Source organism: Microcebus murinus, chromosome X, assembly GCF_040939455.1.
Source record: "Microcebus murinus isolate Inina chromosome X, M.murinus_Inina_mat1.0, whole genome shotgun sequence".
In the NCBI taxonomy this organism is placed as follows: domain Eukaryota; kingdom Metazoa; phylum Chordata; class Mammalia; order Primates; family Cheirogaleidae; genus Microcebus; species Microcebus murinus.
This window is the reverse complement of record NC_134136.1, coordinates 63,364,629-63,498,944: the sequence shown is the minus strand read 5'-3', so window position 1 is coordinate 63,498,944 and position 134,316 is coordinate 63,364,629. Positions and strand designations below refer to the sequence as shown.

Below are 134,316 nucleotides of genomic sequence, written 5' to 3'. Positions count from 1 at the left end.
CCACATGCTGCCTGTATTTGCTTATTTGTGGACATCTTATCTCCCCTCTTCCTCCCACACCCTGGCTGGACTGAGGGCTTTAGAGGCTCCAAATGCCAAAAAGATTATGTAGGGTGTCTTCTCATACATAATCCCCACTCAGATTTTATTTTTCAAAGTGGTAGTGTTTACAAATAAGCCGAGACAAACTTCCTAGACTGAAAAAAATTCTCCAATTTCTTATTTTGAAAAACTTCAAACTTACAGCAGAGTTGAAAGAACAGCAAAATGAACATCCATGTGACCATCTAGATTTTTAACATTTTGTGATATTTTCTCTTATCTGTTTTTTTCCCCTTGTTAGAAGTCAGACATTGCAAATTGTCTCAGCAAGGCAAAATCTTTACTTCTGATCAGAAGGACCTGTAGCGGCAGCAAAAGCAGCCAGCCAGCCAGTAGAGCATGCTACAGGGAAGTTCTTCATCTTTTTATCCCTAACACAGACCTAGGGCCCTGTCTCATCCCATTGGTAGGGACTTTGACAGCACAGTTTTGCCCTTACCCAATTGGCTAAGGCGTGTTGCCAGGGTAAAAAGGAGAACAAGGAAGGTAAAGTTAGTAAATGTGGATTTTTGGTATTGCAATAAAGGAGATTAAACAAAAGTTATCGTTATTGTAGAGTTTGTGCTATGTGCTAATAATTATGTAAAGCTGGATATCAGACAGAATATTCCTTTTTCAGAAAAGCTTAGGCCAAGGTCATCTCCTCCTACAATTTCCCCCTCTTATATTAGATTTTTTCACTCTTTTCTTCAAATTCAGTGAGGAGGAGCTGACTTTGGTGTTCTTGGTCTTCTAATAGTAACAACTTGTTTTCATACGGAGGTGGAAGAGGTTTTTTTAGTTAAGGCTATTTCTATCAATCTCTGGATTATTCCCCTAACACAAGGCATAATGCAACATCCCACTAATATTATGACACCAAATACAGTAATTAAGGAAGTTAGTACTGATGTCATCAACCCTTTCCATTTTTATTTTTTTTTTGAGACAGAGTCTCCCTTTGTTGCTCAGGCTAGAGTGAGTGCCCTGGCTTCAGCCTAGCTCACAGCAACCTCAAACTCCTGGGCTCAAATGATCCTACTGCCTCAGCCTCCCGAGTAGCTGGGACTACAGCATGCGCCACCATGCCCGGCTAATTTTTTCTATATATATTAGTTGCCCAATTAATTTCTTTCTATTTATAGTAGAGATGGGGTGTTGCTCTTGCTCAGGCTGGTTTCAAACTCCTGACCTGGAGCAATCCTTCCACCTCAGCCTCCCAGAGTGCTAGGATTACAGGTGTGAGCCACCCCACCCAGCCAACAACTGTTTCCTTTATTTTTTTATTTTTATTTTTTTTGAGACAGAGTCTCACTTTATTGCCCAGGCTAGAGTGAGTGCCATGGCATCAGCCTAGCTCACAGCAACCTCAAACTCCTGGGCTCAAGCAATCCTCCTGCCTCAGCCTCCCAAGTCCCAGCTAATTTTTTTTCTAGATGTTAGTTAACCAATTAATTTCTTTCTATTTATAGTAGAGACGGGGTCTCGCTCTTGCTCAGGCTGGTTTCAAACTCCTGACCTAGAGCAATCCGCCCATCTCAGCCTCCCAGAGAGCTAGGATTACAGGCGTGAGCCACCGTGCCCGGCCAACAACTGTTTCCTTTAAATCCTTAACTTCTACAATGGTTACCTTAGATGGGTTATGGGGAAAGATATAGGTACAGTGTTTTTGTTGGGTCTTATAGAAGGAGTGGGGGATGTGATAGTTGAGGCAGGAGGCATTATTTTTAAAGAGAACTGTCCAATTGGGTCCGTACCTGTTATATCTGCTCCCATCCCAAAAGTTCTATTTAAAGTTGTGTGTGCAGAAGTGGGGACATTTATGGAAATAGTGACAGGGTTACACTAATGTAATTTGCAATTTGATGGGGGAATCCCTTTCAAAAAGTGGATTTTAGGTTTTAATATGCTCCCCAGATAGCTTCCTGACGATGTCCGACCTTGATACTGGGTTGTCCACTAGACATCAATCCACCTATAACAGGGACCTCCCCTGAAATGTGGGGGGCAAAAAGTGTCAATTGGATTGACAAGGGTTTTTGAAATGGGGAGAATAGGGGCTGAGATATTTATAAGCCGTGGAAAGCTGCCTTTGGTTCTCCAGGCTTCCCCATAATATAACCTGACAAGCATCAAAAGTAATGGTTTGGGCCCGGCGCGGTGGCTCACCCCTGTAATCCTAGCACTCTGGGAGGCCAAGGCAGGTGGATTGCTCAAGGTCAGGAGTTTGAAACCAGCATGAGCGAGACCCTGTCTGTACTAAAAATAGAAAGAAACTAATTGACCAACTAAAAATATATACAAAAAATTAACCGGGCATGGTGGCGCATGCCTGTAGTCCCAGCTATTCGGGAGGCTGAGGCAGCAGGATAGATTGAGCCCAGGAGTTTGAGGTTGCTGTGAGCTAGGCTGATGCCAGGGCACTCACTCTAGTCTGAGCAACAAAGTGAGACTCTGTTTCAAAAAAAAAAAAAAAAAGTAATGGTTTGCAGTGCCATGGAACTAGGAACATTGATTGTAAAAAGACTTGTTGATGATTGGAAAAGGGAAATAAAGGCAATACTAATTAAACCTTTTGGAAGCAGGCCGGGCGTGGTGGCTCCCGCCTGTAATCCTAGCACTCTGGGAGGCCGAGGCGGGTGGATTGTTCGAGATCAGGAGTTCGAAACCAGCCTGAGCAAGAGCAAGACCCCGTCTCTACTATAAATAGAAAGAAATTAATTGGCCGGCTAATATATATAGAAAAAATTAGCCGGGCATGGTGGCGCATGCCTGTAGTCCCAGCTACTCGGGAGGCTGAGGCAGTAGGATTGCTTGAGCCCAGGAGATTGAGGCTGCTGTAAGCTAGGCTGATGCCATGGCACTCACTCTAGCTTGGGCAACAAAGTGAGACTCTGTCTCAAAAAAAAAAAAATAAATAAAAATAAAAAAAATAAGGCCGGGCGCTGTGGCTCACGCCTGTAATCCTAGCTCTTGGGAGGCCGAGGCGGGTGGATTGCTCAAGGTCAGGAGTTCAAAACCAGCCTGAGCAAGAGCGAGACCCTGTCTCTACTATAAATAGAAAGAAATTAATTGGCCAACTGATATATACATAAAAAAAAAAATTAGCCGGGCATGGTGGCACATGCCTGTAGTCCCAGCTACTCGGGAGGCTGAGGCAGAAGGATCACTCAAGCCCAGGAGTTTGAGGTTGCTGTGAGCCAGGCTGACGCCACGGCACTCACTCTAGCCTGGGCAACAAAGTGAGACTCTGTCTCAAAAAAGAAAAAAAAAAATAAATAAAAAAAAATAAAAATAAAAATAAAAATAAAAAAATAAACCTTTCGGAAGGTTACTTTGGTGGGAGTGGATCCTGGTATGGCTGCCCATCTTCCCTCTGTGGGAAAGTTGCCTTTTTCACCTGTGTATGGTGTGTGCAACCCCTTTTTGGCCATGCGGATTGCTGTCTCTGTAGTTAGAAGCACTAGGAAGGGTCCCTCCCAGGCTGGTTTGAGTTTTTCTTCCCTCCAGTCTTCAACCAGTACTTAGTCTCCAGGACAAATTCGATGTACCAGAAACGCAAGAGGTGGCGTTTGTGCCAGAAGTCCCCTTGTCCTGAGAGAAAGCAAAGTGGAAGCAAACCAGGTGTATAGTTCTTAAGAAATTGGTCTTTAGTTTCGAAGGTGGGAATGTCAGTGGTTGAATTTAGATAGGGTGACCTGTAGAGCATTTCATAGGGGATAGGCCTATGTCTTTTTGAGGGGCCGTCCGGGTCCTTATAAGGGCTATAGGCAAACATTTAGTCCAAGGTAATCTGGTTTCCAGGATCAGTTTGATAAGGTGACTTTTCAGAGGCTGGCTCATTCTTTCTACTCTTCCTGAGGAAGGAGAGTGCCAGAGGGTATGATATGCCCATTTAATTCTCAAAACCTGCATGAGTACTTTTATGGTATTACCAGTAAAGTAACTCCCATTATCTGAATCAATATTTTCAATCAGACCAAATCGGGGCACAATATGTTCGATCAAGACTTTGACTGCATTATTAGCGGTTGCTCCAGGTAGAGGAATAACTTCTACCCAATGAGTGAGATGGTCTACAATTATAAGAAGGTATTTGAGACAGCCTATTTTTGGCATTTCTTTGTAGTCAATTTGAATGCTTTGGAATGGCCGTAACCCAGGATTCCTTCCCCCAGAGGGCACCTGTTGTAGAGCTTGCTTAGTTTCCCCCCCTTCAAAGGTTTGTTTGGCTAACGAGTAGATTATCTATGCAACTATAAATGCTGAGGATCCCATAACACATTGCTTGGGGACCCCAGTGGCTACTCTGGTGGAATTGCGTTAAAATTTCTCTCATTGCCTATAATTCTAGCACTCTGGGAGGCCAAGGCGGGGCGAATCGCTCAAGGTCAGGAGTTGGAAACCAGCCTGAGCAGGAGTGAGACCCGTCTCTACTAAAAATAGAAAGAAATTAATTGGCCAACTAAAAATATATAGAAAAAAATTAGCCGGGCATGGTGGTGCATGCCTGTAGTCTCAGCTACTTGGGAGGCTGAGGCAGGAGGATTGCTTGAGCCCAGGAGTTTGAGATTGCTGTGAGCTAGGCTGATGCCATGGCACTCTAGCCCAGGCAACAGAGCCAGACTCTGTCTCAATAAAATAAAATAAAATAAAATAAAATAAAATAAAATAAAATAAAATAAAATAATTTTCTCTCATTATTTGTTTGGATAGCATTTCCCTTCCATCGGGCAATAGCCATCTGCCCTCTGAATTTTCTTCTGCCCCTATTTTCCTTAATTGTTCTTTTTCTTCTGGGATGAAAATGGGGATTGCAACGGGCAGGGAGATGTGGTGTTAAGTGGAATATTGGCGTTTCTTTGGAGAGGGCAGCCTGTTTAGCTACTTCATCTTGTCAACGAGGGAAAAAAAAGGTCAAACTCTATTAAAACAATTTTAAAGAGATTTACTCTGAGCTAAATTTGAGGACCATGACCCAGAGCCATGTCCAAGAAGCCTTGAGCAAGTGCATTCTCTCTATGGTTGGGTTATAGTTCGGTTTTATACCTTTCAGGGAGACAGGGGTTACAAGTAAAATCATAAGTCAATACTTGGGATGCATAAATTGGTTTGGCCAGAAAAGGTTGGCCATCTCAACGCGGGGGCTTACAGGTTACAGGGGGGTTTGAAGATTCTTTGGCTTGCAATTGGTTAAAGACATGAAGCTTTGTCTAAAGGCTTGGAATGTTTCAACCTAAGGAGCTGTTTATCAGTGATAAGCCACCGGACATACATTTGTTGTGTAAATTGAGGAGCTGCAGGTTTGTCTTGCATACCTATAGACCTATTAATGGATTACAAAGGATGCCTCCAAGAAGGGAGGGGGGTCATGTTGAGGCATGTCTGACCTCCCACCTCCTGGCAGACAATTAAGTTTTAGGATATTCCTTTGGCCATGAGGGGGTCCATTCAGTCAGCCGGTGGGGGGGGGGGAGGGGGCGGTGAGCCTTAAATTTTTTTTTTTTTTTTTTTTGAGACAGAGTCTGGCTCTGTTGCCTGGGTTAGAGTGCCCTCACGTCAGCCTAGCTCACAGCAACCTCAAACTCCTGGGCTCAAGCAATCCTTCTGCCTCAGCCTCCCAGAGTGCTAGGACTACAGGCGTGAGCCACCATGCCCAGCCCTAAAATTTTATTTTAGTTCACAATCTGCTAAGTTATTTTCCCAGTGTTCGAAGGAGGATCCTTTTTGATGCCCTGGAATATGAACTACAGCTATTTCTTCTGGTAACGTTAGACTTTCTAAAATTTGGATTATTAACTCTTTATGTATTAAATTTTTTCCTCTACTATTAATTAGTCCCTTTTCTGTCCAGATTTTTCCAAAAGTATGAACTACTCCAGGAGCATATTTAGAGTTGGTGTAGATGGTCCTTTCTTTCTCTTTGTTAAGAATTTTAGGGCTTGGTTAAGAGCATACAGTTCACAGTTCTGGTCTGACCACCTATTTGTGAGTCTTCCTGACTCTGTTATGGTTAATAGAACTCTGTCTACCACAGAATATCCGTTATGCCTTTCTCCCTTTATTACTCGAGAAAACCCACCCAGAAATAATTTAAGACCTCTCTGGAAGGGGGTTTCTCCAAGGTCTGGCCGGACTTTTGTTTAATATTCTATTAAGTCTATACAACAGTACTCAGTTGGAACATTTCCTTCCCCTCCAAGTAGGAACTCAGTGGGATTTAAGCAATCATCTGTGATGAGTGTTAAATCATCTCTTTCCAAGAAGATGGCTTTGTACTTAAGATCCTAGCGTTGGCCATTTCCCCACCTTTTGGTGGAGAATAGTTCTGACCTGGGTTGGGGAGTGCTGATGATTAGACTTCCCCGGAAGGTAAGCTTTTTGCTTTCTTCCATTAAGAGGGTGGTGGCTGCTAATGATGCATTCCAACCACCCTAGAGAAACAGGGTCCAACAGGGTCGAAAAGTTTAGACAAAAATGCCACAGGCTGTTTATATTCTCCATGTTCTTGGGCTAAAACTCCTAAGGCACTTACTTTGTCAACGTTTAACAAACAAATGGAAGGGTTTTTCAAGGGAGGGCAATACTAGCACTGGGGCTGTGATGGGGCCTTGCTTGAGGGTATTTATCAGCTGGGTTTCTTCAGGCCTCCAAAGGAGGGGGTCAGGTCCCTCATCTAAAAGTTTAAGATATAATCCTTGGGTTTTGAGAGCATTGGAGTCTATCCAAAGCATGCAGTACCTTATTAATCACCCTAATTTCTTGAGTTCTCTCTTTTTTATTTCAGCATATTATGTGGGTACAAATGTTAAGGTTACTTATATTGCCCTTGCCTTCCCTCTTCCCTCAAGTCAGAGCTTTAAGTGTGACCATCCCCCAGCGGGTGCACATCTCACTCATTATGTATGTATATACTCATCCCCTCCTCTCCCCTCCCACCTGCCCAACACCCGATAAATGATAAATGTTATTCTTATATGTGCACTTAGGTGCTGATCAGTTAATACCAATTTGCTGGTGAGTACATGTGGTGCTGAGTTCTCTCTTTGTAGCTGGTAAAGGCATATTGATTATTCCTGAGATTCGCTTGGGGCTTAATCTTTGCTTTCCTTCACTGATAAACATCCTTGATACTTCACCTCCTTTTCTACAAATTGTAATTTATTTTTTGAGACCCCTAAGCCCTGTTGGCCCAAGAAATTGAGTAAGTTTACAGTGGTTTCTGCCACCTCCTCCATTCCATCTTCTGAGACCAGTAAATCATCTACATACTGGAGGAGCTTGAGTGGACGGGGAATTACAAGTTCTTTCAGTACTTGTTCAAGAATTTGCCCAAACAAGTTGGGTGATTCAGCAAAACCTTGGGGAAAGACAGTCCACTGGTATTGCTGTTTTCACCCAGTGTGTGGATCTTCCCATTCAAAAGAGAACAAGTCTCTGCTATTCTCAGCCAGAGGGCAGGCCCTGAAGGCATCTTTTAGATCCATTACGCTAAACCATTTATGGCTATAAGAGATCTTGCTGAGAAGGGTATATGGATTGGGGACCACAGGGTGCCAACACCAAACAATTTGATTGACTTCCCTTAAATCCTGAACTAATCTATATGATCCATCCAGTTTCTTTACGGGTAATATGGGGGTGTTCAAGGGAGACATACAGGATTCGAGGAGACCATCCTTCAGTAAACTTTCTATAATAGGTTGTGGTCCTAGCCTTCCTTCTATAGGAATTGGGTATTGTCTTATTCTGACAGTCTCCCCTGGAGTCTTAAGATTAACTTGTACTGGGGAAACATCTAGCCCTTCTCAATTCTCTTCCTTTGTTCAAACTTTGGGGAGAATTCGGACAGAGGTTTAAAGAAACTTGGATTGCTCTTTGGTTAATAGGTAATCCTATCCCTAATCTTGACATCAAGTCTCGGCCCAGGAGATTTTTTCCTGCTTTGGGCACAAAAAGAAATTTTACTTGTGCTTTCCGGCCTTTGTATATGACCTGAATCTCCTAGAAAATTATGGTGTTAAAACTTTCCCCTTTCACCCCTGATACAAGCAGACATTCATTGGACACTTGCATAGTGATGGGATGGTACATTAGAGAGGAGCAGGCAGCTCCTGAGTCAACAAGGAAGGTGATTTCCTCTCCTTGTGGTTCCACCTCCAAATTTATCTAGGGTTCTTGGTAGGACCTTTCAATATAAGAGTCCCTGACCCCCCCTCCCCTCAATTCTTAATCAAAAGTCATGAAGGGTATTCTCTTTTCCTCTTTCTTGCAGTCTAGACACTCCCTTTTAAAGTGTCTTTCCTTTCCACACTTCTTTTTTTCTTTCTTCTTTTATTCTTTCTCCATGTTCCCCCATTCACAATACAGACCAGGCACAGGGCCTAGGCTGGGGTGTACATGGGGTAGCTTTACTCTGCCTCCTTTTTCTACCTTTCCACACTTCTAACATTTATCCTCTCCCCTTTCCCTGGGTTGCCCTTTTCCTTGTCTTCCCTGGAAACGCTCTCCATGGGGTGCTTTGGGTCTTTTGATTTCTAAGGGTCTTATTGCCTCAGGTTGCTTCTTCTAGAGCAGAGAGCATAATCTTTGCCTTCTGTTTCTGCTTCTCCTCTTGTCTCACATACACTTTTTGTGCCTCTTTGAGTAGGTCCTCTAACTTCCTATCCTGCCAACCCTCTATTTTTTGCAGCTTCTTAGCTTGTCAGGTGTTGGCCACAAAATGTACCTTTAACATCCCTTGGCCTAAGGGGTCATCAATATTCAATCCTCTGAGTATTTTCTCACCTGTTTCTTTAACCTTGTTAAAAACTCCACTGGGCCGGCGGGGTGGCTCATGCCTTGGGAGGCCACGGAGGGCAGATTGCTCGAGGTCAGGAGTTCGAAACCAGCCTGAGCAAGAGCAAGACCCCGTCTCTACTATAAATAGAAAGAAAATTAATTGGCCAACTAATATATATGGTAAAAATTAGCCAGGCATGGTGGCGCATGCCTGTAGTCCCAGCTACTCGGGAGGCTGAGGCAGGATGATTGCTTGAGCCCAGGAGATTGAGGTTGCTGTGAGCTAGGCTGATGCCATGGCACTCACTCTAGCCTGGGCAACAAAGTGAGACTCTGTCTCAAAGAAAAAAAAGCAAAAAACCTCCAGGGGTCCTTCCTCCTGCCCTTGTTGAATATTAAACACCCTTCCTATGTTTTGAGAATGGGGAACTCTTAACATTGGCATGTCGGTATAAACCCCTGACTAGGATCTAGTTCAAGACTAGATACCGCCTTCAGTCATTTGAGGCAGCCACAGAACCGTGGATCAGGACTCAGGACTTCACAATAGCTTAGTGCCCAAGAAATGTCTCAGTCACACACAATGCACCCTTTGGAATGTCCTGACCACCAAGGAAATACTTTGTCACCCCCCCCCACCCCCCACGACTTTTCTTACCTTGGTCTTTGAATGGATTTACCTAGTCTCAGCAGTTCCTGCTCAGGCCTTTTCCCCTGCGTTGCTGAGAGCCAGTGTTCATTCACTGCTTAGGAGAGTCTCAATCACCTGGATCCCAAGGGCTGCCACAATGAGGTAGCAGGATACCCTAGGAGCAGGGATCCAGTTCTCCTTCCAAAGGCAATGGGCCATCCCAGATGAGCCCCCAGATTGTTACAAGTAACCACGGTGCAATTAAGAAAATAGACATTGCAAATTGTCTCAGCAAGGCAAAATCTTTACTTCTGATTAGAAGGGCCCATAGCAGCAGCAAAAGCAGCCAGCCAGCCAGCATATGCTACAGGTGAATCACATGCTTCACTTTTTTATCCCTAATGCAGATCTAGGGCCCTGTCTCATCCCATTAGTAAGGACTTTGACTGCACAGTCTTGCCCTTACCCAATTAGCTAAGGCGTGTTGTCAGGGTAAAAGGGAGAACAAGGAAGGTAAAGTTAGTAAATGGGGATTTTTTGGTATTGCAATAAAGGAGATTAAACAAAGGTTATAATTATTGTACAATTTGTGCTATGTGCTAATAATTCCATAAAGCTGGATATCAGACAGAATATTCCTTTGGCAGAAAAGCTTAGGCCAAGGTCATCTCCTCCTACACCCTGATCTGTTTGCCAATATGTTCAGAAATTATGATGTTTCACCCCTAAATTCTTAGCATTTATTTCTTAAGAAAAAGGACATTTTCCTATGTGACCACAGTAGGTCACATAGAAAATCCTCACACCCAAGAAATTTGACCTTGATACAATATTTCTACAGTTCATATTCAAAATTTTGCCCTTTAAAGCTTTTTTCTTTTTTAAAATCCAGGTTCAGGCCAGGCACGGTAGCTCATGCCTGTAATCCTAGCACTCTGGGAGGCCTAAGGCCAGAGGATTGCTCGGTCCGGAGTTCAAGACCAGCCTGAGCAAGAGCAAGACCCCGAATCTACTATAAATAGAAAGACATTAATTGGCCAACTAATATATATAGAAAAAATTAGCCAGGCATGGTGGCACATGCCTGTAGTCCCAGCTACTTGGGAGGCTGAGGCAGAAGGATTGCTTGAGCCCAGGAGTTTGAGGTTGCTGTGAGGTAGGCTGAAGCCAGGGCACTCACTCTAGGCTGGGCAACAAAGGGAGACTCTGTCTCAAAAAAAAAAAAATCCAGGTTCAAAGCAAGAATCGTGCATTACATTTGGTCTCTTTAGCCTTCTCTGATCTGGAACACTTTCCTGACTTTTGTTGCTAGTCTTTCATGACACTAACATTTTGAAGCATCCAGGCCAGTTGTTTTGTAGAATATACCTACCAGTCTAGCTTTGTCTGAATGTTTCTTCATTATTAGATTTGGGCTTGACATTTTTGCAAGAAACTACAATGGTGATGTCGCATCTTGCTAGATTTTCTCTTTGTGAAATTCCAAATAAATTCATCAAGGCTGAATGTGCGTTTGTGTATGTGTGTGTACTTTGCTGGTGCCTTAATCACGTGTGTGTCATATTAATAATCATTGCTACCATCCTGGATATCATACAAAGCATTCATCTCTGTATTGACTTAGAAGCAGGGCTTTGCGTGCTATAATGCCAAACTTTCCCCCACTACTGTTAATCCATCAATACATCCTCACCAACACTTACTGTCCATTCTTTAATTTTTGCCAAACCTGTAGGTGTAACATGATAACTTGTGTTTTTTGTTTGTATTGACTACTAAAGAGTTCAAGCATTTTTCTTTATGTTTATTGGCCATTTATGTTTTCTCTTCTCTGAGAGTAGTTTATGCCTTTTGTTCACTTTTTGGAGGTTGTCTTTTTCTTATGTTTTTTTTTTTTTTGAGACAGAGTCTCACTTTGTTGCCCAGGCTAGAGTGAGTGCCATGGCATCAGCCTAGCTCACAGCAATCTCAAACTCCTGGGCTCAGGCAATCCTGCTGCCTCAGCCTCCCGAGTAGCTGGGACTACAGGTATGCACCACCACGCCCGGCTAATTTTTTCTATATATATTAGTTGGCCAATTAATTTTCTTTCTATTTATAGTAGAGACGGGGTCTTGCTCTTGCTCAGGCTGGTTTCGAACTCCTGACCTCGAGCAATCCGCCCGCCTCGGCCTCCCAGAGTGCTAGGATTACAGGTGTGAGCCACTGTGCCCAGCCTTTCTTATGTATTTTTAAAGCTTTGTGCATTCTGGATAACTAATCATTTATAAGTTATCTATGCCTCAACTCTCATGAAATAGTATCACATAAGTCTAAGCATTTGGATACCGTAGCTAGAGGTTCTGCGTTCAAATTTCAGTTCTGTTACTTCCTGTGTGACTCTGAACAAATGATTTAACCTCTCTGCTTTTGTTTCCTCATCTGTAAAATGAGAGTGATAATGGTACTTATCTCATAGGGCAGTAAGGGGACTAAAGGGAACATGTAATGTGTCAGAACAGTTCCTAGCGTGTAGTAAAGAGTAAAATAAGTGTTTGGTGTTATTTGCTTCTTCCATTTTGTAGTGCCCATGTTATTTTGAGATTCAGTGGACTCATGAAAGTGCTCATCTTACACGTGGTCGCCTGCCCCATTTTGGGGTCTCCAACCATAAACTGTTTCCCTACAGCCATGTGTCACAACACACATACTCCTAACTGAGGTGGCTCCACCTTATATAGGCAAGTGTGTACAAAGTGCTGTCCACTCCTGGAAGTTACTTTAGGCCAATTAAGTTTTTCATCGTGAATGGGAACAACATTCTGCAACCCTGAAGGGCCGCCCCCTAAATCGAGAGAGATTAATGCCAATACGTCTTCTGCCCCACTTTATTTTTATTTATTTATTTATTTATTTTGAGACAAAGTCTCGCTTTGTTGCCCAGGCTAGAGTGAGTGCCATGGCGTCAGCCTAGCTCACAGCAACCTCAAACTCCTGGCTCAAGCAATCCTTCTGCCTCAGCCTCCCAAGGAGCTGGGACTACAGGGATGCGCCACCATGCCTGGCTAATTTTTTCTATATATATTAGTTGGCCAATTAATTTCTTTCTATTTATAGTAGAGACGGGGCCTCGCTCTTGCTCAGGCTGGTTTCGAACTCCTGACCTCAAGCAATCCGCCCGCCTAGGCCTCCCAGAGTGCTAGGATTACAGGCGTGAGCCACCTCGCCGGGCCTTGTGCCCCACTTTAAAGACCCACAAACACCCTAAAGATATTTCACCCAACATTTTTTTTTTTTTAAATTTTAAAGAGATTTATTCTGAGCCAAATTTGAGGACCATGACCCGGAGCCACTGCCAAGAGGCCTTGGGCAAGTGGACTCCTTCACCCAACTTTTGAGACCTAACAGTATCATGATTTATTCTACAATGATTTAAGAAAGTCTCTATTTATGATGGGGGCCTCTATTACCTCACAGCAACCTACCCTCCTCCCCACCTCTCTCCCTGGGCCCTCTTCCCTTAACTTGGGCCTTTCTTTGTGTAGTGCTTCTAGTAAACTACAAGGGCACCCAGAGGCATGGAGCAAATGCCCCTTAACTGAACGAATGAATGGGGAAGGAAGGAATGTTCTGTGTTGCTAGGCAGAGGTGAAGAAAGGAGGAAAGGAATGTTGGATGGGCAGCAGGGCGCTGATTGGCTGGTCTGCAGAATGCGGCAGGGCTACAGTAAGCAACGTAGCGGAGCCTTTCTTTAGACCAGGTAGTGGCTGCCCAGCGGGGCCGGACGTAGTACGTTAACAGCAGCCCTGCCTACTGTGCGGGTCCGAGGCGGGCGTGGCAGCCCTTCGGGCTCCGCCCCGCCCCGGCCCCCAGTGCCTGAGCCACGCCCCAAGCGGAGGCCACGCAGGCGCCTGCGCACGACGGGCCGAGTGCCACCAGCAGCTCGAAGCTCGGCTCCGAAGATGGCGGACCGCGGTGTTGGCGCTGGCGGCAGTACATCCCTGAGGGGACTACGGGAACGGATGGGTGAGCGGGCCAGCGGCTTGCGGTGGCGGGGCTGGGGTCTGCGTGGGAGGAGGGGCTAGCCCGGCCCCGGGGGCCGTTGGAGCAGTGGGGTCTGAGCCAGAAAACTTTTCTCCAGAGTCGCCTCGCGCCGCGCAATCCTTCCCTCACCTCTGAAGGAGCCCCCTGGGATGGGACAGGGAGTCGTCTTGGGCCGAGGGCGGGAAGGGAAACGACCTACCAACGCCGCCAACGACCCAACTGTGGCCACCAACTCCAGACCCCCGTGGGCGAGGCGCGAGGGAACTAATGCGCGCTGCTGGGGCGGGCGGGGTGGGGGTGGCTGGAACCCCGGAGCCCGCGGATGGCCCGGAGCCCCGCCTGCCATTGGGGGGCGATGGACGCCAGGGAGACCGCGCGGAACTGACGCGCCGCCGTCCGGTCGCCCGCCTGGACCCCCGCGCCCAGCGCCGCCGCCTCGGCCAGGGCAGTCCTTCCAGGCTCGGAAAGTTTGAGTTTTCTCCTAGCCCCGGGCGTTCGCGGGTTGAGGTTCTCTTACTGTCGCAGTCCTTCCCGCTCCCAAAGGCTTGCCTCCCGCACGCTCCAGGGCAAGGTCCAGCGGGGGGGGGGGGGCTTTAAAAGTTGGGATGAAACTTGACTGTCTGCATCTCCTAATGTGCTTGCTGTAGCGCCTGACTTCGACAAGATGTCACCTTCCTTGGGACAACTTGAAGTCCCTAGGCTGAACTGAGCTAGAATCAGCACTTCTGAGTGCTTTCTCTTCAATGGGTCCCATCACCAAAAAATCCTCCCCCCACACCTTAAAGCCATTAACCTTACAGAATTTGGCAGCTCGTTGCTTGGTCCAGGAAACTGCTCCACTACCTGAGCCAGATAGTATTTCTTGCTTGTGGGAGGTTGCTTGTAGCCTGCCTTCAGGCTAGTTTTCTCTGCTATGAGCATGAATAAAACGATTTTATTGAAATCTTTAGGGATGTTTTTCACTTGCAATTAAAAATTTTATTTTGGCTGCAATTGGGAGGCCATACGTTATTTAAGAACACTTTGAATCAGCTCTCCAAAGAGTGTGTCATAAGCAAATACTAATTTTCTTCATTCCATTAGAGAAGACTTTCTGTCTAGCTTATGGTTCACGTAGACATAGTCTCCAATAAACTATTGTATTCCTTATGATACTGAGGGCTCTCTGACACTGCTTTACTTCAGTGATTTAAATTAACCAGCATTTATTCTAATATATCGGATAATCCCCTAAAAGCATGTGTATATTGGATGTTGAAAAGTATTTTAGAATTGTGTAGGGGACAGTTGCTTGAATTCATAGCATTTCAAGCCAAAAACTTAAAAGCCATGCAAAAAAGGCTTAACCCAGGACCCTACTTTACATCCTTGCTGCCCATTTCACTTAGGAATGGGAAACACCACATGTTAGACTTTCACAGAGCACTAGCTTGACTAGAACTGCCCTCCTGGTCTCAGCATTTTCCTGAAGGGTCAGTAAGGCAATGAAATGTTTTTGCTAAAAGGTCAATTTTATCTCCTGCTGGAAGCCTGGCTGCAAGATTTAAAACAGTGTCCTGGACAAATAACTTATTTAGGTGCACAGCACAGTCTGCATACATTTATTTTCTGTATTCATATATGTGTGTTAATGTATGCCTATATAAAATTACATTTATTGAATTTTCTGTGGATAGCACTGTGCTAAGGTTGTCCAATACCAAAGAAATATTTTAACAAAGCATCTGTTTCATATTTTTATGTAGAATTTTTTTTTGTTTTTGAGACAGAGTCTCACTCTGTTGCTCCAGCTAGAGTGCCATGGCATCAGCCTAGCTAACAGCAACCTCAAACCCCTGGGCCCAAGCGATCCTACTGTCTCAGCCTCCGGAGTAGCTGGGACTACAGACATGTGCCACCATGCCTGGCTAATTTTTTCTTTTCTTTTTCTTTTTTCTTTTTTGAGACAGAATCTCACTTTGTTGCACAGGCTAGAGTGAGTACCATGGCATCAGCCTAACTCACAGCAACCTCAAACTCATGGGCTCAAGCGATCCTCCTGCCTCAGTCTCCTGAGTAGCTGGGACTACAGGCATGCACCACCATGCCCGGCTAATTTTTTCTATATGTTTTTAGTTGGCCAATTAATTTCTTTCTATTTTTAGTAGAGAATCGGTCTCCATCTTGCTCAGGCTGGTTTCGAACTCCTGACCTCCAGCTGTCCGCCTGCCTCGGCCTCCCAGAGTGCTAGGATTACAGGAGTGAGCTACTGCCCGGCCTAGAGCTGTAGAAATCTTAGAAGTTATCCAGTCCAACATACAGAGTGCCAGCTATAAGATCCTAGGCAGCTTCTACAACTTGAATGTTTGCTCTAATGAGAAGCTTAATATTTTTCCAGGTAGCTATTTCATTGTAGACAGCTCTAAATGATAGAAAATTGTTTCTAAGACATCAAGACAAGCTGTCTTTGGTTGAACTTGGGATCTTCTGAAAGTCTCTCACCCCTCTGACTTTGGCTATTGTTGTGTGAGGCAAAATTCCATGGATCTGCCTTATTTTTGTGGTTCCCTGATCACAGATTTCTTTGTTTTCCTATTATTTTTTCTTAATACTTTTATATTTCAAAATAAAGTTGCTTTTTAATGTACAATTAAATGCTAGGTTCACCACTCACTACCTGTGTGAGTGGGGAAGTTATGTTTAGCTTTAGTTTTCTCATCTTTAAAAAAAAATTTTGGGGGAAAATAATGTGTACTTTATAAGATTGTTGTAAGAATTAAATGAGGTAATACAAATCAATTTTGTAAGTGGTGAAGTGATATAGAATATTTGTTATGGCAATTTTTAGAAAAGCACTATAAATACAGGCTAAGATTCATAATTCAGTTTTAGTAATAAAGTACACAATTTCTTATTTAATCTCCAGACAGAAGGTAACTTTTACTTTAATTTGGGGTTTAGAATTAGTGTAAGAACTACAGAAATACTGTATTATGCTTACTATACTTTGCTGTTACTTTAATTGAATATTAAGTAAATTCCTTCATTTAAATGCATGTTAAGTAAATTCTCTCATTCAGTGAAGTTGAATAAAATGTTGACTCTGTTAAGGCCAGACATAGATACTTTCTCCCATTGCCTGGACATTTTAAGTAATTTTTAGAGCCATGTCTGTGAATGTACTTCTTGCTAGTAGAAATTTGGATATAAAGATGTAAAAATCAGAGTTGATATTATTACCACATTAACATTTGTATGATTTGGTTCATTATTCCCACCATAGTTACTTAAAGTTATTTCTGTTTAATAAAATCTTGAAATAGTCTGGTAAAAATGTGCATTTTGAGAGAAATTGTCAGCTAAATTGTGTCAAGTACACACTATCCTTAGGACTTCTAAGCAGGAGAACTGAATGTGCAAAAACAATACAATGTACTTTATTGTTTTCTTGGTGCTCACATAAAAATGTTGCAAGTGGGGGTTATGTGGGAGGGTTTAATTTATAGACTGTATTTAAGAATTTTTGTTAATACACTGGTGCCCACATTCAGAAGATAATTGTGATCCACAGACCAGTAGTTAAATATTAAGCTGAGAAGGGTCTAATCTTCAAATTTAGCTAGGTCACAGATTATCTGAGCTATTAGGTCTCTGCAGTTTAAAAATATCCTTTTTTTCTTCTTTGAAATGATGATCCCTATGGCAGCAATTGTGATGTCACTTTCAAGGTTAGTGTATAAAATAATTCTCAGATATCTTTCCTCAGTGGCAACTAACATTTCAGAATCCATTCATTCTATAAGTGCCAGGAAAGCCCCTCTATTCTCTTGGTTATGTTAACTGCCCATCTTCAACTGTGCTATTTTCTGGATATATAGAAACCAGACTTGTATGCAGTATTTTAGGGGCTTACTTCCTGTGCTTTTTATACAAGGGTAGAACACAGTTAGTTTTCAGTATTGTCCATGCCCTTCCTGGAGATACACAGTACTGTGGGGCATTTTTAGATAGAGCTATACAATTAAAAGGTTCAGGGATTCCCCTGTAATAACTTTTGTGTATCCTGGAATTTTAGTTTTTCTTTTCCTCAAATTGTGCTACCCTAATCTTACACTTCATCCTTATTGAAGTCTATTTATCATTCTTCTACCTGTTTACAGGATACATGTGTTAGCACCTTATATAATTTATATTTGTTTGCTTGATATTTTTCTATGTAGAATGATATCTCATTGGAGATTTCCTTCTCCTAGATTACTGGTTCGCCCTCTGCCTTCATTGTGCATCACAATAGAGCTTTTAGCTGTAGGTACCTGGGCCCCACACAGAGACTGGGGGGGGGGTGGGAGAGAGGGGCAGGCATTGCTAATTTCTTTATTCTGAATACACCTTCAGGCCTGAGGAGGTGGCTGATGCCAGTAATCCTAGCCTAGCACTCTGGGAGGCTGAGACGGGTGGATCACTCAAGGTCAGGAGTTTGAAACCAGCCTGAGCAAGAGCAAGACCCCGTCTCTACTAAAAATAGAAAGAAATTAATTGGCCAACTAAAAATATATATAGAAAAAAAAAATTAGCCAGGCATGGTGGCGCCTGCCTGTAGTCCCAGCTACTCTGGAGGCTGAGGCAGGAGGATCGCTTGAGTCCAGGAGTTTGAGGTTGCTGTGAGCCAGGCTGACGCCACAGCACTCTAGTCCAGGGAACATGAGTGAGACTCTGACTCAAAAAAAGAAAAGAAAAGAAAAAATGAATACACGTTCATATACTTTATTTACTTTTGAGGCAGAGTCTCACTCTGTTCCCTGGACTAGAGTGCCGTGGCGTCAGCCTGGCTCACAGCAGCCTAAAACTCCTGATCTCAAGTGATCCTCCTGCCTCAGCCTCCCGAGCAGCTGGGACTACAGGCAGGCGCCACCATGCCGGTCCTGTATTGTTGAACATTGTAAGTACTCAGTATATCTTTTTTTGACCCAGATTAATCAGTCATGATTTTACCTTATAGAAGTGGTTCTATCCTTTACCATCAAAGATACAATTCGCCGTGGTTTGCTGACCCCTGTGTTAACTGTTTGTATTCTTAATATCTAATCCCTTTCCTTTATCTCCTTGTATTTTAGTTGCTGCGGCTCATGCAGTTGCTGAAGAAAGAAGGAATCAAAGTGGAGTTAGCCCAATTGCGTCCCAGTCTTCAAATCTGAGATCAGCATGTAAACCAGGTATCATTTCTGTAATGCTTTGATAGATGTTTAATGTCATATCTTTAAAATTTGATATCCTATTAATGTCTAACTATATCTTTTTTAGTAATAGATGGATCTGTGCTTAAAAATGATGAAAAACAAAGATTAGCGAAGGAGCGCAGGGAAGAGAAGAGGAGACAGCAAGATGGTATATTTTAGACTTTTAAAAAATCAAAATGAATGAATTTTATATATATATTTGAAAATATTTTTCTTGCTTTTCCTAATTTTTTTCTATAATAGATTATAATTTGTATGGTGTTGGGTTAAATCTTTTTACTAAATCAGGTAAAGAAGGCCCATAAAACATCTTTGACTAAGTAATTTTTGAGGGAGTAGTTTCTGTTAGCTTTGATTTTCTGAAAACTAAGGTATGAAAATTTTTTCAACATTTGTAAAAACAAGCAGAGTGGGGATTTTAGTAAAAGTGATTCTAAAAATGAAAATATAAGTTGCTAATAATCCTAGCATAGATAAGATGAAAAGATGCTCTTAAGTTATAGAAAGCTTATTCTTTTAGATCCTAATTTATACAAAGTCACACTTTAGAAGCATTTAGTGAGGGAAAATTTGAATATAGGAAAACATTATAGTATTCCATAATGTGATATATGGCTAAGTCCATTAATGTAAAACCAGCATGCTGGATAGATGAGGACTTTGAAAGAAGTTTCCTAGTAGAAAGAAACAAAACATGTATTCTGGCCTTGTGGGTTTTTGGGTTTTTTTTGAGACAGAGTCTCACTTTTGTTGCCCGGGCTAGAGTGCCGTGGCATCAGCTTAGCTCACAGCAACCTCAAACTCCTGGGATCAAGGGATCCTCCTGCCTCAGCCTCCCAAGTAACTGGGACTACAGGCATATGCACCACCATGCCCGGCTAATTTTATATGTGTGTGTGTGTGTTTAGTTGGCCAATTAATTTCTTTGTATTTATAGTAGAGACGGGGTCTGGCTCTTGCTCAGGCTGGTTTTGAACTCCTGACCTTGAGCAATCTACCAGCCTTGGCCTCCCAGAGTGCTAGGATTACAGGTGTGAGCCACCGTGCCCAGCCCTGGCCTTGTGGTTTTTTAATGTATATTTTAATAAACAGCATATTAAACTGGTGAGGTTTGACTTTTGCTCAAATCAGAAATATAACATGAAAGAAAAGATTTCTTCTTAATTTGAAATTATAGTTTGGAGAGGGTGAGAGTCATCTGGTGTGGACAGTCTAGTTCTCCAGAGTCAAATGAATACCCAGTGAAAGTGGTTCTTTAGTGGCCACCTCTGTTCATTTATTTAGTCTTTAATTACCAGCACAGTTTGTATTATTTTAAGAAAGAGAATGAGATATGCTAAATTTTTCCTTCTATGTGTGTAATGTGGAAAACTTAAATATTTTCTTGGCTCTTACACCTTGAAAATGTATTTGGAATATTTCAGCCAATAAAGAAATGCAACTACTTGAAAAAGCAAGAAAGGCCAAGATCCAATATGAAAAACAGATGGAAGAAAAACAGCGAAAGCTGAGAGAGCAAAAAGAAAAAGATGAGCAGCGGAGAATATCCGCAGAAGAAAAAAGAAAACAGAAGTTAGAGGAAGAAAGGGTACATAATTTTATAGCCCCTTCATCAGATGATACGCTGTGTTGCCTGGGTCTGAAATATATATATATTTTTTTTCTTAGCCCTTCTCTGCCTTTACTGGCCCTATAGAAAGGGAACCAATCCTAGCTCTTTCTTTCTTCTTCCCTCCTTCTTCCCCTCAGCATTAGCAGCTCTTGGGTCCTCATAAGATCCCAGGAGCTGAGACCCACTAGCCATAGGGAGGAGAAACCTCATAGATCCAAGAACAGAACCCTGTCCACCTTCAGGATGTAGCATATAGGGTTTCCTCTGAGCTGCTCTACTACCAGAAAGCATTTACTGTTGTCCCATTGCCTAGAGAATAAAAGGGCAGACTCCACTGTCTGACCCTCCCTCACATGCCCACATCTGACTGATTTCTTACAACTCCTCTAATGGCGTGACTCCCCAGCCAAGTCAGAGTGTTTGCTCTCCCTTACAGGTTCCCTGGCTCCCTCCTGTGTGTACCACACTGTCTCCTTCCTTATCCCCCTGTCCCTTATGTTCCTCACATTCTCTTTCCTGATGGGGGAACCCTCTGGACCTGTCATTGATAGGCAGTGTATCTCTTGTTTTGTGGCACTGCTACTCTCTCTTCCTTTCTAGACTCTTTTCTTGGTGTTTTTAGTATTCTGTTGGTATGAGTCAATGGCTTTGTTATGCCCTCTCTTTTACCCTTCTGTCCCTCTTCAGTCAGTTTGCCTTTTTTTTTTTTTTGAGACAGAGTCTCGCTTTGTTGCCCAGGCTAGAGTGAGTGCCGTGGCGTCAGCCTAGCTCACAGCAACCTCAAACTCCTGGCTCAAGCAATCCTCCTGCCTCAGCCTCCCAAGTAGCTGGGACTACAGGCATTCGCCACCATGCCCGGCTAATTTTTTGTGTATATATATATTAGTTGGCCAATTAATTTCTTTCTATTTATAGTAGAGACGGGGTCTCGCTCTTGCTCAGGCTGGTTTCGAACTCCTGACCTCGAGCAATCGCCCGCCTCGGCCTCCCAGAGAGCTAGGATTACAGGTGTGAGCCACCGGGCCCAGCCAGTTTGCCTTTTTTTTTTCTGAGACAGAGTCTCACTCTGTTCCCTGGGCTAGAGTGCCGTGGTGTCAGCCTAGCTCACAGCAACCTCAAACTCCTGGGCTTAAGGGATCCTCCTGCCTCAGCTTCCCAAGTAACTGGGACTATAGGCATGCACCACCATGCCCGGCTAATTTTTTTTCCTATAGATATTTTTAGTTGGCCAATTAATTTCTTTCTATTTTTAGTAGAGAAGAGACAGGGTCTTGCTCTTGCTCAGGCTGGTTTGGAACTCCTGACCTTGAGCAATCCTCCCGCCTCGGCCTCCCAGAGCGCTGGGATTACAGGGGTGAGCCACCACGCCTGGCCCACTTTACCTTTTGTTGTTTATCCTAGGCATTTGGCTACCTGTCTCATTCTGTATGATTCGCTCTCTTTGACACCAAATTTTTCTCTCGTAGGCCATTACGCTACTTTACTGTGAGTATGCTTGACTCCTTCTGAAACCCGCATGATGTCTGTGACACCATTCTCTTTCTTGCTGGTATTCTCTGTGTCTTTTTATTCCAGGGACTCTCAAATGTTCCTAAGTAAGTCTTAGCTTAATCTGTCTCTGAGTCCCTGTCTGACTCTGGCCTTTTTCTGCCTGAGGCGGCTCACTTTTCTTTCTACTATCTTTGTTTTAGCTTCTCTGTTTTTCCCCATTTTTGAACACTTTGGACTCTCTGCCTATTGTTCTCTTAGTATATGTATATTTCTTATCTCCCTCTCATATTTTGTGTTATTCTAATTTTTGTATTTCTTTTTCTCTCCCTTTCTCTTTAGTTCCATTTCTGCCCATAAAGCTGCTTCTCTTAGGCTTTCCCTGTGAGGCTCACTTTCCCTCCTTCCTCGCACACACAGTTGCTCTTGCACTTGCTTTACCTCCAGCCCTATGTTCCATCTGGACATCTTCCTGATTCTAGGTCTCTTCTTGTGCCATTTCTTCCCCATCCATGGACCACTGCCTCTTTCTTTCTCTGTCTTTCTGACCCTTTTCCTGTGATTGTTTATGCTCAGTGTGTTTCATGTTCCAGGATTTGGTAGACTCTCATTCAGAATTTCTGTCATTCTCCATTGTCCTGTGTGAATCATCTCCTTATTTTACTTAATGTGTGGCGAAGAGATGAAGGCCAGAGAGAGAATATGAACTAAGCAAAGACAATTTGAGAACCAAAGAAAGTAAAATAGAAAACTGTGTGCAGAGTGAGGGAGCATCCCTGGAGGGGAGAGAGTCCCAGGGACTGAGAAAAAAAAAGACCATCTTAAAGAAAAAGCTGAGAGAGGGAGGACACATAGGAGAGATGAGAATGCAACAAAATGACACTACAGACAGAAAGGGAGCCAGAGACAACAGGAAGGGGGACAAAAGAGAAACAACCCCAGAGAGCTAGATAGTGTAGGAGAGTCCCAATCAGAGCATGGGGCATCATGAGACATTGTAAGTAGCAAAAGTGAGAGAGGAATTCTGTAGAGCAGAGAAAAAACCCAGTCTCTGTAGAGCTTAAGGAGTAGTGTGCATGGACAGAAGATACATATGAGACAGGATGAGAACTTCCATTATGAGCTCTGAGTGACCACAGATGCAAGAAGGAATCTGAAAGCACAGAGGGGCGATGCATTCAGAAACAGTGGGATTCTTATGAGTCAGAAATGTTTTAATAATGCAAGATTAATCTCTGTTTTCAGTTTATCATAGTTTCAGGGATTCTAAGTAATTTAGAACAACTTCCTTTTAAAAGATATGATTTTCAAATATTGCCATTAGGTAAATTTTATTTTAAAGAATTGAAATTGCTTTTTTCTTTAGGATACGGGCTGCTCTTCATTTTTGTAGTATGTTTTTCTTTGTCCTCAGAAAACTGGTAGGGACATTTTAAGGATGATGTTGCTATGAAACAGTTGTTAGGGAAGAATGGAAAACCTCTGGCCTTGAAATTGATTTGCTTAACTGAGCAAATATATGGTAGGTTACAGTACAGGGATGAGAAATACCTGAGAAAAGAACTCATTTCTGGAAGTGGAGTTGTCTTGCCACACTGTGACATTTAATTGACATATAGCTGTTGCCCTGACCAGTTTAAATTGAAGTTGAGGTTAAGACAAAGATCCTGTTAATTTTTTTTGAAACTTTATTTTTATTAGTACCAGAATTTAAGCTGTTACAAATGCGGGTATAGTAAGTGACTCTGGCAGAGATTTCACTTTTATGCATGTTGATTTTTTTTCCTGCCTCATTTCACAAAGAATTTAAGTGACTTTTAAAAATCCATACCATACCAGATGATAAAATAAATGGTTGAGGAAATCCAGCAGAGGGGAAATTAAGGTAGGCAAATAATAAAGCATAAGATGTGATTAGTGTACAAGAAAGTATACAACTCAGTTTCTGTACGATCACTAGAGATACCTACAAATTTGGCTCTAAATTTCCTAATGATAAAAGCAAGGAGGAAAGCACGATTGCTTCCTCAATGCAATATACCTTGTTATTTAAGAGAAGCACTGTTACCTACCGGTTGATCCCTGTGACATGTCTCCAGTTACTTTAATTTTTTTTTTTTGAGACAGAGTCTCACTCAGTTGCCCAGGCTAGAGTGAGTGCCGTGGCATCAGCCTAGCTCACAGCAACCTCAAACTCCTGGGCTCAAGCAATCCTTCTGCCTCAGCCTCCCAAGTAGCTGGGACTATAGGCATGCGCCACTATGTCCGGCTGATTTTTTCTATATATATTAGTTGGCCAATTAATCTCTTTCTATTTATGGTAGAGACCGGGTCTTGCTCTTGCTCAGGCTGGTTTTTTTAACTCCTGACCTCGAGCAATCTGCCAGCCTTGGCCTCCCAGAGTGCTAGGATTAAAGGCGTGACCCACCACGCCCGGCCAGTTACTTTAAATTTTTACCTGATACGGAAATTTGGTGATGGAGTTGCTTTTTTTTTTTTTTTTTTTTGAGACAGAGTCTCGCTTTGTTGCCCAGGCTAGAGTGAGTGCCGTGGCGTCAGCCTAGCTCACAGCAACCTCAAACTCCTGGGCTCAGGCAATCCTCCTGCCTCAGCCTCCCAAGTAGCTGGGACTACAGGCATTCGCCACCATGCCCGGCTAATTTTTTTGTATATATTAGTTGGCCAATTAATTTCTTTCTATTTATAGTAGAGACGGGGTCTCGCTCTTGCTCAGGCTGGTTTCGAACTCCTGACCTTGAGCAATCCGCCCGCCTCGGCCTCCCAGAGAGCTAGGATTACAGGCGTGAGCCACCGCGCCCGGCCTGGAGTTGCTTTTTAAACAATAGATCAAAATTATACTAACCAATGTAATGAATATGTAAAAATGTGTTGGCATTTATCTTAAATAGGAAAGATATAAAGCTGTTCTTTATCGTACTTTGGAACGGAGCAGCCGTGCTGAACTTCGGCAAAAACGATGGTCATGGGAAGGCTCTATACTGGCGAATTCTGAGAGCAGATCTGGTAATTAATACATCTGTTAAATTTTAAGTTCATTAGTGTTCATGCTTAAATATTGTCTATTATAAGATTGCATTTACAGCAAGGTTTTTTTTTTTTTTTTTTTTTTTTTTGAGACAGAGTCTCACTTTGTTGCCCAGGCTAGAGTGAGTGCCGTGGTGTCAGCCTAGCTCACAGCAACCTCAATCTCCTGGGCTCGAGTGATCCTTCTGCCTCAGCCTCCCGGGTAGCTGGGACTACAGGCATGCGCCACCATGCCCGGCTAATTTTTTTATATATATATCAGTTGGCCAATTAATTTCTTTCTATTTATAGTAGAGACGGGGTCTCGCTCTTGCTCAGGCTGGTTTCGAACTCCTGACCTTGAGCAATCCGCCCGCCTCGGCCTCCCAAGAGCTAGGATTACAGGCGTGAGCCACAGCGCCCGGCCTTACAGCAAGGTTTTAATCTTTGTATCATAAATGAAAATGCTGTACATAGTAAATTTATATTTAAATTTGTGTCATATCCATTACAAAAAAACAGGTAAGATTATATAATAGATTTTATTTAACTCAGTATGCTCAAAATCTTATTTAAACTTAGAATCAGCAAAAAATGATGAATAATTACTAAGTTTTACACAGCTTATCTAATGCATATTTTAAAAAATAAACTAATTCTGCCTTGTTTACTGTAGATGCACTATAAATTTTACTATATGTGGACATAATTCTACATAATCTCAGAAAACAAATTTATATTGTTTAGAAGGAACAGTGAACATGGTGTACCTGATGAATGCATGTCAATGTTTTTTATAACTACATCGTGAAATGTCATTTTGTTTCAGCTAATGATGCTTTCTTCTTGAAATATGATTAAATATTACATCTTTTCTCAGCCAATAAGAGATCTCCATCTACTGAAAAACTCGAACAGGGAACTTCTGCTTTCAATAAACAAACGTCTGTGTCACCTGCAGGTCTTCAAAATTCTGTTGCCAAAAGTAAGTAGTTATTTCCTGTATTCTACTGAATTTCATTTAATGAAATCAGTTCTTTATGTATATTTTTATAGTACTGCTTTATGTATATTATGTAACATTTAGGTTTATTTGAGAAGAGTACCACTTTATTTTACAAGAGAGAAATATTTTGTATTTTCATTAATATAAATCCTTGTTTTGTGATTTTTGTATTAAGCACATATCAGATGGGATTGTTGGGCTCAAATAGCTCAAACTGAAACATATTTTTGGCCAAAAGACATTACCATTATGTGGCATAATTATTTATTTTAAAATTAATTCATATTCTAGCTAACCTGTAAATGGAATTGTGTTTTCCAAGCACTAGCTAGACTGATCATTCATTTTTCCATTAAGTATCATGACTATTACCTCATTTAAGAAAAAAATAAGCTGGGTTCGGTGGCTCACGCCTGTAATCCTAGCACTCTGGGAGGCCGAGGCAGGCGGATAGCTCGAGGTCAGGAGTTGGAATCCAACCTGAGCAAGAGTGAGACCCCATCTCTACTATAAAATAGAAAGAAATTAATTGGCCAGCTAATATATATAGAAAAAATTAACCGGGCATGGTGGCACATGCCTATAGTCCCAGATACTAGGGTGGCTGAGGCAGCAGGATCGCTTGAGCCCAGGAGTTTGAGGTTGCTGTGAGCTAGGCTGACGCCATGGCACTCTAGCCTGGGCAACAAAGCGAGACTCTGTCTCAAAAAAAAAAAAAAAAGAAAAATAGTAGCATTATATATATATGGAGAGAGAGAGCGCACAAGCAGTGGACAGGTTGATCTGCCTTACATATATCATATTTGTTATTCACAATTATCTTGTAAAATTGACAGGCAAGTATAAATGCCTTCCTTGTTTTATAGTTCAGACTCCAAGAAACTCAATGATTTCTACTTTATCATCCTTTCTTATGGTTTATATTTTGGTATTTGATAGATTGTAATATTTATATTGTACCTCACTTATAAGTCCATGTTTTCCCCTAAAGCAAGCAAATAAAGTGACAACATTTAATGATAGATGTATTGCTAAGCTCCACTTTACAACTTTTCATCCTGTCCTGGCAACACAGTGTTTTTTTTTTTTTTTTTTTTTTTTTTGAGACAGTGTCTCACTTTGTTGCCCAAGCTAGAGTGAGTGCCTTGGCGTCAGCCTAGCTCACAGCAACCTCAAACTCCTGGGCTCAAGTGATCCTGCTGCCTCAGCCTCCCAAGTAGCTGGAACTACAGGCATGCGCCACCATGCCTGGCTAAGTTTTTCTATATATATTAGTTGGCCAATTAATTTCTTTCTATTTATAGTAGAGACAGGGTTTCGCTCTTGCTCAGGTTGGTTTCGAACTCCTGAACTCGAACGATCCGCCCGCCTCGGCCTCCCAGGGAGCTAAGATTACAGGTGTGAGCCACTGCGCCGGCCCACAGTGTTGTTTTAAATAAAATGAAGTTATCTACTATGGAGACTTCAAATACCTTTTTGTTCCTGGTATTTGCTTTTTAATTAATATTCCTTATTAAAAAGTAAATCTATATCTGAGTGTGTATTGGTGACCATTTCTGACTTGTAGTGCATGTTGCTTCTCAGTAATAATTGAAATGGATTAGACAACCATACCCATCAATCAAAAACAAACAAAAAAAAAAAACAAAAAAACCCTTTTTCTTTCCAGAGGAAAAAACAGCAGTGATCTCAGCAGGAAAAAGGGCAAATTTCATATCATTGCCTCAAATTTAGCCATTAAAAAACATGAAGAAATATACTGCTTTTGTGCCTTGTGAATTGAAAAAGGCATAATCATAGTTTGAATTAAAATTTTTTTTGCATTATTTAGGTGCCTTGACATTTTTTTGAGCAATGCTGATTGCTGTATTGCTATAAAATTCCAGTACAGCAAAAGACTTTGGATACCATTTAAAGTATAATTGATTATAACAATGCTTAACCTCATGAAGAAGATTTTGATTTTTGTCTAAAACAGTATTATAGTTTTAATATATTGAAAAGGATTTCTGGGGGAAAATGAGTTTTATTCAAACTTACATTATGTTATTTATACTTTTAGGGCTCTTATAATTTCTTTTTATTTATTTTATATATTTTTTTGTTTTAAGTAAAAAAAATTTTTTTCGTTGTTTTTTTTACTTCATCCTACATGAACTTTGACTATGGGCTCTTACAATTTCAACGATGAGCTTGAAAGGTCTTAACTTTGTTGTCAGTTTTGAGTGTATCACATTTTCTCTTGTAATGATCTAAGAAAAGTTGATCCACTTACGACCCCCACCCTCAATATGTTTTCCCATAGCACTTTTATGTATACCCCAGGTTCATTCATAGATTAATGTGGGAAGATATTCTCTAGCACCTTGCTTGTCATATGGTAAAAGTAATTTATTATGCACTAACTAAACCCTTTAGAAAAATTAGATAACATTAATTGCATTGCCATGTTTATGTACTTTCATTTTATATATCTTGATTGATCCACAATAATTGACTGTTTTACTATCTGATTGCCCTCAGGAATTTAGCAAGGGTTTATTCCACAGGTATTTATTACACATTTAATGAAATGAGCAAACACTCATATGCTTTCATTAATATGTCTATTTGCCATATCAATGAGACATGTAAAGAGAAAGGTCAGGTGATGACTTTCAAGGTAATAATTAGTTAAGTTGTGCTGTGAAGGAGCAATTCCAAATAACTTTTTAAATGATTTCTTTACTAGTTTTTAATACAAGAAGGTATGTGTGGACGATACTTTGTGAAATAACTTACTTCAAGGTACAGTATGTTGCATACTCTGAAATGATCAATTCTGTAGTTAATGATTTCAGGGAAAATAAAATCCATATTGGCATGTCTTACCTTTGTAAACTCCCTTTAAATCAAAATGAAACCTGCTCAATCCAGAGAGATCAACATTTCAAATTCAAATGAAGTTCATAATCTAATCTGCAATATTTTAAATCTTGGTTGATTCAAGTAGTCTATTTTTCTTCTACTCATTGCTGACTCAATTGTTGACACCATTTTGTCATTTCTTATAGAATGCTAATGAAGGATACTGCCTTAATCACATGATTGAATTGATTACAGCTCTGTGGTTCATGCTGCTCAATCATATTACCAATTTGAGAAATTAATTTTTAAATGGACTTTCCTCAGTAGTCTGAGCTAGAGTATTTCAAGTGATATGGAAAAGTTTCTATAAAAAGCAGAGTTTTCCTTATGCATAGTTGAATTGCATAAATTGTGACAATCTATACCAAATGTTAATACTTTTGTTTCAATAAATACTAGTTATAACTGAAGTATAAATTACTTTTAGTATTAGACATTGTCTCTAAAATTAAAGGTATCTTCCTAATCTGGGAACTTTGATATTGTCAAATAATAGCAGACATGTTTCCTCTTAATTTTAACCATTTTCTAAATAGTTTAATCTCATTTCAGATAACTTACAGAAGAAACTACAAAAAAAAATTGTCTCTCAGTGTGCCTCCCCCCCAAAAAAAAGGAAACTAGTTTTACGTTTGGGGATGTAGAGATTCTGTATAATATTTGAAATTAAATAAATTCTTACAAGCAAAGGTAGAGAGAAGATGAAAAATATTTGAAAAAGGAGTGGCTCACTCCTGAAATAGTATACTTAAGTAGTTTGTGAAAAATAATACTTTTTTGCATTTGATCTCTAGGAAAAATGGAAAAGAAGAGAAGTTCATCTTTAAATAGAAGAGATAGCAAACTACATTCATCTACTGAAACAGAACCAGGAGAAGAAAAGCCAGGTAGTTAATTACTTTTAAGTACAAATCTTAAATAGGGGTTTAAAAGAGGCATATTACATTGAGTTATTTGAAAAGTTTTTCTTAAAATTAGAAAGCAAAATATCTCTTCTTGAATGAAAAAATGTGCTTTGGTGCCATGTTTATTTGGCTGAAGCCAGAAAAGTCTGTCTTTAAATGAAGTTTAAAGACATCATCTGACAAGGTGTCAATAATGAAGCTGACAAAATAAATCACAGAATGTTGTTATAGATATGTTTGTATTGGAATACTTGATTCACTCCCAACATTTCATCATTTTGCATTTAGAATTTATAAATTACTGGCCACATTTTGAACCTCAAAGCTTTGCTCTCTTGGTCCATAGCATTAACCACCTATATAGTTTGTGCATGTTTTCACTGCTGATTATCGCACTCAAAATTTCATAATTATTATTAAAGTACTTTTTTTTTTTTTTTTTTGAGACAGAGTCTCGCTTTGTTGCCCAGGCTAGAGTGAGTGCCGTGGCGTCAGCCTAGCTCACAGCAACCTCAAACTCCTGGGCTCGAGTGATCCTTCTGCCTCAGCCTCCCGGGTAGCTGGGACTACAGGCATGCGCCACCATGCCCGGCTCATTTTTTATATATATATCAGTTGGCCAATTAATTTCTTTCTATTTATAGTAGAGACGGGGTCTCGCTCTTGCTCAGGCTGGTTTTGAACTCCTGACCTTGAGCAATCCGCCCGCCTCGGCCTCCCAAGAGCTAGGATTACAGGCGTGAGCCACAGCGCCCGGCCTTTTTTTTTTTTTTTTTTTTTTTTTTTTTTTTTTTTTGAGACAGAGTCTCACTTTGTTGCCCAGGCTAGAACGAGTACCCTGGCGTCAGCCTAGCTCATAGTAACCTCAATCTCCTGGGCTCAAGCGATCCTGCTGCCTCAGCCTCCGGAGTCGCTGGGACTACAGGCATGCGCCACCATGCCGGGCTAATTTTTTCTATATATTAGTTGGCCAATTAATTTCTTTCTATTTATAGTAGAGACAGGGTCTCGCTCTTGCTCAGGTTGGTTTCGAACTCCTGAACTCAAACAATCCACCCACCTCGGCCTCCCAGAGAGCTAGGATTATAGGCGTGAGCCATCGCGCCAGGCCAGTACTTCTTTATTTAAAGTAGTTTTTTTTTGTTTTTTTTTTTTTTAGACAGAGTCTCACTCTGTTTCCTGGGCTAGAGTGCTGTGGCGTCAGCCTAGCTCACAGCAACCTCAAACTCCTAGGCTCAAGCAATCCTACTGCCTTAGCCTCCCAAGTAGCTGGGACTACAGGCATGTGCCACCATGCCCGGCTAATTTTTTCTATATATTTTTAGCTGGCCAAGTAATTTCTTTCTACTTTTAGTAGAGATGCAGTCTCCCTCTTGTTCAGGCTGGTCTTGAACTCCTGAGCTCAAATGATCCTCCCGCCTCAGCCTCCCAGAGTGCTAGGATTATAGGTGTGAGTCACCAAGGCAGCCTTAAAGTAATTTCCTTTTTAACACCTTTCCCTAGTATTTTCCTTTCCTGTGTGTTTGTTGCTTTTTGTTTCATACTGAACCATTTGCTTACAGAAGATTCTCCACGTAATTGATTTAGGTCAGATCCTATTAGAAGAAACGCCATTGACACAGGGATCTTTATGAATATAAAGATTTAATGGAACAAGATATTTACAGCAAAATTGACTTTTATGGTTTTTTTTTTTTTAGTCAGAGTCTCACTCTGTTGCCTGGGCTAGAGTGCTGTGGCATCAACCTAGCTCACAGCAACCTCAAACTTCTGGGCTCAAGGGATCCTACTTAACTCAGCCTCCCGAGTAGCTGGGACTAAAGGCATGCACCGCCATGCCTGGCTAATTTTTTTCTATATATTTTTAGTTGACCAATTAATATCTTTCTATTTTTAATAGAGACAGGGTCTGGCTCTTGCTCAGGCTGGTCTGGAACTTCTGAGCTCAAGCAATCCTCCCGCCTTGGCCTCCCAGAGTGCTAGGATTACAGGCGTGAGCCACCATACCTGGCCGCAAAATTCACTTTTAGCAAAAGATTTTAGTCTCTTGGAGCTTTTGGTGATGGCCCCTACTCTTATGATTGTCAGTGGCATATATCTATAGGAATTCCTGTAAAAGTTGTTTTTTTATGTGTAACTTTTTTTTCCACTTGTGATTTCTTCCATAGAGATTCCATATGGTGGGCAATGATTCTATTAAATATGTTAACTAGATTCCTTCCTTAGAGTTACTGTGGGTAAGATGTGATCTTTTCCCCTTTGTTCAGGTAATCTCTTTCCTGACAGGGCAGTTTGATCACATGACAGTGTTCAATCCTATTATGTGTTTCCGGGAAAGTTATTGTTTATCGCAGTTCACATTGTTCTTTCTTGCTTTGCATTTGTTTGTGAGATCCCAAATTGAATCCTTTTTGATTTGTTCTCATCATTTAGCTCATCGCTCGTATATTGGTTCTCAAGAGAATAATTTAATCAGTCGCCTGCTCATCCCAACAAAAGCATCATTAGCCAGAAGCAAAAGTGCTGCTTCATTATCCATCCCTGGAAAAAATATTCCAGGTAACAGGCATATGGTGGAAAGCCTGAAGGTGGTGTTAGTGTGTTTGTACTTAAAAATTGGCTCTATTACTTAATTTGTTGCATTGAGGCATAAAATAAATTTGAATCAAGTTACCAAATTAGTGATTTTAACAAACATTTGATGTTGCATATTTATCTTATGACTTCTAGCATGAGTAGTTATCTGGGTAATAGGTTATTTTTGAGACACCTAACTTTGGTGGTGGTTATTACATTTGAAAGCTCTATAGATTCTTAAAGTGTAGAAAAACTTTACTAATATTAAGGAAGAAAGTTTCCTATTCCACCCTCCTTTTTTCCTAAAATACTGAGCAATAACATTGAGCTACCCTTCAGCTTCTGATTAGGGACATAAAGGTTGTTAGTAAAATAACACAAATCTTCAGGGTTATGTGGATATTCTCATTTATAGTTTACATGTAGTGTCAGACAGGCCTATGCATAGCAAAACCCCCACCCATGATGGAAAGCTAGCATGTATTGTTCCCATCATTTTTTTCTCTTTTTTTCCCTTCCACTTTTTCCTTCCTAGAATATATCCCACCCCCTTTGCTGTTTTTTTCTGTCAGTATTCATCACAGATTTTCTTGTTTTATAAATTTTTTTGGGGGGGGACAGAGTCTCGCTGTGTTGCCTAGCCTAGAGTGAGTGCCATGATGTCAGCCTAGCTCACAGCAACCTCAAACTCCTGGGCTCAAGCAATCCTCCTGCCTCAGCCTCCCAAGTAGCCGGGACTACAGGCGGAAGCCATCACGCCCTGCTAATTTTTTGTTTCATTTTTAGTTGACAGGCTAATTTGTTTTATTTTTACTAGAGACAGGGTCTCACTCTTGCTCAGGCTGGTCTCGAACTCCTGAACTCAAGCAACCCTCCCACCTTGGCCTCCCAGAGTGCTAGGATTATAGGTGTGAGCCATGGCGGCTTGCCCCCAGAGTTTCTTGTAATGCAACCTTTTCTTGGTTCTAATTCCTGACTTTTTTAATGCCCAGTTATATGTATGTCAGGTTATTTTCTGCCAGTCTCCCTCCCCCTAACCTATGGTAAGATATTTCTATTACCATCATCCAAAAAACTCAATATTTTGTCTTAAATTTCTATAGCTAATACAAATCTACTTATCATATGTCCTGTATTTTCTATAGCACAAACTGTTGGTCTTAAATAATGTGACTAGGTACATGCAGATATATAGGTAAAATGCTTTCTCCACCAAAAATGAGGGACTAAAAGATAACATTTAATTTAGTCAAAACTTTTATTAATATTTAACCAATCTTTGGTAAATTGTCTATTATTTGATGAAATCATGTGAAAATTTGCCATCCATACTTAAAGATGAGGTGGCAGATAAATTTACCAATTGTTAAGAAACCCACTACCAGATACCTTTTTAAAAATCTTTACCTTATTATATAAACAATAAATAGTGTAGAACAATTTTTTAAATGTAATCCCATATTATCCTAATACTTACTGGTAGCTTACTATTTTTGTTAGCCATTTATATATTTTTTCACAAAATGAGATAACCTGCTTTTATTTTTTTTTTTTTTTTTTTTTTTTTTTTTTTTTGAGACAGAGTCTCACTTTGTTGCCCAGGCTAGAGTGAGTGCCGTGGCGGTCAGCCTGGCTCACAGCAACCTCAATCTCCGGGGCTCAGCGATCCTCCTGCCTCAGCCTCCCGAGTAGCTGGGACTACAGGCATGCGCCACCATGCCCGGCTAATTTTTTGTATATATATTTTTAGTTGGTCAATTAATTTATTTCTATTTTTGGTAGAGACAGGGTCTCGCTCAGGCTGGTTTCGAACTCCTGACCTTGAGCAATCCGCCCGCCTCGGCCTCCCAAAGTGCTAAGATTACAGGCGTGAGCCACCACGCCCGGCCAACCTGCTTTTATTTAAATTCAATAAAAACAACTTTCTATGTCCAAAAACTGCATATTACTACTCTTTTTTTTTTGAGACAGGGTCTCGCTTTGTTGCTTAGCCTAGAGTGAATACCGTGGCAGCAGCCTAGTTCACAGCAACCTCAAACTACTGGGCTCAAGCAATCCTACTGCCTCAGCCTCCCGAGTAGCTGGGACTACAGGCTTGCGCCACCATGCCCAGCTAATTTTTTCTAATATATTAGTTGGCCAATTAATTTCTTTCTATTTATAGTAGAGACAGGGTCTCTCTCTTGCTCAGGCTGGTTTCGAACTCCTGACCTCGAGCATTCCACCCACCTCAGCCTCCCAGAGTGCTAGGATTACAGGTGTGAGCCACCGCACCCAGCCCATATTACCACTCTTAATGACTGCCTTCATATAGTCCAAATTTCCTATGGAAATTTCAGATTATATTTTCAATTGTTTCAATATTATAAATAATACAATAATTAGCAACTTTGTACTACATTTTAATGTATTTATCTGATTTTTTCCTAAGGATAAACCTAGAAATGGAATTGCTAGAACAAAGTGTATGTACTTTTAATGCTTCCCAGGGAATATATACAAATACACTCCTACTAGCAGTGTATAAGGTTGCCTGGTTCCAAACATTGATGTTACCATTTTTCTTCATCTTAGCTGACACCAAGTATTATCATTTTTGTCCATTTCCTGGGTAAACTATATTTAGATTGGTAAAGCTGGAAAGGGACCTTGGAGAGCTAATCTACTTTGGTTATTGTCTTCTTATAGTTTTTAATATGGGTGAGAAAATACTCTTTATAACAATCAAGTATAGAGTATCTTACACAGTCGCCTGTAAGGGTAAGATCTTTAGCCCCGGTGAAGATGTTTAGATTGCTTTTAAAAAGAGTTGAAGATCTTATAATTTTCTGTGAAAATCATTCTGAAATATAGTATGGTTAAAATAGAAATTGCAAACATCAACCTTGGAGAAGCATCTTATTTTTATGTGTAATAGACAATTGCTTTCACAGCAACTCTTGTTGGTGTTGCTTCTGAAGTACTAACTCTGATGGTTCTGTCTGTGTCTGTGATCCATTTCGCTAAACATTTCCTGTGTTGTGTATAATCCCTGTGCTTTCCTAATAAATCTGTTTTCTCTGTTCCTGTTGTTATACTGTGTATGTGGTGTCTCTTTGTCTTATCAAATTTCTAACTTAACGGCATTTCACTCTGTCCTCATTTACTTACAGCCATTAACAATCACATGCTCCAGCATATAAATGTGCCCTCTCGTAGCTATAGCAGTGATCAATTGAAGACTACTGTCACGTTTCCCAAGTCAACAGTGAAAATGCCTCAAACAAAATTTGCAATGGCTCCTCAGGAAAAAGTAGAGACACCCCTCAAGGCAAGTGTGGAAGTACCCCTAAAGGTGAATGTGGAAGCATCCCCTGAGGCAAGTGTGGAAGCGCTCCCTGAGGTGGGCAGGGAAGCATCCCCTGAGGTGAATGTGGAAGCGCCCCCTGAAGCAAGTGTGGAAGTGTACCATGAGACAATAGTAGAAGTGACTCCCAAGGCAAGCATGCACTCCTCCCCTGAGACGAGTGAGGACTCATCCCCCTTGGTGAGTGTCAATGTGTCCCCAGTGGTAAGTACAGATGACTCCCTGGAGGCAAGCATGGACACATCTCCTGAGGCGAGTGTGGACACATCCCCTGAAGCAAGCCTGGAAGTGCCACCAGAGGAGAGCGCTGAAGCATCCCCTGAGATGATGATAGAAGTGAACCCCAAGGTGATGGTAGAATTAAACCCTGACGTGATGGTGGAAGCACCTCCTGAGGCAAGCGTGGAAGTGCCCCCCAAGGCATTCCCTGAGTTTAGCATGGAAGCATCTCCGAAGGCGAAGGTGAGAGACACTCTGCAGGTTTGTCAAATACCTTTTATTGATATATTTTCTAATATAAGATATTAAAATATGCATATTGTATAGATCATGATAGGTCAGATTCACAACATAACCAATTTCTTATTTATAATATTCTGCAATAAAATTCATGGGATAAGTCATTTGAACTAAGAATTTAAGATTCTCTGATGTTCATTGTACCACTTTCCCCTCAAAGCTAGAATATTAGTTTTAGTAGAGGGAGAAAATAGAAGTGTATGTGGAAATATGTTTCTAAACTCTGAAGAAAAATTTTTTTGAAAATTGTACTAAACCCTTAATTAGGATTTAGAAATGGAGTCAGGTTTTCAAGTAAAAGATTCTTTTTTTTTTTGTTGAGACAGGGTCTTACTCTGTTGCCCAGGCTAGAGTGCCGTGGCGTCAGCCTAACACTGACCTCAAACTCCTGGGCTCAACAGGAACAGAGAAAACATATTTATTAGGAAAGCACAGGGATTATACACAACACAGGAAATGTTTAGTGAAATGGATCACAGACACAGACAGAACCATCAGAGTTAGTACTTCAGAAGCAACACCACCAAGAGTTGCTGTGAAACCAATTGTCTATTACACATAAAAATAAGATGCTTCTCCAAGGTTGATGTTTGCAATTTCTATTTTAACCATACTATATTTCAGAATGATTTTCACAGAAAATTATAAGCTCTTCAACTCTTTTTAAAAGCAATCTAAACATCTTCACCGGGGCTAAAGATCTTACCCTTACAGGCGATTGTGTAAGATACTCCTGGGCTACCTCAAACTCCTGGGCTCAAGCAATCCTTCTGCCTCAGCCTCCTGAGTTGCTGGGACTGCAGGCATGCACCACCGGCTAATTAGCCGGCTAATTTTTCCTATTTTTTATAGAGACGGGGTCTCACTCTTTCTCAGGCTGGTCTCGAATGCCTGGGCTCAAACGATCTGCCCACCTCAGCCTCTCAAGAGTACTAGGATTATGGGAGTGAACCACCAGGCTAAGCCTAATAGATTCTTTTAAATTAGTTGTTTCTGTGATCTACTTGAATTGTTAGTCTGGAAGAGAATACCTCTATACCAAATTCTCATGCACTAAAAGAAAATTGAGTTTTAAGGAACTATAATTGTATTATATTCAGTTTTTCTCTTTAAAGGCCAGCCACCATAAAAGAATTGTTAGTAATTTCTTATCTTATTGCATTAATCTGTTCAGAATTCAGAAATGGACAAACAGACCTCAAATTCCATTACCAAGAAGTGCCCATCATCGTACATACCATGTTATAAATGGTCATCATCTCCTGCAAGTGGGTGTCATCCACCTTCTCCTGTTAGCACTAAGTAAGTAGCTTATTTGCACTGTTCCTGATGGGTTTACACAGGACCAATTCCATGTCAGTGTTTCATGAGTGAAACAATACGAAAAAAAAAAAAAAACTTTAAAAATGGATTTACTTTTTTTTTTTTTGAGACAGAGTCTCACTTGGTTGCCCAGGCTAGAGTGAGTGCCATGGTGTCAGCCTCGCTCACAGCAACCTCAATCTCCTGGGCTCAAGCAATCCTCCTGCCTCTGCCTCCCAAGTAGCTGGGACTACAGGCATGTGCCACCATGCCCGGCTAATTTTTTGTATATATATTTTTAGTTGGTCAATTAATTTCTTTCTTTTTTCTTTTTTTTTTTTTAATTTTTTTTTTTTTTTTTTTTGAGACAGTCTCACTTTGTTGCCCAGGCTAGAGTGAGTGCCGTGGCGTCAGCCTGGCTCACAGCAACCTCAATCTCTGGGGCTCAGCAATCCTCCTGCCTCAGCCTCCCGAGTAGCTGGGACTACAGGCATGCGCCACCATGCCCGGCTAATTTTTTGTATATATATTTTTAGTTGGTCAATTAATTTATTTCTATTTTTGGTAGAGACGGGGTGTTGCTCAGGCTGGTTTCTAACTCCTGACCTTGAGCAATCCGCCCGCCTCGGCCTCCCAAAGTGCTAGGATTACAGGCGTGAGCCACCTCGCCCGGCCAAAAAAAAAATGGATTTACTTTTTAAAATTAATTATTTAATTAATTAATTTATGATGGAGTCTCACTCTGTTGCCTGGGCTGGAGTGCCATGACATCAGCCTAGCTCACAGCAACCTCAAACTCCTGGGTTCAAGCTATCCTTCTGCCTCAGCCTCCCGAGTAGCTGGGACTACAGGCATGTGCCACCATGCCCGGCTAATTTTTTCTATGTATTTTTAGTTGGCCAATTAATTTCTATTTTTAGTAGAGACAGGGTCTCACTCTTGTTCAGTCTGGTTTTGAACTCCTAACCTTGAGCAGTCTGCCTGCCTTGGCCTCCCAGAGTGCTAGGATTACAGGAGTGAGCCACCGTGCCCAGTTGGATCTAGTTTTTAGAAGAAAATCCCAGATTATAGTATCATCTTCTCATAATGTCAATACATTATTATTTCATGAAATTGCACACTAAAAATTAATTAACATACGTGTATTACTTTCTCAACAGGCAAATCCAAAAGAACCGACCCCCGTCACCTTCATCAGTTGTTTCAAAACCATCATCACAGGCTTCTCTTTCCAGTAAAATAATACCTGTTCAGCGTACCCCAGTTGTTCAAAATACATTGGGTACTGTCAAAAAAAAGAGGGAAGCAGTTTCTAAAACTACTAACAAATGTGAACCTTTGAGCCAAAGACATATAATCTATGAAGGTAAGTTTTTTTTTTTTTTTTAATATATAATCTTCTACTTTTTTTTTATATTAATTTTTTTTTTACCTTCTTAGAATCCTTGTAGTTTCATATGAAGGTATGTTTTTGCACTAAGAAGTTTATTTTAGCAATACAGAAAATCTTAAGGTAGTTTGGGAATGGTCAGTTTCATTTTCTTCCCCAATTGAGAGAACTTTAGGGAGTGATTTTTCTTTTAGATAGAAAATTTAACCAGTAATTGGTATATTCAACTGTATGTCCTCTGTTTATCTTTGCCAGACCTTCTTTCCTATCCCTTTGTTTTGGAAAATCCATTTTTTCTTTTGAAACTTTCTAAGCTTCAGTTTCCTCCTCTGTGAAATGGGGATAATAGAGTCCACTCCAAGGCTTGTTCTGAGGATTTTTTTTTTTTTGAGACAGAGTCTCACTTTGTTGCCCAGGCTAGAGTGAGTGCCGTGGCGTCAGCCTAGCTCACAGGAACCTCAAACTCCTGGGCTCAAGCAATCCTCCTGCCTCAGCCTCCCAAGTAGCTGGGACTATAGGCATGCGCCACCATGCCTGGCTAAGTTTTTCTATATATATTAGTTGGCCAATTAATTTCTTTCTATTTATAGTAGAGACAGGGTCTCACTCTTGCTCAGGTTGGTTTCAAACTCCTGACCTCGAATGATCCGCCCACCTTGGCCTCCCAGAGTGCTAGGATTACAGGAGTGAGCTACTGGGCCCAGCCTAGAAAATCCAATTTTGAAACCACTGTTAAAAGTACAGGTTGTGGCCAGGCGTGCACTCTGAGAGTCCAAGGCGGGAGGATCGCTCGAGGTCAGGAGTTGGAGACCAGCCTGAGCAAGAGTTAGACCCTGTCTCTACTAAAAAAGTAGAAAGAAATTATCTGGACAACTAAAAATATATAGAAAAAATTAGCCAGGCATGGTGGCGCATGCCTATAGCCGCAGCTGCTCGGGAGGCTGAGGCAGAAGGATGAGCCCAGTAGTTTGAGGTTGCTGTTGTTAGGTAGGCTGATGCCACGACACTGCAACCCAGGCAATAGAGTGAGACTCTGTCTCTAAAACAAAAGAAGTACAGGTTGGATGAGAGGGTTACTCTAGGTCTTTCCTGCAGTCCCTTACAGCTCTGATAGTAAGTAGTTCTTGGTGAGAGCACATCTAACCATTCGTGGATGAGCAGATTTTTCTCAGGAGGTTTAGGTCCATTTCCATGCCATAAAGTGGTATGCCTTGGTTTGCGTAATATTTCTGAAAGTGCCATGTTGTTATTTTGCCTGCCACATGCATTCTTTTTTATTATGTGTCACATTCTTAGTACCCATGGACGTTACTTTTTTAAGGAATTCCAATGTGAATTCTTTGTTACAGTAACCACCTGTTTGTTATTAATTATTCATTCCTGATATGTCTTAAAATTCTCATTTTCATATATGATTTATTTAAAATAAAGAAATAGTTTAAATTTATTTAAAATAAAGAAATTAGTACATAGACTAAAATATTGTAACATGAATCTATAGTCATCTTATTTCACTCATAGTCTTGGTTTTTTTGTTATCTATTTAACCACCTTATGTTCAAGCAAATTTATATACTATTATCAAAGTTTAGCTAAGCAGAAATTATATAGTAAAAATGATGCACACATCTCAAAATATATGCCAGATGTTTTTTTATTTAGTTGAGTATCTAAGATACTTGTACCCTTCATTCGTACCAAGTGTAATCTTGTCTTCCCCTATATTTAGTATCTTTCTCTCTTCCCATGGGGTCAATTGATGCAGTTATCTCAAAACAGCTAAAAACAAAAGGAAAGTACATTGTTTCATTTTGGAACAAGTAGTTGTGAAAAAGAAACAAAATACTACTTCTATTGTTGGGGGACAATTAGAACAAAGTCTGTTACATAATCACCTATAGTTTGCTTGTGAATTTACAAGTTTTTTGGCCTACGGTACACACATATTGTTTGCTTTTTTAATGTTTTGGATTGTGTTACACTTCTTTGTTGGACTGAGAGACAATAAGTTCCCTAAACTAATTGTTATACACATTTATTTAAACTAGAGTCTGGTAATAAAAGCACACCAGGGACTATGAATGCTGAGGAGGCAACAAAAATTTTGGCAGAAAGACGCCGCCTTGTTCGGGAACAAAGAGAAAAAGAGGAAGAAGAAAGGCTCCGGCAAGAAATGGAGCCAAGGTCAGTACAAAGTCATCCTTCCTGTACCATAAATCTTGGCTGGGGCCCAAATTTTGAAAGTCAAAATTTTACCCTCAAGTTATAAATACTCAAAGAGCAACTGACTTTTTCTTCAGTGAGGATCAGAAATTCCTCAGTGCCATCTAAACAAGTAAAGAAAGTGTAGGAAGCATTTGAAGCCCTTATAAATGTCTGAGCAAAGAGGACCCTGGTATGTGGTTGAGTAGTACAGTCCTTTTTAGACTCAATACATATTGTACCATTAAGTTTTATTAGGAGAATGCATAAAAATTATGTCCAGGGTCCAATCTCTTAGCTGCAGCACCAGAGTGATCACATAAGAGCATTTGTTTGTGTTCACTGGTGTCAATCCCATTGTTTATAAAAAACTTATAACTTGAGGATTTGTAAAACTGGAAATTATACTTATTCATGTTTTACTTTGGATGCTTTCCAATGATCTTTGTGACACCTGAATCTCATCATGCCAGTGAGTCTTTGCCGGAAGGACTTCCTGTGGAGGGAGCAAATCTCATGTACAGTTGTGTGCATTCGAACTCAAGCGAAAGGTTTCTTCCTCCTCCATCTTGTAGCCCATTTTATGTTGGGCCCTATAATGTAAACCTCCGTCCACTGGCTGCAAGGTATAGCAACAGTATTGACTTTGCTTTTAAGTATTAAGTGTTCTTTGAAATACAATCACATACTTTCCATATACTTTATATGGGTTTGGGAGAAAGGAGAAGAGGATATTGTGAATAGTAAAAAACCTATAACTTAATATTCTTCATTGCTTCATGTAAACAGAACTGATTAAGCATTTTTTTTTTTTTTTTTTGAGACAGAGTCTCGCTTTGTCGTCCAGGCTAGAGTGAGTGCCGTGGCATCAGCCTAGCTCACAGCAACCTCAAACTCCTGGGCTCGAGCGATCCTTCTGCCTCAGCCTCCCGAGTAGCTGGGACTACAGGCATGCGCCACCATGCCCGGCTAATTTTTTTTTTTCTATATATATCAGTTGGCCAATTAATTTCTTTCTATTTATAGTAGAGACGGGGTCTTGCTCTTGCTCAGGCTGGTTTTGAACTCCTGACCTTGAACAATCCGCCTGCCTTGGCCTCCCAAGAGCTAGGATTACAGGCGTGAGCCACCGCGCCCGGCCTGATTAAGCATTTGAAAGCACTAAATACTGGGGAACCACCAGACCCTCATTTAAATTACTCTGTCACCCCCACATGAGATTGAGTGTGAGCACATGTAAGCATGGCCTAAAACAGTTAAGGGATGATTATCTCATAGATGTGCATGTGTATGTTTTTTAAATGCAAACTAGTCCACTACCTGGTAGAAATCTTTTTCTACTCTTAAGGGCTAGTTTCCTCGGCTAGGCGCAGTGGCTCACACCTGTAATCTTAGCTCTCTGGGAGGTCGAGGCGGGCGGATTACTAAAGGTCAGTTCGAAACTACCCTGAGCAAGAGTGAGACCCGGTCTCTACTATAAATAGAAAGAAATTAATTGGCCAACTAATATATATAGAAAAAATTAGCTGGGCATAGTGGTGCATGCCTGTAGTCCCAGCTACTAGGGAGGCTGAGGCAGCAAGATTGCCTGAGCCCAGGAGTTTGAGGTTGCTATGAGCTAGGCTGATGCCATGGCACTCACTCTAGCCTGGGCAACAAAGCGAGACTCTTGTCTCAAAAAATAAAAGGGCTAGTTTCCTCAATTTAAAAAGGGTGGAATTGTGTAAATCCTGTGTAGTAACAACACAAAGTGTAGTGAATCTGGTATAAATATAAATTGTATTACTGTACATAAGGAATTTCACTATGAAAATTCAGTATTGCTAGCTGAATGTGGTAGCAAGCAAGATAAGTACTAAGAGTTATTTAAATACTCTCAGTGTCATTAGGGAAATCAAAGATGTGGCTGAGAAAGCAGTTGAAGGCCAAGCTGAAGAGTTCTCGAAACTTGAAGATGAGCAAACACAAAAGGATACTAAAAAGAAGAAAGGATGTCAGGATCAAGAAGACCAAGAAGTACTGCTGCAGGTTTGCTGACATGACAGTTTATCAGGGGATGAGAACCAGATCATAAAGTTCAGTTGGAACCCAAAGCAAAAATTTGTGTCTCTGAGAAAGGAGATGGGCATTTTCTGACTCTCTGGCTGTATTTTTATATTATAGTCTCCCTATTCCCCAATACCACTACAGGCCATTCTCAGCCACCCTCAGAAAATCCCAGAATGTTTTCCAATGGAAGAAGCAGAAAGCAGCAAATTATAGATTAACAGTTGTTTAGTCTGAAGTCTAAATTGCTTGCACAAATTAAACATCTGAGGTCAGTTTTCCTCATCTTGCATTCCGTGCTACCATAATAGCGCTCATAGGCCGGGCGCTGTGGCTCACGCCTGTAATCCTAGCTCTTGGGAGGCCGAGGCGGGCGGATTGCTCAAGGTCAGGAGTTCAAAACCAGCCTGAGCAAGAGTGAGACCCCGTCTCTACCATAAATAGAAAGAAATTAATTGGCCAACTGATATATATATAAAAAATTAGCCGGGCATGGTGGCACATGCCTGTAGTCCCAGCTACTCGGGAGGCTGAGGCAGGAGGATCGCTTGAGCCCAGGAGTTTGAGGTTGCTGTGAGCTAGGCTGACGCCACGGCACTCACTCTAGCCTGGACAACAAAGCGAAACTCTGTCTCAAAAAAAAAAAAAAAAAAAAAAATAGCGCTCATAACTAACTGCACCCCCCACACACAGCCCAACAGATGAGAAAATAAAACATGAATACCTATGAAAGTTTAAAATCATTAAATTAACAAAGAAGAATGTCTCACCTATCTCAATTCAAAATCACCAGGTAAATTCCCAAACTGAGCTCAGACTATACTCATTTGAATTATTACCATAGCCCAATTTATATTATATTATTTTATTATATTTTATTCCCAGTTTTAGTGTATCATTCATCAGAATTGGTTACATGGCCATAAATGATTGTATTCGCTTGTATTCCTCAGGAAGGTACCTTTAAGAATCCTCCCCCAGGCCGGGCGCTGTGGCTCACGCCTGTAATCCTAGCTCTTGGGAGGCCGAGGCGGGCGGATTGCTCAAGGTCAGGAGTTCAAAACCAGCCTGAGCAAGAGCGAGACCCCGTCTCTACTATAAATAGAAAGAAATTAATTGGCCAACTGATATATATATATAAAAAAAATTAGCTGGGCATGGTGGCGCATGCCTGTAGTCCCAGCTACCCGGGAGGCTGAGGCAGAAGGATCACTCGAGCCCAGGAGTTTGAGGTTGCTGTGAGCTAGGCTGACGCCACGGCACTCACTCTAGCCTGGGCAACAAAGCGAGACTCTGTCTCAAAAAAAAAAAAAAAAAAAAAAAAAAGAATCCTCCCCCAGTACTTGTGAGAAATATAAGACTTTTGGCTCCTGTTGCAATGTTAATGGATAGATGCAATGTTAACGGAACTCCAATCATTTATATACTTTAAAGTAAGGTGATCTGATGTTCGTAATGATACATGGTCCTGAATCCTCAAGATAACATTTAGTCTAGTTTTGTGCGTTCTAACTAGTGCTTCGAAAACTGATAATCCATGAATGTCATATATATATAGGAACCTTCAATCAAAAAGTTACCTTTTGTTATGCTAGATAAAATTTTACTGTTTAATTTTTTAAATAGTGTTGTATGATGTTACTCAGATATATTGAGATTTAATGATACTTTTATACAAATTTCCTAGAAAAGGGACACCAAAATAAAGGCTCAAGAGGAAGCCAACAAACGCAAGAAGGAACATGAGAGAATTATGTTACAAAATTTACAAGAAAGATTAGAAAGAAAAAAGGTACTTGCTCTCTTTTTGGGGGGATTTGATTCTTTTTATAAAACAATGTTGGGTATATGATATCAGCACACATTTTTGGAAATCACAAATCAGGTACATGCTAGCCCCTGCTTGTTTTCCCACAGTAGGTACTTCTTCCTTATCTAAGGATCTGACCTCTGCTATATAGAAGGCTTTCCTCTTAGTGACCATACATACCTCTCCCTCATGGATCCTTGGTGGTCATTACAGTAATGCCACAGTATATCAAACCTCCGAAACAAAGCTTATTTGAACAGAATCACTCCTATCATGGTGGGGTTTGGTGGAAGTTAGAGTTTCTTCAAAGCTGGGATTGAAATTGCCACAACTGCATGGGAAGGAGCAGAGTGCAGGCCTCTCCGAGAGGCCAGGGCACAGGCTGTTTGTAAGGTGGGGATACACTGGCTCATCTGGGAGCCTTAAGGCCTCTGTTAGTAGATTGGACACCCCGAGGCAGCCAGGGAGCTGCAGCTCTCCTCACCTCCAGGGAAAGAAATATACACAGAAGAGGTCATTCTTATCCCTCCCTAAAACACATTCCTCCTCTACTGTCTGTCTTCTCTCTTTAGTAAAAAATCTCTAACAGTGTGGCATCTTTGAGGTATAGTATTTTCGTTAACATAGGCTTCATGAATGGTCTATTAAGACTAAAATCATATTATAAATGCTAATTGGTTTGCAGTATTATGTGCTTAGTGTAAGTAATGAATTTTCATGTATGCAAAATTAGTGAGATGTTATCATTTGGATGTTTGTGTTATGATAACAAGTACAACTGTCACCATTCAAGGCATTTTATAGCTGAAACCAGGTTCAGAAGAGGGAACCCATCTGTCACCCCAGGCCTTTTGTTGGTTAAGGCTATGGTTTTGGAGTAGTCCTGCCATTGTCCACCTCTGTGACTTGGAGATAATCAACTCCTTCAGGACCACTGTTTGGTTTTTAATCTGTTTTCATGTTTGAATTTTTATTTTCCTTTAAATAGAGAATTGAGGAAATTATGAAGCGGACGAGAAAGACAGATGTGAATGCCTCAAAGGTAGTCTCCGTACTCCTACAAGCAGTGTATAAGAATTCCTGCTGCTTCACATTCTTGCCAACTTTTTCATTTTTGCCGCTCTGATAGTAATGAGATAAAGTATCACATTTGTATTTTCCTAATTATTAAAAAAGTTGAGCATGTTTTTTTATCTTTACTTAGCATTCATGTTTTCTCTTTGTGAAGTGCTTCTTTAGGTCTTTTGCTAATCACAGAACTTTGGGTTGATTTGTCTTTTTCTTACTTATTTGTAATTCTTTAAATGTTCTAGACACTTCTGCTTTTTTGATTATGTGTTGCAGATTCCTTCTCCCAGTTTATGGCTTGTCTTTTCTTAATGTTGTCTTCTGCTGGATAGAAGCTCCTTGTTTCAATGTTGAATTTATCAGTATTTTCTGATGACTAATGAAGTCGGGCACCTTTTCCTGTGCTTACTGGCCTTTTGGAGATTCACTTTGATGAAGTACCTTTTCAAGTCGTTTGCCCATTTTCCTATTTTGTCTCCTGTCTTTTACTGATTTGTAGTTGTTACCTACTGTGGTTAGGAGTCCTTCCATATATGTATTGCAGGTTTCTCCTGGCATGCTGTAGTTTGCCTCACACTCTCTTAATGTCTTTTGATGAACTAGAAGTTTATTTTAATGAGCTCAAATTTAATCATGTTTTTTCCTTTATGGTGAGTGCTTTTGGGTTCTGTGTCATAATTATGTGTGTACCCCCTAGACTCACGTGCTTTGTACATTCTATGCTATAAGACTTTTTGTCTTTTTATAATTGCCCAGTCATAGTCACTCATATCATGAAGTAGCATGAGAATTTAGAAATGTCATTTCTAACAAGTGCTGGGAGTCACCATCTCAAAGTTCATTCAGCTCATGGACCTGGGAAGTTTTACCTCAAGCAGCAGCTGAAAACTTTTTAGGTATTCACTGATCAGCCCCGCCCTGCCTTAGTGAGGATTCCCAGCAGGCAGAAAATAAATGCCAACCCAATGTTCTAGTCCCTTGGCTCCTGCTCAGGGAAATCTTTCATTCTTGAGGGTCTTTCCTCAGCTGAAAGATGCAACTAAGGCCACCTGCCCCTATCCCCTGTTGATTCTTGGAGCCAGTTAAAGAGGTTAGATTTTTCACCTTTTAATTGAAATGATGAAAGTTAGTCATCAATCTAGCATTGAAATATGACTTCTTTGAAATTTTAAGCCAGGGTGGTTGAATATTAGATATAATCATATTTTCTTTTTAAATCATAGGCTGCACAAACATTTGGCAATGACACATACGAGGAGGATGAAGCTGACGATGAGGATGAGTCTGAAAGTGATGAGGACTCTCTTGATGAAATGTTTCCATCAGGTTTGCTTGCTCCTAATGTTTTTGTTAGTCAGCCTTTAGGAGCTTAACTCCCTAGGTTCATATACAGGAGCTTTTCTAGTTCTGAGCTATGTGGCTTTGGGCAGGTCACTTAACTTCTCTGTGCTCAGTTTTCCCATCTAAAAAAGGGGAAGCTAACGTCATTCTGGGGTGGACATGAGATTTCAATGAGATAAATCTGGGTAATGCTAAGCATGGTGCCTAACATGTGGTAAACACACAATAAATACCAACTGTTGCTGCTACTATTTTAAAGGCCATGCTAATAGACTATAGGTGGCAGCTCTTTCTCAGTTGAATGTGAAGATTGCTGGCATCTCATAGTTCATGAACTCAGAAGACATCTGTGATTGATGACAGGTGGAATTCAACTTTCTACCTTAGTAAGAAAAATTAAAATTGTGTCATTGACTCCCTTATGAGTAGGAACCACTTTATAGTAGCAGTAATTGGCATTGCAGAAAACACTATCTTTCCATATTTATCGTGCAACCAGACGTTCAACAGGTAAGTCAGGTCCTCTACTAGGTGCTGGGGATGCAGCCAAGGAGCCATAGCCATAGCCAGTGAGAAGACAGACATGAGCAAATGATGATATTGACATAAGATAATTGGATTCTTTTAACTCAATTTGATCAAAATACAACAAGAACATAGCAAAATAGAAGCCCCTTGGTCTGCCTGTGGGCACTGAGGAAAGCTGAAGATAGGGGGTAGCATTGGAGGTGAGACCAATTCAGAGGTGGAATTGGCTAAGTGGGTGATGGGGGGTGCATGAGAAGATGTGGCAGCCCTGCTTCTGGCGTATCATTCCTTCCTAGCAAGGGAAAGAGGACAAGTTCCTTCAGGGTAGCGGCTTGGTGCTTTAAGGGCAGGATGAGTGAGTGTGTTGGGCAGTGGCCTGGGCCCTGACTCAGGAAGGTGAAGCAGCTCGGGAGCTGATGGGTCTGCCTCCCTAGAGTACTGCTGCCTGACTCTTCCTTTTGGCGGGTATCACCACCCTCCCGGCCCCTGCCATCTTGTCAGGATCACAGCCTCCACTATTTCTTGACTTTGTCATTAAAACTCCAGTTTTAATTTAGTTCTTTCTTTTTTTCCTAGCCATGCAAAATGGCAGAGATTCACCTACCAAACTCAAAGCCAAGAAAATGTCACACAAACTGGTGTTTCTAGAAGCCAATACTGGCCAGGTTCGTAAAGAGCCAAAAATGTTTTTTAATGGCGATTTGAAAACCTTCAAACAAAAAAGCACGAAAGACCCTTTGACACAGATAAAAGCTTCAAGGTGAGTCACTCGGTGAAATTATCTAAATAAACATGGTGGAATTATGATTAGTATTCTTAGAATGATAAATGATATTATTGATTAAGCTCTTAATTTGTACCAAACACTATGTCAAACACTTAACAGAAACAAACTCAACCCCACGACAGCTTTGCTAGGGAAGGATCATCATCCCCATTTTGCAGACAAGGAAACTGAGGTGCAAAGAGGCTTCGGGGCACTGTATTTGCCCATCATCACACTACTAAAGGGCAGAACCCCAATTCAAACCCAGACACATCTGACTCCAAACTACTTTTGTTCACACTAGTTAATGTTGTGTCATAAAATCAGGGAAGGGAACGTTTATTAGATGGCTGCTGTATAGCAGGCATTTTATACTGCCTATTTTAATTCTCATTGCAACTCTGAGTTTGCTAGTAATATCCTCACTTTACATATGGGGAAACGGGTTCAGAAGTTAGGTCAGGAGAGCAGAAAGAGATTCTTGGGAAAGAACACTATTTGGGCAACTGCCTGAAAAGACATTAACCTGGAAACAGGAGTCTGGAAACAAGGTCCATGGAATTAGTAGTCTGCTGAGAGGCACAGTGATAGTGTGGAAAGAGCACTGGCCGTAGAAAGCCTGCACCAGTTCTCTAACTACAGCTTACTGGCTGTGTCCTTGACCAACTTGAGGGAGGGACAGAGTTCTTGGAGCCCTGTGTACTTAGCTACCCCTAGCCCCTGGTGCTTCAGTGGTACTCTAGGCCTTTCTAGAATATAATTTGAAAACCAGTGTGTTCTATGATCTCTTGGGTTTCTTTCAGCCTACCTGTTCTGTGATTCTGAAAGTGTATTTACTTCCAAAGCATTTCTTAGAAGCGAATTAAGGGATATACCTTCGTTAGCGAGGTTTGGTGGCACACATATGTAGTCCCAGTTACTCAAGAGGCTGAGGTAGGAGGATCACTTGAGCCCAGGAGTTTGAGGTTCCAGTGAGTTATGACAACACCACTGCACTCTAGCCCAGCCAATAGGGAGAGACGCTGTCTCAAAAAAAAAAGAAAATGACAGGGCTTCCTTCAACACTGAGCCTTGGTTTAAGGAATAATCAGGATTCTAACCAAAATATTTCTTTCCAGACCATCTACCAAAAGAACCAGACGCACAGCAAAAACTGGAAAAGTAAATGGATCCAACACCACCACCAGATCTTCCCTGAGTTTGAATTCAAAGCAGGAGTGGATCTGTGACAAGATGATGGACATCAGAAGTCACCCAGAAACATCTGTATCACATATCCCTCCTGACAGCCAGAAACACAATCTGAAGGATTCCATGACATTTTGCCGAAGTTCCCAGACACCTTTAGGTGACAAGAGAAGAAGCAAACCTGTTTCTCCCGATTCGGGTAAGGCCTCATCTCATCTCCTCTTTGCTTGAAAGGCAGTTGGCCTTGAACTTTCCCCTGCTTATGGTGGTCCCAAGGCAGTCTTTGCACTGTGTGTCTTTGTAAGAGAAGAAGACAGTCGTGGGTCTACAGCAGGCCTCCACAAACTATGGCCCGAGGGCCACATGCAGCCTGCCGAGGACATTTATCCGGCCTGCCGGGTGTTTTTGCTGCCGCTGCCTGTCCTGCTTAGCAGCCGACTCATCCCGGGCCCACAGTGCGCATGTGTGGAATGTGTGCCACGCTCTCCAATGGTCTGAGGGACAGTGAACTGGCCCCCTGTTTAAAAAGTTTGAGGACCCCCAGTCTGCAGGAATCATGTGGAAGAGTCTTCCATTAAGTTAGTTTTGAGAGAGTAGATGATTCTAAGTTTTATCTCCTGCATTTCCTGCCACCTGTAAAAAAAATATATTTTTTAAAACTCAGATTTCTCTGAGCTGTCGATCCACTAGCTGCTTGACAAACATGCAGATGGTCTTTTAGGGCAGAGGGTTAGGGAGGCCTTTGGAATTAGTCTCAGTGTTTGCGAAACCAAAAGGCCTTTGTTTTTCTTTCCTTGAGAAGCTCTTTTTGAAATTAAGAGAGCTTGGGCCCATTTGGGAGTTGGGGAAGTGGGGGACATTTATAAGAACACCGGTGTATCAACTCCAGGGGAACACCCAGGGTCCTGGGTCCTGGGTCCTGGGTCACATTGCCATGAGACCAGCATCTTGTTTACTACTCTTTCTTTTCTTTTTCCTTTTGTTCAGATGAGTAACCTTTCTGCAGCCTGGGAGATTAATACACCTTCCGCTAAGGATAGCTCAACCCCCAGGTCTATCCTCCAAAATTTTCCTGCTTCCAACTTTAACCTGGCAGAGGAAATGACCATCAAACAAAAAAAAAAAAGGAAAACATCAAAAGGTCACCTTGACATATATCTCAGAAGATGTTCATATATCTTATTCTCTTATGTCCACACAAGAGTTCTGAGTAAACATTCATTTTTGTTTTCCTTAAAAAATCACCATTGTCTCACGGTCTTGTGTTTTCCTACCGACGTGTGTGCTGGAGTGAGGGATGCTTTCCTAAAATGATAACTGTCAAGTTTCTTAAAGAATCTTACTGAAGGACTAATTCTTTTTCAGTATATATTTGAAATCTTAAAATAATGTTTTTTTCTGTTTACCAATGACAGTTTGAATGACTAAAATTTCACATTTGATCTCGTAGAGAACATAAGGGACTCAAGATTGCCCACAAGAGTTTTGTCAGATTTTCTTCTAATATACAATAATGAAGGTTGTACAATATAGTAAATTGTATTTTACCATTACATATGTATATTTTTAACTCTGCCGTCATCTGTGCCAGCAAGTGCAAAGGCACCGATACCCTCAAATGCTGGGAATCTTAGAGCAGTCAGCATCTTTTACGCTTTTTTCAGTATTTCTTTTGGGGGGTTATCTACAAAAATGTGTTATTTTTATTGTGTTCATAAAACAGTGATTATATTGTCTCTTGGAATATGTTTAATTCCTCTAAATGTTTAAAGTCTTTCTGCTGGTGCTCTCCAGTCCTGTTCTTCAGAGTGTTGGGCTTGAGACATGTAACCAAAATTCACTTGCCTTTCTCTAGCCACTGGCAGCCAGTGAGTACAGGAGCAGTGTTATTCTTCAGTCCCTGTGATGGGCACACAGTTGTGCACATGGATACACACACACGCACGTGTGCACACAGGATACATGATTCCATAAAACTCAAATCCAGATTAATTGTCTGAATGCTAATGAGTTTTCAGTGTTACATTGCAAATAGTTTGAAATAGGCCAGTGTTCCTTTTGGCCACTAGTCTTGGATTAGTAAAAGGAGATGGTAATTCTTTCTGATTTCCTAGTTCTTTGCTACTCCAAGTTCTGTACCTTTGTTACAGATTAGATAGAACAGGCTGCCTTAGGTTTAAAAACTATTTTTATACACTAGCTCTTTTATATAGAGGGTGGAGACAATCATCTAACAAATGAGTTTCTGATGTTTTTCTGCACAAATGCCACATGTTGAAACACTGTGTTACAGCTCCACATAAATGTGTGTTATATCAAATAAACTTTGAAGATGAAACAAGGTTTTTTTTTTATTATAATATTAAAAAAATGCACTGGTGCTTGTATAAAGGTGACACCAATTGTTAGCCAAGCTGTGAACACAGGCACCCAGCAAGTTCAAGAAATAGTAATTAAATCCTCTGATTTTCCTTTTCATCTAGTTGGTGATTTGGCAGAGATCCACCTCTTAAGACAGAAGGATGTGAGTTTTTGATCTTTGGTCTCCTTCCTGCAAATATTTCAATGCTTGTCACTCTTCCCTCTGGTGGCTCTGACCTGTAGTCAAGGCTGTATCTTTCTTTTTATTGTGGTAAAATTCACATGACCTCAAAGCCACCATTTTGACTATTTTAAAGTGTACATTCACAAGGTTGTGCAACTATTCCCACTGGCTAGTTCCAGAACATCTTCCTCACCCTGGAAAGAAACCCTGCACCATTCAAGGCAGTCACTCTCCTTCCCCCTCCCCCAGACCTTTTAAACCCCACATTTGGTGCTTGCCTTGAATGAGGAAAATCAACTTGCCTTTTAAAATTGGGATGTGCATGGTTGGGCAGTTATTGGACTCTTTTTTTTTTTTTTTTTTTTTTTGAGACAGAGTCTCACTCTGTTGCCCTGGCTAGAGTGCCGTGTCATCAGCCTAGCTCACAGCAACCTCCAACTCCTGGGCTCAAGCAATCCTCCTGTCTCAGCTGGGACTACAGGCATGTGCCACCGTGCCCAGCTAATTTTCTCTATATATTGTTAGTTGGCCAATTAATTTCTTTCTATTTTTAGCAGAGATGGGGTCTCCCTCTTGCTCAGGCTGGTCTTGAACTCCTGAGCTCAAGTGATCCTCCTGCCTCGGCCTCCCAGAGTGCTAGGATTATAGGCGTGAGCCACCGCGCCCGGCCTGGACTCTTATTCTCATCTCCTAATGACATCACTGTTACTGTGAGTGGCAAAACAAATGTTCTCACTTGCCCATGAGTGTTTAGTTTTCAATCCTAAAATGTGATTTACTCCACTAGGTTTGTATTTTTGTAAGGCCAAGCCCTTATTTATCCTCAGTCTTTAGGGTCAGGTGTTTATGCGAATGGTAGCAGCCATTCCCCACAGAGCATTCTATATACATTTGAATCAGCACAAACTAGACACATCCCATCCCTATCAAAGGTACTATGTCCGTCCGTGTACCTTATCCAAGCTAGGAACTCTTCATTACCAAGTCTGGCGCAAGAGCCTGTTGATTCATCCGTTGGAACTGTGTGGGACCAGGGTGTTGCGGTTTACCAACTCCTGGGTGGTAGACACTGACCTAGCCTTCCCCTCCTGCATTGCTCCCCTCACATTTCCCTTCCCTGGTTAGCCTTTTGTGTCCTCTGCACTGGGGGAAAGATCTGCTGGCCTCTACCAGCAGAGTCTGCAGATCAGCACATTTTTTATGCCTGTGTCATCAGGGACACTGGAAAGAAGCTTTTAGCAGCTCCAATCCCTAAAAAAACACAGGCAGTATGGAATACCGTAAAGAATGCTCGACAGGACCCTGAAGACCTGAATCCCAGCAGAGAGGGCTACTAGCTCAACGTGTGACTTTGTGCACGTTGTTTCCCCTCCCCCAGCCCTGTTCCTTGTATGTCAAATGAGGGCGCCTGTGTTAATCTCTGTGGCCCTTTCCATTCCGAGATTCCACCATTCTTGAGTGCCACTAACTCACTGTAGCCAGAGCCAGAGGATCCGGAGGCATAAACAGCAGCTAGGGCTGAGGAACCAGAACTTGGAGGTGACTGACTGCCTGTGATATTTTATCTTATCGGGGGTCAATTCCCTGTGTCACTTTCAGTGCCCCTCACCTCTCTGGTGCCTTGCCAACCTGGTTGGTTGAAACATGCCCCAGAAGGGCCTCCTTGCCTTTGGTCTCCCATCCCACCAATCCAGTTACAGTGTTTGCAGATGGGTCCTAGCCACCTGTTTCATTTCCCCAGCTGTGTTGTAATAACTATGGTTATGTTTACATGTGAGATATGAAGGGTACTTTATAGTCATCATTTAAAATGTTTACAACAACCTTACGAGGTATGGGTATTCACTTATATCTATGAGGACACTGAGATTTGTGGAGATTGGCATTTGTTCCAGGTCATACAACCAGAATGAGGCAGACCTGATTCTCAAACCCAAGTCTGTCTAACCTTGAAGCCAACATCTCACACTGCTTTGGGAGTGCACCTAGTGTCTTGTGGCTTGCAGGATTGGTCACAGACACCAGAGCACTGTCTTTGGTACTGAGGATAACATGTTTGCTAACATTTATTGAGTGCGTTTACTGGGTGCCAGGCACTCCACTAAGCACTTGTATTCACATGGGATTCTGCAAGGTAGGAATTTTAAGTCTCATTTTATAGGTGAAGAAATAAGCTCAGAGTGGTTAACTGGCCCAAGGCCTCGTGACTAGAAAGCAGCGGAACAGCCAGGATTTGAACCCTGGCAGCCTGGCTCTAAGAACCCACCCTGTGAACCACAAGTAGATACGTTCTTGATATCCGGATCCACTTCATTATGAGGGAGAAAATGTTTCTCTGCTGACAACTTGGCAAGTATAGAAATTTACCTTCATTGCTCCTGAGCCTAAGGTTGTCACTCTTAAAATTGTGTATTGAACAAACACAAGTGCCTTCTAAGTACTGAGCACTGCATGAGTTTCCTTACTGTGATTCATCTGTTTCTGTAACAATGCACTGTCACAAGTGATATGCTGGAGGTGTGCCCAGAGTGTGGCTTGGCACTAATTAGCTGTGTGACCTTAGGCAAGCTCCTTAACCTCTCTGAACTTCTGTTTTCTTTTCTTTTTTTTTTTTTGAGACAAAGTCTCACTTTGTTGCCCAGGCTAGAGTGAGTGCCGTGGCATCAACCTAGCTCACAGCAACCTCAAACTCCTGGGCTCAAGCAATCCTCCTGCCTCAGCCTCCCTAGTAGCTGGGACTACAGGCATGCGCCACCATGCCCGGCTAATTTTTTTCTATATATTTATTAGTTGGCCTATTAATTTCTTTCTATTTATAGTAGAGACGGGGTCTTGCTCAGGCTGGTTTTGAACTCCTGACCTTGCTCAGGCTGATTTCGAACTCCTGACCTATAGCAATCTACCCACTTCGGCCTCCCAGAGTGCTAGGATTACAGGCGTGAGCCGCGCCTGGCCAACTTCTGTTTTCTTATCTGAAAAATGAGAACGGTAGTGCTGGTGCTGGCAGTGAGGATAGGCTATAGCGTGTGTAGGCCTGTAGAGGCTTGCTCCGTTAAGGGCAGGCATCGCGTGGCAAGCAACAGCTATGGGAGTGGGTAGACTCCCACAGGCCTCAGTGTCCTGGGGCAGCAGGTGGTGGAGGCCATCTGTTGGGAATATGGACCAAGTGGTAGAATAGTGGTACCAGGAACTTCAGGCAGTGTGGCTTTTCCCCAGCAGAGCTCAGGCCATCAGCTCAGGTTTTGCAGGCCAAGAGGGTAGAAGGGCTGAGTGAGGAGGGGAAAGAGCAGTTGAAGTGCTAGAGGCTAGACCCTAGGGCTGATAGGGAGGGAAGTCAGGGTAGGAAGGGACTGAGAGAAGCAGTTAAAGCAGTCTGTGGACTGGAGGGCAAGGAACTGTCTTAGTGAGAGTGATAGTTCCAGAAAGGGAAGGAGAGTTGGGTAGAGGAGGGTGAGTCTGGCTGCTGAGAAGGGCCAGGGCTTGGCTGAAATGGGGCAAACAGAGGTGGGGGCATTGGCCAAAGTCCTCAGTGAAGGGGTGGGGGAGCCTTTCCAACCCAGGCCCATCCCTCGGGGCTTCTTTTCTTGCTGCAGCCTCAGGAACTCAGCCTGCTCCGGGAGCCCAGGCGCACAGGGGCCGATGCTCTCAAATTCCCTAACCGCCCCAGGGCCCCAAATGACTAGACACCTGGTAGGTTTAAAGGTTTTAACAGCTAATATCTCTAGGGAGACACAAACAAGAGGGTGTTCCATTTTCTTAAAAATGCTCATGATTTTGGCCGCACGTGGTGGCTCGTGCCTGTAATCCTAGCACTCTGGGAGGCCAAGGTGGGAGGATCACTTGAGGTCAGGAGTTCCAGACCAGCCTGAGCAAGAGCGAGACCCCGTCTCTACTAAAAGTAGACGAAAAAATAGCCAGGCGTGGTGGTGCGAGCCTGTAGTTCCAGCTACTCGAGAGGCTGAGGCAGAAGGATGAGCCCAGGAGTATGGGGTTGCTGTGAGCTAGGCTGATGCCACGGCACTCTAGCTGGGGCAACAGAGTGAGACTGGCTCAAAAAAAAAAAAAATGTTCATGGTTTCTTGCTGACAGGTTTCGAGTCCCTTCTCAGAAGGCAAATATTAGCACCAAAAGGTTTTACCCTTTGCTCCTTGTGCCCCTCCCCACTGTGCCTGTAGCTGACATGAGGTGCCCTTTGATGAGGTGCCCTTAGGGCTTGTGGACCCTCCCACCGGGAGGAGAGTGTAGCACACACCCGCTGCATTGGCCTTCTGTGTTGTCTTGAAAGGACCACATGGGCATGAGCACGTTAGATGATCTGAGAACATGAGCAACCCAGGTGAACCAAATGCCCCAGTGTGTTGTGCTGATCTAGACGTGCCAGACCAACTTCCACCTCTGCCCACACCGTCCCCACCCCTCACCGCTAACTGAATTGAAGTACAGGGGCCCCAAAAAGCAGCATCCCCAATAAGCCACATCCTCTAGGAGGGCGAGGGTCTCACTGAGGCCAGAGGATGGAGGCAGCTGCAGGTGAGGAGATGGAGTTTTCACCTGGACCCTGGGCTCCAGAGGGCACCAGGGAAGGGGGCAATGAGGAGGCACCCAACCAGACGGGCCAAGATGGCTTCTCAGTGACACGCTTTATCTGAGATTCTCTCCCTAATCCCCACCATCCTGGCCAAAGAAAATCAATTCATCCCTTTCCAGCAATGTAAAAACCTAGGAAATGCTATTTCGGGCCAGAGTAGTTTCTGTTTTGTTTTGTTTTTCTTTTCTTTAACTGGACCAAAAAGTGTTATAGGTTTGGTTTGTTTGTAATTCCTATGCTCCATGCAATTGCACTAGACTGAGTATATTCTTTTATTATTATTTTATGTTTAATTTAAAATATTTTCATTTCTCTTTTTTTTTCTTCATTTTTTGCTTCAAATCTGGATGTTGCAGATTCTTAAAGGAAAAAAGTCACTCAGTTTTCTGGGTTGGTACTATTACCTTATAGTGATTCCACCAGGCAGAATTAACAGACAGGAGGCGAATTATTTATTTGCTGCTTTATTTCTGTAAGGATACACGGAAACGTTAGATAATAGCTAATGACAAAATGTAGAAATGAGGCATCAGCTTCTATAACCACACCTACAAGAATGTTAATATGTACTGTCATTACATGTTTACTTTTGATATTGTCTCATTATACTATGTAATATAATAATGTAGAATACAGTAAGTAGGTGATCCTGCATTTCAGGTAAGCAGTAGGTGGAATCCAGTTCTGCCTGTGAGGACGGTGGCCTCCCCACTCCCCCAGAGATCCAGCTAAGCTCTTGAGGAAAGTCCTAGGAATCACAAGAAAAGGGACTTACAGTCCTCATTAACACGTGAACAAAGAGCAGGCAACTACTATGTTACAAGGGACTCAACTAGTCACTGTTTTGAAATGTCAGATCCATGCTGATGACAGCCCTGGCGCCTGCTCAGCTACACCTCTAGAGTTTTATGGTTACTTCTATAGGATGAATTTCAACACTGCAGGAACATCTGAGGGGGGCTAGAAGATTTTCATGCAAGTTTCCGAACCCATAAAATATTTTGCTATTAATGAAAACAAAAAATATTAATTAAAAACAATAAAAAGGACAGCAGGATTAGTTTTGTTAAGCTTCCGAAAGTATCCGCTGTGACGATGTTCCTCTGAAACAGGCTCGTTTTCTCAGACCTGCCTACACTTTCCACATCACCTGCATGTTCCATGCTTTAAAGTTGGAACGCTCAGAAAACATGCCACACATGGAAATCAAAAGTTAGTACATAGGAAAGGTCAGTTTAGAATGACAGCTAAGTTCAAATGTTAATTTTCTGGAAATTCCTGTTAGTCATTTGAAAGCACAAAAGAACAGAAGGAAGGTAAGAGTTTTGATGTTAAAGAGTTAAAGAGTTAAACCATGCATGTCTGTAAGTTCTTTTCTGCTCACAGAAGAGGGTGAACAGTGAGTTGGAGCAGCCGCTGCAACTCTTGCGTGTCGTGTGACTACACAGTGGGTCCCAGCTGAGCCATGAAAGGCATCTCAGTGGGGGCTTTATCTCTTATGCTTCTTGGTTACATCACTAAGTGGCTAAATGGTTAGCACTTTTCTGCTCTATAAGAAACATGCAGAAGAGTCAATCTATCTAAGTTTTCGTTTTTTAACTGCAGCTGGAGAGAAATTAACTTTGCTGCAGGGTTGCTTTTTGCTAAATCCTAGTATGATCAACTGTGTGCCCTTATTTAAGTAATACTGTAAAATGGGAGAAAAGACAGAAGGAGCAACTTTAAAGAGGTAAAAGACCACTTTTCCCCTATAGATGGTATAGGGCAGAGAATAAGGACACAGAGAACAAGACTGAAATGCCATTTTACAGGACAGGAGCCCCTGTCAGTTTACAGCTTTTTGGCACAGTCAGGGCAATACACTTGCTCCTCATGGAAAACAAATCGCTTGTTGGCTAGATTCACGGAGCATTTTTTGCAGTGGAAGCAGTAGTCGTGCCAGGATTGTCCTTCATAGGCCACCACACTGGAGCCTTTACCAAACCCTGGGAAAAAACAAAAGAAAACAAGAGAGACAGCTGAATGAATACAGGTGAGGAAATCGTGATTCAGAGAGATAAAATGACGACTTGCCCTGTTTACAGATCTCCCCGTTCACAGATCGACAAGCACACAGAGCCAGTGTCTGCCTGGCTCCCAGCCCCCGCCTCTGCTCCATCGTGCACGGTCCCCCACGCTGCCACTGTCCCCCACGCCGCCGCGACCCTGCTACAGTTCTCCAGAACCTGAGAAGATGCCGGAGCTCAGCCAAGGGCTTCCCTGATTTAAAGACCCCACATTCCCATGCCACCGCGCTACTGCCCTGTGACGCGCACCGACCTCCCAGCATAACCAGTTTCTTTGATTTAGGTCAGGACCATGGCATCAAAGTGGCCACCAGGAGGCAAACTTGGGCTGTTCGTGGGGTGTGCACTTACCGGGCCTCGAGGAGCTGCTAAGCTTCGATTTTTTCTATAAAGAACCACCACCCACGAGGGACAAGTCCTCTCTCCACCCGGATGCCTGCCCCGGAGGTTGGCGCTGGGAAACAGGGTGAGAGGCAAGCGTTTCCCGTGGCACACTGGGGGCTTCCTAGCTTTAGAGACTGGGTGGCTCACTCTTGACACAGTCCTTTTCCCTGAGGATGGCAAAAGTCTTCTCAAATGTACATTTCAAGGCTCCCCGGGGAGATGGGAAAATTGGAGGCAGGGGAAAGGGCCCAGGGCACGTGGACCGCGGCCGCGAGATGAGGAATGACGTGATTAGCTTTGTTGATCGCAAAAAAAAAAAAAGGAAAAAAAAAACCTGCCAAAAGGCACCTCTGAACTAACTTTTAGCTATGGGGTGTTATGATCCCAGGTTATCGCTCTCCAGCCCCCCTCCCCCCCCACCCCTTTTTCCACCCTCCTTCCACCCCCTCCCCCGCAGAATCCCTTGCGAAGTGACAGTGTGGCTGTGGGTCTCAGGCTTGTGAACTCGGCACTGTTAAGTTAGTCAGCAGTAGTCAGGAAGTGTTCTGTATTGCAAAGGCTAGCCTGGCCTGGGGGACAAATCCAAGCACTTGGGGGGGCCTTTGGGACCACAACGGCAGGGAGAGAAGGGCGTTCTTTGGGAGCCTTTGTGGATGAAACCGACGACATAGGAAAATGAGAGATGGTTACCATGCGTAAAACCTAGCCTGGCAGACTTAGCAAGGACTCTTTAGCCTACCAGTGATGGGGTTCTTGCATCCAGCACACTTCTTGGCCACAAAGTTCTTGTAGCAATCCACGCAGTAATACTGGTCCTCCACAGCGGTGAAACGCTGCCCAGCCAGCTTCTTAGAGCAGGTAACACACACAAAGCAATCGGCATGCCAGGGCTGATCCTGGTAAGTGATTCCTCCAGATGTGATGGCCTAGACCAGGGAGTGTAGCACCGGATTCAGATTCAACAACCATTTTGTTGAATGCCTACTACGTGCCAGGCACCGTGCTGGGCGCTTTGGTATACAATATCTCATTTAATCTCCACAACAGCCATGGGAGGCAGGGGCTATTATTATCCCCACTTTACAGATGAAGACACCAAGGCTCAGAGAAGGCGAGCCCTTCTGCGAGGTTACACAGGAACTAAGTGGCAGAGCAGGCCTCTAGAGCCTGGCTGCCCGGCTCACAGTGCGAGCCACCCGCGCCACCGGAGCAAGCGGGCACACCAACAGCCTGACTCGGCTGCGGCACTGCTTTGTAATCCCAGTTTCCTCATCTGTAAAACGAGAGTAATAATTCCTACGTCACAGGGCTGTCGTGAGGATGGAATGGGATAGTGTGTGTGCAAGTGCTCTGCAAACTGTCAAACACTTCTAGAAACAATGGTCAACACAGAACTCCCTGGAAAACGTACCTTGTTGCACTTCACACAATGCTTGGCAAACTTGGTCTCATGGCAAGTCACGCAGTAGAAGTTCTCCCCTTTCGGGAAGAAGCTTCCAGTTCCAATGACTTGCTTGCAGTTGCTGCAGGTGAAGCAGTCTTTGTGCCAGACGGACCCCTTGTACTCCACATTTTGATCTCCTGCAGGGAAAGCAATCGGATAGCCCCACTGACAGGCTCTGCAGGGGGCTGCATCCACTGGGCTCCCCTCCCAGGCCCTCTGGAGGTGAAGGGATGCAGGCCCTGCAGTTACTGGCCTCATGCCTCCAACTAACCTACCCACGTCCTCCTTGAAGTTGTGCCAACCCGGGATTCCTTCAGGGGCGGGGACCCCAGCATTACTATTTGGGGCTTCAATGCCTGATTCCCCACTCCCCCACCTCTACACCCTACATGCACTCAGAGATTAACTTGGGGACTGCCTGGCCCAGAGGAAGAATCCCACCCTGAGGAAGAAGCATGCTTCGATCACTTACTACGCCCAAATGAGAAAGCGCTACATACTGTTCACTTCATTCTCTTGCCACAGGCTGTTGTCGCCAGTGTTCTTTTGTCTCCGAGTGTGTGCGTGTGTGCGAGCATATATGTGTACGCATATATCCGTGTATGTATATGTGTACATATATATGCTAAAATCTCAAAGCAGCTCACAGCAACGTTAGCCCCACCGTGACAAGCAAGCCCGCGTCTCCCTCAGGGCCTCCTCCCTGGCAGCCCGGGGTAGGGGGAGGCAGTACCTGCCACAATGGCCTTGAAGCACCCCTTGCACTTGGGGGAATCCTCCCGAGTGGTGCAGTTGTTGCACAGGATCTTGCTGTCCTTGGCCACAAAAGTCTCATTGGCCAAGGGGTGAAGGCACTTGGAGCAGCGGAAGCAGGTGTCGTGCCAGAAGCGGTTCTTATAGTGCACTTCCTGGAAACCAAACAAGGGGGTAGGCGGTTGTGAGGGGCACCGGGGGACAGTGGCAGTAGTCCGCCCATCAGGCTGACTCTCTGGGGCTGACTAGTGAAACGACACAGTCATCCCTTACACCTGGGGGTGCCCAAGGTGACTGTTCTTATGAGTAACAAGAGGGATACCGAGGAGAAGATAAAAATCCTCACAATTCCCGAAATATTTAGAGCACAACCAAAAGAGCTGGCAAGGCCTCAGCACCCATCTAGTCCAGGCCCACATTAAACTGCTAGGGACACTATTGGCCTGGGGGCTGCAGGAGGCTTCTTCAAGGTGGCTGTGGGGATGGGGCAAATCACAAAGGCAGGCTGTTGCTGTAATGGTTGTGGGCAAAACTACACTCCGAAGCCCAGCCTGCCCATGGGCACGTGGAGACGCTGTTACCTTGGCGTCCGCACCGATGGGCTTGCGGCATTCCACGCAGGTGTTGGCGCAGAACTTGTCAAAGCACTTCAGGCAGCAGTGGTGGCCATCCTTCTCCACGTACTTCTTCCCTTGCAAGGCTTCCCGGCAATAGTGGCAATTGAACTTCTCAGCCATAGTGCCCACCTTGTAGCTGGTGGGACCTGTGGGGGCAAGTAGGCAGAACAAATGAGCCCTGGAAATGCCCGAGTGCCCTGCCGTGGTGGCTCCCAGAGGCACCTGTGCAATGCTGCATGTGGCCCAGAAAATCCTCAGACGTCTGGGGACCAGGACCCAGCTTCCCCTTCAGCCCAGCTGGCTACCAGGCACCAAGACAACAGACACTTGGCTATGAAGAAAGTGCCCCGTGGGGCCAGAAGGCCAATGACCAGTGACTCCCTGCAGAGATGGCAGAAAGCCCTGCTCAGACATACCACCTTGCTGATTTGCAAAGGACAGTGAGGGGGACAACTGGATCCAGGTTTGTGTTGGCTGGAGTTGCCAGATAGGGATTCCAGGAAGTACGGTGTGATGGAACAGGCAGGAAAGAAGAATTTTACACAAAGGAAGAGCGAGGGGCAGAGGCTCAAAGGGGTGGTGGGAAGGTAGGCGCCTATCTGCAGCAGCAGCTCCTCAGGGGAAGGACCTCTGGCAGCACTGGCAGCCTAGAGAAGGGGGCGGGCGCCCACCTCCTTGCAAGGCAGACGCCTTCCTGTCAGCTTTTGGCTCTTCCTCCATCACTTTTTAGAGGGGACAGTGTTCTCTGGAGGCTCCACATTCCTCCTATCTATAAAATTCTATTCATCTGAACAAAAACAGCCCACTCTACACCACACTAGGCACAAAAGCAAGCCTCATTCCTTTGTTTAAAATGTTTACATTTACTTAAAATCTGGCAGAAAAGTTTTTAATCCCTGAATAGACCCTAAAGAGTTTTGTCCAAGATAGTTCACCGACTTTTGAGGCCTGAGCAATATAGCAACAAAAGATTTCTAAAAATGGTATTCTCTGTTGGTACAGGCAAGTTTCACAACTGTGAATTATTTGTCACAAGGATGTGTGGTTTTGTGACCAAAATAAAATCCCTCTTGGGTCAAGCAAGTGAGGATCAATGTATTCACAGAAGAGTTACCATTTGGGACATTTGCTGTTTTAAAATGGCAATTTTCAAGTATAATCTGTAAAAAAAAATGACCTTTAAAAAGTGCTAAGCTGATTATTCCAAGAATCCATTCCATTCCCTTCTTAGGAACGATCCTATTCCCTCCCCAAATCCCTCCCGGGTTGTGCCCTAGACAACACGCCTGCAATCCAAGCATTGCTAAGGCACTCTGCAGCCCCCTCTGCCAAGTCATTTCCTACGGAATCCTGCCACCAAAAAGTGAGGTTCTATTAGCTCTCAACTTCTTTAAACATATGCTAATTTGTTCCTCTCCCCTTGAAAAAGAAATTTACACGGGTAAATAAACAGCAATTATTTCATCTGTGCAGGAAACACAAGAACTGAGGCTAGTTTTTCAAACTATCCACAAACATGGTTCTTGTGCTAGCAAACATCCAGGGTGTAATTTAGAGAGAAAGAATAAGGGAAAAGAAAGGAGCAGTTGCCCGGTACTCACCGCTGCTCTTCCACTCACTGAACAGCCCCAAACTCCCACTTTGGGTTCCATTCCCAGTTTTTTTTTTATATATACAAACACATGTACAAGTTGTTTGGATCCTGTTGCCATGGGCAACCAAACAGCAGAGAGTGAGCTAAGGAAACCACACCCTGCGTCTCAGCACCCGCCTGGGCAAAGGCTGTTGAACTCTCACTCAGAACCCCTATTAATGCCTGAAGCCAGCCTCCAAACAAGGGACATGAGGCCACTGAACAGGCCACAGCGCCTTCTGCCTCCTCATGACACACACACAGAGCCCCCTCATCTCCAGACAGTTGGCAAGACAGTTGCTTGGGACAGTTATGTCACAGTTAAGAGACCTACCAAGACCAGGGAATGGCTCTTAACTTGCGCTTTTCCCTAAAAAGCAAGCTGGGATGTTCTCTTATGTAACTGGGTTACAAACAATGAACTCAAGACCTACCTCCTTGAACTATTCACTATTTATGTAAAGCAGCTTTTAAACTGCCTTTAGCCTCCCTGTCTACAGACCAAAGTACTGTCCCAGTGACATGTGGAAAATCACTCTCCTTAATCCATTCTTGCTGGTCTTTCCTGTGTCACATAAAATCCCTATCTTAGCTTTGCTATATTGAGATTGCTACCCTCAACAAACATTTGCTTTCTTGTGAAGAGCTGAGTTAAAAATCCAAATAAATCTCCAGGAACAGTAAATGCCAGGAAAGTAAGTTATCGGTGGATCCTAAATGCCATTTGGTAGGAAAAGAGAATTTGTAAGATTAGACAGCATTGGCTTACTTCGTGCCTAGTAACCATGGCTGGTTTAGTCCTTCAGAGACTACCTTCTTGACCATATTTGAAATCCCTCTATTTAGTATAAAACTTTGAACCTATTTATTTCAGTGTCACTCACTTTTAATATCTTTCAAAGCAGAAATGGATACCAAATATTTCTATATTAAAGTACTATACAGAGTCCCACCTAAGAGGAGTCCCACCTCTTGATATTTGAGTACCAGCTTTATGGTAAAAATAATAGGTATTAGTGTCACACAAAAGAAACAACACTAGAAAACACAACAAATTGCAGTCAGAGGTATTTAGAGGTTTTAAAGAGAAGGAAAACTGCATTACAGTTCACAGTACCTGAGAGATCTTACGTGCCAAGCCTTTCCCACTTTAAAGCCACATACTTTCTGAACTCTTAGGTTACCAATGCCAAGTTGCTCATTGGTTACTTTCATAGTTCTAGAACACAACTCACTCAGAGTTTCTAGGCATCCAGATGATAAAATAATCCATGGCTCACCAATGAACATGGAAGTACCAAAGTGTGTTGAAAATGTCATTCAGTGAAGCTGCTCACTACTGCATCATTCCTACAGTACAGGGTCTTAAACCAAGCAAAAAGAAAATTAAATGAATCAACCCCAAGTACCAATGAAAAGAGTCATCTCTGGGTATTTTTGAGCCCCAGTTTTAGGCGATATTATTTTTCCATCCTGTAGTATGAAAAATCCAGGGTCACCTTATATTCCCTACAACTATATACTTAAACCCAGAGTCTGAATGCAGTGGAGAAATAGATTTCAAAGGGCATATTCTTTTAGAATTGATTTCGACAATTGACCCTTTTTATGTGTGTGGAAACACTTATTAGTCAAGATAAAATAGGCACTTCTAGGAATGTTGGCTTTATTGCCTAAGTAAACGGGCTAGAAATAAAGTATGTTAACAATGTCTGTGTCACATTCATGAACTTTAATACTTTTTTTGAATACAACTAATTAAGTGGAACTTTGGGCAACCTGAATTAGCTCACTTCATGTTTTTCTAACTGTATGATTATTTGGTATAAAACTCTTTCAAACCCTCACACAGCGTGCTTAGGATGAAGCTGGAGTAACACATTCTTACTGGCAAGATACCAACCATACCCTAACTTTGCATGACAAAACATTTTGCTATCACTGATCTTCAAAGAGGTTAACAATTCTAAGAAACCAGCTTATATACATGACAATGCTGAGACGGATATGCAAAAATACTATTGAGTTGCAGTCCACATGCATTTGATCTACAGTTAAACTTTGCCTTCATATGAGGAAATGAAGGAAAGAAGTCTTTCCTTTCTTTTCCTTAGTTAGAAATGATAAGAGAGTAAGAAAAAAATGCATTTCACCTCTTCCTTTGGGCTCTCTTTTAGGGAATAGTTTTTTGTGTTTTTTTTTAATCCCCCTTAGCTATTTCTAAGTACATGAAATGTGAAGTCTTTTAACCTTCCCAAACTTCCAGATATGTTTGCCCTAACCTACTGCTGTTATCTGGGAAATGGCATGTCATCCATCATCAAATGAAACGCTTGCTACATATAATTACAACGCTTCTTCCCTCACCACATGTCTTTGTTGAGGACATGTTTGCCCTAGAATAGCCCTTTGACTAATTTTAACATCTCATCTTAGTGTAGTTCTCACTTGTACATAGTAGTAAGATTTCTCTATCATAGAAAAGTCTGCTAAATACACTAGGCGCTCTGGGTACCTAATCCAGGGCTTCTACAGAGTCGTCACTCAGTATATATCTGTTGGGTGACAGACACCATTAAGCTTCTAAAATTTTACTATGTGGATGGTCACTAAAAATGGATTTGGATTCAATGATCTGAGCCTCTATTTTGGCCATACGAAGCCCATTTCAGGGCAATACTGATTTCCTTTCTGTAAGGACTTCTCCCTTGTTCATGGAACTATTCTCCTCTGCTTTCTTGGACCTATGCACCTTAATGCAATACAAAATGCTGTTTCCTGATTTTAAAAACCATCTCACAAGACCCTAAGATGCCAAAGTCTAACCTACACCTTAGGGTCATATGAGCTGTCCCCTGATCTTCTAAGACAGAAACCGTTATTATAAAATATATTTAATAAAAGAAATTTTAGAAACTTACTTAGAATGCAGTTAGAAATGTGGCTGGGTGAACAGATTTTAAATATTTATTAAACTGGTAACCTGACTTTCTTTCTATGCCTGCTTCAAAAGATGTATCATTCCTTAATTAATAAACAAGCTTCTTTCAGAAAATTCCTGAACTACATCCAACATGCTAAGAGGGGCCTAAATAAACCTGAGTATCTCAATAAAAAGTTTTGGCTTTTAAATTTGTAAATAATTCTACCATCTTGCAATAAAGTGACAATTGAAACAAACAAACAAAAGTTTTGGCTTTCATTTAAATCATGTACACATACAAGTAATATACATTGCAATATTTGTTTTTTTTTTTACTATAAACCTCTCATTAGAGAAGATTTAGTTTGTATTTAGTAAGTCTTGCTTATGTTTTTATATGTATTTTTTTTCACATATTTCTTGGTAGTGGTTCATTGTTTTCTTCATACTCAAGTGCTCAAAATAAGAATATTTAAGGAGAAAGTTTAGGGACCTTACAGCAGCAGAGCTAAGCCTAAATAAAAAAAAAAAAAAAAAAAAAAAGAAAGTGAATATTATGACTAGGCAGCATTTTTCTAACTATGTGCTTTCCCTGTGTGGTATAATATACAGTGTAAACAATGAACAGCAACCCAAATGGAAAAAATTTCAGGTTATTTCTGATCTGTTAATTGCTAAGTCTAATATACCAGTACATTAGTGACTCCACGGATAAATGTTGGCTTCTAAAGAAAGGGTATATTGCTTTCCTCAGAACATTCAACAAATGGAACGAAGCCTTAGCCGATGAATAGGACACTTGTGTAGCAAACATATTAACGCACCTGGAGGTGTTGTCAGACATTTGGGAATAAATACCTAAGTAGCTGCAATGAGATGGAGTTCATGAGTCATGGCTGAAAAGTAGTCTCTCATAGAATTTCTCAGAAAAATCAGAAAGTGTTTTTTCCCCCTTAAAAACAGAACATGTACAGAAGAATTCAACTTTATTAGCAACTTCACTGGTATGCTGCATTTAGGAAAAAAACATAAATCCTTTTCGGGTCACTAATGTACAAGTAACACCACATTTTACATTATGTCTATTATCAGGAAGGTTGGAGATAGATGATGAAACCAGAAATTACATGCTCCTGAACTTCCACTGGGCCAGATTCTATTCTTGTACCGTTCCATCCATGTACGAAGTTTTTCTTAATGTTGCACATGTTACATGCGGCACATTCTGTCTTTCACATGGGAAAAAAGCACTTCTGCCCCAGTAGCAAGAGAACATGTGTTTTCAGTTTCTCGAGTTGTGGCAAGTAGTAGGCAGTCATTTGGTGGTCATTAAAAGTACAAAACGTTCAGCTTCATCCTAAACCAAATCGTCTGACTACCATGTTTCAGTTATTTTAAGAAGCCAATCCAGTTTGATTACTCCCCTCACACCCTCCCCTCTCACTTTCCTTGTGAAGCCCCCTGGGCAGCAGCTGGTCAATGGAATTAATGACTGCATAATATGGCAAAGTACCTTCATTCCTTCTGCATCCCCATTCTGCTCCCCAACTTGAAAGGCCAAAGGGTAAAAAAATTCAACCTACATAATTTTGCAGACTGAAGGTTTTCAATGTCAAAAAGTAGACATTTTGGGCTGGGCACGGTGGCTCACGCCTGTAATCCTAGCACTGTGGGAGGCCGAAGTAGGCAGATTGCTCGAGGTCAGGAGTTCGAAACCAGCCTGAACAAAAGCGAGACCCCGTCTCTACTAAAAATAGAAAGAAATTAATTGGCCAGCTAAAAATATATAGAAAAATTTACCCGGGCATGGTGGTGCATGCCTGTAGTACCAGCTGCTCAGGAGGCTGAGGCATAAGGATCGCCTGAGCCCAGGAGTTTGAGGTGCCGTGAGCTAGGCTGATGCCACAACACTCTAGCCTGGGCAACAGAATGAGACTCTGTCTCAAAAAAAAAAAAAAAAAAATATATATATATATATATATATACATTTTGTTCATGAATTGTGCTCTCAGTATATGGATGGTTACTAAAAATGGATTCTTATCCAATTATCAGAGCCTTTGTTTTGGCCATAAATTTCAGGGTAACACTGATTTTCTCTCTGTGAGGACTTCTCTCTCTTTCATGGACCTATTCTCTGCTTTTGTGGGTTCATAGATCTATGAACCTAATGCAATACAAAATGCTATTTCCTGATTTAAAAAGTCACCTAAAAGGTGTCAATAATTGGTCTAATTTAACCACAGTTACAGCCTCCAGATTTATATATGCAATAATGATGTAAGCATTTGGTGCAATTTAAAACCAAAGTTGGGTATGCTGTAATATGTCACCTTTAAACTTATTTTCCTATCCTATCACTTAATTAGTAAATATAATGGTGAGTTACTCTACCAGATATCATACATTCAAGGTCCATTAGGACAACTAGTACAGCTGACTAGTTTGCTTACACCCAGAGAATGTGTACGTTGGCTGATAACCACAATCTCAGGCATGTGGAACCATGTTTGTAAAACGGCTCCTGGGGGTAGGGGAAAATAAAACCCCAACCAGACAGCTTTTGAATGCTTTGGAACAAGGAAGGCATTACATATTAATTCATTAAAGTAGGGAATTCTATTGCAGCATATTTGCTTTAAAATACCAAAAGGAGAAATTTCTAAAAGTATCTGCATTGCTTATAAATATCAACAGGCAACTACAAGTTTTCAAAAATAATTTTTCCAAAAACTGCCTCCGATAATTACTCTGTCCCTTAATCTGAAAGCTGGGAGACAGGACGAAATGCCTGGTTCCTACCCAACTGTCTGACCTCACTAGCTCCAAGAGAGGGAACTGTTACTTAGGCAGAGGGCAGCAGGACCACAGCCACCCTCCTGGCTTCAGAGAACTGGGCAGTTGTCTATCAGCCCCTATTCCCTGGGTGTCTTGTCTATGGCCAAAGGGCTTCCTTAATGTCAGGTTACAAAACAAGAGGAAGATTCTTATGGTCTTAGGGAGTCCAAAGCTCGCCTCCTTTTCTGCTATGAACAATTAATAACATACTTGTCAAATCCAAAGGACCATAGCTATTCCTTTCCTTTAATCAGGAAGATTAAAAATGTTCAGAAAAAGGAAGATGTATGTATTAAGTCATTATGGATTTTCTTAGTTAAAAACGTTCCTCATTCCAGCTCTATATTCCATTTAGCTTTTTTCCAATACCTTACAGTCAAAGCACCATTAAGATGAAGAATTATAAAAAACCAAAACTTCCAACCAAGAAAACCTTCTTTCCTCATACAATCACTTATAGTTTCATAAGATGTCCTGAAAAATGTAAAATATAGTATTGTATTCATGTTTCTTTTAAAAATAAGTCACTCAAACTGCCAATTTTACTTAAGAATAATATTTTGTCTTTGAAATACCAAGAGAAGGCAAGCGCAAAACAGAGACAAGATATAATTTATTTACTATTTAGAGAAGACTAAAATCATTTAATCAAAAATCATCTTTTAGTCAAACGACGGATTCACTGCTCTAAGAAAATTGTGCTCAATATAAGATAAAAGAGCATGAAGTCTTTACCTGAGTGCCGGGAAGCCATGGCTCAGAGACCAAGTTCAGAAGCAGCACCTAAGACCAGTCTTCCCTAAAACCCAGCTGATAAGGCTGCGGCTCATTTGTGAACATACATTTAAGGGGAAGCGCTAACACAAAAATAACCGGGAGCAGATGTCCCACCCCTCCCCAGAGATCACAACCTTAATCCCACTAGAAAATTCTTAACCATTTTAGGTGATCCAAGGGAGAAGAATAGGACCCAGTAAAAATACCAAACGCTACATATAAATACCTGCAGGGCTACTCAGCATCCAAATTAGCTCCAGAGCCAGAGAGGCCACATAGAAAGTCATCCCCGTACCGGAATAAAATTTGGACTCAGCTTTGGCATAGCTTAACGCTGAGCCAACCTTATTAATCTACTTTATATGCCTCAAGAGCTTGCAGTTGGCCGTATAAATAATTCACTTTTGTGCTGTTAATGATAAAAGTAACTCTAAGAGACAGACTTATGTTACCAGCGTAATTAAGCAGGATTAGACCCTATGAATATGGAGATTAGGGGCATTACAGATGCTTAGCTCTCCGTCCTCCTTGGTGTGTAACAGCCATCAGTGCACCACCGACAAGGGGAGCGGCTCCAGCCGTTCCATCTCCTCTGCAGCAGGTACAGCAGAACGAGAAGGGGAGACGTGCATGTCCCCACAACATACACAATGGGGATACTTTGTTCCACAAATGAAATCTCTCTTCACCATCAGGGACAATAAAAATAAAACTAAAAATGAAAATGAAGACATCCACCTAACATGTTGCAAAAGCTCCAAGGGCCATCAGATGGCTGAGGCTGGTAATCAGGAGGGAAAAGCCTCTATGTCCCTGTAGGGTCCTCTCCCTCTGCTCCTTCCCTGGCCTCATCCCTGGCACCCGCCGCCACCACCACTCTGGCCTCTCTGGCCTCCTCGATGTCTCCTGTACCTTCTTGGCCCAGACACCCTCAAAGTCACTCCTCTACCCTCTTCTTTTTGCTCTAAGCCCCTTTTTTCCAGTGAAATCTTTGACCATCCTCTTTCAAACTGTAATCATGCCCCCCCATACACACCCTCCCTATCCCCTTCCCCAATTTGCTGTTTCCCACACTCCTTAGGACATTCTAACACAGTAGGTATTGCCCTGATTTCTTTCGCTTATCGTCTGATTTCCCCCTCTGCTCTACAAAGGCAAGAATTGGGTAGTGGTGTTCACTGTTGTGGCCCCAGCACCCAGAACAATGTCCAGCTCCCAGGCGGCCCTTGATAGCTGCAGTGCACACTGCCTAGGATGGGCACGCTTGTAGCTCTGACTTAGGTGGTGCAAAGGCAATATATGTAACCTTAAACATTTGTACCCCTGTAAAATTTTGAAATCAGTGAATGAAGTGAAAAATGTCAATCAAGCCTCCAAAACATAGCCCCACCTGGAATCCTAAAAGTGGTTTTGGCCATTTAACTTCAAGGAAAGCAGCAGACCTTCATTGTGGGGCAGTCCTTCAAGGCCCTGGGACCAGTAACTTTATAGCCACTGTCTTGTTTAATAGTGCATGTTACTGGTTTTGGCCCTATTCATGCATCTCCCCTATTAGGCTGAGGGCCAGAGCAGTGTTTTGCTTGTCTTTATGTCCCTACAGCATATGATAGGTAAGCAGTAAAAGCTCCATGGCTAAATGAATGGATGAGTTTCACGAGTCTTATGCTCTTCAAACATTTACAGAAAAGTTATACTAAAAGGTAGCTGAAATTGTTGGTAACTCCCAGTTAGCTGGAAAATGACATAACAATAAAAGCCAGGATGTTATCAGGCAAATTTATTACATTTTAGAGTCCAAAAATAAGCCTGAGAAAAGACGGGAAGTAACACTGTGCCCTCCCTTATCCCTTCCTAGTCTCTTTCTTATCCAGCCTGATTAAATTACAGCGGGAGACTGGCCAGTTATAACAATGCTACATCCCTAAAAGAAACTTAAACTTTTCACCTAGAGGAAGTGCTCTTATTTTTATTACATGATTAACCTTCATGAACCCAAAATTTCAATTTTGGTAAGGTATATTTTTAGGAAGAGCCCATAGATTTTTTTAATGCCCCTCTTGTACTGCTGTGAACAATAACCTTAGCGTGCAAAAAGTTTTCCTTTAGAAAATAAATTCTAGTTCCCAGCTATGCATCAGGTGTATTCTTTTAGCAAGTACAAGGTAGTTCCTTTAGGTGTCTGATCATTTTGAGAAGCAACAACAGGGCATGGACAGACTTGTGGCTTTACAAAGTTAACAAATAAGCATAAATCTACTTTGCCTGAAAGACAGGAGAAAATATAGAGACAAGAGAATTACCTTCTAACCACAATGAATTAGTCAACTGTGATGAGCCAGGGTGAGCTGGGAGCTTGGCCCTACAACAACAGCATTTATTCCAGCTGCAATTTACATCAACCAGGTAACTGTACCTTCCTAAAAACTTCAAGAGGCATGACGACTGCCTGCTCTGACATGTGTCCCCATTGCAGATGTCCTCAAGTCACGAAACTAGACTTCTGACAAAACCAAAAAAGAAAAAGCCCTTTGCAATGTGAAGAAAAATTTCTCAGAATAGTTGGTAACTTTGTCCTGTTCTGGATTGGTGGTTCAGAGACCTGGCTAGTTATTTAGCAGGTACCTGAGCAGTCACTGGTTTCACTGGCATCTTAGCCAATCTTGTTACACATGAACAGTGTGATGTTTAATAATAATAATCACTGTACTGTTTACAAAGTGCCTTTATATACTGTTAGTGGTATTTAGTGAGCAACTCCTTTTGGTGTCTGAAGGCCACGTTTCAGATCCTCTAGTCTCACACTCTATCAAAATCAGGACAATTTTTCAGTGAGTGCTAGGCATCGAAACCCCTAAGCTCTTTCCCTTTTGCAAGGAATCCTCTAGAAAATGTTTCCTTCAAAGTTTATCTACAACTCTCTACAGATGCATTATAACCCGTCACTGGGTTCCTGTGTATATAATCCCACTCCATCCATTCGTTTATTTTATATGACAAATACTTAGTGAATAGATATCTCACTATGTGGTACAAGATATTTTGCTGGTCACAAAGAATAAAACAGAGCCCTTGGCCGGGCACGGTGGCTCATGCCTGTAATCCTAGCACTCTGGGAGGCCGAGGCAGGCGGATTGCTCGAGGTCAGGAGTTCGAAACCAGCCTGAGCAAGAGCAAGACCCTGCCTGTCTCTACTATAAATAGAAAGAAATTAACTGGCCAACTAATATATATAGAAAAAATTAGCCGGGCATGGTGGTGCATGCCTGTAGTCCCAGCTACTCGGGAGGCTGAGGCAGGAGGATTGCTTGAGCCCAGGAATTTGAGGTTGCTATGAGCTAGGCTGACGCCATGGCACTCACTCTAACCTGGACAACAAAGCAAGACTCTGTCTCAAAAACAAAAAAACAGAGCCCTTACTTTCAAGTATACCAAAGAAATATACAAATAACTACCATGCATGGCCAGGCACAGTGGCTCATGCCTGTGATCCTGGTACTTTGGGAGGCTGAGGTGGGAGGACTGCTTGAGCTCAGGAGTTTGAGACCAGCCTGAGCAAGAACGAGACCCCATCTCTACTAAAAATAGAAATTAGCCAGGCGTCATGGCACATGTCTGTAGTCCCAGCTACTTGGGAGGCTGAGGCAGGAGGATCGCTTGAGCCCAGGAGTCCGAGGTTACAGTGAACTACAATGACACCACTGCACTCTAGACAGGGTGACAGAGTGAGAGTCTGTCACAAACAAACAAACAGACTACCATGCAAGGCAGAGTGTGGTGAGTATTACAAGAGAGATGTAAAGTGTTGTGAGATTTATCACAGGGAGAGATCACATCAGGTTTGGGGATCAGGAAAGACCTGATGGATGTCATGGCATCTGACCTGGTCCCTGAAGAATGGTTAGAGAAGGGAAGGCAGAGAAGGAGAGGAAAGCACCCCAAGAAAAAGGTGCAGTGTGAGCAAAGGTATAATAAGAACACAGGGCCTGCTCAAGAAGCAGGATGCAGCCGAAAAGGAGGTGGGTTTCAGGGGGAGCGACAGAACCATATAAGGAAGTGGTGGGACCCAAAGCTAGAGAGGCAGGGAAATGCACAGCACGGAGGACCTTTTCACAATTGGTGCAAAGAAAGAGTGAGATCAGAGCAATGTAAGCAGTGACAAGAAAGGTGGATCTCAGAGGAAGAGTTTGGAGGCAGGGAGATATCCCAAAAGGGTACCACATTTGTCCAGATGATATATGAGGAAAGACTGAATGAATGAAAGGCAGTGGCAATGGGCATGGAAAGGAAAGACCAGATGTAAGGGACAAGGGACACTGTGGAACAGGGCTGAAAGGACTGATTAGATGAAAAGGAGAGGAAGAAGCCAATGATCTCTCTGGCGTGAGTCTGGGTGATGGAGAATGATGGAGAATCTGGGAGGTAGAGCTAGCGTGGGGAAGAGTGACACTTTATTTTAGACTATACAATGAGGTTCTTCTGAGATGTCAATGGTGAATGCCCTTTAATGGGATCCAAGTATTGAGAGAGAATGAGAAGACTACGGTGGAATCCCATTTGTGGGTATTCTCGCCCTGCAACCTAACCCTAGCCTCCCTATCTCAGACACACCACTGGGAAGATCAAACTTCCAAAGTTCAAAACGGTACAACTGAAAAGCCAAACATGGTAAATTCAGTGGCCCACTTGGCCCACATCTCATGAGTTCCTGGTTCACAGCTTGACTTGTGGTCACCATTCTCCCTTTGTTGTATTTTCCTTTTACGGAACAAACTTCTAAATGATTGAAAACTTATTCAGACAATTATTGGCCATTAGTCATGGCCAGAGGCAAGGGGCTAATAACAACTTGGAATGGAGTCTTTGTGGATTTATCAGCGGTTTTGTCTTAAATTTTTACATTTTTCCTTATGCCTACTACTAATAAATTAATACACTGCCAGTTTTTCTCTCAATATAATTTTGTCAGGCCACCAGTCCCTCTGCCAACAATTTCTCCTGAGTAAGTCCAACTGCAAGATTAAGGCATCTATTCATGCACTGTGATATGATGTGATTCAATGTTGAGCTCTCTGGAGTATTTCTTGTCCTATGTACTCTTGCCAGAAAAAAGCCAGTACAGCTTCAGCCATCTCATGTTCCTGTCAATCTTTAAGGTGGGAAGAGTTACTTTTTCCTACTGACAAGTCCAATTTTGCAAAGTCACTGCTTAAATGTCACAATTCATGGCATACATATCAAAGAGTAAAACCAGGGAGCACCCCGAGAACCCCATGAAGGGTGACTTGGTCATGCAAAGTCCAAATGAAAACAGACCTGAAATTCTGCCTCTTCAAAGGGCCTCTGAATCTCAGAGCAAATGAAAGGGTGGCTATGAAAAGAGGAAAACCTGTTACAGATGAGATAAGATACATGAAATAAAAACCCTATAAACAGCAAAGCACCCTGAAATGGTAATTAACTCTACTGAAGATCTGTTCATTTCACAGTTGACCAGGGCTTAGAAGGTTTCCTTATAACATTCACACAGAGATTAAGAATTTAAGCATGTGCCATGGCCCCTGTCATTTGATTTTGATAATGTTGTTGGATGATTAATAACAGTTTTAAATGCCTCCTGTCCCCAAGGTCTGCCCCTTCCTGTGTTGCTACACTCTTACCAAGACATAAGAACTATCCCAACCACATCCTACAGACACTTTTATGGGCCCCTAACCAGAAATCACTAACACAATAACACTGAACAAATGTGTATCAGAGCAAGCCACTGGGATGATCTCAGATTAAAAAAGAGAGAAAAAAAAAACAGAAGTAGTGCTTAAAATAGAAAATAAATACAAAATTAAAAGAAGAAAAGAAATAGAAACCAGAAAGAATTTTAGAAGAAATATATAATACAAACACAGACTCTCAGATCAAGTGAAAATGACTGTTTCATGAAATCGAGAAGCTAGTAGGGATAAATCTTTGTTATATTTTAGATGTTAAAATTCTCTTCCAGTCTATTTCTACCACTCACTTGTGATATGTTTTATTTCCATGTTGCCATGTGCCATGACTCAAAACACCCTTTCAATAATGCTAAGTACTGGCATTCACCAAGCCCACCTGTTATGAACATTTCAAGCCACTGATAGATGCTTGAGGGCTAAACATTTCATGACCCTATTTTACCATTTTTTTTTTTTTGAGACAGAGTCTCACTTTGTTGCCCAGGCTAGAGTGAGTGCCCTGGCGTCAGCCTGGCTCACAGCAACCTCAATCTCCGGGGCTCAGCGATCCTACTGCCTCAGCCTCCCGAGAAGCTGGGACTACAGGCATGCGCCACCATGCCCGGCTAATTTTTTGTATATATATTTTTAGTTGGTCAATTAATTTATTTCTATTTTTGGTAGAGATGGGGTCTCGCTCAGGCTGGTTTCGAACTCCTGACCTTGAGGAATCCGCCCGCCTCGGCCTCCCAAAGTGCTAGGATTCCTGGCGTGAGCCACCACGCCCGGCCTCTATTTTACCATTTACCCAGCTGATTAATATCGAGAACAGGAAAGAAGAACAAATCAAATAAGCTTCCATTCATATCTTTATTCTTTTTTTTTTTTTTTTTTTGAGACAGAGTCTCACTTTGGCTTGAGTGAGTGCTGTGGCATCAGACTAGCTCACAGCAACCTCAAACTCCTGGGCTCAAGTGATCCTACTGCCTCAGCCTCCCAAGTAGCTGGGGCTACAGGCATGCACAACCATGCCCAGCTAATTTTTTCTATATATATTAGTTGGCCAATTAATTTCTTTCTATTTATAGTAGAGACGGGGTCTCGCTCTTGCTCAGGCTGGTTTCAAACTCCTGACCTCAAGCAATCTGCCCGCCTCGGCCTCCCAGAGTGCTAGGATTACAGGTGTGACCCACCGCACCCGGCCCATATCTTTATTCTTAATACTGATAAGTAAGAGTGACTGCCTTGATCAGAGGTGTTATCGTAATACTTCATAAGCCCTGTTTTCTGGTGTGAACCATCAAGACTAGTAGTATATAATTTGTCTTCATTTACCAAAGCACAATAATCAATACATTACTTTATTATGCATTGGTATATTCAAACCCCATACAGGGGATAGCCCTAGAATTCAAGGTCAAAGTTGCAAAGACTCATGAGTGGTTCTTTGGGTTCTGCACTCAACATGGTGCACAGCAACATGGTGCACAGCACTGGGAGTGTGAGCATGATACGAGGAAAGAGACCAAGCAGTGACCTGGATGTCTCTCAGGAAGTCCATATTTTGTTAGGCAACAGAGTTGACTATTTTGATAGCAGAGGCAATCCAGGTTTCCAGAGGACTGAAAGTACATAAAGTGAAACCTCTCTTGGCCTCCATCTGCCAAGTTTCCTTGAGGGCCATTATTTGTCAGTCCGAGCAGCACCTCAGTTCAGATCCCACAAAGGAGTACTTACAAGCAGACCGAGGAGAGTGGGGGCCACAGTGATTCATGTCTGAGAGAGTAAACATGAATAACTTTCTGTGGAAAGAGTGCTTCTGCTGTGCCAGGAGAGGCACTATTTTTTTGAAAAGTCAGTGGCAGGACCAAAGCAATCTTGTTGGTGTGTGGTCTGCCATTAGATTACTGCCATGAATGGTAGTGTGGCTTCCTTGTTTGTCAATCTGTGCATGGTGAGGATAGAGCATAGGCTCCTCCAAAAGTTGGAGAGGCTTGGAGGACCTGAAGATAAAGTGGGTCGGATCTATACATGTTCCCACCTTCATAAAGACTGCATAATGATAGAGCTGGACATGGTCTTAGATACCAACTAACCCAAATCACCTCATTTTACAGATGGGAAAGGCCCAAAGATGGAGAGATGACTTGCTTCCCCCCGAGTTAACAGCAGCTCCAGGTCTAGAACCTGGGTATCTGGACTCCCAAGGCACTATTCCTTGTACCACATCAATCTGCTTCCAGCAAGGGACCTTTACTCATGACAATGTAAAACTTGGGAATGTGGTGTATGGTTCATGGTCCCTCAATTTTGATAGTCATCAATGGAGGCTAATCTGGGTCATAGCCTCTGAGACCAAGGGACAGCTGTGTGACTTATAGATGATACACTTTGTAGATTCTTTTGTGCTATGACAAAAGTCTAGTCAAAGAAACCATAAACTGCAGCTAAGGTAACTTGGAAGTAGTCCATACAGAGCTGAGAGAGATAAGGACTAGGTTGCATGGGGAAGCAGAGAGTCCACCTAAAACAGCTCACACTTAGGGAACAACAGTGAGTGATTTCAAAGCTCTTAAAGTCAAGCAATATGTTCACCATATCAGGCAGCGAGTACATGAAATAGAATGACAGGAACACAAAGTCCAGTGAGTAGAATGTGAAGAAAATCTGCAGCTACAGTACCAGAAGCCACCAAAGCACACACACGTAGAAAGATCACATCACACTCACCTCAAAGCCCAGCCCTTGCTGCTCATTTTCAAGAAGTGTGATAATCAAAGAGAACAAATAGATTAAGTATCTACCTAGTATAAATAAGACAAGATTGCCTAAGATATAAAAAACAATTCAATTAAATCCAGATAAAATGGTGCAGACTGGGCCATGACTATTTTTGAAGGCTTCCATGAAAAAAATTCAAGGCTTAATTGTATATAAGATTGGTTGTCCAATTAACATTGTTAATTCTAAGACAAATAATATGAAATTTGTCCTGAGCTTAATATGGGCATATTTATTTTATAAAGTTTCAAGACAATATAGTGTAGTGGTTAAGAGCACGGACTCTGGAGCCAGAATGTCTGGATTGGAATACTGCCTCTACCACTTACTGGTTATATGACACTGGCAAGTTTCACCTAATTTCTCTGTGACTCAATTTGCTCATCTGTAAAATGGGGATAAGAGCACCTATGCAATAGAGTCACTGTGACAAAGTAGTTAATATTTGTAACATTTAGAACAGTGGCTGGCACACAGTAAGCACTATGTTTTATTTATTCAACTACACTCTAAAAATGTGGCTGTCCCAAGGAGCAGATTCCTGTAAGTAGAATTTATCTTCAAGCTTACCAATTTACAGTGGATATGTGGAAAAGAGATAAGAGATCAGGATCTTGGCCAAGAGCCCAGCTGCAAGGAACTTGGGCCTGAGAATGATTGCAGCAGCTAAGCAAATCTCAGAAGCCTAGGAGCTCAGAGGAATTGGCCTCTGGCAGCAGGACAGCCCAGTGCACATAGCTATATATTCAACACGGGTAAGGAGGGTTTGTGAACAGATGCTAGAAACCTAGGGAGAACACAGCTCAGCTTTTTTTTTTTTTTTTTGAGACAGAGTCTCGCTTTTGTTGCCCAGGCTAGAGTGAGTGCCGTGGCGTCAGCCTAGCTCACAGCAACCTCAAACTCCTGGGCTTGAGCGATCCTTCTGCCTCAGCCTCCCTGGTAGCTGGGACTACAGGCATGTGCCACCATGCCCGGCTAATTTTTTATATATATATCAGTTGGCCAATTGATTTCTTTCTATTTATAGTAGAGACGAGGTCTCGCTCTTGCTCAGGCTGGTTTTGAACTCCTGACCTTGAGCAATCCGCCCGCCTCGGCCTCCCAAGAGCTAGGATTACAGGCGTGAGCCACAGCGCCCGGCCTAGCTCAGCTTTTTTGATCCTCTAGTAAAAGACTCAATAGGTCTAGGTCACCTGCCCAGTCTTAGGGTGGAGAAAAGTCTTCCCCTACGTTCTTCCTACCACTGGCCCAATTAGCTCAGTGGATGATTAGACCTTTTCTGGCTAGAGTTAATAGATTTTCCAATAGAATCTAAGGTTTGCATATGAGCATTAAGTAATAAGGTAGGCCACTATCAATTCAAATCTCTGAGCTTAAGTTGGCCTCTAAAAGCCAACAATGAAAAGAGGCTACCTATATCCATCACACAGCTCCACTCAGAATGCAGATTAGTTTTGTATTATGTGAGTTAATTCTGAATAAATGCCAAGGACATCAAGGAATCTGAAAGACCCTATCTTGTCAGGCGACTTATAGGAAGGACTCAGCAGCTCAGGTGAGATAAGGTTGTTTGTGCTGACACGGCTTGGGTGTGTACCAGGGGTGGCACCAAAACATACACCATCTACCCTATTGTTTTTTTTTTTTAATGCCTTCACCCAAGGAAATAATTCTTTTTCTTTTTTTTGAGACCGAGTCTCACTCTATTGCCTGGGCTAGAGTGCCATGGCATCAGCCTAGCTCACAGCAACCTCAAACTCCTGGGCTCAAGCAATCCTTCTGCCTCAGCCTCCTGAGTAGCTGGGACTACAGGCATGCACCACCATGCCCAGTTCATTTTTTCTCTATATATTTTTAGTTGCCAAATTAGTTTCTTTCTATTTTTAGTAGAGACGGGGTCTTGCTCTTGTTCAGGCTGGTTTCAAACTCCTGACCTTGAGCAATCCTCCCGCCTCAGCCTCCCAGAGTGCTGGGATTACAGGTGTGAGCCACCGCGCCCGGCCCCATCTACCCTATTCTTGACCAAAGATGCCATTGTGGTCAATCCCCCATACCCATCCCAAGATGAATTCAGGTTAAAGCTCCTGGAGTTGGGGAGAATGTCAGAAGACTATTATCTAACCAACCTGTGGACAGATGCTATGATGGCAATTGTCCTGCTGGACAACCCATAATGACCCAGAGCACGTATGAACAGTTAGTGACTAGGGGAGGAGAAGCTATATTGTCAGGTCCACAGATCTCACTTCAGAGCCGCAAAGCTAATCCCCTCCTACCAGGAAGGGCTTCTTAAACCCTGTGACTAAGTTCACTCCAGGAGAACACAAGGAAGGGAACAGGGGCCACTTGTTGGCTAGGGAGGCAGTATAGCGGAAGGGACAGCTCTGAGGTCAGCTGTGAGAAGAGAAATGACACACTGGTCCAAAAGATTCTCTGAGGCTCTGCAGCTTCCTCTTCTAGTGGCAGGGCCTGGGCAAGGCCTGTTGCCACAATCCCTCAATCCTGTATCATTGAAAATTATTTAGTTATTTTACTTAAAAAACTATCAATCAGGGCTTCATTTGGGTTAACAACATTCCCTAATAAAATGAAAAGATCAGAGTGATCTTTTCATTTTATAAGGGGAAGACATAAAGTCCTCTGACATTATCAGTGACAATATATAAAATATTTTAGAATAGAAATATTTCTTAGGTGGGAACTTTAAGTAAGTTGTTTATTGTTTTTTATGTTCACAGTTGTGCTTAAAGTTTCCATGTTCATGACTTCACCAAGTTGTTTCTTATTTTATTTATTGAGATAAAACTTACATACCACAAAATTCTCCATTTTAAAGTGTACAATTCAGTGGTTTTTAGTATATTCATAAGATTGTACAACTATCACCACTATCTAATTCCAGAACATTTTCATCATGCCAAAAGAAAGCTTTTAGATACTCCCCATCCCCTACAAACCACTAATCTATGTTCTGTCTCTTCTGGCAATGGAATCATACAATATGTGGCCTTTTGTGGCTGGTTTCTTTCACATGCCACATCATAGCACCAGTACTTCATTCCCCTTTATGGATGAATAATACTCCATTGCATAGACAGATACATCACATAGTGTTTATCTATCCATCGGTTGATGGGCATTTGGGTTATTTCTACTTTTTAACTCTTATAAATAATGCTGCTGTGAACATTCCTTTTTGTGTGGGTTTTATTTTTAAATATGTAGTTTTGGTTTGTTTTTTGGATAAGTTTTTTTTTTTCTTCCATTTTTTTTTGTTATTTCAGCATATTATGGGGGTACAAATGTTAAGGTTACGTATATTGCCCATGCCCCCCCCTCTTAAATATGTAGTTTTGAAGAGGTACAAAAGAATATACAGAGAAAAGTCTTCCTGTCCTGCCCATTCCCAGACATCCATTTCCCCCTCTCCACTGATAACCAATAATACCAGAGTCCTCTTTATGCTTTCAGAGATACTGGGCATATAAAAAATTGGTAGCTATATATATTTTTTCTTTTTCCTTTTTTTAAAAAAAAAATAAATGGTGGGATACTATACATAGCCTTCTGCACCTTGCTTTTTCTATTTATTCTATTGCTATTTCCATTTACTTATATTTAGAGAATTTTCCATGTCAGTACATAAAGAGCTTCCACTTTTTAAACATGTATATAGTATCCAACTATGTAGATATACCACAATTTACTTAATCAGTGCCTTACTGACAAATATTTAAGTTGTTTCTAGTCTTTTTTTTTTTTTTTGAGACCAAGTCTCACTTTTTGCCTGGGGTAGAGTGCGGTGGTATCAGCCTAGCTCACAGCAACCTCAAACTCCTGGGCTCAAGCAATCCTTATGCCTCAGCCTCCCAAGTAACTGGGACTACAGGCATGCACCACCATGCTCGGTTCATTTTTTCTATATATTTTTAGTTGGCCAATTAATTTCTTTCTATTTATAGTAGAGACGGGCTCTCGCTCTTGCTCAGGCTGGTTCAAACTCCTGACCTTGAGCAATCCTCCCGCCTCGGCCTGTTTCTAATCTTTTGTTGTTACAAACAATGCAGTAAAGAGATATATACATTTTTAAAAGACAGAATGAACTAACTAAAAAAACTAGCAAGTTTTTTTAATCAGATTGCCTTCCTCTCACACACAAAAGAGGTCAGCTGCACTAAAGGAATGGGAGTTTTGATTTAGAAGGAAAGGGGGAAAGAAAAAGTTAAAAGATGAAAAGACCTCAAGTAGACCAGACAGCACCCACCAAAGCTTCCTGAAATGGCAGATTCTTTTTGTTCATGCAGAGAAGATGCCATCTGGAAATCCCATGCCAACTATGTGCTAAGGTCACCAGAGAGAAAGTGACTTTTGATTCCAAGTCCAGTGCTCTTTGCACTGAAAACTGTAACGAATTAAAAAATAAACTTAGCAAAATGCTTATACTGACAATGTATACAATGTATGCTCATGTAGAGCCACCCCACAATAGGTTAGTGGCAATTGAGGATCTACTTCTAAAAATTGAGGAGGCACTTTAGTGTTCAAGTATCTAGGCTGAAAAGCTATAAAGTACATATGGCATTTGACTTTCAAATGTTCATGTTGCCTTCTCTATCTATTTTAAAAAATGAAAGGTGGCTTCTCAGCTGGGGATTATAATGAAGCAACCTGAGCTGAGCACAAACTCTTCTGGACGATTAGACTGGCAACATGTCATTGATGCATACCACCAGGGAAGTGCGCAGCTCTGAGTCACAGACCTGACCTTAAAACTGCATGCTGGGAAAACAAAACACCATCATCGTTCATTACATAAATCTGTCAGGGATTTTTCAACTATATCTGTATCCGAGTTTTAAATTAACCCTGTAATTATTTCTTCTTTAAAGCAGAAGAGTAGCTTGACATCTGTAGCCTCAAAGGTCAGCCTTTTCTGAAATGGGCACTTGTTTTCTTAAAGGTTACATAACTAACTGAAGCCAGGTGACCCATGTTCTATGGCTATTTGTCACTGATTTCCCAACCCAGAGTACACCTCCCTGTTTCTATAGATAAACAAGGAAAATAAATGTCACAGCACCTTCACATCAATGTCACAGTGAACAGTTAAAAAAATTAACTCTGGATCTCAGGAAAAAAGGTTGATGTTTATATATTTATTTACTACATGTAAACCATTTTAAAAGTAAATATACTAGCTATTAATATTTTTGTTAGATGTTAAAACAAGGATGCCCAGTTGTGGTGTTGGGGCAATTCGGTATGACAAACCAAAAAGAATTGCAAAACCTAATTAATTTTAAGTCTCTTCTTACTGTCTATTCATTTGATGTCACAAATGAATGCTAAGCCTATATATTAATATAAATTATCATATTGGGCTAGGAAATGTACAGAGGAGATTAATTTAGGAGTTGTGAAACGGTATATTTAAGTTTCAAACACTTTTAGGAAGTTGAAAATCGATTAAAAGTTAACTTCAGGCCGGGCGCGGTGGCTCACGCCTGTAATCCTAGCACTCTGGGAGGCTGAGGCAGGCGGATCACTCAAGGTCAGGAGTTGGAAACCAGCCTAAGCAAGAGTGAGACCCCGTCTCTACTAAAAATAGAAAGAAATTAATTGGCCAACTAAAAATATATAGAAAAAATGAGCCGGGCATGGTGGTGCATGCCTGTAGTCCCAGCTACTTGGGAGGCTGAGGCAATAGGACTGCTCGAGCCCAGGAGTTTGAGGTTGCTGTGAGCTAGACTGACGCCACAGCACTCTAGCCTGGGCAATAGAGTAAGACTCTGTCTCGAAAGAAAAAAAAAGTTAACTTCATAAAATTAAATTGAGATAACAGTATAAAAGTTAACTTTTCATTTTAAGCTTTCATTTAATGAAAACAGCAGGGAATGTTTTGACAACTTCATTGTGTTGTAATAGAAGGAAAGAGCACCAGACTCAGAATCAAACACCCCAGATGTAATATCTGACTCTGCTGAGCTGCTTACTAGCCAAGTTAATTTTTCTTCCTTATCTACAAAATGGGGATATTAATAACTGTCTTGCTTTCCTATAGAATTGTGTTAGGAACAAAATTAAAGTGTCCAAGTACCATGTAAAGTGAAAAATAATATAAAAGATTTGTAAAAGAAAATAATATGTGTGTATGTGTGTGTGTATATATATATATATATATATATATATATATATATATCAGGTTTTGTACCTAAGTAGGTAGTGTATTCTGGTTTTTCAAGTGGACTTAATTTTTCACATGGCTCACACAATTTTTGTAACCAACACACACATACACTTCTCATACAACATAAAATCTAGTGGCAGATTATTGTAAAAAGACCAGCAATCTCCATTATAGGGATGACTCTCTTTCATGTCAGCCCAAACTTTTAAGGAATCAGCATTTGGAAAATAGTAATATGGTTATTTTAGTTTTACTTAGAGTCTAGCTATTTAATCCTCTTGTATTTTGTTAATATTTACTTCTTTGCAAAGGCACAAGTAGCTGGGAACAAATGTATAATAAGCAAGCTCCATATAATCTTGGTTCTTTGCTTTGATCTAAAAATCAAAAGCATACTCCTCTACATATCTGTACAGAGTATTTTTATTTGCTCTAAGTAACTGACATGGTTTATTCTACATTCTTTACAAAGAAAATAACTTGGAAAGCTCTCAACAAAAGAAAAACTAAGCCAAGGTTAATTATAAGACTTTTATTTGGGAAAAATTAAATAAAATAAGAAACACTTTTTATTTCTGTTGTTTAAAGGGCTGGAAATTTAGTAAGGACTTAAGAAGTGAGTTAATCCCTTTGTAACACAGCCAAGACAAGGGTTTATTTTCCTACTGTTATGATGGTAACTTAGAACACATGGGACAACAATATCAAATATCAATTCCCTCCAGAGTTGTAACTTTCTAAATGTAGTAATTACTAATTTGTCAAGATTATCATTCAGCATACAAATACTCCCTACATAATAATTTGAACTTCCGTGCCACCTTTTATATCAAGTCTTCAAATGCTATCAAATATAAAGCAGGGACTGGTTCCATGAAATAAGACTACAGGTGTTATAGATGGATAAACTGAGACATTAAAAAGATTAAGTGTCTTGCCTTAAGGGGGGGGTGAGGTCAAACTAAGAATAGAAGCTCAAGTAGTGTCACCTGTCTTAAGCATAAATCTAGGAAACTTTCCACCTTCCTAGCAGCCATAAGTACAAAGTCTAACCAATGTTTATGTATTTTAAACATACATTTTGTAGTAAGAAAATTAATCTTAATTAAGGGTGGTACCATACATATGAACTACAGAAGATTAAGTATTTATATGTAAAATAACTTTTTAAAAATAAAATTAAATCTGATTAGAAAGCCTAATGTTAATATGTAAATATTAATAAAATATTCATAAACTTGAGCTATAACTAGATATACTTTAAAACTCAACTATTACACTATATATAGTAAATCAGTTTTATTATTGGTGATTATGAAATAATCACAGGACAAGTAAGTCACATTCCAAGATCAAAGAGCAAGTTAGTGGTAGAGGAATCAAAACCTTTGCAACCTAATAGTCACTTCCAAGACCAAAGGGCATGTTATTCCATCATACCAAGAACATTTTATGGATTTTAAAGGGTCATATGTCTGTCTAAAGGGGCTGGAAAATTTCTTACAACTCCCTGTATGTAATTGTTTAAAATTTAATGTTCTACGGACACGTTTTAAATATATCTAATCACCAAGCTTTTCACCTACATCCCCCAACTAATCCCTGACCTAAAGTTTTCCTGTCCTAATATTTTGTTCTTATACATTAAATTTTCTTGGACCATCCAGAGATTGGGAACATAGAGACTGGGAACATAGCAGAAATCTTTTCCTACCCAAGCAAAAGCAGCTGGAACTGAAGTGGAAAGTGCAGGATTAGCCCCTATAGGGAGTGGGGAAAACTGCTTGGAAATGCTTTTAAGGGATCTCCTGCCAGCTAACTCAAGAGTGATAGTGAAGACTTCCAGAAGGAAATACACCCAGCCAAGCCCCTGGGCCAAGGGAGAGTGTTTGGACACAATTCTGGGGATTGAGAATAAAATGGAACAACAACACAGCTTTACCAGAACATAGGGAGTGCTTTCCACATAAACAAGGGCAAAAGCCATACACTGGAACCTTCATCTCCATCCTGTTGTCTCTATTCAAATTGTAAAAAGAGTGTTTTTTTTTTTTTTTTTTTTTAATAATTTGCACTTACCATCTTGACACCGGGGTTGGGAATCAGATCCAGTATAGATCAATTTACTCCTCAAGTAACTGCTCCTATACCTTCCAAATGCAATCAATTTTGTGGAAGAGAACAACACTCTATAACACTTTTAAAGATGATCCTGCCTCTCTATAAGAACTGGAGGTTACTTGGCTCCTGCCTCTGATGAAAATAAAACGTATAAGTGTCACCCCCCCTTTATTAGTGGTCAGCAATGACTAAGTCACAAAAAAGTTCCAATTTAAAAATAAGCCAGTATTTTTTTCCAACTCCATGCCAGAATTCCAGAATACCTGTTACTTTTAAAATAAGGCTCCTAAATTTTTTTCCCAGTAAAACTGGGGCATTTATTTTACATCTTCTTTCACAACATTCTATGGCAAGTTAGGCACATTTATGTAATGTTCAAGAAGCTAGACTCCAATTATATAAAATACATGACATTAAGTAGTGAAATCTACTACATTCACTTTGAAATGCATCCAAAAATGAGATGTATTGATGAATGGATACAGAGAGGGACAGATATGTGACAAAACAAGTAAAATGTTGTTAATGGTAGACTCTAGATTATGGGTATACTGGTGGTCACTGCAAAATCATGTCAACTTTGAGAATCTTCTCTTTTTTTTTGAGACAGAGTCTCACTCTGTTGCCCAGGCTAGAGTGCCATGGCGTCAGCCTACCTCACAGCAACCTCAAACCCCTGGGCTCAAGCAATCCTTCTGCCTCAGCCTCCCAAGTAGCTGGTACTACAGGCATGCGCCACCATGCCCGGCTAACTTTTTTTCTATATATTTTTAGTTGGCCAATTAATTTCTTTCTATTTTTAGTAGAGATGGGGTCTCGCTCTTGCTTAGGCTGGTTTCAAACTCCTGACCTTGAGTGATCCTCCCGCTTCGGCCTCCTATAGTGCTAGGATTACAGGTGTGAGCCACTGCCCCCAGCTGAGAATCTTCTTAATAAAATGATAGGAGGAAAAAAAATACGGATAAGCAAAACCTTAAAAATTGACTGTGACTACACACAAGCAGGTATTGGCTTCAGTATTTCAGACTATGGGCACAGAATCTGGCATAATCTGGAATAAAGGAACAAAAGTAAGTACCACAGACTCCAAATGAAAGAAATATGCCAAGCCCATTTTAGCAAGCTTTTCAGGCATAATCAAAGAAACCCTGAAAATCTCATAATGAGATGCAAGTATCGCACACATACATTTTCAGACTTGTGCTGAGCAGTTTGGGTGATGGGCCAAGACAGACGTTTTTTGAAGGTTCCCTAATCCATTCACACAGCCCCATCGGAAGGACAACACTGTAGCCACCTCCAGCCTGCTAACCATCTCTCCCCTTTTATGGTCATCTCAAGTTTAAAGCATATACTCATCTGTTTCCAGATTCCTAAAGGTATCAGAAAAAAAATCTAAATATAACAGATGGATAAGTGCTCATGGTAACTAGAAACCAAAATGTAACTTCAGCTTTCACAGGCTAATGTCTTAACACCCCTGGCTTTAGTGTAATGGCCCTGCTGTAGATCTTTTGTCTTTATTCCCACACAGAAATATTACCCTGACTTTGATGGATGACAGATAGGTGTTACTCAAAATTTTATTTTAGGTTGACATGAATAACCTTTACTTATTTTAAAGTCAATCATTAAGTGTTATTCAGGATGTTAAAATTTACTCTAAAACATAGTTAAGTGTGTCTGTTTATTAGATTTTTTTAATAGTTCAATATACTTTTGAAAATCTAATTCAAATGTTCGTGAAGCATATGAAACTTTTCTATGAATTCTAGGGTTCCACGGAATATAATATGAAAATCGCTAGGCTAGAAGGACTCAATTTGTACTCTTAGTGTTTATTAAACCCATGACCTTGAAGTAATATAAACAGCCACTAAATCCTCTCTAGACTTCATGTATGAAAGTGGTATCACATCGTTAATTTCCTGGTCCTGAATCTCTTTCTCCCCTATAAGGCAAAACTCTAACCCTTTGCCTTACTATCCTCACCTCCCAATTCTCTAGTTTCATTCATATAAACAAGATCCTCAATTGTATTTCTTGGCTGGCTTTCCAAGTTTCAACAGTATAAATAATGCAACCATGTAATGGGAGGAGGCAACGACATGGATGTGTTTGTATACTTGTTGCTAGTTACAAACGGAAACCCCTGCCCGGGAGTCTGAAAACTGAACACATTTCACATTCAAGTTACTACCTCTCCTTAGCCACCAGCAAAATAGATGTCAGGATCTCAACAAATCTGATAGCAGCTCTAAGAATGTCGAAATTGAAACCACATAATGATACGCAATCTAAAGTGTTTAGGGGTAAAGTGTACAGATACCTGCAGCTTACTCTGAAATGCATCCAAAAAATTAAGATGGACCAATGACTGGATGGATATGTGATAAAGCAAATATAGTAAAATGTTTAATTATAGGATCTAGATGGTAGGAATATGAGTGGTCACTGTAATTTCAACTTTTCTGATTGAAAAAATTCTTTACAAATGTTGGGGGAAAATGATGCCATACTATAAATGAGATAGGAGAGACTATTCCATTCAAGGATATCCTGCAACAATGTCAGGAATACAAATATTAGAGGAACAGGGAGTCAAAGATCCTGAGACTGTCCTGTACAATACCATGATAATGCTATGGTTTGTAATTTATGCAATACCTCTCATTTAATCAATTTTATCTCTAGTAAATGCCTACTAAATCTCTCGCATTAAATGATATGAAGGACATAAGAGGAAACATCAGGATTCTTGCTCCCCAGAACCTTCATTTCTTGGGGAAAGCAGAGTACCATTTAGGACAGTAACCCCAACCAAACCCTTTACTCCTTAGTGCCTTAGTAAGAAAAATGGAAAACGTCCATGAGAAGATCAAGAGTCAGGTCAAGATCCTGTGTAAAGTCTATGAGGACTGACAGTTCAGAGGGCAAAGCTAGGAACATAAGGGATGGGCTAAAAATAGTGGAGCACGTGGTACTGTTTTCCCAGTTCAAACCTGTCACCTGAGCCCAATACAAAGGGTGGAACTCATCCTCTCCAATTAGTCAGCATTTGAACTACTTTAGGTAGCTAAAGACACCATGGATTATGAATCCCCTAGCCTGCATACACTGACAACTACATACATGAACCCTCACCATTATCCACAGCAAAAGCTTTACTGGTTCTTAGAAAGAACCATGTAGAATAACTTAAGTAAATTATGAATTCATAGCCTTATACAATGTGTAGTAAATGGCCATACTGCATACACTTATTGCATGATTTAAGAGATGTCTGCAGACTCACAAAGACCACAAATTCTTTTTTTTTTTTTTTTTTTGAGACAGAGTCTCACTCTGTAGCCTGAGGTAGAGTGCCGTGGCGTCAGCCTAGCTCACAGCAACCTCAAACTCCTGGGCTCAAGCAATCCTCCTGCCTCAGCCTCCCAAGTAGCTGGGACTACAGGCCTGCATCACCATGCCCGGCTAATTTTTTCTTTCTCTATATATATTAGTTGGCCAATTAATTTCTTACTATTTATAGTAGAGACGAGGTCTTGCTCTTGCTCAGGCTGGTGTCCTGAGCTCAAATGATCCACTCGCCTCGGCCTCCCAGAGTGCTAGGATTATAGGCGTGAGCCACTGCGCCGGGCAAAGACCACAAATTCTTACCCAAGTACCTATGGACCATTGCTTTTCTCTTAGGGTGAAGAACTGTTAAAGAAAATGTTTATGCAGGAATTCGATATCCTTCAGCAAGAGAGGCTCTGCAAAGTGTGAAGTTTATCTGGCTGATAGGACAAGGAGGCTACTATTCTAAATATATTTTTATATATTTCATCCATTTTTATTTTAAATTGATTTGATCCCTAGAGCTATTTAATTGAAACAAAATACTGACAATGAAAGAAATAATGAAATATATAAATTATAACTATTATTAGCACTGTTCACCACACTGGGCTTTCAATATATACAGTTGAAAGGATAATGATGATGATGATGATAAAAGTGCTGTTTCTTCTCGAGCATTATTAAGGGCTTCAGGCCTTAACATTGTGTTTTCTGTAAAAGCTCTGACCTCAGCTATGCTGATCGATCATACTGACCATAATAAAATTTATATGATTTAGCTATGATCTTAATCTAATAAATTTTCTAAGTTCATGGTTATAAGATGTGTGAGCCAAGGTTTCAAATCCAGAGATTAAGGAACATCCAACATTCATCTCACAAGCATGGATCTCTTTTGCAAGTGAGCATCTGTTGTTGGCTTCTCAAGTCTTCATCCTATTAATAGAAGAGTTGATGATGGACAAAATCTTAAAACAACTTCCACATCCACTGAGCTTTTACAATGTTCAAAAATCTTAGTAAAAGCATTAAGTTTTCACAAGTTCCTGTTGGACTTGAACTGAACTTGATGATAGATCTGAACTCTAATATTTTATACTTGAGAATTAAGGATGGAAGGGCACTTATTTTGATTCCCTTGTCTCAGCCTCTGTGCAATCCTTATTAATCATTTACTGTCTCCTTTGTTTTAGTTTTAAAGAAAATTCATACATGATGAAGAAGATGAAAGGACTTGTAAACAGATAAATTATCCATGAGTAAAATAACACAGTATACAATAGCCTTAAAGAAAGTAAAGCACTCTAAATCAATTTTGAATTATTAAATTTCATAAAACTAGAATATTTTTATAATTCTCAAAATTGGGAGAGGATATTTATCCTCTCATATGGGAGAGGATAAAAAGTTCTAAGGGGTCATTTGAATCAACTGAAGTCCAAGATGGTTTGACTCTAGATACCTTAGAGATCTTCACTTCACATCAATTGGGTATAGATGAAACACTAGATTTGAATTTCAATGTCCAAACCTGACTTCTTCCATGTGGAATCCTGGTCACATTCAACCTTTATTGTGGACTTCCATGGCACAGTTCAATACACTTCAACTAAGAAATATGGTTTGAACATGTATATGCACACAAATTTATAATCCTATAATGAGTATAGGAGAGATACTTTCTAAAAATAAAAAAGTAATGTCCAATCAATGCTCCCATTGACTTAATATTCTTACATAAGGTTCTCTTATAAAAAGTTCTTACAAAGACTTCATTCACATTAACTAAACAATATTTTATTTCATGGAAAGGAAAATTATCTCCTTGGGACATTAGTAATATTTTGTGCGTATGTGTGTGTTTTTCTACACAACATCTTAGCTTTCTTTACAAGTGCAATATGTACTCCGACTAAAGATTGCATAAGAATCAAAGACTCTAGAGATTCCACTTTTGAAGAGTCTAGTTAGGATCCCTTTTGTAAGTCAAGTAGTTTCTCTCCTCAAGTGACAATGAATTCCTTCTAAATCAGAGGCTGGGAAAAGTTAGGAGACGTTACAAGAGGTCAAAATGAAGTCTATTAAATCCCAGACTCAGATTTAGTCACCATAGAGACAGGGGAGATAAATAAACCAGTAACCTTAACAAATGTGCTGCACCTTTGCCAGACATATCTCTGACTTACCATTATTTTTACTTAAGTATCCAAACATAACTGACTCTGAAGACTACAAAACCAAACAGAACTAGGCCCAAAAGAAATACGAACACTCATTGAAGCAAAGGGCAGGCAAAAGCTCTCCATCCCCCTTGAAGAATTGCAACATGAAGCTCCAGAGGCAATGACATATGGGGAAAATATGTGGTGCCAAAGCCAGAGGAAACCATGTCAAAAAAGAAAAACAGACATGAAGTAACTGACCTAATTAGAAAAGTATACTTATAGCAGAAAAACAAGTATATCTGCAACAGAGAATACAGCTGAAGGGGAGGGACCACTGTAAGGAAGCCAACCACCTTGAAGTAAATTTTTGTTGCTTATCTAAATGAAATCAGAAAATGTAATGAGCAACACTCTTAAATTAAAGTCCATATACTGGACCTTTAAACATGAAGATGCATTCCCTGCCTGGCACTGCTACATATTAATTAAAAGCTCTGAAAGAAATATTTATCCTTGGCGTCATGTGGGATATGAAGATGCCTCTACCAACTACTAAAAACAAAACAAAAACAACAACAATAACAACAACAAAAAACAGAAGAAAGAGAAATGGTGGCTGAGGATGATGGAACAAAACAAGCAAGAAGGAACTATAGCATCAGAACACCAATGTTTAGGCTGTAGGCAGAGTCCTCATCATGTTTCGTAGTTACTTACTAAGCACCTACTGTGTGACAGACATGAACATCCTACTTGTGATATGGTACCCTTTAAATTTAATAACTGAGGTGGTAAAAGTGGAAGGCTCGCAACCTCTAAGCGAGTATGTACATATGGTAAAATGTACAAATAACATGAATAAAGCCTCAAATAAAGTGATACTTACATTTGTCCACGTACCTTCTAGTTCTTGTCCATATGTACATATCACTTTGTATGGTTACAATCACAGCATATATACAATTTTGTATCCTGCATTTTTAGTAAAACTATATTATATAAATTCTTTCATATTGTTTATGCAAGCATGAAAATTATAATTTTTAACAGATTCATGAAATTCCACTATATGCATGTATCATAATCTTAACTGAAATTAACCAAAAATATTTGTTGAATAAATGAACCATTTCTCTATTGTTAGACATTTAAATTCTAATTTTTTGTCCTTATAAATAACACTGCGATGAATATCTATAGCCATAAAGCTTTTTTCTTCTTTTCTTACAACAATTTGTTTCTTAGAACATATTTCCCAAAATAGGATTGCTGAAGTAAATGTTACCAATCTTTGTGACTTTTGCCATATATTGCCAAATAACATTCCCAAAGGCTTTGTACCAACTTACAATGCTACCAGCAATGACTTAAGTGTATATCCGTTTCAAGGAAAGCATATTAACATCAGGTTTTCTTTTTGTAGTTTTGTTGATTTAACAGGTGAAAAGTGTACCTTGTTGATGTTTGAATATGCTTGTCTTTGCTTACCAGGGAGGCTAAACATTTTCCATGCATTTTAAGCATTTACCATATGCCAGGCCTGTGTATGCCTTTCTTAAAACCTGTATGACCTCTGAGCATAATATAGAAATTAATTATCTTGTCATATGTGCCACAAATATTTCCTGGTGTGCTTTCCTTTTCATTTTAATTATATTCTTTTGCTGTAGGATTGTATATATTTCAATCTGTTGACCTCTTCCTTTCTGACTTTTTCTTTCACTTTATAGCTTACAAAGTTATCATATATCCAGGGATTTCATAATTATCCTATTTCCTATGGTCTGATTTATAAGTTCTCTAAGAGCCCTATAAATATATTCTCCTATAATTGTAAAATTAAAAGCTATAATCCCTACTTCATGATTCTTGAGCTTTTTTTTTTTTTTTTGAGAGAGAGAGAGTCTCGCTTTGTTGCCCAGGCTAGAGTGAGTGCCATGGTGTCAGCCTAGCTCACAGCAACTTCAAACTCCTGTGCTCAAGCAATCCTGCTGCCTCAGCCTTCCAAGCAGCTGGGACTACAGGCATGTGCCACCATGCCCAGCTAATTTTTTTTCTATATATTAGTTGGCCAATCAATTTCTTTCTATTTATAGTAGAGACGGGGTCTCACTCTTGCTCAGGCTGGTTTCGAACTCCTGACCTCGAGTGATCCGCCTGCCTCGGCCTCCCAGGATTCTTGAGCTTTAACATATATAGCTTTTTACTAGAACCACTTAATTTAAAACAAAGTTTTAAATAAAAAGTTAGATTTATCTTTTATATGTGCTATGTTGTATGAGAAATGATTGATTTGTCACCTACCTTGCTGCAACTTGAAGTGAACCCAAAACAGCCCGACTAAGGTCTCTTTATCTTTCTCAGGCAAAAGAAAATGTGAATGTTCTAAATATTAGAACCATCACTGCCTGACTGCTTTTTCTTAGGACTCCTTTAGGGTAAAGTCTCCTTGCTACTCAAAGAGAGGCAGGCTCTGAGATTAGCAGCAGTATAATCTGGTGCTTGCTGGAAATGCACTCAGGCCCTACTCTAGAATCTGCACATTAAAGTGTGAGAAGCACCAAAGTGGACCACAGGAAGCCTCCAGAATAAGATAAAACATCCATACTTGTTGATACTCTTTCTCTTAATTAGGTACCATCATCAGAAGGTACCCCTTCCCTGAAATGTTTACCCTCAACCCAAGCTGGTATTTGAGAGAAAGGATCATCTTAAGTTTGCAACCTCAATATTATCTAGACCTGGGGTTGAAAACTCACTTATCTATAAAACCGAAACATTTAGATAATGGCAACTGACCCTTGTCCCTAGTGTCGAGGGGACTACAGAGACTGCTAGAGGGACTGAGGCAAAGTTCTTGCTTCATCTAAGGAAACAGCAGTTATTTGGCTCTGGCCTAATGTAGCCAAACAGGAATGTAGACTCAATACTGCCAGATCTTCTGATATTTCAAGAGAAGCTGAAAAATCTGGATTTTTAAAAATGTGAAATCTCTCAATTTTTAAATGCTGGCAATTAAAATTTTAAAAGAATACCTCTGTGTGCCAGATCCAGCCCACCAATTTGAGACCTTGGCTCTAAACTGATGATTTCCAAACTGTGTAAGCCTGTGTAATCCATCTGTGCTGATTTTCATGCTTAATACCAGGGCACCAAGAAGAGAGGTTACATCAATATAAAATGGCACAAATCAAATCACTATGACTACTGTATTTTAAAATTTTGTGTTTTGTGAGTATTAAAAAACTGCCAAATCAATGATGAAAATGACCATATGTCAGTCATACAAATATTGCCTAGATGTAAGACACATGTTTGATTAATTAGCAATATTGTCACTACTACAGTACAAATACAGAGTACTCAGACTTAGCCAAGTTCATATATGCATTAAGAATTATGTTGTATTCAAGTTTGTGTTCCAAATAATTCCATTAACTAAAAGGCAGCCAAATGGAATAATTTTAAGTTTTTAAATAATGAAGTCTATCTATGATAAATGCTTTCTTATGCTTAAAATGGGACACACTATGATTTAAAAAAAAAAACAAAAAGGCTCATGTAGAAACTGCAAAGTCTATTTTCCTATACTGTTCAATCATTCCAAATAAACTTTTGAAAAATAGAGTGTGAAATGCACAGATTACATTTGTTTTCATTTTGGGGCTTCTGGGTCCCAGGCACAGCTGCATCCGCAGCAATTATCGAAACTTTATTATTTGCACATGCTTATATGAAGGTGGCATAAATCACAAGCTCAAAAAGCAGAGCGGAGAATTGTGCCCCTGATTCCTTACCAGTCTACTTAATATTGGGCAGTGTAATAAAAAAAAAGAAAAGAAATTTTCAGTTTCTTTATCTGCAAAAGGAAAAATAATCTAGGGATGACCTACACTTGAAGAATATCAGACCCAAAATGTATTATTCTTTTTGTTTTGCTCAACACTACATTCCTGGCCTGGTACATAATAGGACTGAATGAATGAAGAAAAGGAGGGAAGAAAGAGCACAATTTGCAACTGCATAATCCTACATATTTCTGTCATGGAGAAAAAGAATTTAACAGATTCTATTTAATTAATTCACCTGAGAAATTCACTGGTCTAAAGGAAAACCCAGACACCAAGTTCTGGTCAATGTAAAAATGTCCTTGGGGTATGCCTGATATCATAAAACCACTTCAAATACGTGTTTGAAAAACTTCAATTAAAATGTTCCATTTTAAGAATACAGCCTTATACTTAGTTTCTGTTGAAGTTTTCTACTGACGAAGCTTGTCAAAGTTGCAGATTACTGTGTAATTACTAAGGGCAGACAATGCATGTGTGCCAGATTTCACCCAGCCAGCATTTCCAAGTTGATGGGAAGATGTCTTACCCTTCTTTACATCTCCTTAAACAATCTAGTATCTGTTTTCGTGGGAAAATAAAAATAAGGGAACAGAGCTAAAATCTCTGCTTTTTTTCAGAGAACACTGTGCTTTCAAACTGCCCGAGGGTTCCTCAGAGGAGCAGGACAGAGTCACAGCCTCCTACTTGAGCTAAAGCAGTTCTGCTTTGGTTTTCTCTACTGGGGTGAGATCTAAGATTTTTTTAAAAGATATGTTTCTATCTTTTTCTTTAAGTTTGACAACAATCCCATTAGATAAAGGCTATGAATGAGAGCTATGGCAGGGTTGAGACCAGAAGATGAAGACTGCCTCTCTGGCAGCAAAGGGAAGCTGCTGAAGCTTTTATCATCAGGCCAGTTTTCAAGCCCTAGGCACTTGGAAGAACTTCCAACTACCACCACATCATAATTGATGAAATTGACAAAATTCAGATTAAACATTTCTCAAACTTTGTCCTATGTTTTTTACTCTTTAAGGTTTAATATATTTAGGCATTTGAATAGATATACATTAAAGTCCAGGAAGAATTCTACAGCAAGTAGATGTAACAACGGCTACTCTTGCCACCTAGTGAATATGTACCCTTAACTGAAACCTAAGTACCTACGCTGACAGTGTGACTGCATGGAGGAGAAGGCAGGAGGGAGGTGAAGGCAAAAATGCTGCGACCTTTTGACAGATGACACTGGAATCCTGATTGGTACAGCACTGGCAAAGGCTATATCTCCTCCTGTAAATGCACAGAGACTGGGGCACCAAAAAGAAGGGACCAAACCTGCACATTGGCTAAGCCATCTTTTAGATTCCTTCTTTTCATTATTTTGAAAGATGAATAGTCAGCCCTTCTCTCAAAGAGAGAAGTGAAGAACCATGGATCATCAAAGAGTATAAATAAACTACTGTGGCTAAATGAAGAGGACACAGGGTGACTATTCAAGCATGTTAAATGAAAGGTCTGATCAGTCTGGCTGCTGACACCAATGTAGCAAGGCTGCTCTGAACTTGAGGACAAGTTAGAAAAAAATGTCCTGACTCCTATTAATATAGCCCAACAGAAATACTCTGGCACTCCTATCACCAGATTTTGCAGCGGCAGTCCTGGTCCTTGGCGCCTTCCATCCACGGCAGAAAGATTCCTGAGAACTGATCAGGGCAGCCCAGCCTCCTCCTGGTGGTCAGCAGAAGTCTCCTCCCTCCCATCCCACTATCTGCTCCATGCAGCTTTCCTGCTCCCTACTGTTCGTGCTGTGACATGAGCAGATCTTTATTTTCAAGCATATCTTCTAACAGTTCTGTTGTGCCTGGCACATTCCCTTTTCATGTCCCCAAGTTCAATGTAAATGAGATTTTCCCTTGAAAAGGCATTCCCCAGAGAGCTAATATTTAGGGTAAGCAGAAATATTGGTTGGGTCAATTAAAAGGAAGCCTCTGAAACCTCCTGTACAAGTAAAGCTCTTTGTACAATGCCACCCGACACCACAAATCGGAAAGTTGGACATCAGTGTAAGAATCTGTGGCAATTAGTAAGACTTACCTCACACTGGATGTGTGGAAAATAGGATGTATTCAGCAAGGGCTGGATACAGCTCACAACAACTTCCAACGTGCCTAATTTAGGGAAAAATGAGAATCAAGAAGCAAAGTTACCTTTTTAGAAGAAAAGTTCAAAATTCTAAAAAAAAAAAGTCAACTTCCTTTGAAATGGCTCATGGTAACACATTTTACTTTATATTTACAACCCTTAGAGTTAAAGGAAAACTGCCAAAATGTTCTGCATATTTCTCCAAATGTCTGTTTATCATATAACATTAGCACTGGCAGTGGATCTGGCTCCCTCATTATCAAGCTGTATTAGCTCAAACACTCAGCATTGTTAGGGGAGTGAGCTCATGGCCTATTTCAGTTTTAAATTAACATTTGGCAATCACCCGGGTAATCAAAACAAATGACTCAGTCGTTTAGAATAGATTTATTAGTTGAGCCTTTTTTTTCTCTTTTAACATCTTTAGAATATTTTGCCACAGGAGGGCTCCGATCCAGCCAGAATGTAGAACACAAGTCACCAGAGGAATATTTAGAGGGGTTGCCATGGAGACGAGGTGCCGTATGACGGCTGAACTTATCTCCAATCACAACAGGATTAGGATGCAGGCTAGTGGGCAGGCCCATCCTAGTGCAACGGTTCTGCAGCACTAGGAAACAGGTGTGCCCTGTGCTGTTCCTATCCCTGACACAAACACAGCCCACCACGACATGCTGCCCTCCCCACAGGCCTGCTCACATCACCTCCTCACCGCCCCGCCCCGCCCCGCCCCACCCCACCCCCGCCTTTATTCAGAAATGACTGGCTGGGGCAAAGGAGAAGGAAGTGAAATCCTGAAACTCACACCAAATGTCCTTCTAGATCAACTGTGAAAATATATGTGAGCAAATGAAATCAGAGGAAAAGACAGCTCCCTGAGAGGGGGACTCTTTTTTCACTGTTCTGTCCCCACTCCCAGAACAGTGCCTGGCACCTAGAAGGCTCTCAAAAAGGGCAAACATAAACCAAGGATTATAACCAGACATGTAGTCACCCCCACCCTCACCAACCATTTCTAGGCTGATCCTCAAAAGGGCAGTGGTTATAGATTTTAAAAATATTAATAAACTGGAAAATAAATAGCTGCTCCAGTTGGTTCAACAGGCTAATGAGTTAATCTGTTTAGTGATCTCAATGACAACTGTCACAGTTGAAGACAATACCTCCAAACTCAAAATGGACAAATCTGATAATTATGGGAACTGGGTTCTTGTCTACCAGGTCAAAAGCGCGGAGGAAGGCAAATTTGAGCCAGTGGTGAAGAGCTAACATTTGAAAGTAAATGTCTGAAAGTGACTTAATTCAAAGGAACACCTTCAAGTCCTCTTCCCACCTGTACTTACATACTGACAATATTTTCATATTCTATCACATAAATGTGGATTATGTGTGTCATGTTAGGTCTTATTTGTCCTACTGGACTTTAAGTGTCTGGCAGGGACAAAAATCTCTAATTTCATTTCTATTTCCCAGTACTTAGCATGGTATATATCTACAAAAGGCTTTATTCTGTCTTATCTCCCACCACCCACACTCCACTCATATGGAACTCACTGTTTCTAGAAGATGCCACACCCTTTCTCAGCTGCAGCAGGAATGCAGCATGGCACAGTTGTTCGCAGCAAGGTGCCAGAGCCAGACTGCCTGGGTTCAACTACTGGCTCCACCTTATACTGGCTGCCCCAGTCCTCTCAACCTCACAATGGTGACCTACCTCACAGAGGTAAGGATGTAAGCGCATGTAAAGCACTTGGCAGTGCCTCACACACAAAAGGCACTCACTGAATGTTAAAGATATATAATTATTACTATTATTATAGCAGGCAAAGAGTCAAACTTATCAAACTTGAATAAAGATTTCATATGGCATCACAAACACAAATACTTGGCACTAAATATACTTCTCTTTAGATTCAATCCAACTGAAACTTCAAACTGAATCTGTCACACTCTAGCCTTATCCTATTTCATCTTTCCCTTGTGAAATTGATTTTTCCTGGAGATGGATATCATTCTTACTGGGCTGTACTTGACACAATCTGGTTCTCTACTTCAAGAACCACAGTAGCTGCCTTCCTGAGATCCCAACCCCCCAGTGCCTCCCCTGCCATCTGTCTGTCTGCTCCCCACCTCCTCACGTTCTGGCTTGGAAGGGCTACAGGTGGAAACGTGGCAGGGAAACTATCTTCTGAAAGGACCCTGGCTGTCCTTTCAGAAGGTCCTTGAATTTCATGTTTCCTGACACCCTTCAGGGGGCAGAAGAGAGAAAGGCCCAAAGGCTGAGGAGGCAAAGCTCTCACTCACATCAGAGTCCAACTCAGGCCCCAGCTAGAGTAATCTCCCCTCCCATAGTTCACGGTTTCACCATCAAGAACTAGTCCACAAAGAAGGACAAAATTCAGTACCTCCGTTTCACATTATTGTTTGTACTAGTGTGTCCCACTTAACATCAGTTTGGGTCGTGAGGATGAAGACACCCATGGTAGGTATATTTGCGTGTCCTTTTCAATCTGCAGTGTGTAACCATGGCTCTGACCAGACATAATACAAATTGTGTTGACAACATTGTGCAAGTCAAAGAATAAAAACAGAATGGCAGCCAAACACACTGGGTAAAATGTGATGACAGCAAAATAACCCAAAATAAAACCCAAACACTTTAGGGTCAATCAGGCTTTCAAATAAATCATATTAATCTTATCCCACCCTGACAGAATCAAAAGTGAAAATAGACAAACCATTTATATTATTCCAGAAGGAGCCAGTAGTTACTTTTTAGTAACATTTAACACATATAATCGCTTTCCTTCAGGTTCAACAAAAGTACTATGGCCGTGGACACTGCTGACCCTATCACTACTGACAGCCAAGCTTAATCGATCCCCAAATCACTGGGTGAATTATGTAGAAAAGTAAAATCCAGAGACAACAGCTCTTTGAAAGGATTTAAAAGACCAGTTCAATCAATCAAAATGGATGATCCCCACAGATTCTTTGTCTCCTCTAAATTCTTTGAATGGGATTGTCATGGTAACCATCCTTCAAAATATCCTCTCTCACCTAAGAAATCAAAAAGTGGTGAACGCCAAACATCTTCTCAATTAGGTACATTTGTGATGGTAACTGGTGGCTCAGACTTCTCATCTACCCCCACTTTTATTTTAGTCAAATACTTGCGGCACTATGGGAGTCACAAACATTGGCATATGAACCATTAAGAACATATTTCAAATGTTACCATAAAATGCAATAATAAATACAACTGAGATGGCTACTGGCTCATTTCCCTTAGCAGAAGAACTGACAAACTAGCTCTCATTTAGCAAAACAATTTACTGGAAATAAATGGTTCACATGATAGATGCTTCATTTTTTAGTAATTCCATTATAATCAAGATCGTCCATATCATCAAATCTTTAACATATTAATGTAATATATGAACAAAAACTAAGAGGATATTCCCAGTCATAGAAATAAAAGTCCAGCTTTTTGGCCTTATATTAAGATTTTCTGTCTGAAAGATCATTTATTCCACAGAAGCTTCTACATTTATTGTATATGACATAATCATAATATTCTTTACAATTTGGAAAGAGATAGGTTTTATTCATATCCAGTTTGGGAAAAGACAGGTTATATTTTTAAAAGGTATCTACTAGATATACTACACATTTGAAGTTGTGATTACTCCAGATTTTTCCACAGATTTCTGCAGTTCTTTTGGAAAACTATTGATAAAAGTGCACAGATTTACCAAAATTAGAGTAGTCATTTTTAACTTTACACTGGAATATAGGTAACCCTTTAAAATACTGCATATGCTTGTATAGGTTTTCAAACTAGTAAATAAAAGATGTCTTTCTTTTCAGATGTGGCATGACTTACAAACTAACAAAAAGTGGAAGAGGGAGCAGTGCTCCCATCATGCCCCAAATAAATACCAACAAGCTCCTTCCATGGGCCATTTCTGGATGTGAATTTAAAGAATTTCTTGGTCATAAGGGGGAAATAAGTATATTTGGGGAAAAACATAAAGGGAAAGTGAGGAAACATAAAGGGGGAAAATATTTATTTTTTGACTGGAGTATTAAACATTAAGAATACTTATGAATAAAAAGCCATCAAAAACAGAAAAGAGAAAACTAGAATTATCAGGCGTTAGGGACAAATGGAGACAAAGCAAAACCACAAGTCAAATGGTGAAATCCAGTAAGAAAAATGAAGCAGCAAATATTTGCTAAAAGTCAAAAGGTAAAACCTTGAAATTCTTGTCCTTTGCCCTAATGTTCAATGGTATTTTTGTTTTGTTTTAAAAATATGAAGACTGATGTCTTTTCGATGACTGCTGTGACAGCTCCCAAATAAAACAAATGATGAAATAAAAATTCACTTAATTGACTGATAGGCTTGAACTAGTCACTGCCAAGTTTACAACTTTCCCACAACTCCAAGCATTCTTTGGTTAAAAAAAAAAAAAAAGCATTTTTTTCCCCTGACATGATGACCATGGGTAGCTTTTTAGGTGACTATAATTCTTTATTTTTATATAACTCACTGTGGACCCCCCCCACCCCCCGCCCCAGCATTAGAACTTCTAAATCAAAGCCGTGAGGGACAAAGAATTATAAGATTCATACGTGATGATTCTGACAGATGCATCTAGAGAGCATCAGTCCTCCCAGAAATCTGAGAGGAACTCCTGAACCAATGACATTCTAACACTGCCGTCACCCCCACAACCATCACCAAACTCTGCCCCTTTTTTCCTGCAAAAAGAGCTTTCATATTTTTCCTTCTTATTATCTCATTTCTACAGTCCTAATTTGGCCCATTATCACGTCACAGCTAGACCACTTCATCAGACTTCTTAACTGTAGGTATGCTTTCTTCTTCATATAGCAGTCAGATAATCTCTCAAATGTACCACCTCAAAGGAATCACTCCCTTTTCCCAAAACCTTCCTCCATTGTAATCTAAAGGCAAAATTTCTTAGCATAAAATTCCAGGCCCCTAGCTTTGGTTGACTCCCTGCATCTGAGGTGAATCGCCACTAGAGAATGACAGGCGCTGTGGCTCATGCTACTCTCCCCATACCACTGATTCTCAAACTTGGCTGCCCTGGGGAGCCAGAGCAACTAGTGATGTCTGAGTGCCTGCTATGGTTTGAATGTATCCCCTTCAAAATTCTGGTGTCAAAATGTAATGGCCAATGTGATGATATCAAGAGTGGGGCCTTTAAGAGATGATTAGGCCATGAGTGCTTCTCCCTCGTGAATGGGATTGAGGCCCTTATAAAGGAGGCTTCACACAGCGTTTAGCCCTCTTGCCCTTCTGCCTCTCACCAGGTGAGGACATGGCATTCCTTCCCTCTGGAGGATGCAGCAATAAGGCACCATCTTGGAAGCAGAGAGCAGCCTTTATCAGGCAACTGAACGTTTCAGCACCTTGATCTTGATTTCCCAGTCTCTAGAACCCTGAGAAACAGATTTCTGTTCTTTATAAATTACTCGGTCTCAGGTATTTTGTTATAGCAGCACAAACAGACGAAGACAGTATCCCATCCCCAAAAAAGCTCCCCAGATGAATCTAATGTACAGCCAAAGTTGAGAACCACTGCCCCAAACTCCTATAGCCCATAGTTGTCAAATTTTAGAGGGCATCAGAATGTCCTGAGGGAAAGAGGAAGGGCCTTATTAGAACACAGATTACTGGGCCCCATCCCCAGCATTTCTGATTCAATAGATGTGGGTGGGGCCCATGAATTTGCATTTCTAACAAGCTCCCAGGTGATGCTGATATGCCTGGTGCAAGGCCCCCACTTTGACAAACACTGGTCTGTAGACATAATTAGTATAACTATATATATAAATATATGTATTTTATATTATATACACATAATTATACATACAACTCATTTGGCAAAAGAACACGTTCTATCTTCTGGAATTACTTTCACATTTTTTTTTTTTCCGAGACAGAGTCTTGCTGTGTTGCCCAGGCTAGAGTGAGTGCCGTGGCATCAGCCTAGCTCACAGCAACCTCAATCTCCTGGGCTCAAGCGATCCTCCTGCCTCAGCCTCCCGAGTAGCTGGGACTACAGGCATGCGCCACCATGCCCGGCTAATTTTTTCTATATATATTAGTTGGCCAGTTAATTTATTTCTATTTCTAGTAGAGACAGGGGTCTCGCTCTTGCTCAGGCTGGTTTCGAACTCCTGACCTCAAGCAATCTGCCCACCTTGACCTCCCAGAGTGCTAGGATTACAGGCATGAGCCACAGCGCCCAGCCTCACATTTGTTTATGAACCCATCCACAGAATGTCTTAGAGATGATCTAGTCCCATTCCCTTTTTATAAACTGGGACCCCAAGTGGGGAAGTCATTTGCCCAGAGGATCAGGTGGTTAGAGGCAAAACTCAAGCTAGGATTCAAAACTCCTGACACTCACCCCCAATTCAATACTCTTCCCACCACTTCCTTAATGCGCATCTAATAGTTTCTCCGATGAGCGTGGACATTCCTTGCTTAAAGAGATCACTGTTTTAATATTATCCCCAGCATCTAGCAAGTCCAGCAAAGTGCCCTGCACATTAGAGTAAGCATTCGATAGACAATTTGTCGATTTCATTTTATGAAGCACTCAGTCCCATACTTTTCATAAGCTGGGTTTGGCAACTGGGCAGCTCTGCTCCAATCAATTAGCCCTGGAGTAAATCCTTCATGTCAGCATGCATGCTGCCATTATCTGCTACACAGATAATAATAAACACATAAAGAAAAATTATGGGAGTTTTAAAAGTGGCAGGGATGATAAGCACCTTTATAAGGTGACAAAATTCAACTTTCAAGCTGTATGTCAGAAAACATTTCACAAAGTCCAATTTTATACCTAACAAACCACTACAGCAGTAAAAATCTGGCAGTTACAGAATTGTAAAGTACATTGCTCTGGTAGTTCAAATATTTAAGCCAAATTTTTTCACACTGAGGCCCTCCTCCTTGTTCCATAACAGAAAGTTCAAAAGTAACTGGACTAAGGGTAAAGAGGAGAGAGAGGGAAGGGGTGACTAAGACAAGCCAAAGGGTGGCAAAAAGCAGGTAGGTGAGCAGCAAGGGGGCAAGAGGATGCTATCACATACCTGCCCCGAAAGCCATTGCCACCATCCCAGTCCTTTCAGGTACTTCAGTACCTGAGAGCATAACTACACTAGGCCTCATGACTGACTCAGCCCATCTATACCTGGGAAACAAACGCATTATGATTTGGTCAGGCTATGACTTTTGCCATCTTTCCAACTGACAGGCATTGCTATAACGTCAAGTCGGCTGAAGAACTTGGTATCGATTGTGAAGCTGACTAAAAGGTACACAGTGCAGTGCCAACACTTGGCTCACCACTGGCATCTAGTAACCTGTTATCCTGGCCACTGAACTGGAACCCCCCAGCCTCTGGCATGGACTGGGACTCAAGGGAGAAGCTCTTTCCATTCCCTCCCTCTCCCCTTTCCCCTGTTAATATCTGTGGCTTCTAACAGGTAGTACCACATGCATAGTCAATTGGGCAAGCAGTGAAATTAAGACAAAAAAGTAGGCTGGGTGCGGTGACTCACGCCTGTAATCCTAGCACTCTGGGAGGCCAAGGCTGGCTGATCGCTCAAGGTCAGGAGTTCAAAACCAGCCTGAGTAAAAGCAAGACCCCGTCTCTACTAAAAATAGAAAGAAATTAATTGGCCAACTAAAAATACATAGAAAAAAATTAGCCGGCCATGGTGGCACATGCCTGTAGTCCCAGCTACTCGGGAGGCTGAGGCAGAAGGATTGTTTGAGCCCAGGAGTTTGAGGTTGCTGAGAACTAGGCTGACGCCACAGCACTCTACCCCGGGCAACAGAGTGAGACTCTGTCTCAAAGAAAAAAAAAATAGACAAAAAAAGTAAAACTGACAGCATATGTAACAATGAGTATATTTAACAGATCCATACATAATTATTTCTGATATACAAAATAAAGTTTAATAAGTTAAACAGAGGTGAACTATATAACCAACTCCTCTCTTTATTGGTATTTTTACAGATGACTACATGAACGATGAAGTTTTTCACCCTGGGTCTTATCACAGACCTAACGGACACATTCCATGGACACCCACATCCTCAAGATATCCATAGCTGGCATGGTTGCCCCCACTTGTCTTCTAATCCTTGGTGCCTTGTCAGTTTTTTCTCTGCTGGTGACTTTATCACCATAGCATCTGCTTGTTTCCCTTCTCAGTCTCAATATCCCTCTCAGACCTGATCCTGTTCCCCCCACTACCACCTACCACAGAATGTTCTGTTTTCACAGCCAACTCAGGAAAGCAACACATTACTTGTAGTTGCTCATCATACTTACCCAGTTTCAATATATAGAAACCATTTACATTCACGCCTGTAAAAAATCTTTTCACACATGCTTACGGTAGAGCTGGCCATAGTGAGTAATTGTGCGGAGGTTCTGGTGTTAGGTCTGTGCCTTTACAAGCCATGCAATAGCTTCTGGCCCAGAGCAATCAAGCTCTGACCTGGATACTGGCTCAGAGAGTTGGCATGAGCTCACCAATTATCACTGTTGCTAGTGACACTGCAAATGCAAGGGTCAAAAAAGGGTTTACTGGGTTGTGGGGCAGGGGATTTGTGGGACTCTACTCCACTGCAAAGATGGCATGATGTCTTAATGGATGGCAGACAAAGCACCAACGCAGTGCTCACCCTGACCTGTACAATCAGACATAGTTTTTGACTGTACTGGTCAGCTCTCCCAGAAGCTCACGCTTTCCCTTCAAAGGAGCCTATGCCATAAGTTATGTCACTCAAGGAGCAGCACATCTCTTATTTTACTCATACTGAAAAGCATGCTGGACTTTAATCTACAAGGTAATAATAAAAAATACCTGATATATTCTTCGCACTTCTGAAACCAAACACATAAAGGGATTTTAAAATTAATAGATTTTATTTTTATTTTTATTTTTTTATTTTTGTTCTTTTTTTTTTAGTTGTCTGAAGACCAGAATATAGATTTTATTTTTGAGTGGTTTTAGGTTTACAGAAAAACTGAGCAGAAAGCACTCAGAGTTTCCAAATACCTTCTCCTACACCCCTGACAGTCTCCCTATTAGAAACACGCTGTATTGGTTTGCTATATTTGTCACAACTGATGGGCCAATAGTAATTAATGCCTTATCATGAACTAAATCCATAGTTTACATTAGGGTTTATTCTTCGTGTTGTCCATTTTATGGGTTTTGACAAATATTGGGTTTTTTTTAATATCTTTATATTCTGAAGGGCGATAAAGCACCTTACCTCAAAACAACTTTAACTTCGTTAGCTTTGTCGAAGGAAGTTTCATGGGAATATTATAGTGTAAATTGTTCATTTATTTTAATGATTCAGTTTCAAAGAATATCATAACATAGCCCAGGAAATATATTCAGCTTTGACTATCTGAAAATCATCCTTTCACAACTCTCCAACCACCAGTATGGCTCCAAACTTGAAAGGAGTCTGAAAAAATTGTTGGATCACAGAAAAACAGTCTCCAAGACATTATCTGACATGTTGGAATTGGTCAGTCTGCTGCCCACTCGGTCCGGAGATGTTTATAAAAATGGCTTTGTCATGAGAAGGCAAAGCAGTGTAGGAAAAGTAGCATCAGGAGACAGGAAAGACCTGGAGAAAGAAAATCAGGGAAGGAAGACAGGGCAGAAACAGTAGAAGTCGGGAGTGGCAGAAGGACACTAGATGCAGGCCAAAGCAAAAGAGAGCTGGAACAGAAGACCAGCTAGACATTGTTTGATATATGGATTTTTCTGAAGGGGTGAGGCAGGAAGGGGCAAACTGTATCTTGGTAGGGTAGCCCTTAAATTGCCAATAATTATTCATTCAATTGATTATATCAATGAGAAAGTAATACTTAGTATATTAAAAGCTTCCTTTGCACCTAAGTGTGTGGAGATGAAACACTTTCTGTGCACAGAAAATTCCCTCTGAAACCTGCTTCAAGTCTTTTGGAAGGCTCAATGGATAGGGTTATTCCTATATAATTTTATATAAACATACACACATATATGTATACATACACTAGCAGGATATATATATATGTGTGTATATATATATATATATATAATAGATATAAAACCTTCATTCTCACTCATTTTTACTTTACCAATAAGTGTGAAGCAAAATTCAAATTATTTTATATTTCCTGTTCTTGAGGGATTTGCCATCTCACTATAAACTAGTTTAGAAGAAAATACACTGCTTTTCTATTTACCAGAATTGTTTCTCTCTTGGCTGTAAATTATCTTTGATCTCAGTATATAATGAGACTACTTACTAAGTAGTTTACTTATAAATGATCAGAAAAAAGATTGTAGGAAATTGATACCTTCCTAATAGAATTTCTCTGTAATATTATTAATATTTTATCTTAAACATAGAGAAGAAAATTGCATCTTGGACATAAATTGGGTCTTTTCATAGAGAAAGATCCCCAAACTTTCAAATCTGGGTTTGGAAAGTGGCTCTCACACAAAAGCAGATCAGTGGGTTCCTGGGGACAGGGGCAGAGGGAAGAATGTAGTATTATAAAAGGGACATGGGGAGACTTGTAGGGCTGGTAAAAATATTCCATGCCCTGATTGTGGCAGTGGTTTCATGGGTATATACATCTGTCAAAACTCATCAAATTGGAGGCTTTAAGTGGATGCAATTTATTGTATGTAAATAATGCTCAATAACAAGCAGCTTTAACAAAGGCCAACTGCTTTAAGATGCAAGTAAAAACTTTCACCTCCTCATAACATTTTTTTTTTTTTTTTTTGAGACAGAGTCTCACTTTGTTCCCCAGGCTAGAGTGAGTGCCGTGGCGTCAGCCTAGCTCACAGCAACCTCAATCTCCTGGGCTCAAGCAATCCTTCTGCCTCAGCCTCCTGAGTAGCTGGGACTACAGGCATGTGCCACCATGCCCGGCTAATTTTTTCTATATATATTAGTTGGCCAATTAATTTCTTTCTATTTATAGTAAAGACGGGGTCTCGCTCTTGCTCAGGCTGGTTTTGAACTCCTGACCTTGAGCAATCCGCCCGCCTCGGCCTCCCAGAGTGCTAGGATTACAGGCGTGAGCCACCTCGCCCGGCTCCTCATAACATTTTGGCTACTTGGTTTCTTTCCTTTAGTGTGACTGGGTGTGCTTGCTATATTGGAAAATGCCTTCCCAGTCCTCCTCCTTAAAAGAGGAGGAGCTACTTGTGGCCTACAAGGGAATGGACCCAGGATTTGGAAATCTGTGTTGACCCTGGCACCTGAAAGTATAGAATCTTTGATAAGGCACTTAAAATGTATGTGTGTGTGTGTGTGTGTGTGTGTGTGTGTGTGTGTGTGGGTATGTGTGTTTTAAAGCTTCTAGAAGCTAGCTGGATGAGGACTTTACTGTATCATCTTAAGTATTGGAAATGACAGTCATTTACAGGGCTAAGTGTTGAAAAACATAAATTTTGTTAAGTCAAATGTCTAAAATCCACTACTATAGCTTAATTTTTATTTATTTATTTTTTTGAGACAGAGTCTCGCTTTGTTGCCCAGGCTACAGTGAGTGCCGTGGCGTCAGCCTAGCTCACAGCAACATCAAACTCCTGGGTTCAAGCAATCCTACTGCCTCAGCCTCCCAAGTAGCTGGGACTACAGGCATGCGCCACCATGCCCGGCTAATTTTTTCTATATATTAGTTGGCCAATTAATTTCTTGCTATTTTTATAATAGAGACGAGGGTCTCGTTCTTGCTCAGGGTGGTTTCAAACTCCTGACCTTTGGTAATCCGTCCACCTTGGCCTCCCAGAGTGCTAGGATTACAGGCGTGAGCCACCATGTCTGGCCAATATAAATATTTTTGAACTTCATAATTTGCATGTCTGCCTCTCTGTGTGTACTCTTAAGTCTCTGAGAAACCTGGGGGAAACCTGTTACTTCAGTTCACCTGGCCACATGAAAGTGCAAGTGACTGATTACATGTATAGGCAGATGCTTACAATCAGCCTCACAAATAAGAACGATGCATAAAACTAGACCCGGCAGAGTTTACTGAAAAACCAATCCTTAATGTCTTCTTAATAAATCACACATTTCAAATCTAAAAGGAGTCACGCAGCTTTATCTACTCTCCAAAACAAAGTGAGTGACAAGACTTACTAATATATAGAAATTTAGTTTTGTATCATCTTTGTCAAAACCACCTTGCCAATAAACCTCTGCATTCCCAGTTATCATTTCCTTCGTATCAAAAAGTAAACTTAATACTTTGTGGATATTCCAAATTATTGTGATTTGGATGTCTAGAAACATTTTATGTCTTGGAATATGAATAACATCCAGAGAGTTTCATGTGGGTAAATATAAATTATATAAGCAATAAAGTACTGATGATGAAGACTTATTATTTTGATTATTCTTTTCTTTTTCTAGGTTTCACTGCATTAAAATAAGAGCCCACATGTATCTTCTATCTGTGCATTTAATATCTAGAATAGTTCAAAAATGAGGTACAAGTAAATCACAGTGGTTTACTGACAAAAATCCATTTTCTAAAGAGAAATACAGTTCAGTACAGGAAGCTTGGAAGAGCTGGCCACTTACTGACAATGCACATATTCATTAGCAGACAATGAGGAACAGGAGCAAAAACTACTTAAAAACACACCCCTAGGCAAGGGTACAATTTTCTCATTTGTTCAAATAGTAAGCCCTTGGCAATAAGTATCTATACGTATTATTTCATGTAGCTTTAGCGTTTACTGGGGCCCTGGCTGTAAAGAAGGAATAATTGTGTGTTCACAGGTTTACACGTATACATAGCCTATGTAATCTCTGTACGTATTTTGTTTAATTCAATTCTGTCAATGCCCTTTCTGTTTAGAGTGACACCAGCTCTTCTCACTCCACACCTGCCCTGGAGATCAGCTTCCCTGCCCACCTTAAACTGACAAACAGTTCTGGCCCAGCCCAGGGTGGGGTAACTATAACACCAGCAAATGGGGACAAGGGTAAAATGCAGTGGCAGATGACTGTAATGGGACTATGGAGATACCTAGAGCCTGGGGAAAAGGAAGGTGGCAAAGTCAGGTGGACTGACCCTGAGAGCAAAACAGACACATGCAAAGGAGACACAAAGAGAAAGTAACTCACACATCCACAGAAAGAAATGAAGAGGGGCAGGGGAAAAAGAGGAGGAAAGCTAAAAAACTTACCTTTTAAGAGTGCCAGAAGGCCGGGCGCGGTGGCTCACGCCTGTAATCCTAGCTCTCTGGGAGGCCGAGGCAGGCGGATTGCTCGAGGTCAGGAGTTCGAAACCAGCCTGAGCAAGAGCGAGACCCTGTCTCTACTATAAATAGAAAGAAATTAATTGGCCAACTAATATATATAGAAAAAAAATTAGCCGGGCATGGTGGCGCATGCCTGTAGTCCCAGCTACTTGGGAGGCTGAGGCAGGAGGATCGCTTGAGCCAGGAGTTTGAGGTTGCCGTGAGCTAGGCTGACGCCATGGCACTCACTCTAGCCTAGGCAACAAAGTGAGACTCTGTCTCAAAAAAAAAAAAAAAAAAAAAAAAGAGTGCCAGATTAAAGCAACAATTGCGTGTGTGTGCGCGTGTGCTCGTGTGTGTGGTTTAATGACACGACAATGCCAGCATTTGCTATAATTTAACTTCCTATTTTCCCATCTTAGTTTGGAAGCAGATACAATCCTTAAAACCTTTTTCCCACAATTTCAATATATATCTCATTTTATAGAGGAAAAAAGCTACTTTCATGTAACAATAGCCTTAATTGTAATCTTCCAGGCTACCATATCTAAAGACTCTTAAAGTCCCATCATTTTTGTACTCACAGGAATACTTAATATGCCCTGGTACTTGGTACTTCGCCAGGGGAAAATAACTGAGGGCTAGATACACCCAAGAGGTTCCCTATCACTAATGTTCAATCTCAATAAAGCAAATAAAATGAAAAATTCCTGTACTACTCACAACTGTTTTGATCACTTTCTGAAATTAGGAAATACTTGGCCTTTTGGTATCCTTTAATATAGATAATATATTTCTATCATAAATCCTTGTTCTTTTGAGACCACCAAAAAGTTCTTGACTGTGAAGAATTTTTCATTAGGAAATAAAAATTTACCTACATATGTAGAAGACCTAAAAATTCAAGCTAGCACTCTGACATTAACACCTTATGTGACCTTGGAGCAGGTGCTTGACATTTTGACTCTCAGTTTCCTTGTTTGTAAAGTGAGGATGGGTACTGACAGCCTCTTCTAGCATTGAAATTCTATTACTCAAGTTGGAGAAGGAGAAATTTGAAAGAGCTATGCTTAAGCTTCCTTAGACAGCTGTCAGAAGGCCATAGCAGTTCTCCAACTCCCCTATAGCTTTCCCTTTTTATACGTTAGCCCCTGTGACTTCTGTCTGGAGAGGTAGCAATCATTTAGAAAATCTTTCAGTAGTTTAAAAAAATTACTTAGATTACATTTATAAATTGGAGACTTTTTTATAGACTTGAGTCCACCTTTAAAAAAATTACTGTACTTGAGGATGGAAATGGGGTGCTTAGGAAGGGGGCCTAAGGGCGTGGGTGGGGAAAAAAAGAAAAAAAAATTACTGTACTTTAAAAAGACATATAAAAGGCTGGGAAAGGTGGCTCAGGCCCGTAATCCTAGCACTCTGGGAGGCTGAGGTGAGAGGATCACTCAAGATCAGGAGTTCGAAACCAGCCTGAGCAAGAGTGAGACCCCGTCTCTACTATAAAATAGAAAGAAATTAATTGGCCAACTAAAAATATGTAGAAAAAATTAGCCGGGCATGGTGGTACATGCCTGTAGTCCCAGCTACTTGGGAGGCTGAGGCAGAAGGATTGCTTGAGCCCAGGAGTTTGAAGTTCCTGTGAGCTAGGCTGACACCACAGCACTCTACCCCGGGCAAAGAGTGAGACTCTGTCTCAAAAAAAAAAAAAAAAGACATATAAAATATTGTCACTAATTTCTGGGTGGTGGATTATGACTGGTTTTTATTTTCTTCTTGAGGCTTTTCTGCATTTTCCTACAATAAAAAAGTACTACTCTTATTGAAAATCTTGATTTTTGAAAGAATTATTTATTCTTGCAAGTTTTATCAGATCTCTCAAGTCTACTCTAAATTCAGCTGGGGGGGGAGGGCACGGGGGAGGGACAAATCAGGCGGCATCACCATGCATGTCTACACAGTGGTTGATTACCCAAGTGGCTGATTGCTATAGTTGGAATCAGGACATTATTATTATAATCAGAATCTATGGCTCACAGTCCTACGTGGAAATCAAAACATGCATTTTATCTAAATAACATATTTTTTTCCAGCATCCTGGCCCTTGAGAATCATGGTTAAAATTCCATTCCAATTTAAAGTAAATGAAATGAAACATGAGGTCCTTTTTCTGCCCACACGCACAAAAAAATGCTTTCCAGACAAAATATGATTGTGATTGGGCTGTTTTTAAAACTTTTCCCCTCTTCTTATGCTCTAAAACAAAACACATCAAAAGTTAAAATAAATATTTAGCTGTCAAAACAAAACACCCCTGTATGGAAAACCCAAGAATGGCCGTTTATTATAAAAACAACTTCTATAGCAAGCACAAATGTTGAAATTCTGTAAAAAGAAGACAAAACTAAATACTGTCATTACTAAGTTCTATAGGACAACACTAAGAAAGGTAGAAGGTGAGCTGCCAAAAAGATATAATAATAATATATAATATATAATATAATATAAACACAATTGGAGAACTTCCAGGTTCATGATGATCAAAACATTGCTTAAAAAATTCAAATACAATAGAAAAGTCTGACAAAATGACAGTCACAGTCTCAATTTGGGTATATCTGTAGAGCAAATTCCATGCTGAATTCAATTCTCACTACTTAAGGAAGGTACAGCAATTCACCTCTCCATTCTCTACCTGAATATAATCCATCATCTACTGCATGTTCCCGCTGAAATTACTTTTTACCCAGGACCAGTTTCTCCCCTCTCTTCAACAGGATTCTTCGGAGCAAGCAGCAAGGACAGTGGCTTAGTTGAGGGACATCAATTCAAATCTCAACTCTGCCACTCATTAGCTGTACAATCTTAGGACAAGTTACTTAATTAACCTCTCTCACTCTCATCTGTAAAATGTGCCTTGTAACTACTCTGTAGAGCTGCGTGAGGATCAAATTAGACAATGCGTATAAATTCAACTAGTGTACTTCCTGTAACCACAGTAGGTGTTCAATTAATGTTGGTTCCTCTTTTCCCCCCTGCTCCTCGCTACTTACTTCAAGTATGATCAAATTTAACATTCATGGTTTTAATTACTCTCAAGCAAGCTCAATGGTATATAGGACATGTAGTAATTTTCATTTTGTTAAGTAAGATTTTGAATGGTGCATGCCACAAGGGAGATAGTATGCAGTTGTGCTCAAAACCATGAATTTCAGGCGATTAAGATGATCTTAATTTTGATTTCTACTTCCAACCTTAACTACCTGTGATACCTAGGGAAAGTTACTTTACCTCTCTGAGCCTGTTTCCTCATTTATTATATATATAATGTACACAAGTGCCTGGCACAGAGTGCCACTTTTAAGACTAATAAAGTGAGATCAGCCAACTATTCAGTCACACCAAAGGCATTATTATTGTTCTCTATTCTCCTGGAATTATGTTTTACTACATTTTCTAGAGGAAATTACATCAACTTCAGCATTCTTGACATTTCAGGTTAGATAATTCTTTGTAATGAGGCACTGCCCTATGCCTTGCAGGATGTTTAAGCAACATCCCTGGCCTTTACCGAGCAGATGCCAGTAGGGTACATCTGGCAAAAATGTCTCCTAGACATTGCTGAATGATCCCTCGGAGGCCAAACTGCCTTGGTTAAAAACCACTGGTCTAGCACTATCCATAAACAGGAATTCTCCAAGATCTCAGAAGGCAGCCCTGAAAAAGGTCAAAGATTTACTGGAGCTACTATTTAGTACCACCCACTCTTCTGGGCTCCATCACCTGTTATTATCTATAATTCAAAGTTGACCACAGAAAAATAATTTGTAGGGCCCAATTTGCTGTCAGAGATACTTTAAGCCACACGAAGAGATCCTGGACATCCACTCTTCCCTATTCCATCCAGTGATACAAAGCTGAACTTAGACATCAGGAAATCTGCTATGTCCCCTTTACTTGTCTTAAACTATACCTTTTTAAAAAAGAAAAAGCCATAGACCTTAGGGTCTATAATGACATATAAACCATATGATTACTCAAAATGAAAAAAAAAAGTATGTCGTAGTTGGGAAGATGATGTAGATTTTATGCAGTGAATAAAGAAATGACTCCAGTGTTTGCACGGCTGAAGCATGTTTACCATGTATCAAGTGACTATATTAATATTCAAAAGACTCCAAGCAACTTTTTTTTTTTTTTTTTTTTTTTTTTTTTGAGACAGAGTCTCACTTTGTTGTCCAGGCTAGAGTGAGTGCCGTGGCGTCAGCCTAGCTCACAGCAACCTCAAACTCCTGGGCTTGAGTGATCCTTCTGCCTCAGCCTCCCGAGTAGCTGGGACTACAGGCATGCACCACCATGCCCGGCTAATTTTTTTATATATATATCAGTTGGCCAATTAATTTCTTTCTATTTATAGTAGAGACGGGGTCTCGCTCTTGCTCAGGCTGGTTTTGAACTCCTGACCTTGAGCAATCCGCCCGCCTCGGCCTCCCAAGAGCTAGGATTACAGGCGTGAGCCACAGCGCCCGGCCTGAGCAACTTTTGATTATTCACAAGATTGTCTATTTTTCATTTTAATAACTGCACCAGAAAAGCAGAAGCCATTTCTTACCCACCATGTATTCCCACATCTAACACAGAGCCTCCAACAGAGGCAGTAACTCAGTAAATGTTTGTTGAATAAACGAATGGTCATATATTTTACTTAATTAAGTACTCTGTTGACAAAAAGAACCTTTCTTTGCTCCTGTCCAACAGAAGCTAAAAGGAAAGATCTTTTAAGAGAAAATAATTAGTCTACTCCCTTTTACTCCAAATCCAAGCAACTGACTGGTTTGGTTCAATGAACCAAAAAAAAAAAAAAAAAAAAAATTGTGTAGGCAAAAGTTGGAGAAGGCAGCCAAATAGATAAAGCCTAAAGTTCAAGCAAGCAGGAACATTTGTTCAACTCCCACAAGGTTATAAAAGCCAATATTGCTAGCACTAAAGGGGGAGGGTGGAGTGTGGGGAAGAAGGGAAACAGGAGGTGGAAAGTAGGCAAACAGGGTTCCGTCTGAGGAGATTAGCTTCTACGCCTTCAACAAACTTATTTTTTTTAATGTCCAAACTTTAGAGGTGAGGGTCAATTTCTTACACAAAGGCTTGATTTACAAATTACTTCCCAAATGGATAGTAGCAAGATCTTTAAGAATATTTAGAAAGAGAAGTTGATCATAATATTCTTAATTTCTGAAATGTCTTCATCATTTTTACTCCAGTGTTAACAGGTTTTCAAAAACCCAGGGAAAAGATACTTTACTTACTTCTTTTGTCTAGAGAGAAACTTAAGGCCTAATTCTTATTGACATGCTTCTCTCTGTAAAAGATTTTACCACTTTCAGCATTCTATTCCTGAGAGAAAAAAAATCAGGTTTAAGTTGTGTTGTAGAAATACGCTATTTCTTAGATTGTTACCTAGATACAGAATGCAAATCATATTAACATCAGATGGGCACACTTATAGCTGACTTGGACAGTGCAAAGGCAATTTATGTGACCAAAGCATTTGTACCCCCATAATATTCTGAAATTAAAAAAAAAAGAAATGAGGTCAGGCATGGTGGCTCATGCCTGTAATCCTAGCACTCTGGGAGGCAGAGGCAGGCAGATTGTTTGAGGTCAGGAGTTTGAAACCAGCCTGAGCGAGACCCCGTCTCTACTAAAAATAGAAAGTAATTAATTGACCAACTAAAAAAATATATATACAAAAAATTAGCCCGGCATGGTGGCACACGCCCGTAGTCCCAGCTACTCGGGAGGCTGAGGCAGAAGGATTGCTTGAGCCCAGGAGATTGAGGTTGCTGTGAGTTAGACTGATGCCACGGCACTCACTCTGGCCTGGGCAACAAAGTGAGACTCTGTCTCAAAAAACAAAAAAAAGAAATGGTACATACAGTAGTGTAAATAAATGCATTTTTGTCAATCTTTGAGACCAAAAATCTAGTTCCACTTAAACATTACTTAAGCAAATTAAGTAATTATCTTATTTAAGTGGCCCATTAGTTTAATATATATTAAATTAGCTCCAATGCAGTGGTATTATACAAGAGGAATTTTACCAATTTAAACTTTACACAATTTTTTTAAGTTTCACTCAAAAATCTAGTCTTGGTTGAAAGATTAGTTTCCTTCTCCAAAAATTAAATATGGGAATGGTAGCCTAGAATTTCAAAAACCATATATGGTTACAGAATCTATATGATAGTTTTAGACTATGTCTTTATTGTGAGGTGGTTTCCACAAATCATGGCCTCACTATCTGACCAATTTCCTGTTGCATAAAGATTATATTTGCCCTTAAAGATGTTAAATAGCATTTTTAAAGACTGAAGGTAAAGATTAGATTGGAACCTTATGTAACCAAAATGGGAAAGTACTATAGCCTCACCACATTATAGGCCAATGCCTTTTTAATATGTATTCTTCTTAAGCAAATATGAGAATGAGTTACCAAAAGCAAAGCTACCATCCCAGAAGCCCTTGCTTCTTCAGAGTAAAGAATGGGGAGGGCCCATTCCTGGAGATGAGCTGGGGTGGCAAAGGCTTTACAAAATTCCAAGGGGCTCATCATTTAAACTTGTGCTATTCTGCAAGTGTTCACATTTCCAAGGAACAACATAACATTTACATTAAAACCATCTTAATCAAGATAACCAAAAAAAATTATTTCTGCTGTTCTATAAGCTTGCCATAGATTTGATAACCTAGAGAAGAATTACAAAATGATGGCTCCAATTAGGAAAACTGGATCTATTTCAAATTCAAATCAAAGGGGGCTCAGATAATCCTGATGGAATAATTTAAATGAATACAGGGGACTTCCACCAAAGACATACATTTATTCTACGATTTCTACTCTCCTGAAAGCCAAGCAAAATGCTTCAAGGATGTATCTCTTGCCCTTCAGGAAATTCAAAAACCAAACCTGGAATCCCATTAACAAACCTTGTTCTCTTCTTTTCCCAAGGGCTCTCCCTAATACAGGGTTTTTATGGTAAAAGGCAATCAAAACCAACCTAAGAAACGCACACAGTCCTAAATGCAGAAAATAGTAAAAGCACTGAACCACACAACAATCTTTCCGTTAGCCTTGCTGATTTTCAAACCTTTACCTAGTCCTAGACGACTAGATGACTAAGAGGCCGAAAGGATTGGAAAAGAGAAACTTCGAAAGCAGAAACCTCTCTCCCAGAACCTAGAACAGACGGCACCTCGTAGGGATTTCACGCTTTTACAGACGGAAAGGTCTCACCCTGCAGTATTGAAAACCCACCTTTTAAGGTTCAAGCCTCGTGATAAAACCTTCCTCTAGCTTCCTAGGTTCCACGCTGGAGGTGAAATCCCCCTCTCTCCCCACCCCCACTCGCCAACCCCCCGCCATCTCCTCAGAGAGGAGAGCCACAGCGGGCCCTCCCTCTCCCTCCTCAGTCTCTGCACCCCACCCCCACGCCTCCGACCACCCCGCCAACATGCCCTTAGAGAAAACCGAGGCGAGCCCCCTCACCTCTACTCCTCCTCATCCCAACCCCGCCATCCTCGATGAGCGAACCCAGGCAGGTCGCCCACCTTTCCCCCACTCCCCAATCCCAGCCATCCTTGGTGGGAAAACCCAGGGAGCCCCCCACTTCATCTTCACTCGCTCCCACAGCCCCCTCCGGCCAGCCTAGCTGAGAAAAACGAAAAGGTGCCCCCACCTCGCCCCACCCCCCACTGCCCGCCATCCTCCGTGAGAAAACCTGCGGCCCCCCTTCATTCCCTCCCCACTCCCTATCATCCCCTCAGAGGAAAGCACGGAGCGCCCCCAATTCACTCCCACTGCCCCCACCTCCACCCCACCCCCTCCCTATCCCCACTGTGGCGAAAGCCCCGGGGAGGAGAGGCCGAGGCACGCACCACAGGGGACCTCATGCTCCCTAGCCCCGAATCCCACAGCCCGGGGCGTCCCCAGCCCTGGGAGGCCGGGCTGCCGGAACCGCAGGGGCCAGCCCGGAGCGGCGGCGGCGGCTGGGCAGGAGGGCAGCCGCTCCTCCGGGACGCGGGCTGGGCAGGCGGGAGGCACACACGCACGCACACGCGGAGAGAAAGCGGGCTTACTGCCTGGGGATGCTCGCCCGCGCAGCTGTCTCGGCGGCGGCGGCCGCTGCCTGCACCGAGGCCGAAGCGCGGCGACGGCGGCTGCGGACTGAGCCCCCTGCGCCTGGCGGTGGATGCAGGGCGCGGGAGGGGCGCGAGGGGAGGGGCGCGCGTGGGGGAGGCGGGGAGGGAGGGGAGGCAAGGGAGCGCGCGCGGGGGCGGGGGCGGGCGCGACTGGCCGGGGGCGGGGCGCGCGCCAGCAAAGGCTCTGCCAGCGCCGCGGGGGCTGCGTGCGGAGCGCGCGCGGGAGGCGGCCGGGCGGGCGCGCGGAGGGGGCGACTCGCCACGCACCCCGCACGCCCACGTGCCCCGCCGCGGGAGAGGCCCGGCTGCCAGCACGTCGCGGGCGTGCGGGAGAAGTGGCTGCGGGGAGGCGGGGGGGGGGGGGCGCCCGCCCGGAGGACCGGCTCGGATCCGAAGGCCGAGAGGGGGACGGGCTGGGGGCTCCCGGGCCCCCTCCCTCGCGCTGCAGGCCTTCGAGGCCGGCGGGGAGTCACGAGTCACTGCAGGCAGCTGCGGGGCTGGGGAGGTGGGAGCAACAAAGACAGTCAAGTGAGGGTGGTGTCTCTCCTCACCAGGGGCCTCGCTAACCTGCGCATTCCCTACTGAGTGGCTCCAATCCCGAGCGCCCCCAGCTTCGGCCCCCAACTGCGGACCCCTAGTGGTTCAGAGCCGCTCTCAAAGACCCACCGATGATCCCTCTCTTAGTAACAAGCTAGAGGGAGCTAAAGGAGCCCCATCCGTAACTGCAGGGCCACCATCCAGAGGGCTTTACATTACTCAGAAAGCGCTGATGGCAAAGCAGCGTGTGGCGACTCAACGTTCAGTTTACCGAGCCTTCGCCATGTGCCAAGCACGGTGCCTGGCGCTGGGGATACCAGGCGGAGTCATACAGACATTATCCACCCAGCCCTGGGAGCTGGCAATCTAGTGGGGGAGACACACAATAAAGTGAGAAAGTCAAATTTGGATAAAGCCTGTGCAGGAAAAGAAGGCGGTGCAAATAGTGTGATTAGGAAAGGAGGAGGTGGCATTTAAGCTGAGCCCTGAGAGATATAAAAGAAACAACCATATAAAAATCCAGGGAAAAGCTTTCCAGAAAGAGGGAGCAGATGTAAGAAAGGCAGAAGGAGGGGCCAAATCTTAACGCCTTGGAACGAAGAGGTGGTGATTGTGATTGGTGCCAGGAGAGCTGTGGAGAACAGCAGACTGTAAGACTGGGCAGGTTGGCAGCTGCTAGATCATGGACTGCATCCTAGTCCACGGGCAGGCCATTTTATTCCAAAATCAATGGGAGACCATTGAATGGATGGCTTAACTCCAGGGCATAGGGCCAGGTGCGGTGGCTCACGCCTGTAATCCTAGCACTCTGGGAGGCAGAGGCCGGAGGATCCCTCAAGGCCATGAGTTCGAAACCAGCCTGAGCAAGAGTGAGACCCTGTCTGTACTAAAAATAGAAATTGACCAACTAAAAAATATGTAGAAAATAGCTGAGTATGGTGGCACATGACTGTAGTCCCAGCTACTCGGGAGGCTGAGGCAGAAGGATTGCTTGAGCCCAGGAGTGTGAGGTTGTGAGGTTGCTGTGAGCTAGGCTGACGCCATGGCACTCTAGCCCCGGTAACAGAGTGAGACTCTTGCTCAAAAAAGAAAAAAACAAAACAAAACTTCAAGGCATGACGTGGTCTGGCTTGTATTTCTTTCAACTAAACTTTTTCCTTTTGGGATGATGGTAGATTCACATGCATTTGTAAGAAATAATACAGAGAGATCTCATGACTCCTTTTCCAATTTCCCCCCATGCAAAACTACATTATAAGATAACCAGGATATTGGCATTAGTACGATATACCAATCTTACTGTATTTCCCCATTTTTACTCCTACTTATTTGTGTATGTACTTAGTTGTATACAATTTGAGGTTCTATACAATTTTATCACGGGTGTAGGCTCCTGTTTCCACCACCACAGTCAATATACAAAACAATGTCATCATTGCAAGGATCTTTCCTGTTACCCTTTCATAGCCACAGCCATCTCCCCAGTTCCCCCAGTCCCTTGCCATTGGCAACCACTGATCTGTTCTCTTTTTCTGTAATTTTGATATTTCAAGAATGTCGTGTAAACAAATCATACAGTATTCATTTTGAGATTGGCTTTTTTCACTCAGCTGGATTCCCTTGAGATTCATCCAAGTTGTTGTGTGTACCCATAGTTTGTTCTTTTTTGTTGCTGAGTAGTATTCCAGATCTGACTTCTATTTAAAAAATACCACCTTGACTGCTGTGTGGAGAATGGTTCGGAGGAGATTAAGAATCTAAACAGGGAGACTAGTTAGGAGGCTTTCTCAAGAGTCCCAATCCAAGCTGATGATAGTTTACATTAGGGTGGTGCCAGTGGAGAGAAGTGGAAGGATTTGATGGCACAGAGGTGAAGACGGAATTGAAGTTCAGGTGGAGACAGCATGTGGTAGACAACTGTTTTGAAACCTGTCACTGTAAAGGGGAACAGAAATGGAGCGACACTGGAGCAGTGTGTAGGGACAAGGGAAGGTTCCCTTGTCTCTTCAATTTGAAAAATGAGAGCATGTTTGTGAACAGTTTAGGGATAATCAGTAGGGAGGGGTTGATGAGGCAAGAGAGAGAAGGGTTCAAGTCCCAGCCTAGGCAAGATGGAATGAGAGCTGAATTCAACGGGAGGCTTGGCCCTTGATCTGCAGAAAGTCATTCTCCACTGTAAGGAAGACCATACCATGGAGGCCTATGGTGATGGGGGTGCAGCGTAGGGGCAGCGGTATATACAGCTCCAGCAAATAGAGTCTGATGACTCCTGTTTTCCCCATGTCGCACAAACTGGGTAGTGGCCTCCTTTACTTGAGAACCAGAAGCATAAGCCCTTGCAAAGTCCCCTTCTCTCCCCCTGGCACCAGGAGCCGGGACTTTCTCTCTTGCTATTCCAACCCCTCAGAAGCATTAAACTTTGATCTTTCTGGATGGCAAGAGAGGTGGCCACACTACATACTGCCCACAAGAAGAGGAAGCCAATCTGCTCACGCCCCATCATGGGAAGGCACTGAACAATCAGCTCAGCCGCAAACAACTTTCCCCACCCCAATACCAACCCTGAGCCTAGCTCAAAAGAAATGGCTAAGAAGCACCCAAAATGGAAGGCTCTGGACAGAGGACGCTGTCTCAGGGAAACTTCTGGCCATCCTTTGGCACTCAATCAGTATTAGCTGTGGTTCATTCTTCCTAAGACCTTTCTCTTCCTCCCCCTTCCTTTCTTCATTCTTCTTCTTTCCTTCCCTATTTCTTTCCTTTCCCTGCCTTCTGTTCCATTCCTTCCTTCCCAACACCTTCCTTCCCGCCTCCCACACTTCTTTTCTCCCTCCCTCCCTTCTGCGGACATTCCTGATGCTCCTACTAGATATAAAGCATCCTGCCCCATTGTCCACATTGCCCTAGTTTGCTCTGCACCCATGGCCAGCCCTGTCTGCTTCTTAACACTTCATCTCCTTGATTCAGACTCAATTTTTGTGGGTCATGGAAACACATTGTTCCACTTAAAGTATGTGGGGAACTGTGGTGTGTTGCAGAATAAGCAAAACAAATAGAAGGAATGGGGTTGCCCAAATTGTGAACGTGTGTGCTGTATTTTGGTAATGTTTGCAGCATTAAGAGACAAAAAGAAATTAAGTAGACTAAAATCAGATGGTGTGATCTCAGATCTGATCTTTTGCATTTCTGTTTGTTTGAGTGAGGAAATAGGCACAAGGAAAAGGATCTTAAATTTCAACAGAATTTAAAGCACTCTTGGAAGGAAATATGGAGCATTTTCCCCCATTTTTTTTATTTCAGCATATTATGGAGGTACACATGTTAAGGTTATGTATGTTGCCCATGCCTCCCCTCCCCCCTCGATTCAGAGCTTCAAGCGTGACCATCCCCCAAACGTTGCACATCTCACTCATTATGTATGTATATACCCATCTGCTCCTTCCCCCTCCCACCCGCCAGACACCCAATAAATGGTATTCCTATATGTCTACTTAGGTGTTGATCCGTTAATACCAATTTGTTGGTGAGACATGTGGTGCTTGTTTTTCTATTCTTGAGATACTTCACTTAGTAGAATGGGTTCCAGTTCTATCCAAGAAAATACAAGAGGTGCCATATCACCATTATTTCTTAAAGCTGAATAGTACTCCATGGTATACATATACCACATTTTATTAATCCATTCATGTATTGATGGGCACCTGGGTTGTTTCCACACCTTTGCGATTGTGAACTGTGCTGCTGTAAACATTCGAGTGCAGGTGTCCCATTTGTAGAGTGTCATTTGACCTTTTGGGTAGATGCCCAGTAGTGGAATTGCTGGATTAAATGATAGATCTATTTGTATCGCTTTAAGGCATCTCCATATTGCTTTCCATAGAGGCTGAACCAGTTTGCAGTCCCACGAGCAGTGTAGGAGTATTCCTATCTCTCCGCATCCACGCCAACATTTATTGTTTGGGGACTTTTTGATAAAGGCCATTCTTACTGGAGATAAGTGATATCTCACTGCAGTTTTGATTTGCATTTCCCTGATGATTAGAGATGTTGAACATTTTTTTCATATGTTTGTTGGCCTTTATTCTGTCTTCTTTTGAAAATTTTCTGTTCATGTCCTTTGCCCACTTTTTGATAGGGTTGATTGATTTTTCCTTGCTGATTTTCCTGAGTTCTAAATAAATTCTAGTTATCAGCCCTTTATCGGATGTGTAGCTTGCGAAAATTTTCTCCCATTCTGTGGGTTGTCTGTTTGCTCTCTTGGCAGCTTCTTTGGCTGTGCAGAAGCTTTTTAATTTGATCAGGTCCCATTTATTTATTTTTGTTGCTGCCATGATTACCTTTGGGGTCTTCTTCATAATTTCTTTGCCTAGGCCAATGTCTAGAAGAGTATTTCCAACGTTTTCCTCTAGAATTCTAATAGTTTCACACCTAATTTTCAAATCTGTTACCCAGCGTGAGTTGATTTTTGTGAGAGGTGAAAGGTGCGGGTCCTGTTTCAGTCTTCTACATGTGGCTATCCAGTTTTCCCAGCATCATTTATTGAATAAGGATTCTGTTCCCCAGTGTATGTTTTTGTCTGCTTTGTCGAAGATTAGTTGGCTATATGAGGATGGTTTTATGTCTGGGTTCTCTGTTCTGTTCCACTGGTCAATGTCCCTGTTCTGCCAGTCCCAAGCTGCTTTAATTACTATAGCCTTGTAGTATAGTTTGAAATCTGGTAAATTGATACTTTCTATTTTGTTTTTGTTGCCTAGGATTGATTTTACTATACGGGGTCTTCTCTGGTTCCATACGAAGCATAAAACTATTTTTTATATATCTGTGAAAAATGATGATGGTATTTTGATAGGGATTGCATTGACTCTGTAGGTCACTTTGGGTAGTATAGACATTTTAACAATGTTGATTCTGCTGACTCATGAGCATGGTATATTCTTCCACCTGTTTACAATATGGAGCACTTATCAGCACACAAAGTAATCAAGTCCTTTGCCTTTTCTTCAAAAAGCACCATTAGGATTAATAATTATAAGTTATCAAAAATGTCTTATGTAACAGATAGTTTGCATGCATCATTTTGTTAGCTCTCAGATACTTGATGGATGGGGAAACTGAGGCTTCAAGACATTAAGCAACTTTGGAGCCAGGATTTAAAACCAAGCAGCTTAGCTCCAGAGCCCACAATCTAAACCACTATATCAGGGGTCCTCAAACTATAGCCCACGGGCCACATGAGGCCCACCGGGTGTTTTTGCCGCCGCTGCCTGTCCTGCTTAGCAGCCGATTCATCCCGGGCCCACAGTGCGCATGTGTGGAATGTGCACCGCACTCTCCAATGGCCCTCCAACGGTCTGAGGGGCAGTGAATCGGCCCCCTGTTTAAAAAGTTTGAGGACCCCTGCACTATACTGTACTTCCTAAATAATGAAAGAAGAGTGTTCATCACTTTTACTAAAGTCATCCAAAGTGGCTGCCTTCTTTTAGGTAAGTGATTCTTTTTCAAAGTGGGGCTGATTACTTCATTGCCCTTTTCCAATGGAACCCACAAGGAAGCTGTTCCTAAGCATCAAATGTCCCCTTCCCCAAGAGGTCTGAAGCCTACAGACAGTTGCACATTTCATCCTCATCACATGCCATGGCAATGGTGGAGCCCAGCACAACTCCCAGAGGGCACATCTACCTCTGTGACCAGCCTTCCTCACTCAGACTCTATGGGTTGTCAGCCTGGAGTCTGGAAGGAACTTGAAACATATCCCATGCATTCCTCTTTTGAAACCTTCTTCTGCCTAGAACACAGTTCCAATGACTTCCTGGACATCTCAACAATTCGCAGGTAGCTCAACCTCAGTAGGTCCAAAGCTGAGCCCCCCCCTGCCTACTCCCATCCTGACATGTTTCTCTTCCTATATTACCTCTCTGCATTAATGGCATGCCACCCATCCAGATGCACAAAGTAAAAGCTTCCATTGCTCTTGACTCTGTCTTCTTCATGTCTAATAGGTCATCAAAGTCCTATAAATTCTCCCTCTTAAATAGTGAAAGCTCACCTTCTCTTCCAAGTCACCCCTGAACAACTCAGGCAGAATCTATTGCTCCCATGGCACTTGGTTCATGCTGTTTGCACAGCAGGTAATCATGACATATCTGGTAATTTCATGTGTCCATTTCTTCCATGAGATCATACTCTACTTGAGGGCAGGTGATGTGTCTTCCCTGTTTATACTTCCTTTTCTTGGTAGGTATTAATTAATCTATAAGGTATTAATAATTAATAATTATTAATCTATAAGGTATTAATTTATCTACCATTAATACTAATGGTAGATATTAAATTAATACCTCTTTTAAAAAACAGTTCATTATGATAGAATATAAATAAACATAATAGAGAAAGTAGTATAATGAACTTCCATGTACCCAATACCCAGCTTCTACAATTATCAACACATGATCTATTTTGATTTATTTATAACTCCTCTACCCTTTCCTTCCAACACACACACACACACACACACTGGACTATTTTAAATCACATGCAAAACATCATATCATTCCATCATGAAATACTTCAGTATATATTGTTAAAAGATAAGAATTCTCTTCTCCTTTTTATATCATCAACACAATAACATTATCACACTTAAGAGCACTTAGCTAAAATTCCTTAATACCAACAAATACCCACTCAGGATTCAGAATTCCCTAGATGTCTCAAAATGGTCTTTCTTTTTACAGTTCATTTATTCCAACCAGGATTTTTTTTTTGATGTGATATGTAAAATTTATATGGCATTCACATTTCAGTCTCCATAAATGAAGTGTTGTTGGAACACAAGCATTTTCATTTGTTTGCATATTATCTCTGGCTGTTTCTTCAATACAACAGTAGAATAGAGTGAGTAGTTCTGACAGAGATCATATGGCCCAAAAAACTTGAAATATTCACTATCTGATGTTTTCCAGAAAAAGTTTCTTGACCCCTGGTATAAACAACTTCTATTTTGGTAACCTGATGATCTGTTTGATGATCAGCATTTTTGCGTGTCAATAAATATCTCTTTTTTTGTTTTTATTATTGTTTTAATTGACACATAATAATTGTACATCTTTATGGCATACAGTGTGATATTTCAATACATGTATACAATGTATAATAATCAAATCAGGGTAATTGGCATATCCATCACCACGAACATTTATCATTTATTTCTTTGTGTTGGGAACATTCAACATCCATTCTTCTAGCTATTTGAAAATATACAACAAATTGTTAACTATTAATATAGTCACCCTGAAGTGCTATAGAACACTAGAACTTATTCCTTCTATCTAGCTTTAACTTCCTATCCATTAACCAACCTATCACTACTTGCTCTTCCCTCTTCCCCTTACCAGACTCTAGTAACCAGTATTCTACTCTCTATTTCCATGAAACCAACTTTTTTAGGTTCTACATATGTGAGAACATGCAGTATTTGTCTTTCTGTGCCTCATTTATTTTACTTAACATAATGTCCTCCAAGCTCATGCATGTTGCCTCAAATGACAGGGTTTCATTCTTTTTTATGGCTGAATAATATTTCATTGTGTGTATATACCATATTTTCTTTATTCATTCATGTGTTGATGGATACACATGGTGTTTCCATATCTTGTCTATTATGAATAGTGCTGCAATAAACATGAGAGTGCAGATATGTCTTCGACATACTAATTTCTCTTCTTTGGGTATATACCCAGTAGTGGATTGTTGGACCATATGGTAGTTCTATTTTTAGTTTTTTGAGGAAATTCCATACTGTTTTCCATAATAGCTATACTATTATAATTTACATTCCCATAAACGGTGTATAAAGATTCCCTTTTCTCCACATCCTTGCCAGCATTTTTTATTTTTTGTCTTTTTGATAATAGCCATTCTAATTGGGCTGAGGTATTATCTCATTGTGCCAACCAGGATATTTTTAAGCCCATTTATTACATTTGGTTGCTATGTCTCTAATTAATGGTTCTTGGATGAATGGATAGATGGATAGGTGGATGGATGAATTAATTCTATTTCATCACTTCTCCCATAGTCCAAATTCTACTTGTTTTACAAAGATCCATCTTTCTGATGCCAGAACTTGATCAAAATCTTCTATGATACTCCAGCTAAAAGCAATCTCTCTCGTTTTCAGTAGCATTTTTCATAAATGTCTCTTGTCCTTATTACATTTAATCTTATATTAAAGGTTTTGTGAAGACAGCTTCTCTCTCCTATAAAGTTTTCCAGCTCCTCAAAGGTAAGTAAAATGTCTTATTATTATGTACCTAGTGGCACTGAGCACAAGGAATTGCTCATATCAAACAACCAAATAAATTATTTCTAAGCTGAATTGGATTAATAATTAAGACCGATATTCATAGAATGCTTTGTCTCCCTCAGATATAGTATAATAGAAAGACCACAAGCTTTGAAATCTTGCACCCATGGGTTCAAGTCCAACCTTGGCCTCCCATTGGTTGTGTGGCCCAGGGCAAATTATGAACTCAGGTGTCTTGAAATTTTTTGCTCACATGCTCCCTAAAATAACTTTGAAAACCTGTGTACTCTCTCACATATTATAAGTTGGTATCTAAACTTTTTCATCTTATGTTTAAATCATTACAAAAGGAAGTTATTTTTGGTGTAGAGTATATATTGACATTCTAAGATCATTACATCACTTTTTTGACTTTGTGCAATTGAATCTAAATACATCAGCCATTTCATACCCACTGTCAACCATTTAAATATTATGCATTGGCCAGGTGCCGTGGCTCATGTCTGTAATCTCAGCACTCTGGGAGGCCGAGGCGGGCGGATCACTCGAGGTCAGGAGTTTGAGACCAGCCTGAGCAAGAGCGAGACCCTGTCTCTACGAAAGATAGAAAGAAATTAGTTGGACAACTAAAAATATATTAAAAAAAAAAATTAGCCGGGCATGGTGGCGCATGCCTGTAGTCCCAGCTACTCAGGAGGCTGAGGCAGGAGGATCACTTGAGCCCAGGAGTTTGAGGTTGCTGTGAGCTAGGCTGATGCCACGGCACTCTAGCTGAGACAACAGAGTGAGACTCTGCCTAAAAAAAAATAAAAATAAAAAAATAAATATTATGCGTGGTTAACTTCATTAACAGTTGGAAATTTTATATTTTTCTTTTTTTCTCCTTAAAGTCATATCTCCACTCCACTTCTCCCACAGAACTTTGTCCTAATGTAATATATTTTACACATAAGTGTAAGCCTTTTTATGATCATTCTATATAATTCTATGCAATGAAAATATGTGTATAAATTAAATATTTTTTTAAAAAATTCTCTCACCATAAGGTTCTATGTGTTAAAAAAAGTTTTCTGGATAGAGTTATCTTTAGTATACAATTGATCAAAAGAACTTAAATATTTTATAAAACATGAAAAATAATTTAAATGTGCAATGTAAAAATTTTGGGAAATGTATTTTTTTCCAAAAAGAAATGGATAAACTCCATTCTTTATCCAAAGAGAGATAGATGAAGTTTTTTTTCAATTAGTTTATGCATTTGTAGATAAATACTGCTTATTGTTAGATAAGACCGTTCAGTATCAATTTTATTTTGCCCCTTTTTTACTTTTAAAAAATGTAAATGCTAAGAAGCTTTGTTCACATAAATAAGAAGGAAATGAAAAGAGTTTTTCTCACAGCACTGTCACACAATCCTTTGTATTTCTTCTGAGTTATAGCCCCTAAATCCCATCCCATCATGATCTATCATCAAAAATTAATTGTAATGATTTATTAGCTGACAATTCCATTAGATCCTTCAGCAAGGATCCAATTCTTTGTTGAAGGCAAAGAATTGGAAACCACCTGTGTTGCAAAAGGTCTTGTTATGCAGTGATTAGGGTCATTCATTTTTCCACACCAACGCCCTTATTTTGGCTTATCCCTTTGTCTGGCCCTGGGAGGTTACTATCCCCTGGGGCAATGCATCAAAGTCAGATTAGTAATGGGGAAAGAGGATTGTCTTTTTTTTTGTAAAATGGGAGAAGGGATGTTGAGAAAGAGGAGGTGGGAAAGGAGAATCCACCTTCCTGAGGCACAGTGTTCTCAGGGAGATCAATTTTAGGAAGCCGAGAGTCTAGAAATTTATTTCTTCACAACTAAATGTGCCCACGGACTCCTGGCAATTCTTCATGTATTTCCAATTATATGTGTAGCCTAGTGTGACTAAATTTACCTCACCCCTGTTTCCACTCTGCAATTCTAGGCTAGCATTATCTAAGTCACAGGATTGTTGTGGGATGTAATTAATTTACATATCACACATAAAGTACCTAGCACAATGCCAGCTATATAGTATGTGTCCAGGAAATGTTAGATTCCTTCTTCACTTTTCCATCCTGACATTTCTATTTTTACACAAGTGTGATTGATTATCCTTGTTTATTGCTGTTGTTTTGTTTTGTTTATTCCCAGTCTAAAAGGCTGTGCATGGTGGCTCAGTCCTGTAATCCCAGCACTCTGGGAGGCTGAGGCAGGAGGATTGTTTGAGCCCAGGAGTTTGAGACCAGCCTGAGAAAGAGCAAGACCCTGTCTCTACTAAAAATAGAAAACTTAGTTGGGCGTCATGGCACACACCTGTAGTCCCAGCTGCTTGGGAGGCTGAGGAAGGAGGATCCCTTGAGCCTAGGAGTTTGAGGTTGCCGTGAGCTATGATGATGCTACTGCACTCTATCCCCAGTGACACAGAGAGACCTAGTCTCAAAAAAAAAAAAAAAATACAGTCTAAAAAGAAAACCAAGTTATACGACTCAGCTGAGATTGTACACGCAATCAATAGAAGTGGGCTGAAAATCTAATCAGTACATTTCTCCATGTATTATTTTTAAACTTGCAGACATTTTTTTTTGAGACAGAGTCTCACTCTATTGCCCGGGCTGGAGTGCCGTGGCATCAGCCTAGCTCACAGCAACCTCAAACTCCTGGGCTCAAGCAATCCTTCTGCGTCAGCCTCCCGAGTAGCTGGGGCTACAAGCACGCGCCATCATGCCAGGCTAATTTTTTTTCCTATATATTTTTAGTTGGCCAATTAATTTCTTTCTATGCTTTTAGTAGAGATGGGGGTCTCGCTCTTGCTCTGGCTGGTTTCGAACTCCTGACCTTGAGCAATCCTCCCGCCTCAGTCTTCCAGAGTGCTAGGATTACAGGCGTGAGCCACTGCTCCCGGCACTCCCGGCCAGCAGACATTTTTTAAAAAGAAAAGTACACACTCTGGGAGGATTGCTTGAGCTCAGGAGTTCGAGACCAGCCTGAGCAAGAGCAAGCCCCCCCCCTACTAAAAATAGAAATGAATTAATTGGCCAACTAAAAATATATAGAAAAAATTAGCCGGGCATGGTGGTGCATGCCTGTAGTCCCAGCTACTTGGGAGGCTGAGGCAGAAGGATCGCTTGAGCCCAGGAGTTTGAGGTTGCTGTGAGCCAGGCTGACGCCATAGCACTCTAGCCCAGGCAAGAGAGTGAGACTCTGTCTCAAAAAAAAAAAAAAGAAAAAAAAGAAAAGTACAAAGAATAATATAACAAACACTCATACTCCCAACTACCCAGAATTAACAACTCTTAACAGTTTATATTTACTTTAAGGAAATAAAAATATTTACTTTGGGGAAATAAAAGAATAAAATAAAATATTACAGATAAATATTTAACATTGGTCACTGCTGCCAGCCCTATTGTCTTCTCTCTCCTGAGTCAACCACTGTTCTGAGTTGGTTTTGTTTCATGATTTTATGTTTAAGGTACATTAGTGGTACCATTAGTATATATGTCATACTTCAACTTTAGTTTGTCTGTTTGAGTCAACATTCCAGCTCTAGTCTTTGTTCCTTCCTCTCCTCCCCTGGTCACTTTGGAAGCTATGCATTCTATTTCTATCATTTAGTTCACATGTGATCAGTCTCTCCATCCTCCTCCCAAACAAGCCAATTTCACCCACCCCATCCCCAAATCTGGTGTTTTTGTTCTCTGTGATTTTAGTTCCAGTTTGTTTGTTTGTTTAATTGAGATATAATTTACCTACCAAAACTCAACTTTTCAAATGTGTAATCCATTGCTTTTTAATATATTCACAAAGTTGTGCAACCAGCATCACTATCTAATTACAGGATGTTTTCCCTGAAAGAAAGACCATCAGGAGAGAGAAAAAGAGAGAGATCCTATCACATTAGAGCCCTGCCCTTAATGACTTCATTTGATACTAATTACCTTCATAAAAATCCAATCTCAGCCGGGTGCGGTGGCTCACGCCTGTAATCCTAGCACTCTGGGAGGCTGAGGCGGGTGGATTGCTCGAGGTCAGGAGTTCGAAATCAGCCTGAACAAGAGCGAGACCCCCGTCTCTACTATAAATAGAAAGAAATTCATTGGCCAACTAATATATATAGAAAAAAATTAGCTGGGCATGGTGGCACATGCCTGTAGTCCCAGCTACTCAGGAGGCTGAGGCAGGAGGATCACTTGAGCCCAGGAGTTTGAGATTGCTGTGAGCTAGGCTGATGCCACGGCACTCACTCTAGCCTGGGCAACAAAGTGAGACTCTGTCTCAAAAAAAAAAAGACCCTATCTCCTATCTTTTCAATAAATGGTGCTGGGAAAACTGGATAGCTACATGCAGAAGAATGAAACTGAATCCCTACCTCTCACCTCTCACAAAAATCCACTCAAGATGGATAACAGACTTAAACCTAAGGCAGGAAACCTTAAGAATTCTAGAAGATGTTGGGAAGAAACTTTCAGATATTGGCCTAAGCAAAGAATTTTTGAAGAAGACCCCCAAAGCAATCACCACATCCACATAAATAAATAAATGGGATCTGATCAAATTAAAAAGCTTTTACACAGCCAAGGAAACTATCATTAGAGCCTACAGAATGGGAGAAAATATTTGTTCTCTACACATCCAATAAAGGTCTGATAAGAATTTATCTAGAACTTAAAAGAATCAACAAAAATCAAAAAAATCAAACAACCCCATCAATAAATGGGCAATGGAAATGAACAGAAACTTTTCAAAAAAGACAGAAAAATGGCCAGCAAACATATAAAAAAATGCTCAACATCTCTAATTATTAGAGAAATGCAAATCAAAACCACAATAAGATATCACATAACCCCAGTGAGATTGGTCTCTATCAAAAAATCCCCAAACAACAAATGCTGGCAAGGATGTAGAGAGACAGGAACACTCTTACACTGCTGGTGGGACTGCAAATTAGTACAACCTCTGTGGAAAAGAATTTGGAGATACCTCAAAGAGCTAAACATAGAAATACTATTCGATCCAGCAATAGCATTATTAGGCATCTACCCAAAAGAGCAAAAGACATTCTATAATAAAGACATCTGCACCCAATTCTTTATAACACCACAATTCACTATTGCAAGGATGTGGAAACAACCCAAGTGCCTGCCAATTCATGAGTGGATTATTAAAATTTGGTATATGTATACAATGGAATATTACTCAATTATAAGAAACGACAGTGATCTAGCACCACTTGTATTTTCCTTGATTGAGCTTGAGCCCATTATCCAAATCGAGGTAACACAAGATCGGAAGAATAGGCTCCACTTGTACTCCCCATCAAATTG

General features: G+C 41.2%; 2 protein-coding genes and 1 non-coding gene across 14 annotated transcripts; 1 reads left to right on the top strand and 2 right to left on the bottom strand.

Moving 5' to 3' along the window:
- Positions 1-8,426: 8,426 nt before the first annotated feature.
- Positions 8,427-8,561, bottom strand: LOC142866119 (small nucleolar RNA SNORA51). Its single transcript, XR_012916179.1, has one exon. It is a non-coding gene; the product is annotated as a small nucleolar RNA SNORA51 (small nucleolar RNA).
- A 4,433-nt stretch (positions 8,562-12,994) lies between these two features.
- MAP7D3 (MAP7 domain containing 3) lies at positions 12,995-52,098 on the top strand. 5 transcript variants are annotated; one of them, XM_075999260.1, is made up of 20 exons: positions 12,995-13,498; positions 18,610-18,708; positions 18,797-18,880; positions 20,157-20,320; positions 24,742-24,856; positions 25,737-25,841; positions 29,564-29,656; positions 32,108-32,233; positions 35,404-36,077; positions 37,291-37,418; positions 38,579-38,784; positions 40,857-40,992; positions 41,484-41,636; positions 42,891-43,038; positions 44,744-44,848; positions 45,855-45,908; positions 47,158-47,260; positions 48,380-48,563; positions 49,688-49,956; positions 50,745-52,098. In XM_075999260.1, exons 1-20 carry the CDS (start codon positions 13,435-13,437, stop codon positions 50,750-50,752), a joined length of 3,018 nt encoding a protein of 1,005 aa, XP_075855375.1. In that variant the 5' UTR covers positions 12,995-13,434; the 3' UTR covers positions 50,753-52,098. The 5 variants fall into 5 exon arrangements, with proteins under 5 accessions (XP_075855375.1, XP_075855378.1, XP_075855377.1 ...); XM_075999261.1 differs by having other exon boundaries at positions 12,996-13,498; positions 35,404-36,059; XM_075999263.1 differs by lacking the exon at positions 32,108-32,233.
- A 5,240-nt stretch (positions 52,099-57,338) lies between these two features.
- On the bottom strand, positions 57,339-120,206 carry FHL1 (four and a half LIM domains 1). 8 transcript variants are annotated; one of them, XM_012752328.2, is made up of 7 exons: positions 120,067-120,206; positions 98,554-98,627; positions 62,119-62,300; positions 61,518-61,692; positions 60,752-60,921; positions 60,080-60,266; positions 57,339-58,875 (listed from the first exon to the last, which is right to left on the bottom strand). In XM_012752328.2, exons 3-7 carry the CDS (start codon positions 62,272-62,274, stop codon positions 58,721-58,723), a joined length of 843 nt encoding a protein of 280 aa, XP_012607782.1. In that variant the 5' UTR covers positions 62,275-62,300; positions 98,554-98,627; positions 120,067-120,206; the 3' UTR covers positions 57,339-58,720. The 8 variants fall into 8 exon arrangements, with proteins under 8 accessions (XP_012607782.1, XP_075855380.1, XP_012607772.1 ...); XM_075999265.1 differs by lacking the exon at positions 120,067-120,206 and adding an exon at positions 100,156-100,253; XM_012752318.3 differs by lacking the exons at positions 98,554-98,627; positions 120,067-120,206 and adding exons at positions 59,308-59,507; positions 70,284-70,509.
- Positions 120,207-134,316: the final 14,110 nt, after the last annotated feature.

Coding starts and splice junctions, on each gene's coding strand:
- MAP7D3 (XM_075999260.1), top strand. CDS start 13,435: ATGGCGGACCGCGGTGTTGGCGCTGGCGGCAGTACATCCCTGAGGGGA. Junction 32,234..35,403: donor CCCTGGAAAAAATATTCCAG/GTAACAGGCATA, acceptor ATTTACTTACAG/CCATTAACAATCACATGCTC. Junction 40,993..41,483: donor CGGCAAGAAATGGAGCCAAG/GTCAGTACAAAG, acceptor TCATCATGCCAG/TGAGTCTTTGCCGGAAGGAC.
- FHL1 (XM_012752318.3), bottom strand. Junction 61,693..62,118: donor CCATCGGTGCGGACGCCAAG/GTAACAGCGTCT, acceptor TTTGGTTTCCAG/GAAGTGCACTATAAGAACCG. Junction 60,267..60,751: donor ATTGTGTGAAGTGCAACAAG/GTACGTTTTCCA, acceptor TCCCTGGTCTAG/GCCATCACATCTGGAGGAAT.